Below are 121,896 nucleotides of genomic sequence, written 5' to 3'. Positions count from 1 at the left end.
ATGCTTCGATAAAAGACATTATAATTCGTTACGAAGGCAGAAATTTTAATTTCTGCATAAATACTTCATAACTTTAAAAACTTATGAAGTAAAACAACGACAGAAAGCACCAATTGAGCTGTCTCTGTTTATGACAAGAAGCTGTATTTTTGTAAAAATGTACAGACAAGTACACTTACATGCAGTGTAGTGACGCTCGTTTGCTTACTTACTCTCCGGTCATATCAGTGAAGTGGACCTCAACAATTTCGTATCAACGCTCACCCGACGAGCGATCAGTTGAAAGCTTAATCTGATATTCTCTCTTTTACTCGGGTTGGAACCAGTGGGGGCAGTCTAGTCTTTGCAACTTTCACGCTAGTTCGGACAATCTTGCTGCAAGCGGCTGCAAGCCGTTAATTGTAGCTGTAGCTCCTTCCCGAATACAACTCAGCATTTTGCGTTTTTACCCGCAAGCTTTGAGCTCCTTGTTTCGTAATTTCCATTGGAAAAGTGCATGTTTTCATGAACCACAATGCGGCCGGATTCCTCTGGACCAGAAACAGTGCTATCATCTGAATTACTACTGGGTATAACATCTATCTTAAGGACAGATCAGAAAGGCCTGGAGGCGGAGTGCTGAATGCTGTTAAACATGACATCCAGTCTAACCGCCGTTTTCACCTCGAAAGAGATCAAGTCGAATTAGTAGCTCTTGAACTGTTTAGAGATAGCTGTAATCCAGTTATCCTCTACACATTTTATCATCCAGATCCTGGTCCTGATGGCCTAAATCTTCTGAACCACTCTCTTCAACAAAATCCCGAAACGGCCTGTATGGTCTTAGTTGGAGATTTCAATCATCCATTAACCAAATGTTTGCTGGACGAGTCTACCTCAATTACCATAGGTGGACCAGTAGAAGAGGAAGCTTTCTCTGTCCTTATGGATGATAATTTTCTCCGTCAGTTTATCAAAGGTCCAACGCATATTGCCGAAAACAAACTTGATCTTCTTTTATGTAACTTCTCCGAAGTTATAGACCATGTTTCCACTACTACATGTGCTACCCCGCAAAATGATTTCCCATCTGATCATTATTTGGTGGACTTTTTTATTTGAATGAAATTCGAGCGATCAAAGCGTGAGCAACGTAAAACGTACGACTACAAAAGGGCAGATTTTGACGTTCTGCGGAGTCGACTATAGCTATTACCCCCTGATGTGTAACACTCCGTCTCCGACGATTTTGACATGTATTGGTCTCAGTGGAAAGATTTTTCCTAGCAACAGTTGCTGAATGTGTCCCAGTGAAGGGACACTTTCAATAAGCAATGGAATCAAGAAACCTGTCCGACATAAACATCGCGATTATCTCGTTAAAATTGAAGGCTATTTAAAGGAAACCCTAAAATATTTTGGAATTTTTTTTATTGCATCACAGAGGACACTACTAACAGACACAAGACAGACACTACTTACAATACCACTAACGATAAGTTACTTATACCACTTACTATACAATACTTCCTTAGAGTACAGTTATTACACTACTTTTGCAGTTTGTTTTTTTTTTTCTTTTTCTTTTTTCGATTACACACCTATGTACCTAGTGAATTACATTACAGAACGGGTTTCCACTTAGCCTCTAGCATCTTGCTATTATTGTACTTGGCAGCAATGTGACGTTCAGTTTCATATTTTCTTTTAACTAATTCCTGATAGGAAGAGAAAAAAGGACGACTATTATTCCTACGGCAGTTCTATAAATGTAGCTTACCTAAAACGATGAAGTAGTTAAACAGAGAACATTTAGTATCTGTGACACCAACTAAATAGTCTTTAACTCGATTCTCCTTTGTTCTTTGGCTATAGCAGTCTCTTATAGCGAACCAGTAAGATTCAAATTCTTCCCAAAATGCACGTGAGTAAACACAGTAAAAGAATAAATGATCAATTGTTTCCACACCAGTATTGCAAAACGTACAAAGAGGGGGGCAAGGGGGGGGTCTTGTCACGAAGTCACGATATTAAATTTTCGATTTCAAGAATCACGAAACAAAAAATTCCCTTTTCACGATTCTCGAACATGTGCACGAAACTGTAATCAAAATTTGTACAAAAAAGTGCATTCTTTAACTTTACCAATAATTTACAGCTGTTGGAAAGGTGATATTTGAAATCTTAATTTGTTGGTTTTACTTTAAGAGACATGTTAAGAGAAATATCAGACTTGGACAGCTCTTCCACTGCGAGTTGTTACGGCTCTTAAGAAGGTCAGAGTATCGCCGTTGTTGTCACTTTCCACGGCATCGTCAGGCCCACTGTATGTGTCATACTGCGCATCATCTTCTGCTACTTCGGGGGCTTCAGACACTTCAGGATGAGCGAAGGTGACTTCTTGCTCTTGTTCTTCTTGTTCGTCGACGATTGGTGGAAAAGCTTGCTGATACTGTGCAGGAGGTTCAAGGTGGATCTTGCCCTTTGGGTAAGCAGAATCTGCTGGACGATACATATTCAAAGGCAAAGTGCCAGCCTAGAACTTCGTTGTTTCTTGCCTCACAGTTCTCTGTCGAACGCATTTGCCATTCTGAACTGCCCATTCTCTCATGATCTGCTCTTGGGTAGAATTTAAGTGCCTCGTTTTGCCAAGATGCGAACGTTTGGAAATGTCTTTCAGTGGAATTGAACTGTCTGGAATTGGATAGTAGAATGTTGGGTGAGTAAATAATAGGCTGTCCAGCTTGTCATCCTTTTGATGCTTTCGTAAACAGTGTTTCCCAGATTGCGGGAGTAGTTAAGAGATGTGGGGCATTGATCCTTGAAATGACCAACAGCATGCAGATTTTCCACTTGGATTGTCAGACAAGCATGAAGATCAACGTGGATGCCTTTGTTGGTAGACTTCAATTTATCATCCAGCCGATTAAGTTGATTGTAGATAATTTGTACGGACTTAAGCGACAGGTTCGAGATAGGGACAGGGACAGGGCCGTTTGTGGCTTTCTGGGAGTCAATCGTCTGAGATCACGGACTTCTTGCAGAGCTTCAGCTATTGATAGGCGTGGAACTGTCTGATGTTTCAGATAAACTGAAAATGCGCGGAACAATTTGCCAAGGTTTTCAGATAGGTGACTGTACCGGTAATTGTAGTCAGAATTTTGAGGCATCCTGTCTGAGGGTCAGTGACAAGACATTGCAATTGTCAGTGCAAACTCCTATCGGCTGACCAAACGAAGAGTTTTCTGCTCTTCCCTCTGCGTTACCCTCTTGGCCGTTTCCAGCAATCACACTGGCATCCCGATGAAGATACTTGACCTGGAAAGCTCCCGCATCACAGAACAAGACATCGTCCTAATAACTTGCTACTCCTCTACATTAATCAGACCATAACACAGTGTCATTGTGTAAGATAAAAGAACTTTGTCTTGATGTGAGATCGATTGATAGAAGTTCACCTTGCTTCTCGGCTTCATTCTTGCCTTTGAATGACACAAACAGAGTTCCATTATTCACACACATGGATAGCACTTGGAGACATTCAGCTGGGTAAGAACACAACTCCTTTACTAGTCCATGCATTGCAACTCCATCAGACGTCTACTCAATTGTGTAAAAATGTCGCTCGGTGTCGCTGGCACTTACGATGATAGATTCTGTCATGCTACATATACTGGATGTGCACACATCTTGAGAAAGAAAGACTTTTTTGGTGTCGTGTTTTGCTTTTTGGTCTTCACTGGTACGCTTCTTAATGATATCTTTCATTCGGTCCCGTAACGGCTGCACCGTACCTTCTGTGGATACTTGCCACCCTTCTAGAACATTCTGAAGATGTTCTTTCTTTAGTTTGTCCACAGGAGGCGTTACATTGCCCGATATCAGATTGAAATGACATTGATACCCGTTGGCTCCGAAACGTACGCAATGCCTTTAAGGTACACAATGTTTCTCGCATCCCCAAGTTTCTTGATTATCTTTACCTCCGCCGGAGAATGGAGTCGCACTTGCAGAAGTCTTGTTGTCTTGTTCATAGGCTTGTAGTCCAACACTAGCAACTTCCCGTGGTCCCCCAAAGTCACCGCAATTGGATGTGGGTAGAGGCCACTTCTTTTCGTTTTGGTAACTTTGTATCTGTAACTTTGTGTCTGGTACAACTGGATGTGCCACACTACCAACTTTCTGCAACTGCTCTAGGACTTTACCTTTTATGCGATATAGGATACAGTCCACATCCATCAGGAAATCAACGGTTTACTTGAACCTGTCAACATGTTTCGTTTGTCGCTACTCTCAGTCGGCTTGACTCAAGCGTTAAATTCACTAAGGTCACGGAAAAAATCTGATCACAATGCGGTGAAATTCAGCTACGAACTCAACTTTAGAAATTCACGATTTATTTCTTATCTATTCACGATTCACAGCCAAGGACGTTTACATTTCACGCCTCACGGAATACACTTCAATCACGATTCACGAAACAGTTTTTTATCAAATCACGGTTCACAGAGCACAAAAGAAGAGTATCACGGCGTCACGAAATTACCCTTGCCCCACTCTGCAAAGATCGCTTTGTATTAAATCTATCTTAGCTAAGCGGGAATTTGTGAATAAATGTCATTCAGTATTTTAAACTGAAAGCACTACACATATGTTTCACAGATACAGGACCTTATTAACGAGAAGGCCTTTTTTGTTTCCACATCATCAATAGAAAGTTTAGATTTCAACTTTGTGAAGCCTCTGGACTCTGTCACCTTACAAGATATAAGCAGACCGTAGAAATCCCTAGAATTGCCAAGTGCTGGATCAAAGGATTTTAAATTGCAGTGATCTGACATGATCTTTATTAACTTCGTGGCTTCGAATTCTTAGATGACTTGGTACAGCGCGACGAACACCAGGCCAGGTCAGAAAGCTGGAATCTTTTAAACCATTATGTTTTGCAAGGTTAAAGGACTCTGTGTTACTCAAATCAAATTTTCAGTCGCTTAAAAGAACAATGCGCCATTATAATTATTGTAAAATATAGGTTTACCGTTTACTCTAATGTTATGATTGTTCCAGATGATTGTTTACAAGGTCGAGTTTAGAACAAAAATCCGACCACCAATGTAACATCTCCTTATAAAATATTGGGAAAATGTTATAGTCATCAATATTATAATCAAAATATTTTGGAACTACCACCGAGCTATCTTAGACCATCGTTCGGGCTCGAATACTGAAGCCTTTGACGAAAAGCGGCAAAAACTGCAGCCGAAAAAGCTGAGCTCTTCAACGCTTACTTTCTGCTCTGAGTTTACTTTATCCAAGCAGGACAAAGCGCGTAGTTTGCAATCCTATCCCATGATAATGAATATGGAAGTTTCCGAGATCATGCTATCCATCAACGAGGTGGGAGATTGCTTGTCCAATTTGGATCCGTCAAAAGCCACTTGCCCCGATGGAATTCCTGCGCGCATTCTTAAAAAATGCAGCGAGCAGATCGCGCCAAGTCTTAACTGCCCTATTCAATTATTCATTACGTATTGGGCGGCTTCCGTCAGATTGGAAGTCAGGTGATGTTACTCCAGTTCATAAAAATGATCTTCTGGAGCCAATTGAAAATTATAGACCAATCTCACTACTTCCAACTGTGAGTAAGGTTATGGAGCGTTGCGTCTGTAACAGGCTTTTTTCCCTGGTCTCGCAGTCAATTACATCTTTGCAGCACGGATTCATGCGTTCCCGTTCGTGGTTCTTTGTAACTTTTGTCCGTACTCCCTTTAAATTGGGGAGGCACTTGACAAAAACAAACAGACGGATATTTTGTACCTTGATTTTGCCAAGGCTTTCGACACAATTGATCACGTCATTCTTATTGAAAAGCTGAAATGGTACGGCGTTACAGATGCACTGATAGATTGATTTTTCGATTACCTAAAGGACAGATCTCAAAGAGTTGTGATTTACGGCACAGCCTCTGAGCGTCTACCGGTCACTTTCGGTGAACTCCAGGGTAGTCTTGTCGGCCCACTCCCCTTTGTGATATTTATCAATGACCTTCCTGATGCCATGGGAGGCGCGGTGGCCTCATGGTTAGTGCGCTCGTCTCCGGATCGAGCGGTCCGGGTTCGAGCCCTGGCCGGGGAATTGTGTTGTGTTCTTGGGCAAGACACTTTACTCTCACAGTGCCTCTCTCCACCCAGGTGTATAAATGGGTACCGGCGAACCTAATGTCGGGGGTAACCCTGCGATGGACTAGCATCCCATCCAGGGGGGAGTAGAAATACTCCTAGTCGCTTCATGCTACAGAAACCGGGATAAGCTCCGGCCTGATGGGCCACTTGGCTCGCATGCAGACTTTTTCCTGATGCCATCCACGAGCAAGCCAGCACCGCCTTTTATGCTGACGATACCAAGCTGTACCGTATCATTTTCACAGTGAAGGACTGATATTCTCCAGCAGGATCTGACAAGTTTGAATACCTGGAGCCATGAACCAAATATGAAGTTTAAGACCTCCAAATGCAAAGTGTTAACAGCCACGCGCGAAAGAAAACACCTGTAACTCACGATTATCACCTTGGCGATGTAAACTTACAACGCGTTCAGGCAGAAAATAGGTACCATTTCTAGCAATGTATCGCGTGAATCACACGTTATGCGCATTGTACTCAACGCTAATAGAATGTTGGGTCTCTTAAAGAGAACTTGCCCACTTATCACCAATATTAAAGTCAGGCGGACAATTTATCTATCTCTCGTGAGGTCACAGCTCTCCTATGCGACAGAGGTATGGTCTCCTGCTGGTGTCAATTTGAGGACGACCTTACGAAGAGTCCAGAGATGCACAGGTATAAGCTGAGGCAAGCGTTCGCGAAGTTACATAAGCATGAAAGCGCCTGACAAACAATGTAATCCATATACGTTATTTGTCGGCTGGGAGGTCCGTATTGGGAAAAACTGTGCCCAAGGTCTTGAGTAAGGCCCTGCTGCCTCGGGCCGTACTCAAGACCGAAGGCCAATTGGATTCAAGGATTTAGGATTCCGGACAGATTCCCGGAGAAGCTGGAGAAAAAAAGTAAACGTTTTCCTACTTATTTCGTAAAGCAACCCGCCTTGTGAAATAGAGCTGTACAGAACAAACGTGGAGAAAGTAAATTCACAGGAAAGCGACTGAAAGGGAAACCAAAGATGACATCAAATTTTTGCGCGAAATTCATTCAAAGCAGCAACTGCCAAATAAATTTTGTGTAAAATATATGAATGAAGTTTTTCTTGGAAAAAATATTTCGCGTTTTAGTGCGTTAGCTTTATACCTTGATTTTCAGCTAGATATATATGATTTTACTCATTAAAGGCTGGTTTTATACAAGCAACGGAGTCGGAGTTGTGAGAGCGTTTGCGTTCTGAGTCATCAGCTTCATGGAATCGGAGTCAGCAGAATCAGAACGTTTCCATTTTCTTCCCATTCTGCCTTCGACGCCGTCGCTTATGATCCTCTGAACACTAGATTATCTGAGTTTGAAGCAAAAGTACAAGAACCAACCAATCAACCAACCAACCAATGCCTGGATTCGAGTATTGTGATTGGTTAATTCTTCGGATTATAACTGCTATTCCGGGAATGCAGTTTTCAAAACATTGTTAGTCTTTAGCGGAATCGCTATCTAGCTCTTTCTGGTTCCGATTCTGTCGGTTTGATTTTCACTAGATCCTATCATTCTGCGCTTCTGATTATGACTCTGGCTGCGTCGCTTTTGAAAACAAGCCTTTAGTTTTTTTGAAGTAACTGGCTTCTTGAATGTAAGTTTTGAGTGATTTCCAAACAACGTCAAAAAATTCTGAAACGAACAGTAGATTTAAAATCAAACTACCGATTACCATTTTAAATGATGTTTTTAAAGTGCGCTAATTCCACCACATCTTTCTCCATTCATTTCACAATGGCGACAAACAATAAGCTTAGATTATTTCTTTTTGTTATCCTTTCTGTTAACCGCCAGATTTTTGTAGCTATGCGCACATGCTGTGTTCTGACTACACTAACACGAGACATTGAATGTAAATAGTTTATTGAGGATGCGTCAGTCAGTCATCCAACATAGATGTATTCCGTCTTACAACATATCTGTATCCTTGCAAATTAAAACTATCGGTTCTCACAATTAGAACCTGTACTACGTCAAATACGAAACACCACCAAAAAAGACACCCGTTAGATGTGGCCAAGAAAATGTGTAGAAATCGTATTCCACACCTAATGCAGGAGCACGATACCCCGAGGAAAGGGTGCAAAATCAACAAAGTAGAACATTTTACAATTACACATTCAAGCTGTCATACCCAAAGCTTAATTATAAAAAAGAGGACGGACACGAAGACTGACTAACCTAGAATAACCTATATCTGCCGCCGAATGCCAAAATAACCCCTTAACTTGTCATGACACCCTGCGAGCCTCTCCATCGTACCGTCAGAAGGATAATTTCTGACTAATTTGTCCTTCAATCCTCATTAAATTACATTTTGCATGAAATTCTCAACTTGAGCAAAGTGACCTATTTTTAGACCTGTTTTGAGCAATTATATATTGGTCAACATTCACTACGGGGGTTGTACTGATTTTACAACATTTCAGGCGGGAAGGGAATTGACGATTTTATCAGTCTACAAGGGAAAATTAAAAGATATGTGCAGGACACTGTTTCGCGTTGAATTCTATGCAACAACCTACTAAGTCCCCCCTCCCCCCCCCAAAAAAAAAAAATGCAAGAAAGCGATAACATTTCATCGGAGATAATTTCAGAAAAGCATGGTAAATAATCGTGTTCATTTTGTAATAAACTTTAATATCGCAGGCATTGAGTTTTTCGATGATCGTAATGGTTTTGACCAGGCACCGCTTTTTTGAGAGGATGAACAACGCCAGTGTTTACAAAACACACTTCGCTATCCATTGAAGAGTGATTTCTCCAGCGAATAGCCTTATTCCCCCCCCCCCCGATCCCACCTTTGAACAACTATTACCAGGATCATCATCATCATCATCATCATCATTATCTTTATTAAAACCGTTGGCTAATTGCCAATAAATTGACTCTCAACATGACAAAAACTGAATTTATGTTAATTGGATCACGACAAAAATTGAACAGACGGCGTTGAACAGACGGCTAATAGCGCAGGCACGCTTCAGCTAGCGCTCCGCTTCAGCTAGCGCTCCGCGCTCTCTCTTGTGTATTAGTACTGTTAGGCTAGGTTAGACATTTCCTTTTTTCTCCGTTGACTAATGGGAGACAAAGTGCTAAGAAAAGAAAACGATGATTTAAAGAGTCAACTCAATGATCTAAAGAAGGAATTTCAGTCTCTCAAATCCAAGATGGCGGAACAGAAGGATTACCATGAAGCGGCAGCCACCGCTTTACCGAGCACACAGGATGTCCAATTCCTCAGCGACAGCTATGATGCTCTTGTGAAGTCAGAATCCAGCTTGTCAAAAGCTCTGGATAATTTCTCTCGTAGGTTGGATTTATTGACAGTTAAAGCTGACAGAACTGACAAAGCTATCGACGAGATGCTCTATTACAGTTATCAATATAACGTGAAGATCGTGGGCGTTCCACTAATATCAGAAAGAAAATCGGAATTTTGTGTGAAGCTATTTACCGGCCTTAGAGTCGATATCTCCTTATCAGAGATCGATATTGCTCACAGGGTTCCACAGCGAGATACTTCTACCGGTAATGGTAACCGAAGACGACCGAACCCGATTATTTGCAAATTCACCAGAAGGATGATACGTGATAAAGTGCTCGCGTCAAGAGGTAACGCCAGTCGACTAACCACCGAGGGCCTGACTCTCCCGTCTTTTGCTGAAATTAATCGGATTGCAATTTACAGCCACCTTACACCGAGACTACAAGAGCTGTTACACTCAGCGAAGGCGCACAAAACACATACAACTACAAGTGGTGCTGGACGAAAGGCGCAGCAATCTTCCTACGCAAAACGGATACGTCTATGGCGATTCGTCTGGGGTCGATTGACGACTTAACTAAGTTAAGACTGCGTGAACGCCCTGAAGCTCGATCAGAGGATCCTTGCAGCTAAGTTACACTACTGTTATGCTTTATGATTGTACTACTATGAAAGGCAGGAGCAGAAGTACAGTGAAATCTATTAGATCTATATTGAAGATTTTACCGTATTATAGTTGTTCTGGATGTTTGGCAGAAATTCATGGCCAATTTAATAGTTCAGTGTCGACCACATGTAAAACTAAAAAGGAATTAGAGAAGCTTACTAGCTTATATGTGTTACGGTATCGCTTGACCGACAGAAAGATATACTACGAAACTCTTCTATGAACCCAACTTATTTATTTAACAATATGTAATGTAATCTTAGGTACAAAGGAGCGATTTCTAAACAATACAATCTACTACCAAACTAAGTTAAGCCTACTGCTAAACTTTAGTCACCACTGATACGAACTCACAACAAATCTCGGTGTTTCCAAAGAAATCTCTTTACGGTCCACTTGACCTTGAACAAAGTTCCTCAATAGCAATAGCACTCTATAACATAACAATAGCACTCTATAGCTTTTTCACTCGGTCTCTGCCGAGAACAACAACGGGACTGTAGCATCTCCACTCGGTCTCTGCCGAGAACGACAACGGGACTGTAGCTTCTCCACTCGGTCTCTGCCGAGAACTACTAACGGGAACTCTATATTACCTACCTGACTCTTTATATACATTTAACTAATATTCTAGAACATTCTTGGAGCTTCTATTTATGTAGCATTACATTATAATTACATCATGCGGTAGAATGTTCTGAAATGTTCCGTAGCGTGAATATAGAAGATTCTGGCACAAAAATTGCGTGACTTGACATTCTAGAAGTTTCCAGAAACTTAGATATTCACGTCTGCTCTTCATAATAATATGACTTAGATTTGTTTTCCTTGAATACAACCTTAGATTATAATTTGAACCCCGTTGATTATTCCTCTAACAGAATAACTAGTCGATATTTCTCCCCCCATAGTTTTAAGGAAATGAAAACGAAGTTGTCAAAAGATGAAACTATCTCGAGCTTCTCTATATTTTATAACAACGTAGTTAGCCTGAATCGTAACCTGGAAAATCTGCAAACTCGACTTTTGTATGAAGTAGATTTTCATTTTAATGTCATCGGAGTTACTGAAACAAAAATCACCAATGCAAATTCACAATTGTGCACAGCACATATACTTGGCTATGTATTTGAATATGTTCCAACACCTCTGGCGTCTGGGGGTGTGGGAATGTTCACTGATGAGTCACTTGATTATCGTGTTTTAGAAAGTACCTCCAATGAAGCTTTTCAGGTATTGTGGGCTGAGTTTTCCTTTGAGAATAAGAAAAATGTTATTTGTGGAATCTTTTATAGACAGCATAACTCTCCTGAAATCTTTCAATCATATTTTGATGAGACTATTGAAAAACTTTCGTCCTCTGAGAAATATATTGTTGTCATGGGTGATTTCAATATTGACCTTTTAAAATGTGCATCATCTTCGTATAGGACTTTTTGACTTCCCTTCAAAGTTGTTTTCTCGTTCCCACAATTAACAAACCAACGCTTGTCCGCTCTACCTCCGCCACCCTAATTGACAACATCTTTATCAACAATCCTGATCAAGTTGTGGCTAGTGGAAATATCATCTCTGATATAAGTGATCATTTTTCGCAATTCTGTATTCTGAAGTCTACGAGGGATAAAATTAAGAGAAAAAAATTTAAAGTGCGGGACTTTTCTAGGTTCTCCAGGGACAGTCTTAACGCCGATCTGTCTAATGTGAACTGGAATACACTCTTAGATAAAAAACCGTGTGACGTGGACAATTTATTTTCTTTTTCTTTTACAACAAGTTTAACAAATTGATAAATAAACATGCACCTATGAAAACAATTTCAAACCGCAAAGCAAAACAGCTCTCCAAACCATGGATCACCAAAGGTATAAGAATCGTTATTAAAGTTAAAAAAAGGTTATATGCGTCTGGCTACACCACCAACTACAAAATTTATAGGAACAAAATTTATACCTTAACTCGTTTAAGTAAACAGCAATATTATTCTAAATTTTTTAATGATAACCTAACTAATATGAAAAAAAACTTGGGAAGGGATAAACAATGTACTTGCCCGAAAATTGAAGAACACAAACGCTATTACTTCTATTAAAGTCCCTACTGATAATGATTCTGTTACCTGTGACCAAAATAGAATAGCCAACGTACTTAATGACCATTTCGCTTCTGTTGGACCTAAACTGGCAAATAAGTTACCAACCGTTCAGCGAAATTATTTTGATTTTATGAACAGATCTAACTCTCCCGATTCGTCGTTTGCTTTCAGCCTAGTTACCCCAACTAAAGTGGAATTGGAAATTTTGCGTATACCAGATAACAAATCTCATGGTTTATACTCATGTCCTACCCAACTGTTGAAGTACTCGTCAAATGTTGTAAGCAGTACACTTGCGGAAATAATAAATCATTCTATTTCGTCTGGGTTGTATCCCACTAAATTAAAAATGGCAAAAATTATTTCTATTTTTAAAGCCGAAGATAACACTAATGCAAACAACTATAGGCCTATTTCTTTGCTGTTTAGCTTTAACAGGATCCTCAAAAAATTGGTCTACTCCAGAATGGAATCTTTCATTGAGCAAAATGATACTTTTCTCCATCTCAATATGGCTTCCGCGAAGCTCATTCAACACAGCATGCAATTCTTGACATTGTAAGTACCATACAGGAAAACATGGACAAGCGCTTGTTCTCATGTGGTGTATTCATTGACCTGAAAAAGGCTTTTGATACAGTCGATCATAAAATTGTTTTACACAAGTTATATCACTATGGTTTTCGTGGTGTTATAAATAAGTGGTTCTCATCTTACTTGGAGGTTCGAACTCAAACTACGCAAATTGGCTCATACATCTAAAAGGCAAAATACCACCTGTGGTGTACCGCAAGGCTCAGTCCTAGGCCCTTTACTTTTCTTAATCTATGTCAACGATATTCAAGAATCCTCTGACAAACTTAAAGTTTTTTTTATTTGCTGACGACACGAACGCCGTATATGCTGACAAAAATCTTAAGTCCCTTGAGTCGACTGTAAATCAAGAACTCGGCAAGTTGTTCGATTGGTTAACGGCTAATAAATTAAGCTTAAATATTTAAAAAAAAATAAATTGTTATCTTTAGACCAGCTCAGAGAAAACTTACTTATCATCCCAAAACTATGATATTCGATAATGATCAAAATAAGAATGTGGTTCTAGAATGTAAAAAATTTGTGAGATATCTAGGTGTAATAATTGACAATAATCTTTCTTCGAAACATCATATTGACCATGTAGCTATTAAAATAAGCCGAACTGTAGGATTGATTTGTAAACTACGGCATTTTCTGCCAAAGCATACTCTTTTAACTATTTATAGATCCCTAGTTACTCCTTATTTAACTTATGGTTTGATGGCTTGGGGCCAAGCATATAAATCACACCTTGAAAAGCTTCTCAAGCTCCAAAAGCGAGCTCTTCGCTTTATCTATTTTTCTGAGCGAAATCAACATACGATTCCTTTATTTATTGATGCCAATGTTTTACCGTTAAAATTTTTGTATTATGAGCTTTTAGCTAACCTTATGTTTGAAATAAGACACAGAAATGCTCCTGGAAACATTCAAGATCTCTTTCAAGACATTTCTGATATTCATTCTTATAACACTAGATCCTCTGTCTCAAATAACTTTTACACTCAATGTTCTAGACTCTCAATTCAAGTGAACTCATTTTCTAGAATCGGAACATAATTGGAATGAAATGCCTATATCTTTAAGAAAGCTTCCAAAAAAGGTCTTTAAGAGGAAATTATTATATGGCTTTGGCTTGTGGCCGATATAACGCGCGCTCTGATTGGCTAAGAGCGAGATCTGAGCGGTCATTATGCAGCCGTAATGCCCACGGGCCGATTACGGATTATGCCAATTAGGAAGAGCCCGGAAGCCGATTAAAAAGTAGCTAAAATTTTAGGGATTTTTCCGTCATAAAACGTGTATAGAAGTCGTTTTTGACTTACCAGCCGGTAACCTTGGTGGGCACTAGTGAAACTGAAACAATTAAAGTTTGCCGAGTCTAAGTAAGCTTAAAGCTAAATTCGCTAAGTGAAAAACACCATGGCAGATCTGTCACGCATCCTGAGCAGAACACCACGAAGAAACTTATAAGTTATCATCTTAGTCAGAACAATTACCGAAATATTGAACTCCATCCCAGTTCTCATCAAATAGATTCCCTCGTTTTAACACAAGCAAGTGTAAATCAGCTTCCAGGATCATCAGATGTAAACAATCAGGCGGTTTCTGTCGGCAGCAGTGTTTTTGATACCTGCAGGAAGTTTTAGACGTTCAAAAAGCTTGAAAAGTTAATCCATAGATCCCAGGGTGAAGGAGGTGAACATATGTTGTCGCAAGCGAATGCGAAGATCGAGTTATTCTGAGCAGTGCATTCTGAAGCATTAGTATTTTCTTCCACCGAAAGACCATTTGTTTGGACTATTTTAAAGCACTTTCTGTCTTCGCCACAAAAGTCGGAAAAACACCCCGATCAAGTTGTGGCATCACGATACTAAAATACCTTTTTGAGGCTGTGACAATCATTTTTCCCGTAAAGAAATGTGTGTTTTTAACGCAATACGTATACAGTGGTGAAGTTCACTTTAGCCCTGGGTTTGAGACGATGAATGAATCGGTAAACGCGCGCATCCCCGGATGTAAATTGATGACTTCCGCTGGAATAAAGTAGTATAGGGGGAGTCAGACAAATACCGTTTCGCAGAGGGAGAAGTATTTCCCCGTTTTGCAACCCCCAGCTTTAAGTCCGAAGCTCGCAAGCTCGCTTCGGTTGAACCTGGGGGGTTGCAAAACGGGGAAATACTGGGTCCTCTTTGAAACAGTATTTGTCTGACTCCCCCTATACTACTTACAACAACGGGGAAGGGGAGGGATACCTATTAGATAGAAACAACCCCGCCGTTATACCGTCCGAACACCGGCAATGTTTCGAGGAACAAACAAGTGCGCGTGGTTGATGCGTGGCCGGAAAGAAAACTGCGGAAAGAGCTGTGTCGGCGCTTATTGCAGGAAGCACAACTATCAACTCAAGAAAGGTATGAAAAGGCAAAAAGGCAAAGAAAAATTTTGAACTTGTCTTGCTCGAGCTCAAGGCAGCCAATTAGAGAGATGAACACCTTCCATCATACAAGTTGACAATGTCTTCTGTTAACCAAAACATTGAAGAAAGACTGGAAGAAGAACTTGCAAAAATCGATCCAGCAACGTTGCAGTATTTAGAGCAATTACTTGCAGAAAACGTGTCAGCTGTTAGAAATGTTGTTCAGAACGTGCTGGATGAACCTATTTCCCAAGAAACGGAGAAGCGTTTGCAAAAACCTTTGCGTCCAAAAGCTTACGGACCAAGACCCCCTCCCAGGCAAAGAAAAACGAGAAAAACGCAAGAGCTTCTGAGGGAGTACGACCCCTTTCCTGTACAGAACATCCGAACAGTGACAGACTACCAGAATGAGATTCTGGACCTGTTCGATGATGCAACACATGAGCGGGAAGAGAGTAAGGGGCGGCGTTACATTCGATGGCGCTTCATCAGAGGTCTGGAAAAAGACCAAACAACAAACTTTATGGAAAAAATTCGAGAAAACGTGACACATCGTTTTACATGAGGCATGTTTTCTCGTATCAGCTGCGCAACATTGAAGACGGAACGGTCATTCTTTACTATAAAAACCACGGCTCGCCTTGGATAAACAGACTGGCAGAGGTGTAAGAATGGTTGAGCGAAGAAGAGACGAAACGCCTGGACCATGACAAAATCGAAAGACCAACAACAAAGTGGGAGTTTGTAAGCTTTTTTAATGTTGACCTGAAGGTTGTGATTGACCGTGAGCCGTTGATGGGTACAGGCCCGTTACCGGACTGGCTGCGCAACCTTGCCCATGGCGGGGCGATGGCGGCTTTGGATACGTATAAAGACAACTTGTGTCTTTGGCGGTGTATCGCAGTACACCGAGGAGCGCGTGTCGACCGAGGCACAAAACCAGCCCGCGGTCTAGCCAAGAGTTTCTTCAAACTCAAAACCCTGCCGACCGACTGCCCAAAAACGTCACTGGATGAATTAGAAAAGGTCGAAAGACATCTTAATCAAGGTACAGCTTTTTCGAACTGGCTTGGCATCCGGGTATATGAGCCTGAGAGGGTGGCGGGAGAAGTGGTATGGCACCTTAGACGAAACCCATCAGCAAGTTTGAAGAACATTCTGACAATCGGTATCTACGAAGGGCACGCGTTCGTCATCAAAGATGTTGCCAGGTTGGCCAAAAATTATGCATGCACTCATTTGCAGAGCGAGATTCACAAAAGTTTGCAATCTCCAACGCCATTTCCAAACCTGCAGTGCAGGAAAAACGGTAATCGATTGCTCGGGTGAAAGGGTCGAACCCCCGCAGACAGCTTTCGAGAAAGCTTTCTATCCAAAACACAACGCTTCCAAAGAATCGCTTCAGTGGCTTATTCGGGAAACCAAGCGGCGGAAAATCCACATTCACCACGCAATGTGCGGGCATGGTGGCAAGCGTTGGGTTGAGCGCGCGCCTGTAGACGGGTACAACCACGCAACGAAGACTGTATTTCAATACCACGGCTGCCACTGGCACGGGTGTCGAAAATGTTACCCGCAAGATCGCGACAAAATCATTGACCGCAACAACCAAACGCGAGAAGGTAGGTACCAAGCCACAATGAAACGCACAAGATTTCTGCGGGAGGCCGGCTATCAAGTTATCGAGGCCTGGGCATGCGAAGTTGGGAAAATCTACGCTGATCCACCGCCGGCCGAAACAAAAAGCTACCCGCACGCGATCTTGTACGATTTCGAGTCGTACGGCGATAATAATCATCGGAAGGGGCCAACGCTCGCGCTCACGATAGAAAACGCTCACGTGCCAATCTCGGTGAGCATTGGCGACACCCTTGAAAGAAAGCCCACCCACATCTGCGAAAGAGAACCCGCGGAGTTGGTCCGCAAGTTTATGGAAGAGCTGGAGAGACGCGGAAAAAACATCTGGGCCCAGGTACGGGCGAAGTTTGTGCCAGAAGACGTGCACCTACTGCCAAAAGCGCAGCGACAAAAAATCGATGAATGGTGCAACCAGGTTCCTGTCGTCGGGTTCAACTCAGGAAGTTACGATCTGAATCTGATCAAAAACCACTTCGCGGGCCGACTTGCTGAAACATCCCCCAAAGTCAGAGTGGCAAAAAACGGGAACAAAACCATGTTCTTGCTCACTTGGGAATCCCGTTTCCTTGATATCATCAACTACCTTGGGCCGGGGACGAGCTACGAGAAATGGGTGAAAGCCTACGAATGCAAGACAGTGAAATCGTGGTTTCCATACGAATGGTTTGACACCCCCTAAAAAACTTGATTACCCTGGACTCCCAAAATACGAGGAGTGGTATTCGAAGCTAAAGCGCGGATACGTACTCACGCGGGATGAATGGGAGGGGTGCCAGCGATTGTTCAAAGAAAAGGGCATGCGCACCTTCTCAGACTGGCTGCGCTACTACAACAATCTCGATGTGGCTCCCGGCCTTGAGGCTCTGGAAAAAATGAGAAACTTCTACACCGAGAAGGGAATCGACATTCTGAAAGACGCTGTCAGCATCCCAGGCGTGAGTTTGCATTACTTGCTCCGGGGAGCGATTGAGCGTGGCGCAGAGCTTTACAGCCCGGGCAAAGAAGCTTATGAGATGCTGAAAGAAGCTGTTGTCGGGGGGCCGAGCCTGGTTTTCACAAGGTACCACGAAGCTGGTGTCACGAGGATAAGGTCTCATCGAATATCAGAACCGCGTCTTTGCAAAAAATCGTTGGTTTAGACGCCAACGGTCTATATCTTTCGACCATGCTCAGAGAAATGCCTTGCGGGAAGGAAAGGGTCGTGCACTACAGCGGCGAGTTCCAAGCGGAGGCGGCTCCTTCACTAACGCACAGGCTCATACAAGGAAGCTGGTTTGGATTTGCCGAAGTCGACATCGAGATTCCAGAGCGCTTGCGGCCAAAGTTTGAGGAGATGTGTCCTTTCTTTTACAACAAAAAAGTTCCTGCCGAAGCTGTGCCGAAACATATGGCCGATTACTTGGCAAGAACCGGCAGAAAGCGCGGAGACGGAAAAAAACTTGTGGGGGCGCTGTCTGCAGAACGGATGCTAGTATACGCCCCTCTGCTGCTGTGGTACGTGAACCACGGGGCGGTAGTCACAAAGGTTTACAGAACAATCGACTACCAACCGGCCAAGATCTTCACCTAGTTCGTGGAGCAGGTGACGGAGGCGCGCCGGACAGGCGACGTGGACAAAAGCAAGGCGCTGCTCGGTGAATCGTTCAAACTGCTGGGAAACAGCGCATACGGGAAGCTCATTGAAGCTTTGGAGCGGCAAACAAACGTGATTTACACCAAAGACGAGAAGGTAGTCGACAGAGCCTTGCGGAGCGCGTATTTCTCTGATCTTGAAGAGATCGGGCACGCGTATAAGTTGGAAAGCCGGAAGCCTCGGATCACAATCAGACGGCGGTTTCAGGTTGGAATCGCTGTCTATCAGCTGGCGAAGCTGCGGATGCTGGAGTTCTATTACGACTTTCTCGACAGGTATATCGACAGAAGAGATTTTGAGCTGATCCAGATGGACACGGACAGTAACTACATGGCAATCTCCGGTGAGCGGCTCGAAGACATTGTCCGGCCAGAGCTGAAGGCAGAATTCGAGGCGCAAGAAAATCAGTGGCTGGCTTGGGACAAGTGGAGCGGCCGTACCCCAGGTCTCTTCAAGCTTGAGTGCGAGGGCAGCCGGATGATCGTGCTATGTTCGAAGTGTTATTACGTCGACGAAGCGAAGGGCGAACAAAAGAAGTTTAGCACGAAGGGGATGTCAAAGAAGCAGAACGAGATCACGTGGCAGCGTTTTAAGGCAGCGTTGGAAGGCAGCAAAGATATGGCAACCAACAGAGGTTTCAGGATGCGGGACGGGCAGATGGTCATTTACGAGCAGCAGAAGCTGGGGCTGAGCGCGTATTACGACAAGCGGTGGGTGCTGCCCGACGGTATTCACACCGAACCAATCGAATTTCACATTTAGTTCACGTCAGCCGGAGGAAGAGGTAGTGTTTGGAGGGACAACCAGCAGTTCTTCACGCACGAAGCCGCGCTTGGGACCGTCGCGCAGATAGTAGAGAGCGGGTTGATCCGGTTTGGTAAAAGATCTTTCAATGCTGTAAACTTTCAAAGACCAGATTGGGTCTGTGGCGCTTTTCACACCTCCTTCAAGCTCGCCGGGTTGGTAGAGATAACGAACTTGGACAAGAGGGGGGAGTATTTTTTCGTTTTTTCCAACAGGCCTTGAATAAGGTGTCGAGGGCCTTGCATAAACAGATTTTTCTTTGATGGCAACTGCTTGTTTCTTCCCGATAAGGCTTGTGACCTCGTTGTTCAAAGCCGAAACAACTTCAGGAAGTCTTTTCACCCAGGCAGTGGACCGCTTACCCTCGGGGAGTAGCATTTCCACGGCGTACTGGTGCCCGAACAAGCGCTCAGCCAGAGTGCGGTTGAAACGTTCTACAATGGCCTGGTCACGGTGAATGTCAACGCCCCCGCGTCGTATATATGTTTTGTGCTTGTCCATCTCTTTTGTGACAGCGCCCATGAATTCGCGCCCGGGGTCAACCTGCAGCATTTCAGGCCATTTGAGAGGCGAGCGCTTGTAAATCTTCTGAAAGGCCTGGGCTACCTCATCAGAATTTTTCGAAGTCAGGGGTTCGGCTTCTTTGTAGCGACTGGCCACGTCGCCAACAGTCAGCGCGTATTTGTAAACTTTGCGGCCACGAGGGAGCTTGTCGTGCGGCAGAAAAAGAAGGTCCGCCTGGTGGACCGAGTTGGGTGTGGGAACGTCAAATTTCGGTCGAGGAATTCGCCTCGGCGCGGGGAGGAATATCTGCCAGAGCGCTTGCCTGATCAGCCACTTTTTTGCGGTTTCTTCAGGTACCTTGGCGGCCTCGGCTAATTTTTTGATCGCGGCGATACCTTTCCAGTAGCCCCCGGGGCCGTAGTATATTTTTGCGAGTTTGGCGTCCATTGCGCTACTATAAGTAAGGCGCAAAAAAGTTTAAAGGAACCGGAAGGCCACGTAGCCCAGAGCGAGCGCCCCGGCGCCCCCGAACATGAGTTCACCATTTTTCTGCTGCTCGCTTGGCTGATAGAAATCTGAGAACTTGGGCTCTTTGGGGGGTATCATTCGTTCGTCAGGATGCGCCTGGTTGTAGAGTTTGAAGGCATAGTCGGTGTTGGTGAAGTTCTGCTTGGCCTCCGCCTTTATTTGCGCGTTGGTCGCAATCCAGTCGAGGAGATGGGTGCGGTCGCGCGTGTATTTGGCGTAAGCCGCTTGGTACGCCTCGAGAACTTTGTCATGGCGCTTTTTTTCTTCAAGCGCAGCTTTGTCGCCCCCGCCAAGCGCCCTCACCAGATAATTGCCTCCGATAAAAGCCGTGGCGTTCAACACAGCCCCACCAACCATAATAACGATGCTCGCCATGGTGCTATATAGCAGAGTCTTTCTTTTAAATCATTAATTTCAGACGCTGGTGGGGAAGATTTTTTGGTCCTCGAGATAATGTTTGAGCGCAATGCTACCCGCCATGACGGCTGTGAACTGCACGTAATTCATCGCACTGCTGCTGGGATCAGAAGTAAAATTCTCTTTTACAACCTTTTTTGCGACCCAGCCGATCCCAGCGGCTAAGCCAGTCGGACGACATAGTGACTTTTATATTAGGAAAATAACGAAAGTTTAAAACAAAATTACTTTTACTAATCTTCTTAGTCTTCTTCTTCTTTTTCTTCTTTTATTCTTCTTATTTCTTCTTCTTTTCTTCTTATTTCTTTTATTCTTCTTGCCTTTTCTTCAGCCGTTTCACACAGCATTATCTTGGAAAGATGTAATACTCTTTCATAAACCTTTTTGTTGAAGTCGTACCATATAATCCCTATACCAAAAATTGCTGCTGAAGAGATGAGAATCTGCGGAACGTCAACTTTCGGCATAGTGATATACTTTACACACGAAAGTTTAATCATTTTTTTAAATCCTTTTGGCTGTGTCGCGCGAGCAGGTTCTGGCTCAACACGCGCGGGCTCAGGTGCGGGTTCAGGCGTTTTTTTGTCGAATGCGGCCTTGAGCTCTTCCCGTTTGTAATAAATCCCGACCAGCGAAACGACTATGCTGCCAACAGCAAGCCATTGGGTGGTGCTGAGGCCGATATTTTTTTCTCCGCTGTACTTTGGGCTTTCGCCTTCTGTAGTCGGGGCTGGCTCGGGGGCCGCTGTGGTGGCTTTCGCCTTGTTACTTGCCATATAAGCCTCAGCTGCTTTTTTCTGTTGCTCCCGGACCAGCCGCGTTCTTTCAGTAACCATTTTTCCAGCGGCCACACGCTTGGGATTTTTTACGCGCTGCGTTGAAGTTGTTGCAGTCGGAGTTGTCGCTTGCTGTGTGACATCGACGGCAGGTGTTGCCTGGGTCTCGCCCTGCGTATGCGCCGTGACGGCAGGTGCGCTCTCGGATTGTTCGGTTGACATGATGAGCAAATATAATAATGCTTAAAAATTCACTCAGGATTTTCTGCAATCACTCAGCGGTTGTTGAGGATTGCTCTTCCGATTTTACTTCGGCCTTTCTCTCCAAATGTGAGTTAAAATCAACATGTTTTGTGGTGATCAGCGCCGCGTTGGCCACAGCAAGAAACCGGCCGCACTTCAAAGCAAGGTTGCCGGCCAGATTGGAGAGCTCTTTGTTTATGATGTAGTCGTTTCTGAGCTCTTTTTGATAAGCATCGATGTCTTTGATTTTGACGGTCATTCCGACCACTTTGGTTACAAGAAAAATAAAGCTATCGATCAAACTTTCTGTTGTCTTTGAGCCCACGTATGTCTCGTACCTTTTGGTGTATTTCTCGACCTCTTTGTCGCTCAGGCGCTTCACCTGCTCGTGGGTTAACTGCACTCCGATGGCCTCTTTGGCTTTTCCTGTAGACACCAGTACGGCCAGCTGCTCACGAAGAGCAGGAATGTCAGGCCCTGGGGCGGTTGGAACAAGGCCACCTGCTGGACCACTCGGCGGCTCGGGCTCGGTTTGGAGAAGGTTCATAACTTCTGCTAACGCGGCCTCTTCTTCAGCCATTGTTCAAGGCTATATATACAGCTTTCATTTTTTTATTCAAAATAACTTTACCCCGTAGGGGTGGCGAAGCGAGAACACAAGATAAGAGAACTTTCGCTCTTTCAGCTTTGAAACCAGACCTTTGTACTCATCCTGAGAGAGTTCGCTAGCGTAATCATCGAAGATGGCTTTGGTGGTCTTGGCCGAGGGGGTGTAAAAGAGAACGATCGCCGCCACGTTCTCCCGCAAGGAGGCTGTTTTTCCGGTCATCTCCTGGGTCAGAACCCAAACGCTGATGCCCATATGCCGAGCAGAAAAGGCGAGATTCACCAGCTCGCCTGTACGCCCTTTCACATCTTTGGAGGCTGCGCAGTCGTCGAGGATTATAAGCGTGTTGGTGCCCTCGGAAATCCATCTCACGAGCTTCAACCACTTTTCCACGTCGTGCTGCTCGCATACTATCACATCCATTCTTGGATCATTTTCACCAATTCTGTGGTAGGTCTTGTTGTGCGCGAATGTCGGGCAGATGAACCCGATGTAGTCGAACTTGAAGCGGAAAGGGCCGTAGATCTGGTCCAACACAAACCTTGATTTGCCTGAATTCGTCGGCCCCACAATGAGAGCGTTGAAGGGTATCTTGCTTGGGTCCATGTTCATATTCAATTCTGCACAGATTCTAGTTGTCTGTCCATAATGTTGGACTGTGAGTCGGCGATGACGAATACGTGGCAGTTCACGTTGCCTGAGCCTTCAGCTTTCCGCTCGATTTCCAGCTGGACACCGTCTGTACTGTTCACAAGGCGCTTGCCACTTCCGTGCATTTCTTGGTCCGCCATGGAGCGCGTATCTATCAGAAGCCCGAAATTGTCCCCCGTATAAAACTTTGTCGCATTCGTGTGCTCTGTTTTATTTTTTTCCTTCACAAAGAAGCGTTGAGCCTCTTCCCACATGTCCTTGCCTTCGACGCCGTTGTTGTAAATCATGTTGGGCGAGCCGTTGATCGTGACGCTGACTTTCGTCAGATCCGGGAAGACGTATTTTTCTGAATCTCTGGCTCCATCACCATACGGCTCTATGAACAGTAGCAGGATGGCTTTTAGTGACCTTTTTTGGGCGGCGACTTTGATGTTGAGCCTCGTGTCGGTGTCGTTTTTGAAGATCACAACTTCAGAACGCATCACGTGGTCATAGGCGAACTCTTTGCCGCCAGAGTAAACGCTGTACGCCTCGTCTGCCAGAGTTTTGCTGCGGATCATTTCGTACTCGAGCTGGATGTTCGTCAGCTTGTATTTTAGCTGGGTTGTATCGGAGCCTTTGACCACATGTTCAGCTTCAGCAAGGGTCACTTCGAATACGAGGTCGTTGTAAAGGGCCTGGGGGTAGAAAACACCGTGGTCAGTTAAGATCTGATGGTCTAGCCTGATCCGGTACTTTTTCCCGTAAACCTCGTTCAGCTTGTTTTCAGCGTCGACGCCCGATGTTTTCTTGTCTCCCGCGCCTGAGCGGATCTTGCATAGATCCTCGCTCTGAATCCCTTCGAGAATCATCCCGTCTCGCTTTTCCTGTGAAAGGAAAAGGTCATCAAAGATTTTGTAGAGGCCGTATCCAACTGTGTCTTGCAAGGTAGTGCCTCCAAACTTCACGAGCAGCCTGTCAACGAGCGCCCGCGTGACGTTCTGGACAAGGAAGTTGTTGGCGTGCCCTCCAGAAAGGTCGATATCAAAGACAAGCGCTAGCGAGCCCGGCACCAGAACCTCGTTCACGTTCAGCTTGGGCACTGAAACATACAGCGTATCGCCGGGGTTGGCTTCAGTGCGGGAAAAGGTGATCCGCTTGACCGCGCGCTCGGCCTGCATGGCGCGTAATGTCTTTTTTGTGAACGTTGGGCGAAGGTTCTCTGGCACTGACATTATATGATACGCCGGCGATTATTTTCTAATTTAAAAAATAACAGAATTGGAATATATTGCTATGGCGGAAGGCGGTGGCGAATTTGGTTACAAAGACCCGGACCTTGACAATCGGATTGACCAAGATGATGACGACGATGGCGAACAGGAGGTTGAAAGAACCCAACCTTTTCAGCCAGGCGCGGCATCCACTCCCTACCAACCTGGCGCCCCCTACAACGTGGGTGAACAAACGGAAATGCATACTATGCGGCACGAGTAGTCCGGCCTGCCTGACACTTCTTATGCCGAGACATCATTTTTTGGAGAAGATACCCCTTTGATTGAAACAGATTCGGAACGGAAAAGTGTTTTAGACCGGTTAAAAGCAGTATTCCCCAAATTTTCCACTGAAAAATTTGCAGTTATGAAAGGCAACACCGGAAAAAACAAGGGTAAAATTGTTGCAATAGGTAAGTAAGGGGGCGAGTACAAGATTATGAAAGATGACTGGACAGGCTTCACGAAAAAATTTTTAGACAGCTTCAAAGATCAACTTGGACCGAATGCTGCAGATATCATAGCTGAAGACCGCGACACCATCACAGAACAACGGCAAAGACTGGCAGAGGCAGAGACCCAACTACAACAGGCGGAAACCCTTTCTTCGCAAAGAGAAGAAGAAAAGAAAGAAGCGGAAGCCCTGAGACGTAAAATCGAGCAAACTGATGCTCAGATTGATGCCATTCAGGATGAACAAGGTTCGAATCTTGAAACTGAAGCAGAGCTGCGTAGGCTGGAACAACTGAAAAAGAACTATCAAACCGATCTTGAAAACAAGAAAAAAGAATTGGAGTCGCTTACAAAACAAGCAAAAAACAAGAAGAAGTATAAGCAAAGGTCGACAGACTTACAGCCAGCCTCGCGGCAAAAGAAAGTGAAAGAAAGACCGTCGAAGAAAGGCTGAACAGCACAAAACCTTTGGATGACCTGAAAGAGCAGGAAAGCGAGCTGCAGCGCCAAAACGAGGAAGACCAGGCAATCATCCAAGATGAGAATGCCTCGCCCTCCGACAAAGAAGCCGCAGAAGGTAGAGTGGCAGAAAGAAACGAGGAGCTCGCGCGTTTGCAAACTCAGATTGCGGAAAGGGAAAGGGGGCGGCCTCTCTTGGAAAGGGTCAAAGAGATCTTCAAAAAAAATGGTGTGACATTGACCGCTGTTCTTCTTGCTGCCGGGGTCACAATCGGAGCTGTCATCGGAGCCCTCACCAGACGTTTGAAAGCCACCGGCAAGGCTTTGGGAAATGGCCTAAAAGATATTGGCGCAAAACTCGCTTCCCTGCTGCCCGGGCTTATAGGAGCGGTAGTGAGCTTTCTATTCAAAGCCACCGGCCAAGTCGTCGGGTTTCTGGCCGAGCACACCTGGCTGCTCATTCTTGCCGCGGTGGCCTTTTTGTTCGAAAAATATTTTAAGAAGCAGCGGTAGCTTACCGCCAAGCCATGAACAGCAAAGCCGATAATCCTACTACACCGACAATTACCGCCGTTTTGTTTATTTCGTGTTGCGGTGTTTTATCTGGAGCCTTGGGCTCTACTTTTTGCGCTGTTGACTGTGCTTGCTGAGTTTTGGTCGAAGCTGCTTTCCTTGATTCGGATGTTGCGGCTTTGTGTATCGGGTTGGACTGATGGCTGTTGGGAGGGTTAATTTTTGACGGGCCGCCTGCCATGAGTTTGAGCGCAGCTTTTTTTTTCTCCGGGTTTACCGCGTTGTTCACCCCAAGTTTCATCCCGGAGACCGCCTGTTTTAGCTTGTTGTTGTAACCTACCGTGCTTGCGGTGTTGATCATCATTTGCGCGGGCATAAGCCAGGCCATGGGGGCTACAGCAAGATTGAGCCTGACCTTCGCTTGATCCACCGCGAGCTGGTACCTTTGAACGCTCTTGGCCAGGTCGGGCTGCCTGATCGCGTCTGCCATCAGCACCAGGAACTCGCTCTGGGCTTCTTTCGCCCGGCCGCCAGAACCGAGAATGCTGCTGCGGACGTTGACTTGCGCGCCTAGGACGCAGTAAACGAAAGCCTCGATTGACTGGTTGATTCTCGACAACCCCACCTGCGTCAAACCGGATGCTGTGTTTGGCGCGAACCAGTCATACTGGGCCACGGCATCAGGTTCAATGAAAGAAAGGAGATTTCCTTTGCTTGCCGCACCGCCTTCATCACTGAATTTATAGAACCCTCCTGAATATAAGCGGTTCCTGTTTTCAACGGCCCGTGCCCTGTCACGCCAATGTATACACTTCCCAAGCCGTGGTTTTTCCCTTGTGTGAAGCGAAAATCGCTCGAGGGGTCTATGCCGAACTCGTCGCATATCCTTTTGTACGAAGCAACGTCATAATGATTGTTCATTTGGCTGAACGTCGGGTCTCCGGGCAAAGCGCTTATGCTCTGAATACCTCCTAGCTGGTACAAAATGCGCCTGATCGTGAAATACACGTGGAAGATATAAAAAGCTCTTATCTGCTGGGGGAGATTTACACCGCTGTCAAAGATTTCGCGAGAAACTCCGCAACCTTGTGTCGCGCAGAAAACCGCGAAGTTGAGCTGTTGCGGCCAATATTTCATGTCAGGCCCTCCTAACCAGTGTTTTGATTCGGTTCCAGAAGTATGCCTGAGTTTGATTTCTTGAAATATTTCTCTGAATTCTGTTGTGAAATATTGGTCAGGCGTGACGTAGATTTTTATTTCGACGTTGAATATTTTCTTCAAGCTTGGTGCTTTGCCGTCGAAAGGTACCGCAAGGATGGGCAAGGAAATTTTTGAACCAAGTGGCGACAATTGATAAGGAAAACCCCCGCTGTCTAGATCTCCCAAACCAAGCGCTTGTTTCATTTCCGCGCTCCAATACCGCCTGTCTGAGCCGAAGACGCTTTGAAACGAGCCTTCGCTTTCTTTGAAAAACACCTCTGCGGTTGCGTTGTTTTTCTCGTCGATGCTTTCTTGTGAAACGAACCGGCTTTTTTCCGCTTTTGGAAAGTGGTTTAAAAAATTTGTCCACGCCTTTTTCTTCGCGGCATCCACTTTTTTCACAAACTCAGGATCTTTCCACAAATTCGCCATCTTGTTTGGACACAATTTTGTTTGTTAAATATAAAATGGTTGTTCTCACTATTGTCTCACAACAGAACGGAGAGACTATCTATTTTGAAGAGCCGATACCGAAAGTACATTTCATGAAACTCATATCTTGTAGTTTATTCAACAGCTGGGACACTTTGAAAAGAGAAGTTTCAGCCACCTTGGGAGATAAAGACAAAGATATAGCTTTGTCAGTTAGTAAAATAATGCGAGGGCATTATAGTTTAGAAAGAATTGCAAAAGAAATAGACGGTCTGTTCGGCAAATATAACTATAAGTTGGAAACAGCAATTAATCAGCCTATTGGCCAGCTTGTAATCAGAAATTCGGGGGGGAAACCGATTGAACTTGATCGCGATTTAGCGAATTTGCTTGGTGTTGGGCGAAAGTTGAATTATATAACCCGCGTAAAAAGGCTTACATCTCCAACGACATATTTTATTCATTGTGATTTGCTCGACAAAGAACAGAATCTGTTCAAAGGCAAAAGGTCAGATGTATTAGCCATTTTTGATGTGAAAGGGAAGCCTTTTGAAAATGTAAGCTACCATGCTTCTCCGCAACAGGTTTTGTGTGACTGCTCTACGGACACCTTTATAAAAAGCATCACTATTAGCGTCAAAGATGAAAACGGCAAACTCTTTGATTTCAAGGGCTTCCCGCTTCTTTTTGAATTAGAGTTAAATTAAATTTATTTATAGACAATGTCTTCAGTAAATCTGTTGCCACCAAGCGCGCCGCCTGCCGAGAATGAAAGAAGAATCTATCCAAGCCTTCCCGAAACGACAAATGCCGAGAATTTCCGGCTAACTGAGATAAGTAAAATTGAAAAAGAAATATCTGCTGAGGTTGAGCATTACAGGCTTGTGTTGAAAAAATATAAAAAAGCCCGGAAAGCGATTCACTATTCCGCGGTTGGCCTTGGCGCCGTCACGGCAGCTCTGTCTTCTGGGGTTGTTGCAACATCACTCACTGGTGTTGGAATTGTTATCGGCGCGCCTGTTGCCGGGATAGCAGCTTTATCTGGCGCAGTTTCCACTGGCCTGTCCGTTGTCAACAAGAAGCTTGAACGCAAAGTTAATAAGCACTCGAGAATCCATTCTCTGGCTATTGCAAAACATGACTCGATAAACATCTCTGTCTCACAAGCTCTGAATGATAATCGTGTTTCTGACACGGAGTTTCAACTGATCACACGTGAAATGCAGAAATATCGCCAACTTAAAGAGACTTTACGCTCAAACTTTGCGCAAAAACAAACAAATCCAATCCAGCCAGATATTGAAAAAATAAGAAACCAGGTTCGGGAAGAATATAGAAAAAAACTTGCGGAGTACAGCACAAATTTGAACTAAATTTTGAGCGAAAAAACACAAAACTATCTCTAAATCTTATTAAAAACAGATGATTGTGTTACACCGCGTTACCTTCACGCGTGACCCCCGCTTCGACCTGACTTTTAGAAACAGAAGGTTTTATTTGCATATTATAAAAAAAAAAACATGATTGTCTGCTTCCACTTGGTTGCGTTTCTCGTGTACGAATATTTTACGCCTGAGTGGCAAAAAAATGCTCACGATATTACGCGCGAGATCGTTTCGGCTATGCTTGAGGACGATGAGGTTTTTTATTAGGAAACACTTCCCTTTTTTTCGCTAAGCTCCCTGCAAAAAAGGAACCACTCATGCCAATTATAACCATCCCAGGAGCATACTTCCAAAAAATTCTTGTACTCAGGGTTGGCTTGTATGAGAGGTATTAACTCCAGCGGCGGGCTTAGCGATGGTTTATGAATAGTTCCCTCCCTTTCGAAACAGGGGAAACAACAGCCCTCGAAATAGCAGTCCGGATATTCAAGGCAAATTATCATTGGGGCAATCTGCTGCCTGTACCGACAGAAAGGCAGTTTTGAAATATGCTCGTGGACCTTGTCCCAACCTAAAGCCGCTCGCTGGCGAAGCTTTATGGTGACATAATCCTTGTAAATTTTCTCACGAAGCTCTGGAGGGAGGTTTTGAATAGCATCGGAAAGTTCGCAGTTTTCTTTCCGGCCACGCATCAACCACGCACACTTGTTTGTTCCTCGAAACATTGCCGGTGTTCGGACGGTATAACGGCGGGGTTGTTTCTATCTAATAGGTATCCCTCCCCTTCCCCGTTGTTGTAAGTAGTATAGGGGGAGTCAGACAAATACTGTTTCAAAGAGGGACCCAGTATTTCCCCGTTTTGCAACCCCCCAGGTTCAACCGAAGCGAGCTTGCGAGCTTCGGACTTAAAGCTGGGGGTTGCAAAACGGGGAAATACTCCTCCCTCTGCGAAACGGTATTTGTCTGACTCCCCCTATACTACTGAATAATTTTTTCTCTTTTCTTTAATTCACGAGCCATATAATAAACAACTTAATAACCTCGACCGTTCGGTCGTTACGGGAAAATCTCAAACCTCGGCTTATCGTATTGACCTCGCTATCGCTCGGTCAATACGGCGAGGCCTCAGTTTGAGATTTTCCCGTAACGACCTCACTTTCATTGTATCTGTAGTCTCTCGACGTAACTGTTGTTAATTATTATTTGTAATACCGTTAGTTTATTAGTTGTCTCTAGTCATTGTTGTCAATTTTAGTCTCTTTAGTTCTCTTGTTGCCTTCAGTTGTATTTAGTTGTACCTAGTTGTATATTAATAATTCGTGTAAACATGACCCGCCTAGATTAGCTCCGCTATCCGCGGGCATGTTATAATTGTAATTTTAATTTGAAAACAAAAATAAAATGGATGTAAATGTATGTGCAGTCTATCCGTTCTCCCAGACTTGGAAATTAATGGTACACAGAGTCAATTTTACCAAGTCTCTTGGTGTATTAATTGATGAAAATTTAACATGGAATAATCATATCAACGCTATATCTAAAAAAATCTCTTCTGGTATTGGATCTATTAAACGAATAAGTCAGTGTGTTCCTCCTGCAACTCTACATAATATCTATCACGGGTTAGTTCAATCACACTTCGACTATTGTAGTGTTGTTTGGGGTAACTGTGCCAAAACATTATCTGACAAATTACAGAGACTTCAAAATCGTGCTGTCCGCGTCCTTACTCATTTGGGCGATAATTGTTCATATCACTTCTATCGCCCTGCTTGAATATAGGCGTAACTTTGGCCAATTTCCAGTCATCAGGGAATGTGCCGGTAGTTAAACAGCAATTAAAAATAATTGAGATATATGGCGAAATAAGGTCAGCACATTCACGAATAAGCCGACTTGATAGCTTATCGAGACCAGCTCCTTTAGACTTATTTAGTTTATTCAATAGCTTTAAAACCTGTCCACTATCAGGGGGCGGAATTCGAATCTATTGTTAATGCCTTTGACATATTCCCGATGACAGTGGTCATTGCTATTAGATAATGGGATGTCGTTAGCAAGTTTAGGTCCTGTTGATGAGAAATGATCATTGAAAGTATTCGACAAGTCGGATGATTCAGATAGACGGAAGTACCATCTAGATTTATTTCTCTAATCGATGAATTGACGGCCTTACGAGATGTAAGATCGTTGATGATTTGCCACGTTTTACGCGGGTCGCCATTGGTTAAGGGAAATACGACACAGGTAGATGAAAAGCTTTATTAAAATCTGCCAAGCAGACATTTTCCTCTTCTTCATCTGCCCCCAAGTTATGACACCAATCTATCCTCTGTTATCACGCCAAAGAAATGTCTTAGTTTCACCATCCACCGAACAGACATTTTCCTCTTCCTCTTCTCTTCTTCGGAGTCTGGTAGATCGTCATGGTAACCAATCAATGACACCATGTTTCACGTGCCTAGCATACATACATACATATACTTTATTTACTCTCGAATTTTAGGTAGCTAAAATTAGCTAATATCTTCGAGAACATAAAAATAACAAAATACAATATTTAACTGACTTTCATGCTTAAAGTCCGCAAAAGTAGAGGTTCAAAGTGAGTCTGGAAGAGAGTTCCATAATGTAGCAGCTAAAAATGAAAAGGAATACAGGCCGTAAGTTGTTGTTTTTGGATCAGGAAGAGACAGAATATAATTACCGCCTTAACTATAGGTTGCAGAGCGCAGAGTAAACATATTACGTAAAGATCTTGGATAGTTATTAAAAAATAGACTCTTATATAGTATAACTAAAAAATTTTGAAGGCGTTTAATATACAGAGGTTTTAAAATTAATTATATCCAGTAAATTACCACAGGGCGAGTTATAGTCCTTAAGTATGAATCTAATAATGCGCTTGTTAAGAATGTCCATTTTTTTTCAGCATTACGCGTACCACAAAAATGCCATACGGACGAACAGTAATTAAAGTGTGGCAAGATAAAAGCCTGATACAACCATTTAAAAGAGGGTGTCTCTAGAAATACGATTACGAAATCTAAGCATTACGTTATATTGGTTGTTTACCTTCTTGCAGATAGTAAATATATAATTATTAAAAGAAAGCTTATTATCTATATTCATTCCAAAAATATCTTATAGAATTTTTTAATGGAAACGAAAATTTGTCTTCGGTTTTTCCCAGGACCATAGCCTGGTGTTTAGTCTCGTTAACGATCATATCGTTGTTGCCATACCACTGGTCTGACATCACGAGAAATACAATCCTCTAGAGCCACCGGGTCAACGTTATTATCGTATATCTGATGATCATCCGCGTACGCATTCAGTTTGCCGCCTGTTCAACATGGTAGAACAAGTCATTGATTAATAAGCTAAAGAACATAGATCCCATCACACTCCCTTGAGGAACTCCTCGTTTGACGCATTTCCAGGTAAAAAAAGGATCCCTAATCTTGACTTGTTGCTATCTCCTTGTCAAGTGATCCTTGAGTAGCGCACAACTTCTATCTCCAACACCATACGCCTTGAGATTCGTTAGGACTAAATCATGTTGAACAACATCGAAAGCTTTGGAGAGATTTATATGCTCCTCCAACACTCGGTTAATCTCAACAGTGCCGTCTCACAACTATAGAACTTTCTATATGAACTGGTAAAATCCGACAGAATCACACGGTAAAAATCATTCAGCTGCCTGGCCAACAACCTCTTATATATATATATTGTTAAGAACAGGTAGGACCGTAACAGGTCTATAGCTTGCTTTGTTAAATTCATCGCCTTTTTCAAACAAAGGCGCCACCTGACCCATTTTCCAAGCCCCAGGGTAGCATCCTTGATCAATAGAGGCGTTCAGAATCTTAGCAATGGGCTTAGCTATCGCAGCTGCCGATTGTTTGACAAGCTTTGGCGGCATCATATCATGACCGCACGCGATTTACGAATATTAGTATCCAAAAGCCGAATCTTTCAACCTCGCTTCATTTGTATACTGAAAATCAAGACAAAGTGGCGCGTTGGTGTTCCTGTTATGCATGTTTATAAATGGCAAGTGATGCTTGGGTGGTTTTCAAAATCATTGCCGTAATCATTTTCATTTATCAGCGCAGCACTGTCAGAAATTTGAATAAAGTGTTCATCGAATAGTTCCGCGATTCCTTTCTTTTCTGTTCTCACAACATCATTATTTTCCGCCAGAATTATGTCATTTGCTTACTTTGTATTGCCGTAAAGGAAAGGGCGGTACACGTTCCAAAACTCTTGAGGATTTTCAGACTCTGTTGCCTTCTTCAAAAATATTCTTTTATCGTCCTCCTTCTCAAAGACGCACGTTTATTGCGTCCGTACGATCTTTGGTAAATTTCCGCCATAATTTATTATGATGTCTTACTGCCTTGCGCCATTGCTCCGTCATATATGGGACTTGATTACCCCTAACAACGACCTGTTTAATAGTGGCGTGCTCATAGCGGACGTCCAATAACTAGTCAAATCAGACTGTCAACAGCATCAATTTTATCGTAGATTTTTACATATTGGAACTTTCTATTGTTAATACTTTGTACTATAATTAGTTATATTGTAATTACTCGTAGATTTTTAGCACAGAGGGCCACTAGTTTATCAGTTTATATTGTCATGTGTCACCCGCTAAATAGAGTAGATTGATTGATTGATTGATTGATTGATTGATTGATTGATTGATTGATTGATTGATTGATTGATCATCCTATGTAACTGACAGTGCAACTACAGTCTTACCTCCATTAAAGGACATCTCCCGTAAGCTCTCGTTAGCGGACACCAAACTGCGGTCTCGGGGATTCAGTCTTCTCCAACACTACATTTTTAGCCTCCCGTAAGCGGACACGGACACCTATTTGGGTTCCGCAGGGTCTAAAATAACCTCCTGTAAGCGGACAGTGAACAGTATCAAGAAAATTTCTAACGAAGTAGTTTCGGTTTTAATGGTTTAATCCTATGCCGACCTAGATCGAAGCAGTGTTTGAGTCTGAACAGTACAGTACATATGAAGATAACATTCCAATAAGGTTTTTTTTTTTCATTACCGTACATCAAATTTTTCCTTTTTAACTTTTCTTCGAGCCAGTCGTACGAAAATTTGTCTCCTTGAAATTTAAACTCGCAAAGCAAACATTCCAAACCATATCCTGCTCCTCTGTTTCGGAACTCGCCAACTACCATGGTAACGAGAAACTTTCAAATACTCTACTCAGAGTGTCGGATATCTTAAGAGACCTTGCGATCGGGGAACCACAAAAGCAAACACTGATCAATAGTTTCTTTCCACCTACATAAGGATACTTTGCGTTTGAAAAGGACAATCATTCAAATGTGGATAAATTATGTACTTCTTCTGTTCCGTTCACCTACAAAAAACTAGTACTGGCGATTGAGTATGTTACTGCTTACACATGTTTAGCGGTAAGTCTTTTATTATTAACCCATAGTATTTATATTCGCGTTAAATTTATCTATGTGTAATAGAAAAGCGACATCCAATAACCAACATCCCTGTGATGGATAATACAATAATATTACAAGTGTTCTTGACTAGTTGTGCTGTTGTTAAAATAAACAAATTAATGACTTTATTCAAGTGTCAAGTGAAAGAACATCACATCAATATAAGCATTCCTAACCAACAGGAAACAACGTGTTCTGCTAAAAGGAGTGTCTTCAGAGGATGTAGAAGTGCTCTCTGGCGTCCTACAGGGGTCAGTTATACTAAAGTTAGATTATTCACAGATGACACTATTGCATATCTCGACAATAATTCTGAGTTGGACTCGCACATTCTTCAAAACGTTCTCGACAAACTAGCTCAATGGGAGAAAATGTGGGACATAAATTTCCAGCCGGATAAATGCGAAGTCCTCCGAGTTGGGCTGAAACGTCAGCTCATCCCCCACAACTACATCCTTCATGACCAAACTCTCCAATTAGGGGACACTTCAAAGTACCTAGGTGTTACTATTTCGTCAAAGCTGAGTTGGAACAGTCAAATTGATAACATTACCGGAAAAGCTAATAGTACTCTTGCTTTCCTCATACGAAATCTGCAAGTGAACTCTCCTAATATAAGATTAAGACATTAGCTTATTTTGGCTTAATTAGACCCTTATTAGAATATGCAGCAACAACATGGGATCCTTACACCGAAATAAACATCAGGCCGCGGGTGTTCCAGGGCTGGATAACGCTATCCACATGATAAAGTGCTATCCGGTGAATAAGTGTTAAGAAAAAACCCACGCTATCGAATGGATAGTGATTTGCTCGTTGGATAGCGTTATCCACCTTTCGAACCCAACCAGGGCCAGGAAATTAAAATAAAAATGCTACAGCGACGGGCTGCACGCTTTGTAGCCAAGAGTTACGATCGTACCGCTAGCGTAGGAGAAATACTCGATCAGCTGGGATGGAAATCGCTTCAAAGCAGGAGGAAAGAAATGAGACTCTGCATGTTGTATAAGCCACACTATGGTCTAGTCAGGGGCACCCAACGGATCGTTTCGGTAAATTATCTGTTCGGAAGGCCTTTAATCCCCTCTGATTTTCTTGAGAGAATTGGCACCTCGAACTTTCGTGACATGAGAAATTTAATGTCTGTTGTTTTCGGACTGTTGAAAATGTCGTTTTGAGTACCGAAAAAAGGTCAGCTATCATTTTCGGAAAGGCGATAAGACCTAAGGTTTTCGGGAAATGGACAAAAAAGCCCTAATAAATTCGAGAATACTCAAGTTCCCCTAGAATATCCGAACAGATAAAAATTTTTTAGTGCAACCTAAAATTAACCTACAGAGCTTTAAAAGTACTCCAGATAGCCTAAAACAGCATCTAACAGCATTAGAGAGAAAACGCTCGTTGGGTGCCCCTGTCTAGTGACAGCAGATGGAATGCCAGAGCTAACTTCAATGCGCAGGGCTAGCAGGCACTTAAAGTCGTTCGCGCGAAAACATTCTACTCGCTAGATTTTCCTCAAACTTCTACTGCGGACAGATAATGAATTACTTGTTTCAGAAATGCAAAACGCAAATGGCGCGCGTAAACCAGCATGATCTCCAGGGTTTTTAGCTTAAACTAAACTTATACTAAACTTATACTGAAAAGCACTAGCTATACTGCAATTGAGCCAAATGTTCTGCATTTGAAGTCGTACGAAATTCAATGGAATCGATGTGCTCAAGCTATTCTGCCTTTGATTGCATTTCTTGGAATCGATTAATAGCTTATTACTCGTTTGCAGGGCATGAAATGAGTCGAGGTCTTTATATCAGCATATAAACGTTTCAGTCTATTTTCGAGAGGCATTTTCAATTTCAAAGTTATGGCGGTGCGTGACATAGAGCTACGAACACGTTTGTCGAAAAACATATACTTATCTCGTGATTTTCAGCCCATTCAGAAGTTAAAGTATTAGGAAAAGTGCTTATGTAAATGCTTTTTTGTTCAGTATAGATAATCAGTCGGCTAGATAGCCAAAGTAAGTTCCAGATGTTTCCACTATTTTCCGGCCGCAATGTTGGTGTACCGCGGAGGTACACCAACATGGCGGCTCCATACTGGGCTCTGTAAATTTGTGCAAATTTCATCAAATCCTTCATTAAATCTTTAAATCCGGATAAAAGAGACGCTGTTTGCTCCATTTGCGTCTTTTGATTTTCTTGGAACATTTTCATTGACTTTTCAATCCTTTCATTTTCTTGTTGAAGACTTTTCTCCCACATTTCTTTGAATGTACTAAAGTCATCTGTGCCATTAGTCTCGTCACTTTTTCCTCGTTTCCTCTTCCGTGATTCCTTACCACGCACTTCTTTGCAGCCACGTTTCACGCCAGCACTTGTTGAAGCCCGATCCTCGTTTTCCGATCTTGCAGCACCTGCAGCACTAGCTTTCCTCCCTTTCCTTTGCCCCGAAGAAATGATTTGTACTGTCAGCATTGGACGCACTTAGTATGAAAGAAGAACCTTCAATTTCCATCTTGGCGGAATCTACGCTGTCACGGTAGCCCATAGTTTGCATTTGGTCAGAAATGCTGTAATAAGAAAAGCCCTCCATGATTTTATTCAGGTCCTCTTAAGGTCCGGTAATACGAGCAACATTTTCCTTCAACTTGTCTCGTAACATTGTTGCATTGCAAGTTGAAACACATTGTTGCGCGTATCACCACGTTTGTGACCAACGTGTCTCGCAGCAAAAGACAGTGTGGCAAGTCTGCAGAATTCTACAGGTATAATTGCTTAATCGTGTGTAAATAAAGATGGCGCCTTTCTTAACATGATTTAGCATTTCGACGAAGTTGCACTTCGACTTCTGGCCGTCATTTTCTTCTTAATTTTCCGTGCCAGCGAAGTTCTCTCAGTATGAAGCTCAGTGTCGTTTCAGGTAGCTAGGCGAAAAGTTGTATTTTTGCGACAGTTCTTCCAAGCCTTTTGCCTTTTTTCCTGCTTGTTTTGAAGGGACAAATGCGGTGTCCCAATGACTATGATAGCTCTCGAGGTCTTTTTACAGGACAAATTTATGGCTTTCCGAGAGTTACTGGTCTACTTCGAATTTAAGCTCGCCTTCACTGTCCGCTATGTTTTTTTTTTTATTTGCCGCGCTTCGCGACAGCCAATCACAAGCGTTGATTTCAAATTTGTTGCGAGATGAGTTGTAACTTCAGTGGAAATACGAGCAGCAAAACCAAAATTTTGCTGCTAGACAAGTTGGTAACAAACGTGGTAATACGCGCAACAATGTGTTTCAACTTGCAATACAACAATGTTGCGAGACAAGTTGAAGAAAAATGTTGCCCGTAATACCAGACCTTCAGCCAGTTTTAGTTGCTTTGACCTTTAGCTGCTTAAATTCGTATTCCAGATTTTGCTGTCTCTTCTTGACTTGTGGCAACGTAAGCTCACTCTCATCCCAACTGCTCTTGAAGTTTTCGTAAATCTCGTTCCAAATCGCTGTGCGTACTTTGTTGTAGGCTCCTTTCAATCTTTCAAAGCGAGGAGCCCACGCATGAAGCAGTTGTTTTGTCTCCGGAACGGACCAATCTGTAGCTTTTGGTGTTGTTTTTTGGATTTCCTTTCCTTTTGATGATGATTTTCTTTTGGATGAGTCCTGGTCTGCAGTTGGAACAGTCGGTGTGGAAAACTGTAATTGTTGACGGATCGGTTGTGGTACAAAGAAATGAATGATTTGCCAGTAATCAGATACCCGTGTTTGCGCGAATAACTCTGGGATCGTCAGGGGGCAAACATTGCAAGTCGCTAGATGAAAATGTATAGCGAAAAGTTGTTTCGACGTCCAAAAAAACGATTTTGGAGAGAGATCAACGCTTTTTCGCCGTTGTTTTATCGCAAATGAATTTAGGCAGTGTTGATGTGTGGAAAATTTGAGTTTTTGTTTGAATAACCGTGAAATATGTGATAAAACCTACCGACAAACTCTCTTGCTTGCGTGAGGTTTATTGTGAAATTTACATCGCGTAATGGTCCGAAAATATTACAAACTTAGGTATAATCGAGAGGAAATAACTCAGAACAGCCTTTCAAGTTATGTAAGGCTACTTTCGGCTTATTTTGAAGCTCAGTTGTATAAATAATAGCGGAGCTCCGGCGGCCCGAAGGGCCGCCAAGCGGAGCCCCATACCCATATAGGAAACCCATGAATTGATTTTCTCATGGTTATCATGGCTAGCGGTATTGCTCGTGGGCGCGTACGCACGACGGCGACGACGACGACGACGACGACGACGACGGAGTCGCGCAAGATGGCGGCCATACTCCAGCTAATAGGTTGACAGAGACATGCACCCTCGGTTTGTAGCGGGAGAATGCCATTTTTCTTGGCGGGATTTTTAAAGAAAAACGATAGCGGAGGTTGATCTAATATTTTTAAGACAGGGTTCCACTGATGCAATAAACAGAAAGCAAGAATTAACAGGCAAAGAAGTAGCGAAGAAGATCGCGAAAAAGACTGAGCGGGCCAGCGCTGGGGAAGGAGGCGCAACAGTACTGAACAATGCCGTGAATTATAGCTATAGTCAAGGGCTAGAGAAAGGAAGTGAAATAATACCGAACAATGCCGTGAACCAAAGCTAACGAGGGCTATAGAAAGGAGGCGAAAGTACCCGACAGACTGATTCAGAAGACTGCCGTACTCCCCAGAGCCAAGTTCAAAATTCGCGCGCGAACGTGATGCTGTGCAGCCGTGCAAGAAAATTCAAAAGTCACCTGATTTGGTCAGGTTATGAACAAGAGAAATCAAACGTACCCGAGTGTTTTAGAGAAATTACAAAACAGTAAACGTAGCGGAAAGAAGTGGTTGATTCGTTGGTCTATCGAAAATATAACTTCAGTTCAGTCTTCACAACTTTTGGTGCAAGTTTCTGCCTGGAAGATTTACACTGGCCGAACTGAATTGCCAACTTGCGGTAAGTGACTTTTGTTGTTGCGTTTGCTATGAAAATTAACAAGCTTCCTCGGCGATAGAAGCTTATTTTCAATCGGAATCCATTAAAAGTCTTCCTTATTTGAAGCCATGTTGTAAGAGATTTTAAAAATTGCATCGTTTTGATTTCGCTCGTCTCTCCACTCTCTCTCTCTCTCTGCTCTCTTCTTCACACTAATTTTTTATTAACTAACTTATTAAATGAATGTCACTGACTGTTTTCTTTGTTGTGCATGCATACTTTTTTGCTCGTCGAAGAAAGTTTCAGTTTCTTCCTGGCTGTACAGTTTCCTTTCTCCTGTCCTGTACCAATTCGTTCGTGATATAACTTTGTGAATTCTCTATTCTCCTTAAATGTTATCTCATCAGGTTGATAGAATGCACTCTCAGAGTGTTCCATCATTGTCTTCAGTCGCTACAATTTTCTGGAAAAAAGCAATAGTTTTCTTAATTTCCTTTTACTTTGTGTTAGGACTTTTTAGCATGCCTGTAATTGGCCCATGGGCATTATGGGAGAATAATTTTCAAGTAAAGAATTACATTCATTTTGGTGTTGAGTATTTTAAATTGTTATGAATTAGGCATTTATTTTTCTTTTTTATTTTTTATATTTTTTATTTTAGTCGCACGCAATGTTTTATGATTTTACCGAGGTATACCATGTAAATGTAAATAATGCACTGGAATTGGCCAATCAGAGTGTGCATTATATCGGCTTTAAACACAAACCATATATAATAAATGACTTGTATGTGAATGATATTTTTATTACAGAGAACTGGACAGGGCAAGAACTTCTCCTTCTTTTGTGAATTTATATATATTTAATTCCTCTCAGTGCTGTCAAAATGTCTCAGGAACCTTCATTTCTGATAATCTATTATTTTCCACCATACCTACAGCACAGAAGCTCACCAAATCCTAACTGATAACTAACATGTGTGTATCTCTAGCCTTTGCTGTGTGCTACATGTATATTCTGTTATCCTGCCTTAACTGCTAGAAACAATTTTGACAGAGCTGTTGCAACAGTTTCACTTAAATTGAATTCCAGTAACAGCGCTACATGTAGCAGTGTTATTGAGTATGAACTTTATGGAGGATTTTAAATTTTAATTTTTTTATGATTACAGACGACAACAAAACCTACATGTGTATACATAACCTGATGTTGGTGTTGGTTACAAACCGTAGTTCATAATAGTCATCCTATTACAGGTAAGGGGGAAAAGTTCAGAGAGTTTAGAACATTTCTTCCCCCAGCACACCTTCTGTCTATAGGTGCAATAATTGAGAGGTTAAATATATATATACGAAGAGTAATGTAAAGTTACTGTGTAAACTTGGCATTAAAATCTGACATTTGAATGCCTCTTTTGCTAAAATTAGTCACGATTAAAATTGTTATCACTCCCTGTGAATTCATCAAGATTCCAGAGACAAATTATCACCTAATGTGGAAATCCTGTCTTCAAGTGAGGGAAAATGACACAAAAGAGTTACAATGAAAGTAAAAAGAATTGTGAATGTTGATATGGTGTACATTATACATCATGTAAAGGTATTTGGTGAGTGCCAAAGGCATTAACATTTCATGTATTGCTTTTTCAGGACAAATTATATAACTGTGATGTTTTAAAAGGTGTGATCAGAAAAATAATGAGTACATTGTCCAGGCAGCACCAGTTTATGGACGGCATATGCAGACAGTAAGAGGAACTGTAAACACTACCACGTAAGTTATTTTTATGCTTATGACTTCTTGTTCTTGGATTTTGCGTCATTTCATCACAAGAATAGGTAATGAAAGATGCAATAGTTGTTGCAATATATTTTTGAAGGAAAACTTATGAGTCTGCCTATGCTGGATAACAGCCATGTGTAAACTGAATGTGAAGCAAACACTCTGTTAAAGATGGGGCAACCCTAAAACCCAGAAACTGGAATCCGGAATCTGGAACCAAAAACCGGAATCCAGAAACTGGAAACCGGAATCCGCAAATCAAAGAAAATAAGTTCTTCAAATACACGAAAATTGTTTTGCTTAGCTTTTCGACTGTAAAAAGTAAGCTGCCAAGTAAAAAGGACCTCAAACTTAACCTTTTTTGAAACAAAAATTCCCCGTCTGTTGAAATCATGCAACCATTATTTCTAGTGAGGGCTATGATTATGAGAATCTCAGTAAAGTGCGTCTTAATTTTATTCCAAGCACCTCGAGAGTGTCTAAAATAAGCTTGCTGGTAATTGCCATTTTGTTTAATAAGTGATCTTCAATTAACCGGGAGTATAAATTTATCCTTTATGTCTAGTAGATACTGAACAAGATAGAAAATGTCATAGAGAACAGGATATCCGTCAGTGGCAGCCCCCTGTACATTGACGGCCACGCCCCCCACTTTTGAAGTCCAAAGGCTAACCCATCTGGTCTAAATATGAAATTTGATTTTTCCAACAGATATGAGACCAATTCCAGATTAACACAATTTCCACACTGATACTGTGACAAATCAGCCTTTCATATTCTTAGCGGCCATCATATTAAAACAATTTGTAGAAATGTTGCACACTTACTTCCGTCTGCTTCTCACTTGCTAACAGATCAGACCACATGTTGTTAAAAGATGCTAAAAGACTGCCAGAAACTCACTGCAATAGCCTATAATAGCTTGTTGTTAATGTGCTGCTCACCAGTCTTCTCAGAGCAATTTGATCTAGACAAGAACCGGGCTCTCACCAGGGCCAGCTTGAACAAAAGATGGGTAACTTAGCCTATGAGCAGGCTCTCGTGTTTGGGCTTGGGGCGTGAGTGGCAAAGCTGCATGAAGGCTCTTGGTGACATGCCAATGCAGAAAAACACTAGACACCTATTTAGCCTGCTCAGACACTAGAGACAGATACTAGAGCCTGCTCGCAGGCTATGAGTAACTCTATCCACCCAAAAAATCAGTAACCCTGACTGGATAGTGATGTACCCAATGGATAGCTTTATGCAGCTTTTGAACAACTGGGCCAGATATATAGCTAAGGATTGTTCAGAACTAGTCAATAATTTTTTAGCAATTACAGTCTGTGGCTGAAGTAAAGCCAAGAAAATAAATAACAACAAAATAGTTTTTGCTCATATTTATTTATTAGACATTGCTGAAGTGAATTATTTCTATCATCATTCATAATATCTGGATTCCAGATTCTGGTTTTTGGTTCCGGATTTCTGGTTCCAGATTCTGGATTCTGGATTTCAGTTTCCAAATTCAGTGTTTTAGGGTTGCCCCAGATGATGTATGTGCATATGTTAATCTTGAATAATCTGAAATTTCAGAGAGTTTAAAAATATCATATCATATCTGTGATGGTTCTGAGGTGGAGGGCTGTTACATGTACATGTAAATGTCTCATGCACGATTTTTCACTCGTTATGATTCAGGTGCAAATAGTTTCTGTATCTGTTGATGTGCAACAATCTACACCAATATTTCAACCGAATAATGTACAGTGTATACTAATTGACCAAATTATGCTGTTTTTAGTTGACCAGTCCTACTACATAGTAATGTGATGTTGAAGGGCACAAATTTAAAAACACGCCCAGTGTCAACTTGTCAAATATGTGAACTGGCCAAAGTGTAGACTACAAAATTCTCTGAAAGGTAAGATGTTTCTTAAACATTATGTTGTAGTTAATGATTTCTCAGACATTGTTTTCTTCAAGAAAAGACTCATACCCCACATGGAGGTTTTTCCTCTATTAGAGTTCTTGATTCCTGATACTTTAATTTGGAATTTCTAAAGACTGGCCATGAATGGGTGTTGGGTGTGAATATCTTCTGGAACTGCACATTCATTCATTGAGTTAAGCAAGAACATCAGTATTTATCCTGACAAACTCTGATTTTCTTCTGGAAGCTGAACTCATATACAGTTGTGCAGTTATATGTACAACCAAACAGCCTGGATGACCCTGTGATTGGGACTGTGTAAATTGTTGTAACCCTCAATGTTCCAGTTTCTTGTTTGAAGCAAATTGCATTTGCTCTTAAAAGCAAGTGGCGAAGTTCATAACAGTTATGTAAGTTTGCTTTGTATTTCAGGGCAGAGCCTGCCACAGTGAAAGTTGGAGTACCAACCCCAAGCATTTGATTCACTACTAACACTCAGTAAACAACTAACAATGAAGTACACTGTATATCGAAGAAAGGAATTACATGCCTGTTCCTGTCAGTCAATATATGAACAGTTTACAGATGGGGAGCCTGTATTAAAACATCAAAGATTTTCAAAGCAACCATGTCCTGGTGAGATATTTCTGAGGAAATATAAATTTAAGGTCCTTATGATTGCTTATAGGCATTGATTTTTATTGTAAACAATATCTTACTGAGTGTATTTTTCTTGTGTACTAATTGTTGTAGAACACAGACATCACTGTTATGACAGATATTAATTTGTGAAAAGTTCTATAAACAAATGCATCTGGGAACAAATTAATTTATCATGGATGCAGCTTCTGAGAGATCCCCAATATTAATGGAACAATTTTTATACACTGTTCATACATGTAAAAGAGTTCAGTAATTCATTACTTATGATTGTAATGCTTTGTTTGGTTTCTCTGTATTTACAGACAACTTGATGGGATTATAGATTCTGCACCAATTTCATTGAATAAACTGACTTGGAGGTTCAGTTCTGCAACCCATCCTGTTTGTAGTAATATCATAGCTGCAACATTGTGACAGATACACTGCATTACATTATTAAGAAACGCATATTAACTAATTATTTTTAAGTGCCTTTTAAATTAATCAGTTTTCTTAGAGATAATTTACTCATGGCTTAAATAATTGGCTTTTTGGTTTTAAAATGATATTTATTGAGCTTTTAAATCAATTTTGTGATAATCTGCATTGGACATGGCATAAATTGATATTTTGCCAACACGAAATGGAGAACTGGGTCTTAATCAAAGTTGCAGGATTAGCATTTTTGTAGAAAGAAAGGGTTGAGAAATTTGTGACATTCTACAGACAGCCTTGCCATTCGCATTATGTCCAATAAGGTTAATTTTTTCCATTCTGTTGTAGAAATAGTGTTCTCTAATTTATAAATTATTTCAATCTGTTGTTTAAATGATTGCCTTATAACCCCATGTCTGGCTTTGGTGCATGTAGGATATTGATGGATTTTTTAGCCATTTTGCTGTAAATTATCTTAATTGATGTGTCAATCAAAACATATCTTGGATATGCTGGGCTCTTCTGACAAATGTACCTATCCCTGATAACCTTGGAGTGCATTTCGTTGTGTAGTGCAGACAAAATACATGTACATAATATAACTTCCTCTTAGCTTACTGATAATTCTTGCAAAATTAATAGCAAAATTAATTAATGTAACCCAATAACAGCTCTTGTAGTCCACAATGCCAGTCGAGAAAAAGAACAAATCACATTGAAATTGAATAATAAAATTATTATTAGAAGCCTATGCAAGTATTCATGATCAGCAAAAAAAATATCGTAATTACCATTCATGCGAGGGTGATTTTGCTTATTGCAAACCCTTCCAGCAGGAGGAGACTCCATACAATAGTGAAGATGGCTAAATGTATCTTTGGGGACAAGTTAGAAAACAAAACTTTCCAACTTTTCACATATGTATACTGTTTTGGTATTTTTGTGAGATTTCATTTGGTAGAGATTCAGGGACTGAGTATATTGTAACCACTGCATTTCAATCAGTCCCCACAACAAAAAAAATGTATAAACCTCTTTTGTGTGGGAGTCCCCATGATAACTAAGGAAGAATATAATGATTAATAACAATGCCTTGTCTTTCTGAATAAGGTAGGAAAGAACATTAGAAATGCCACCAAAAAGCACAGAAGACAGTTCTGTTCTGTGATCAAGATTTCTGGTGGCTTCCAAGAAATCCTTGAGATCATGGCTCTATATTTCATAATCACACCATCTTACACCTCGATCTGCTGATGTAATACTAGTTCCGGCTGAAACTATTAAATCATTCGCAATTTACCTCATACATGTTGGATTATTTTCATTAGTAACAACATTCCGAAAAATAACTGAGGACCTCCGCTTTTAGGCTGGCCTAAATCTATATATTATTGGAAATAATCCCGGTGGCGATCATTGTGCTGTGTGGGGTTGATTAAAATGAGTAGACAGACCTCGCGACTCATGCTGTGTGGCCATTGTGTTGTTCATTTGAAGTTGTTGTTTTGCTTTTACAAGTACGTCTTCAGGCGATTTTCCATTTCTAAGTGGCTCCTTGAATATCTCTCTAAGTATTTGCATTTAATATGCAATTTGTCCTTGATTATGCTTTTCAAATTTTGGTAATGCAGTTGAAATTGCGTGACAAAGGGTAGAGGTTTCTTTTGCGTTCTCGTTTTCTGTTTTAGAACTTCTTGTCTGTCTTTATATCTAACTTCTCAGAAAGTCTTTTCTACCATTTGCTCCGGGTAGCCTCTCGAAACAAGGAGTGTTTTCAAACTTTAAATATTCTGTTCCATGTAGATTTCACAATAAACCTCACGCAAGTAAGGGAGGTTATCGGTAACTTTTAATCACATATTTCACGGTTATTCAAACGAAAACTTACATTTTCCATGTATCAACATTGCCCAAATCCATTTTCGATAAAACAACGGATAAAAAGCGTTGATCTCTTCCCAAAATTGCTTTTTTTTTTTTTTTTTTGGACGTGGGAACAACTTTTTGCTATACATTTCCTTCTTGCGACTTGCAATGTTTGCCCCCTGGCGCTCCCAGAGCTCTTTGCGCATAACATGGGTATCCGATTACTGGCAAATCTTTCATTTGGCAGAACCGCACTTTGTGTGGGATGAAACGAAAACCGATGATTTAGGCTCTCTCTGAAAATGAAATCCAAATTAAGGTTATTAGTTTACCACTTGTATCGACTTTTCTTTCCTTTCTATTTTTTTACAAAAAAGAATGCTCCATAGAGTCTTCTAAACTCCAGTCATCCATTCTGAATGTTTCCATCGATCTCAGCTGGCAAGTTTGTCTGTCAGTTCATCGGAATTGTAGCACCGCTGCACGCCGCTTTCAGTTGGCTTCCATTTCCTATTGGTCAAGTGCGTTTTCAAGTGTGGTGTAGACCATACTATGAACGTTTCCTTGGTTACTAAGTAAAGCTCAAGTAAAAACATTTACCCCTTCAGACTCAAAGTAGGTTCCATGTACACTTAGATTGTACTTACAAGCTCTAGTGTGAAGCCGAGTATTGCTTTCTAACAATTGTTGTTCTAATGATGATGACGGGTTATTTTTGGCAACACCAGTTTGGGATCAATAAGACTGTCGGAAGCTGATGGCATAAACCTTTTTGTACTTTGCGAGTATTTAAATAAAGAAGTTCAATGCAACCCACACAAATTACACTCCACTACCCCAGCAAACGCACGGCACTGAAAGAAGATATCGAGAAAGTAAACTTTCCAAAATGAATAATAAATAGCATCTATTAATCACTGGATCTGGACAAGCTTCTGGGGGACAGAAAAATATAGCCAAATGCAGCGGTCCTGCTTGAATTTTGACGTTGTGAAACATGAAAGTAGTGGTCGACGCAACTTTTCACTATCTCAGTTTGTAAACTGTTGTCGTCTTGCCAAGTTCTCTTAGTAAGTTCTCTACATTCTTTTAACATGACTGGTCGACTTTGATGGACGAATCAGTGGGCAGCTTCTGGGACATACTTTGGATTTCAAAATCTTTTAAGACTTCACATGAGTAAGCAAAATGATAAAAGAAATTTGGAGTCGGATATTCATTTTAGTAGACTGTTGAAATTATTTCACACTCAAACGTTTGTTTAAGTATGCAGTTAAATAAGCTGATATAGTGTTCATTCTGCTGGTGCGACAATTATCTTTACATTTGTCCTGTCAATTAGAAATCATGATGAACTGAGTAGACTGACTGACTGACTGGCCGTTCTATAATCACAGGAGGCTGAATAAACTGATTCTGTGCTCCCACACTAAGAGAGGTGGGAGTTTAAATTAAATAACGAATTGTTTATTATTCCGTGCACGTCTCGAAAACTGTCATGTTATTTCATCCAATATTCCGCCCGCGAAAATCTCCCTGCGATTATTCCAAATTCACCGACGCCGTTTTCAAATTTTCAGAGTGAGGTTGATTACTTTCAAACCAGCTTAGATAAATTAAGGTATGAAAATTTAACATTAATTTTTGCTACAAAATCTATGTAAAGGATAGAGGAGATCTATCTTTTTCCTCTATGTCAATATTTTGATTTAACAATAGATTCCCAGATAGTCAAGTTTGCCTACAGGTTAACAACGCGAAAACGGTTTGTCTTCCTAAAACATACGCTCCCGTTTCCAGTACATATAGTTGCGATTGTGAAGTAGAATGGGTATAAATCACAACAATACGGTTATACAAACCACAACAATACGGTTTAACAAACCAGAACTTGTGTTGTGGAGTCCAGTTGTACAAACTGATCACTTGGACTAGTGTCACGCAATCCTTTCCGTCAGCACATGTCATTGTGACCTGTGATTATTCTTCAAACGTGATTGGCAGAAAATACAGAAAATCCAAAAGAAAAAAAAAACGGGTAATAAGCAATGGCTCAAAATTTCGGGCCCGACTCCAGCGGAAACAAGCAAGACTTATTCCGGGATGACGGAGAGATTTTGATCACATAACATTAATTTTGAACCCAGTAATGTCCCATAACTGAATGGTATGTTCAGTATAACTTTGTTTTCAGTATATTTCGATAACTAAGTTCCCCTAACTCAATCGAGTACGTGTCTTTTAATATTACTTCTGAGAAGTTGGTGGCAGATCAAGACTATCCCTTAGTTGACGATCTCAATTCGTTGTTTTTTGTCGACTTCCTGTTTAAATGGAAGGGGAGCAGCATACCAAATTGTGTTTTTGTCTGTAAGCCTTGGTAACATCTCGGGCGAGTCTGGTCAAGCTATGTTTGTTATTTGTCCGGGCACATTTAAGCAGATCAAAGAAGACTGATGCCCGCTAAGTTTAGCAAAATTTCATTAGAAGATACTTTCGGTGACAAACTTGAGGTTTATTCCTTCATTAACAAGATTTTTCCCCAGTTAAAATTTAATAGCCATCGAAGTATGTGATTTCGAATTATCTTGATTGTAAATGGTTTCAGAAAAGAAAAATAGGCTTGCTGTCATACATACGTTTTTGCTTCCTATGAATTTGGCGAGAAAAAACATCGAATGTTATGGGTTGTGAGGGAATTTTGTTGATAAAATCGCTGGTACAATGTGTGAAGTGCTCCTTGCAGCGGCTGTGATTTCGGCGCGAAAATTGGCTTGCTCAGCTTTGTTTGGTGACGTCAGACAAATTACTTACTCATGCAATCTTATGTCTTACGTTAGCTGCAATTATGTGCCATCTTACTTACAAAAATTTCAACTGTTTTGCGCAGAATCCAACCTGTCGATGCCATCACAGGACATAAGCTCAGTGCATTGATATTGCGGTAGGATAAAGACCAATAAAATTTATTCGTTTTGCGGCAATCTGCCATGAATGAAGAACTTTGCGCTAAGTTGCGCGGTGGTCCTCTGGACCGCTGACATACATGTGACGAGAATTATGATAAAAGAGAAGGACTTTAGTTTTATAGTATTATTACAATTCATGGCGCTAAAAGAATTACTTTTAAATACAAAATAATGAATTCATAATTAAAAAGAGGCCAAGGGATAATCTGTAAAAGAGTCCAGGATCCCAAATAAAAACAGATTACCGAATTGGTCAGAAGTGCTTGTGATATCTAAATAATACTAAAAGTGTAAAAAGTTAAACTATAAAAAACTGGAGTTAGAATACTAGTAACTCCATGAAAAGCCTCTTAGCTCTAGCTTTAAACATATTTGGAAAGAGGAGAGCTGTTTTTCATAAAATGTAGTCAATGAAACGTCGGTTTCTTGGTGCGCTGGCGTGCCAAAATACTCACAGCGAGACCGACCAGTTAGCCGTCGAAGCATACTGAAAAGTGCGATCGGAACTACAGTGAAAACCTACATGTAAAAACAAATGGATTAAGAACATTAGGCTGAAATTTGGAACCAGTTCATCCCAATAAATAAAACATGTTCTTATATAATAAGGAAGAGGGTGTCGGAATGAGAAAGCAATGTAATTATCCTTGCTGCTAGACAATGATGGCCCGGTTGAGTTGGCATGACTGTAAGTAATACTCAAAAACTGTTGAAACTAATGTTACAGTTCTACTCGTTAGTGTTAACTATTTTACTACCTGAGATTGTTATTTTATTCATTGATTTACTGATTTGTTTACTTATTTATTTATTTATTTATTTATAATAAAATATGCTAATTAAACCTCTAAAAACATGTTATGTGCAGTATTTCTGAAACAAAGTTTAAGAACATAATTTATTAATAACATCTTCAGGCTGATTTCTCACTAAGCACCCGACAAATAAGAACCAGATCAGCCTGAACCCCGAAATCATGTGTTCTTATACTTTATTCTCACTAAATTTCGCGAGTGTTTAATTTCGCGAAAAGTCAAGTGCCATATTTCGCGATTTTAAATTTTGCGATTTTGAGAGGAAATTAGAATTGGAGTGTATTAAATTTCGTGATTTTTTTCTCTTCTTTAATATGTCGCTTAGACAGCGCTTTAGTCGAACATCTTCCAAGGGAGATTTCTCGTGTCATGCGGTTTTTAATCCTGAATGGGGTTGTTGTAAAAGTGTAGGTAATTGACTCTAAGCACAGAAGATCGCCTTTGGTACAAGGAGGGCTTGAAATTCGGGTGAAAGTAATCACTGAAATGTAGCACAGCACAAGGGGACGTGAGATATTTGCAAGACACCAGACACATCTTAGAAACAATTGCGAAGACTCAACAGATGGAAAGTTTGACGACTGCACAAGCGAGATTTTGAAGAACTTGGCGGCAGAGGACAGTTCTGACAGCGAGAGTGATTTATTGGAATATAACTGATGGACAAAATCAGACGAAAAACTCCTTAACATGAAGCTGAGACATGTTGGAAAAACAGTAATAAAAAACAGCTAGAATTTCATTATTATTTGATATTATGTAGGTATTAAATTTCGCGAGTACAAAATTTCGCGATTTTTTGAAAGTCGCGAAAATCACTAATTTTAGTGCATGAGAATGAAATATGCGGGTGTTATCTGTATTAGATGTAACCTTCTCCCGCTCAAGTACGATTACTTATTTACAGTTCCCAAATAGTAAGTAAGTAAGTAAGTAAGTAACAACTTTATTTACAGAAGGTAACACGTAACAGTAAAAAACTGACGAACCAGTGGCCCTCTATCCTAAGTTAGAAATTAAAAACTATTTACACTTATAAGATAATAAAAATTACAAAATAGAATACAGCAAAATTTAAAGATATGATAGAAGTTAAAAATTTAAAAAATCTAAATCTAGATATGCACAACTAAAAACTAAGCTAAGAGGTTTTGGACAAAAAACATTTTCTAACAGAAGATTTAAAGGAGGCAATGGAGTCTTTCTTGCGAATGTCTAAAGGGATGCTGTTCCATAGTTTTGCTCCCATTGGCTTGGAAAGTTCGCCCCCCTTCCGTTTCTCTGTTATAGGAGGGGCACACTAAGTTATATTTTCCGTAGCGACCGGTTCTGGTGTGTCGGTCTGAGCCGACCTTTATGATATAAATGATACCGTGCAATCAGTCGACCTTATCGCCTGAATAAGACTAGCAGTAAGCAGTCGAAACGTCGCGATCTACATCTAAAGTGACTACATCGTGTGACAAACGATAATACATTTTATTATTTCTGTTACATAGCTCGGACAATTATTTTCATCTTTCATGCACCTAAATATTAAACTAGTCCTTTTAAGGTTTAATTCTTCCTTAAGTAGCAGCCAATCAAGTCGTCTGAGAAGCATCTCGCCGTAATTTCGGCCGTATCAGGGCGACACTTTCAATCCAGCCAAAAATTGCGGGACTTTCAAAACGAGAGCAAATAGTACAGAAAATGCTAGGAAAATATTCGAATATATACGAATCAAAAATATACGAATTGAATCGTTCGGTCGAAAATGTTGAGAGAAAATTTTGTAGAATTTTTTTTCGAAACGACGACAACCTCGCGATATTTACCCGACGTTTTGTAATTTTCTTAGACCTTCTAAGAAATCTTCGTTTACATCAGATCTCGACAGGTTTACTCAAATTTCTTTAGCTAAATGAGATAAATCTTAATTGTTAGCAAACGTCATGACAGGTTAAGGAACATATTTTTCAAAACCTTTTAGGCAGTTGTTTTCTGTATTTTGCGGTTGTCAATATCATCTCTACCGGCGAAGTAAGGGGACATGTTTTTGGGTAGACCATTTCCATGGTTGATTGTCGTGCCAATTTGGTCTTATAATTCATCTGACATCCTGTTTTGCATAAGTAATTAATATTTGGCGTTCTCCCCGCCCGGCTAGAGCCATTAAGAACTCGCCTCTCTAAATTTAAGCATGTAGGTACATATTGACCAGCAATCAAAGATAAGGGTGGGTATCCGTGTTCAGGAAAACACGAGTGCAACAGCAAGATATTTCGACAAAGCTAAGTGATGACCACGAATTTACAGTTTACGGCTGGAATTGAGAACATGAACAATCAACACCTGGAGAAAAACTTCAAGCTTCGTTTGGTGAAATACTTCCTGCTTTGTTCTTTGTCTCTTCTCATGGTTCAAGGTATGTAAAGTGAATCACGCTGTTAAAATTTCATTCGCCATTGTGCATTCCTTTAAATTTAGTTCATCAACTATGTCGTTTTTTGTTGTTTATTTGGTAGCAAAAATGAAAAATAACGAGAAATTAATCGACTTTTTTCATCGCCCGCAGTGAAGAAACCCTGTTTGCAGGCCTTCTTGGCTTGGCGGGACAAACGTCTTCGTTATTTCTTTAAAATACCTCTATGTATACTTCTTTGCATGCGAAGAAAATCATTCCAGATATTTCAGAAAATTTAAAAAACTTAAAAGAAATGCACTTACATCACTACGTCTTTATTTTAGTATCACAAATTACAAAGGGTTCCGGAAAATTCCAAAAATTGCACCATGAAAATCAAATAGGACAGAAATTTCCAGCAAATTAAAATTACTTCCAGCATGTTGGTATTTTGACCGCGATCACAGAGAGTTGGACATCTCACGCTATTAGATGACGGCGACGCGTCTTCGAAAATGGATTAATATTTTACTTTATAATCTAGCCACCTGTCCATCGATAGAATACTAGCTACAGCTAAATACGCCAAGAAAGTGTTTAATTCCATTTAAAAGATATGCCCCGTGGTGTTCTCTTTCTTTTTTTTCTTTGTTGTTTTGCAAAGGATAGCTAAGAAATGTACGGAAATTTATAACGCGTGCAGAACCACCAGAACACAGTACAAAGCGGTAGACAAGATGATATTTGAAATGTAACCCGCCTTCGCTTCTATTCAAATCCCTTCTCAACGGCTGAAAAAGGCACAGGAACACAGGTAAATAACAGTAGTGATTATGTTATTGCTGATACAGTGTTAGGGTCCCCTGTGTTTAAAACTTGAAGTCATTGAATAATTCCAAGCGAACAAAAGTGCGGGAGATTCAGGGTCTGTCAGCCATTTTCAATTTTAGAGGCAACAATTTCGAATGGAACGGGGAGTCTATCTTTTTGTCGAGGGTTGAGGGTCGAGAGTCCCATGTCGAGGATGGAGGGTCGAGGGTAATATTTTTTTTTCTGGTCTTTGCTGTAGGTTCGATTTCCGCCGCTCAGTCGAGTCAGGTCTGCATGTTCCTCCCCGATTTGGTTAAATGTTCGCTAACATGATCGCTCTTCATATCACAAACGTCTTTGCTACAGTGAGAAAGATAATTTATGTAGTCCTCGATTCAGATATCTTTTTGGGTCCAATGCTGAGGGTTTAATAATATATCACAGACCTGATTATTTTTCTATAACCTTCTCTAACATTCAAAGTCCGGTTTTCATGTGACTTCATCACGCTGGATGCTTTGGCCGATGTACTAATGCCCTCAACTTTTGAATGGCTATCCGCGTAGAAATAAATCAAAGCATTCAGTTTTGCAGTTGTAATTTCTTCAACAAAAAGATAACACACAGGGATACCAGTAATAGAATGAGGTTCGCGTTGATATTTGTATTGATAGTGACAATGTTATGTCAAAGTACCTCACTCGCTTCGAATTTCACATTTTTAGCTTCAAATTTTTCACTGTGGGAAACAAATAAAAACACCTTCCCTGGCTTCGTTTATGTATCTTTTTTTTTTCTATGTCGCTGTAGTGGTTTTAGGTCGTGTTACTACCAATGCGATTTCGTGGAGTGTTCGCTTCATTGTTCCCAGTGTTATTGACGGGCCGCGATGAGAAATATTCGTTTGCCATATATCTATCCAACAGGAACTGTAGGTGATGGGAGCTATGGAAGCAAATTTACGGCTATTTTCCTCCTTCGGTAAATTCAGTAAAAATATCTGTGAGATTTGTGATCCAAATTACCGCTCTCCTTCGGTAAACTTGCAGGGCTTTGCCATGGGTCGCGATGAAAAATATCTGTGAGATTTGTGAGCTTAAATAGACTACATATCACGGTTTTCGACGCCACCTTACTGACAAATGTAAGGCAAATTAGAAAAATTAACTGAGCGTCTTCTAGCTAAGCTACATCCTTCAAACTTGGTGAATACAATCTTCCTCGTAGTATTTTATACCTAGTCAGAATGAATGATAGCAAATCAATACAGGAATTTAAAACATATCGAACATATTCATGGGGAAAATTTTCAAGCAAAATTTCTTCTACGTCATTTTTTATTCAAAGAACTATTTTTACTCGGGAGAAAGCCAGTTCAAATCCAGTTCTATTTTTGCGGCGGCCGTTTCTAATGCGGCTACTTCCTTTTTTTCTCCTGAAACTCCTGTTTTTCATCTGGATGCCTACTCAACTCTCCACAGAAAAACACTGACTCACAATTTGCCATTCGGCAGGTGCGAACCGTATGATTTCTTACATGACAATTACATAGCGTTGCCCGGTATTTCCAAGCGCGGACGCTGCGTCTCTTATCTTGGGAGAGGTTTCTTCAAGTTCTTTTCTTTTAGCGCTCGCTTCCTCAAATTTAAAGTTTAACTCTTGCCTCGTTTCCTCGATGAACCTTTCGCATGGGCTAAGTAACTGATGCCTGCTTGTCGGAAGAGAAACGTCGCTCGCTTTTGTACTCTATACTCGTCCACGACGGACGGCCATAAATTTTCTAACTCCTGCAGCACTGTTTATTCTCGCTGTTACAATGTACACAGGGCTACTAAATCGTACTCTTCCTCAAGATAACATTTGGTGACATTTGGTATCATACTCGCTGTATGCTAATGAGTCCTGATAGGTATGAAGGCCTCGCCACCTCATCAGCGGTATGGATATGCTCAAGTTGTGGTGTACCAAACTTCTCTAGCACTCTACTTGATGCTGACAACAACATGGAACTTTCAAATTCCTTCTCAAGCTTAACACAAGGTAAATTATCTGCCAACCCAAGTTCTTTTAGCCATTCAGACATGCCGGGTGTCCTGTACGACTCATCTTTACCAAGAACAAACTCGGCGAAAAGTTCCCGATCAGTGAAGAAGAATATATCTATCCTGAACGTCAACTGCCAAAGTCTACCGGCTAAAAGGGAAACATTTCTACATCTGATTAACGATGCAAAACCGGATATAATTATTGGAACTGAATCCTGGCTATCTCACGAGCACAGCAACAATGAGTGTTTCCCTACAGAGACCTACCAGGTAGAGAGGAGAGACAGACCAAACGACCCTCACGGCGGGGTGTTTATTGCTGCTATAAAAGACCTAGTACTAGTGAGAGAAAGTAACCTGGAAACAGTGTGAACTGCTCTGGTGCAATATTCATATTACTGGATGTAAGACACTCCATATAGGAGCATACTACAGACCGCATGTAGGCGATGAAAACAGCCTCCAAGAACTGGATAAATCACTTTCTCTAATAAATCCTGCCCATGATATCCTGCTTGGAGGGGACTTCAACTTCCCAGGCTGGGACTGGAAAAACAAAACCTTGAAAACCTGCCCCTTCCCTACACTACACCACCAATTTGGGGATCTACTCGACGATAAAGGGCTTATCCAAATGGTCGAAGAACCTACCAGGAGCCAAAATATACTAGACCTAGTAATCACTAATAATCCATCTAGAGTTCGCCAAGTCAAGGTATTGCCTGGCGTATCAGACCACGACTGCCCAATGATAGATCTAGACATACGTCCCATTCGCTACAAACAGAAACGGCGAAAAATACCACTCTATAAGAGGGCACGATGGGATAGCTTTGAGGAAGACCTCCAAACCACAACTGAGGTGATAGATCGTAACAAAGATACATCGTCGGTAAATGAACTATGGCTTACGTTTAAAAAAGCCATTCATGACGGCACCCTAAAACACATTCCACACAAGACATGTAAACACAAGAACAACTTGCCGTGGATCACGCCTAGCATTAAAAGGCTAATCAGGCAGAGAGACAGAACAAATATCAAGCGAAAAAGAGCAACAGAAAGGAATGCAGTTGGAGCTTCTCGTCTACTTGACCAGAAGATGAGAGAGCTAAAGAGAAAAATCCAGAGGGAATCTAGGAAACAGTATTGGGAGCATGTCGAATCTATCATCTCGCCGATGGAAGAAGACACAAATGACTTCTCCGGAATGAAAAGATTCTGGTCCTTCATCAAACACAGCAGAAGGGACAGTATGGGTGTTGGGTCATTTAAGAAAGATGGCACAACAATATCTCATCCCAGAGATAAAGCTAATATCCTAAACATACAGTTCCAGTCAGTGTTCACACGTGACAACCCAGACGCACAAGACATACCGATGATGTCATCGCCGTTTGCCACCATAGACGACATCCAAATAACTAGGGCAGGAATCAAGTGGATGTTAGACCGGATGGTATAACACCTCGAGTGATGAAGGAGCTCTCAGAACCTGTAGCCTCCATTCTTACTATCATATTTCGTAGTCGTATGAAAGCGGAGAAATCCCAGACGACTGGAAATGTGCCAACATCACACCTATCTATAAGAAGGGCTCTAAATATGATGCAAGTAACTACAGGCCTATCTCCCTCACGTGTATATCAAGCAAATTGATGGAGCATATCATAGCAAGCTCAATCATGCGGCACGCCGATAACCACAGCATCCTGTACCCCCTACAACATGGCTTCAGGGATAGAAGATCGTGTGAAACACAGCTTTTGGGATTCGTAAACGACCTAGTTAACACTATGCACGTTGGATCCCAGACGGATATCCTGGTGATGGACTTTAGTAAGGCATTTGGCAAAGTCAGCCATCCTCGTCTTGTTACCACGCTGAAGTATTATGGAATTGGTGGTAGGACAAACAGATGGGTCCAATCCTTCCTAAGTGGCAGAACACAGAGAGTTGTCCTTGAAGGAGAATTTTCAGACGACGCCGAAGTACTTTCTGGTGTACCACAAGGTTCTGTCTTGGGTCCATGCTTATTCCTTTTTATATAAATGACCTACCTGAGTCCCTTGCCTCTAACATTAGACTATTTACTGATGACCCCATTGTGTACCTGACCATCCACTCAGACAGTGACACCCAAGTACTCCAAAGAGACCTAGACAAATTAGCCGAATGGGAAACCCTATGGAAAATGGAGTTCCATCCAGACAAGTGTGAAGTACTTAGAGTAGGGCGCAAGCGTGCTATGGTACAAAATAACTATATTCTTCATGGTAAGACATTAGCAACGACTGACTCAGCCAAATACCTCTGAGTTACTATAGCATCAGACCTGAGATGGAACAAACACATCGACACCATCTCAAGTAAAGCTAATAGAACTCTTGGATTCCTGAAAAGGATTCTAAAGATTAACTCTACTGCACTCAAGTCCACTGCCTATAAAACATTGATCCGACCTACCCTCGAGTATGCCTGCACCGTTTGGGATCTTTACACACAGGGAAACATCTATAAGCTCGAGATAGTGCAACGTCGGGCAGCGAGATTTGTTCTTGGCAGATACAACAACACATCTAGCGTAGGGGACATGCTATATGAGCTCGCCTGGACTTCCCTCCAAACTAGGAGACAGACACTTAGACTCTGCATGATGTATAAATTTCATAAAGGCTTGATAGCCATGGACGCACAAGAGTTCATGACTCCACTTCAAAGGAGATCACGGCACGTAAATTCAGATGCGTACAAAATTCCCCGCTCAAAGACGGACTACCACATGTACTCGTTTTTCCCGAGAACGATACGAGAGTGGAACAGCCTGGCCAATGAAACAGTAAATGCACCAAACTTGACGGCCTTCAAGAAACGCCTGCCGCCTGACCAAGGCCAAACCAAACGATGTTGACTTTGACTTTATTATTATTATTATTATTATTATTATTATTATTATTATCATTATCATTATTGCTATTATTATTATTATTATTTAGTTTTTATTATAGCATTTTAGCCTTATTTTAATTTGTAGGGGTTTTTTTATTTATATGCTCACTAGAATCTTCAGAATTGAAGGAGGTGAGTCGCCCAGGAAGAAGAAGGATCATTGTTTCAGCCCGACGTGAAGACCTTTTTTCGTGCAGGAGATTTTAAATTTGATTCAGGGCTTTGTAAATGTTGTGTTTACGTTGTTTGACGCTTCAAGCTGCCTTTTACTCTCTCGGGCGTTAGTAGTATAGGACGCCCATAGGGGCCGTAGCCAATCAGAAGGCGATGCATATCATTAAAAAAGGCTCTCGACCAATCAGATTGCAGGATTTGCTAATTTGCATAAACAAGATGGCGCCTATTTATAAATTAGGTCGCGCATGCGCAGAGAAGGTCACGTGAATGTCCAAATAGGGCGCTAGCCAATGCCTGAAATCGAGGTTCGTATAGGAGTTATAAAAAGGGGTTTGCGGGAGTATCGAGTGAGTATTGTTTTTTGTGTATCGACAAGAATGATGTTGCCAACAAGGGATATCAAGGCGAAGGTGAAGAGTGTTGCTGAAGAGGTGTTGCCGCTCGACAAAGACTTTGCAGAGAGAGCGTTGAATGCAGTTCATGAGGGTATTCTTGGAAGGATAATGAGTACCGCGATTTCTGACGCCATGGATGTTGTCCTGAAGAAAGAAGTGACGAAGCTGGCGGATGAGGCGATGAGGTTCCGAAGAATGCTGTCTGATAAGATGCTTGCGGACACGTCAAGATCGTTTGATGACCCTGTGTGTTTGGAGAATTTGCCGGATGGATTTTTGGCAGGATGGAAGGAGTGGAGGGGCGATGCTGCTGATAGAGAAGAGTTGGCGTACCAAGCATTTGTGAAGGAAATTTCACCACGACAACCCACAGAGTGAAAAAACATTTTTTAATAAAGATCATTTAACGAGAGAATATACATGGTTTGTTGTGTGATATATTTCATCATGTCTAGGGCTTGCACGTCATGGGTTCCTAGGTGCACGAGGGATAGCATCATGGTCTGTGGTGCAATAAATTCTCCGTGAAGGCCTGAGGAGGATTCGAACACGCGTCCGAAGGGCCATAGGTCTGAGAGGTCTTTTCTCAGGTACCACGGGTATGGAAAATGTTGGGCTAGGAAGAGGAGCGTGACATCTTCGCCTGGGTGTGGTTCATCTAATTTGATTTTACAGGCCAGGGGTCTCTATGGAAAAAAATAAAAATTTTTTTAAGGGCCACGACTCAATTTTTAACCGTTTTAGACCGTTGAAGCGCTTACCTCTTTAGGACTTGGTTTTGGGGAGGTCATCGTGAGGTTCACCGAAATTCACGGTTTTGCAATGAGGGCAGTGTGTTGGCGAGTGGCGTGATCTACAGGTTCCGTGATAGAATTGGTCGCAACAAATGCTCACAAAGTAGTCGTTGATACTGTGATTAGGGGTGAATCCTTCCTTACACCATAGACACTTTGGGTTAGCGAATGACATGAGTCTGAAAAATGGAACAACAACATTTTTTTTTTATTGGACAGACACTACTTACATAGTGGGACGTGTGCAAGATCCTAGTGACCTGCGCCCTTTTATTTACAAGAACGATTTAACATGATTGACACGTGACAGGGCCTCAGCATAGTGGTTTCCCAGGAAGACGGGCTCGTAACGGTTAGTTTCCGTGTCGATGTACATGCCATAGATGGCCCCGCAACAGGTTTTCCATACGCACCCTAGTCCCCAGGCTTCTCTCAACTGTCCCTTGACGGGGCGTATTGATTTGTCGTGGGTCCCATTTCTACCCAATTCGAGGATTGGTTTGCGGCAGCATGGTCTTTTTTGTTTGCATACGTAGCAATGGTCGTGTTCCATGTCTGAAAAAATATTTTCATAATAATTGTCTGTATACGTTTCGTACCCAGTCTACATGAATCACTAGATCATTTATATCGTCCTCGTCGGCGCCCGTCATACTCTCTTCGAGGGATAAAAGATCGACTGCGTCCAGAGCCACCCCGATGAAACCTAAAAGGTTTTCTAGGTCCCTGTACAAAGGGGTCTCTTCTTCATCCTTCATCCACTCACTCACTCGATTTCTCAAGGTGTTTAACTCGTAATTACAACGCTCTAACGCTTCCATTACTCACTTGGGACGTTGAGAAGATACAGCAACGTGACGGTCCAGAGTCTTCTATAATGGGCTCCCATACAAGTTGAATGACTTGGAGTGAACGGTCAGATCGTTTTTATAGTCAATGCAAGATAGTGCCCAGTCTACGACCGGGGGGGCGTGGTTGGGGGGATACCCCCCTATCCCCTGGGTCTACTCATACCACGTGACATCTACTTGAGCTGTGATTGGTTGGTGTGTGACTTTATAAAGCGGATCGACCTCGTCCGCTCTTCACTCTGAGTCATTGAACTTGTATTGAGCGCTATCATGGCCTTGAGAGAGATTGGTCTGCAAAACCACGTGCCGAGAAAACCTGATGTGACCTACGATGAGGCGATATATATGATGGACGAGCCATGGACACGCTTATACGAAGCGATGGATTTCCCGATCCGAGATTTGTTGTCGGGCCGTCGGTGGTTTATCCGTTTTAATGACTCCAGTCAGCTCGAGGTGATGTTGCACCAGATCCTGTGCTTCGTGGACGAACAGCGAGAGAATTGGACGCGCAGCAGACGCCAATATCGCGTTGCAGAGAAAGTGTTTGGCAGAACATTGTTTAATGCCATCAAGGCTATTCGCAAGAACCTTGTTTGGAACCAGTCAGTAAAGCCGCCTGTGGACAGGATCACGTTCCACCGAATGATGTTATGCTACGGTTTCGAACCGTTTCAGTCTACGTGGACTCGAAAACAAAAGAAGACGACGAAACGCCATGTCAATGTAATTAACTTTTATTACAGCACGTTTAACCAATGTAATCAAGTGACAATGAGATCTATGATAGATGCAAATGATAGTTTACTTAATGTGTAGAAAAAATAAAAACGGAGTGTTTTTTAAAAAAACTGTGTCTGTGTTAAAATGGGCGGGGCGAGGTTTCGATCCTCGGACCTCTGGGTTATGAGCCCAACGCGCTTCCACTGCGCTACCCTGCCATTCTTAGTTGGGGTTCTGTCCATGAATCAATATGTCTTGTGCTATCCCGCGCGGGTATTCGTTGATCCATTGAAAGAACTTGCAATTACGCTTGGGACACTTGAGATAGAGTCTGTCTGGGTTGGACTGGGAGTGGGAGGTGGCTAAGACCAGTGACTTGTTGCATAGACATCGGAAACGGGCTGGGTCGATGTTCCTGTAGCAGGGGTGGGTCTGTTCGTCGACGCGTTTTAGGTAGGCACTCACACCTTCATTAACACCACAGGTCACATAACACTTGGTGTAGAATCGTTCAGAGGGACATCGGTAATACTCAAACCAGGTACCCCCTTCTTTGGTTTTCACACACCCGTATTTCATGGGTACCATACATCGGGGGCAGATGGGAACTTGGGGTGTCATTTGGTTCAGGAACTGATCGGGGTCGAATTCCTCCAACACTTGGACTTCGGTTGATTCTCCTCGGTGATCCACTTCAGGCGGTAGTTCTATGAGGTTGTCTTTCTTGAACCTATCGAGTCCCATGGGCTCCAGGACTTGCACGGTTCGAGGAGGTGATTCACTGATCACGGTCATGCATCCACCTTGAATGGCAGGTAGCTTTTCATGGTCTATATGATGAAAATATAGAGTTAGTGTCCCATCAAGGTGTTTTCTCTTAGCATGGTTTCTAGGACGTGTCTGGTTTTTCGAATGTTTTTGAGTGTCAGTCTTTGCCTTCGCTGTGCATGGTTAATTTTCATTTGGCGTTTGACTTCTTGGCGTTGGATGGAAAAGGCGCTCAAGGGTTCCGAGAAGCCTTTGAGAGGGACGGTGGTCCAACTGACTGAGTCCGGGGTGATCTCTTTGAGGAGGACGCGTTCTTTGAAACGGAGTCTTGCACGAGGTTTTTTAAATAACCATCTATCTAAAGTGGATTGTAGTTTACCTTCTCTTTCCACTCTCTTGGGTAAGTGCAGTTCCAGTTTCTTTTTGGACATTTTTTTCTTTTTCTTGACGGGTTCTGTGAGTGAATCCATGACTTCTGTTGAAGAGTGACTCGTGTTGGAATACGCGTTTCTAATTTATAGGCAATTTTGACAACCCAATCAGAGTCGTGTCATGTGATTGTCTTCATTTCGATTGGTTTAAAAAATGAGCGCGTGATCCGTGAAAGTACGCGTACTGAGTGAATGTGGAGGTGACGCGTGTGGGTATAAAAGGAGCACGCACGACGCAGTGAAAATCATTCGCGGTGATGAATCCTAGGATTTTGGATGAGAGAGACTTGCAAGAGATACTTGAAGATCTGAGAGAGCAGCTGAATCGAGCTTATGCCGTAGTGGATTCAGTCGAAACAGAAGGCAAAAAATACCCTTTACACGCTAGGATCATTGATTTGGAGACACGTCTTGTCTCTCCTTTGTACTATAGGCTCCAGAGGCACTTGATTGACTGGGGTGTGCGTGATTGCTATCCTCATTTATCTGGCTTGGAGATCACGAAGCGAGCGGATCGAGAAGGAAAGAAGTTTAACGAGTTTGTCTGAGGGGGTTCAGAGATGAATTACTATAGCAACTCGAACCAGATTGGTGACCTCATGAATCAGATATTGGATCAGAAGGTACACACGTTAAGAGATCTCGATGCCATTCATGATGTCCGAGTGGACATGTACATTTTTGACAATCTCTTCGAGCCTTTAGGTCAAATACCTGATAGTCTGTGGTCTTTTGAGCTCTTGATGAGACGTCGTCCTGACTGGGGTGGTACGATTTTGGAGATGATGAAGAAGAACGAACACGTGTTTTTGTTCTGTGGTGAGTGGTGTCGCGCGATGTACAGAAGTGGTAGTGGTCAATTCAAATTCGTTCCTTGTCGGGATCCCATCGTGGACGCTGAGCGTGTCTGTTTGATCGCCACGAATCACCTCACGTTCAGGATGAGTGAGGCCATCCGTGATCTGTTTGAACCCTTGCGGTTCGCGCGCGATCTATCACGACGGGTGTTGGAGTCCGACGAGAGTCCCAGGGTGGCAGAGTTACTGACTTTCAGAAAGGGAGATTACAGGGAAACGTGTCTGAAGTTGGAAGAGTTGATCTACGATCTCATGCATCAGCGTAATCTGTGGAAGGATCGGTTTTTCTTTCGTGCCATTGAAGCGGATGAGGATGACCTGTGTGTTGAGTGTAAGGAGAGTATGCGACAAGCATTCTATGTGAAGGGGAACGAGGTTGAAGCCCTGAAGTGGAGACCCGGTAAAGGGGAATGTTGCCGGAAAAATTGTAGATATTATGCTATGGATACCTACGAGGAAGACTGTGATAATGAGTACGGACGAGATCTTAAGATCAAGGAACACGTTGATTCAGATTCAGACTAGGTATTTTTGCCTTCTTTTTCGTGTTATCCAATCAGAGTCGATTTTTACGTAAGAACCAATCAGGCACGACGTTTTGTACCTATATAAGAAAGTTTGAATAAAAAAAATTGTGTTTAAAATGATCATCATGTCTCATGCTTTGAGTTGGTTCATCTCGAGAATGTGCACGACCCTAGCCGATCGATGGTGTTGGACGACCTTGTGTTACAAGTGCGCTAGTGTCTATGCACGATACGGTCAGGGTGAACCCATCCCTTACGATTTAAGCGATTCGCCCTTGGAGGTGTTTGACTATACCGACGTCGAACCCAACGTGATGCGTTTTGTCGTTTATATCTTGTGGTTGAAACGCCAGCCCGATTCATTTAAGAAGTATCTCAAGGTACGTGAGCAACGTTTCGAGTTGTGGAGACGGTGCGTGTACAAACTTTATCGACTATGAATAAAAGTCAAAAGAAGAAGAAGCAAAAGCCGCTTTCGACCGGAACGTTACTGGGACGGTATAGGGATCCTTCCAGACCCGGTAGTCTGGGCGGTCTGACGCGATTCGCTAAGGCCAATAAGATCTCGGTACCCCGTGCAAGAGAGGTCCTGCAGCGTGATTTGGGGTACACGTTGCACAAACCCAGACGTCGTCGGTTTCCCACAGCCCCGGTGGTAGTGTTCGGTATAGACGAGCAGTGGACGGCCGACCTGATCGAGGTGAGCAACATTGCCAGGTACAATCGAGGGTACCGTTATCTCTTGACGGTCGTGGACGTGTTTTCAAAGCATGCCTGGGTCCAGCCCTTGAAGAGCAAGACGGGTAAAGCGGTGACGGAGGGCATGGCTAAGATCTTGAAAGGAGATAGAAAACCCCTCAATCTTCAGACGGACGACGGGAAGGAATTCTACAACAAGACGTTTCAGGATTTGATGAAGCAGAAAGGCATTCATCATTTTTCGACGTGTGGGGATACGAAAGCCAGCGTGGTGGAACGGTTCAATCGGACCCTGAAAGAACGTTTATACCGTTACTTCACCGTGAAGAATACGTTGAAGTTTGTACCCGTGTTACAAGATCTAGTCCGAGGGTACAATCGGTCGTATCATCGCAGTATCAAGATGGCTCCCAACCAAGTGACTTTAGACAATAGCGAGGACGTATGGGAGACTCTTTACGGAAAGAAAAAGGGTAAAACATCGAGACGACCATCACTCAACGTCGGTGATCGTGTGAGATTGAACAAGAAGTTCCGTCAGTTCAAGAAAGGGTATTTACCCGGTTGGACCGAGGAGGTGTTTGTGATACGTCGAGTGCGTCCTGGGAAGGTCACCACGTACAAGGTGGAAGAATGGGACGGTACGACGGTCGAGGGCACGTTTTACGCGCAGGATTTGCAAAAGGTGAACGTGAAAGACGACGATTTGTTCCGCATCGAGAAGATCGTCAAACGAAAAGGGGATAAAGTCTTGGTGCGATGGAAAGGTTGGCCAGTCAAGTACGACAGTTGGGTGGATAAAAAAGGCTTGTACGTGACCCAAAAGCCCAAGACTAAGAAACAATGAGAGACTTTTACGTGCATTTGATGAGCAATGCTAGTACCAGTGAGTTTCCGGACAACAAGGCCAGCAGTTTCAAGAACCGTCTGCCGAACCCGCTCCTGTTTGAGTCCGACAAGGAGTGGAAAGTGGGTTTGAGTGGTGTTTCTTATCCGCCTCCACCCCCTCGACGTTTCCCACAGCTACCTCATCGACCCCACCTCTTCGAAGACGACGACAAACTTTTGGAATTTAAATGGAGTATGGAATCACAAACACTGAGTTCAGACGGTAAATGGTATCCTAATCCCTACCGTAACACCTTTACCGTCCGGGGGTCAGATCTGCACGAGGACCGAGTCAAAGTCACGAGTGGGAAATCGCTCATGCGATACTTGGTGGGTCGTTACCAAGACCGTCTGACGCACTTCATGGAAAATGAAAAAGAAACTCTACGCACTCCAGACGGGAAGAAGTACTACGCGGTGTTTCGATGGGAAGGGGACACATTAATCATCGACAACAGCGATACCTTCCTCGATGAAACTCCTGGTAACACGGTACTATTGCGTCCGAAAATATGGTTTGGTCCTGAATTGGTCAAGAAACTCAAGTGGGTGGAAAAGCCTGGACTATCCAATTACAGATTGGGTCATCACGTGGTTAAACTCTTCAAGGACGATGTGGTACCCGCTTTCAAAACCGATTGGAAGGATCAACTCAATGTGCAGTCCACGAATTTTTGGAACATCACGAACGATGGGTCCTTACAGCTCAGTCCCTATTGCAATTGGCGCATTGACTATCTGGACGAGCTCTACGATGAGCACTATGGGGGTGACGTACAAGTCAGTCATAGTATTCGCTCACCCATGTACTTGTATTCGAATGTAGGACGCAGCACGATCACGGGGAATCGTGTGACGGATCTCTTGAGAGAAGTCCCTCACGACCCTGACAAGGTGACATTCGAACCCACCCACATACAATATAAACCCGTACGAAGCAACGTGATGGATATATTGGAGGTGCAATTGGCCGAGAACGATGGAACACTGGTGGATTTTGCCTCGGGCGTGACCTCGGTGACATTACACTTTAAGGATGGGTGAGTCTCCCCATGAACTTTACGTGCAGGTGATGAGCAATGCCAGCACGAAAGAGTTTCCGGACAACAAGGCCAACAGTTTCAAGAACCGTCTGCCGAACCCGTTGCAGTTGAGAGAACCGGGATGGAAAGTGGGTGTCAGCGACCTATCGTTTCCGTCTGCGGTGCGTAAGCTGGACTATGAAGATAATATTCTGTTTCAATTCTGGTGGTTGGTGCTGTTAAATCCTCGACACAACCTCTACACAGAAGAAACGATCCGGATTAAAGAAGGTGATTTGGACTTCACACCTAGTACTGGTACCGAGTTCATGAACATTATACGAGATCGATACATGATGGGTTTGAGGGATCAAACGGTGCACGGTCTGCAAATGTTCAAGAAAAAGAGCAATGCCAACGATCCCACCGAATTGCTGTACACGGTCATGCGTCGGGCCGAGAATGGAGAATGCGTCATCGACAACTCGAGAACGTGCACCACTCTCAAGATCAATGATAATGCTAGGTATCCACAGATGTCCATCGGCATGGAATTGGCCAAGAAGATGAAATGGATCAAGCTTGGAACGTTGCAAAACGGACAACCTGGTTACGTCATGGGACCCAACTTGAGAAAAGAATTTCCCACCGAGGTCGTACCCAATGCCACGGACTTGGTCGTGGCCACGAATAATGGGGACGAGATTTTTTACAAGATCGACGCGAGAGCCTTACATTTGAGTTGTTTCATCAATTGGGTGTTCACTAACCTGGATCGTAGTTACGAAGAGGCGTTCTGTGGGAACCGTCGTTCCTTGTTCGTGTATTCGAATGTGGGACAGAGCATGGTGACGGGGAATCAAGTCACGGATCTGTTGAAACAAGTTCATTACGATCAGAGCGTCGTCGACTTTCAACCGAGACACATCCTATATCTACCGGTGCGATCGTCCGTCTTTGACATTGTCGAGGTGCAAGTATCTGAGGACGACGGAAAACTGGTGGACTTTGCATCGGGCGTGACCACGATCACACTGCATTTCAAGAAAGGATGAGTTTTTACGTCAGCTTACCCAGTCACAGCAGTAAGAAAGAGTTTCCTAAAAACGTGGCGAACAATTTCAAGATCAGGTTGCCTAATCCCATACGCCTGGAGGGACTAGGATGGAAAGTGGGTCTGAGCAGCATCACCTTGCCTGATGATCAAGTGACGCTTTCTGCCTTGTCGCCGACTGATCCTGACGATAAAAAAGTCACCTTGGCCTCTTACTTGTGGCGACGCCTCGGCAGTACCGGATATAATCTGGGAGCCACACGATTCGATACGGAGGCTCTCAAACAGGTGTTCCAAAACGTGGATGGAGTTGGATTCATGAAATCCATGATCGCATTTTTCCAGAGACAACGCATCTTTGCGGACAATGGACCCAAATTAGGTGCCAAATATGTCACGTCTGATGGGAAGAGAACCTACGTAGACTTCAAGTGGGAAGGCGATGAATTGGTCACAAACAATGAGGATACCTTACGAGAACCCACAGACGTGCCTGTATTACAATTCAATGTCGACCTGGCCTATAAAATGGGTTGGATCATTAAGAAGGGAAGTACGTACCCAATTACGTACGAACTGGGACCTAACTTGCAGATCGAATTCTTCAAAGATGAAATTCCCGACATTGGCGCACAAGGTGACTTACACAGACCGGATGGATCAGCTGTTTTTTGGGTAATCTTAACGGAAGTATCGACTGAAACTTTTTTGAGACTCAGCGTCTATTGCAATTGGCGTTTTCTGAACCTGAACAAAGCGTTTGAAGCTGTGGTGGGGAGCACTTCGCGTCCCCTGTTTGTGTACTCAGACGTGGGAGGCAGTAGCGTGGTGGGGAATCAAGTCACGGATTTACTGAGAGAGGTCAACTTGATTCGAAAAGGTGAAGGTACTCAGTATTTTGAACCTTACCACATTCAATATATTCCCGTGCGCAAAGACGTCCTAGACATTATAGAGGTGCAGGTGGCTGAGACAACTGGTAAACTAGTGAAGTTTGGTAGCGGCAATACGATCGTGACGTTACACTTCAAGAAAGAATGATCGGTGGAACCCTAGTACGATTTCAGCCTGATAAAATCAAGCAATCTGGAGACGGATTCGGACCCATCTGGAGAGAAGCCAAGAAACGAGGTCCTACCATTCTAAGAGACGTTTTGAGCGAGGCGGCCATGGAGGGTGTGAAAGGTTTAAATGCGGGCGGCAAAGGAAGAAAGCCCAATTGGAGAGGAGGACTCGCAGGGGTCAAGAGAGGAGCGACCAGAGCCGTGAAACGTAAAGCGACGCAAGAGATCCAACGTGCGTTGTCCAAAAGAGTGAGAAAAGACCTCTTTGGACTATGATTCCCATCTACTCGAGACGCGTGAGACGTATCCCTGGAGGGGTACGTACGTATAAAGGTGGTTCGATCCTCCTCGCACGCTCAAAACTTCCAAACTATCGTTGGGTAAAGTCCGCGGTGAGAAGGAAACGACGTAGACGACGACGATGACGGACATGGTGGCTCATGCCAGGTCGGCGGGGGTTCGTAACCCTCGCCTGAACATGTTCAGTGTCCCTCCCACGGATCTGAGTATGGCGTCTCGCCGAGTGGTGAGAATCAATCCGTTCAATACGGGCATCAACCCGGTAACGTTTCAAGTCGACCCTCAGGAAGACTTTATCGACTTGAACGAGAGTTTCTTTGAAGTGGAATGGGGTGTCAAGAAAAGTGACGCTTCGAATCTGTTGGCTGCGGATGTCATGGGACTCGCCAACAATATTGCCAACACCCTCTTCAAACAGATCAACGTGAGATTGAATGGGACTCTCATCAGCCCTCAGACCGATACTTACCACTACAAAGCCTACCTAGAAGCGCTGTTGAACTACGACCGAGACGACGGTGAAACGATCCTGGCACCCAATGGGTGGTACAATTGTCTCGGCGTACCCGACGACGGAGATGCAGATCAATTGACTGCCAATAAGCTAAATCCAGCTCACAATGATTACAAAGCGCTACCTCAAGATCTCAAGAACTTGGTCGATGCACGAGTCCAGTTCCTCGGTGGAAAGAGAGTGACTTTGAGGTTCAAACCTTACCTGGAAGTGTTTCATCTCAGCAAGTTAATGGTACCCGGCGTGCAGATCCAGATAGACATGTACTTCAATGACCCCGCTCTGTGGACCATACGATGGGGTGGTGCCACTTCTCTCAGACTGACCGAACCCGACGTGAATGTGAGATTATTCCTGTCTCAAGTGAGAGTGACTCCCTCGGTGTACCGAGAAGTCATGTCTAACATGAAAAGTGGAAGAGTGGTCACTTACCCCACGGTCAGAGGAGAAATTCGTACCTACTCTCATCCCAGTGACGATCGTCATTTCGAGTGCAACAATCCTTTCCACAATCAGCTACCTAATCGGTTAGTAGTAGTGTTGTTGAAACAAGCTGCCTTCAATGGAACCATCACAGAGAGTCCGTTCAATTTTGGAAGATTCAATATCTCCTCCATCAAACAATTGGTGAGAGGTGAAGAATACCCCTACGAGACATTGGAGCTCGATCACGATGGGGACGAAAAAGATCAGAGAGGCTACTACAGATTCCTCCAAGCCTCGGGAGCGTTGTGTCGTGGAAAAGGAAACATGGTAAGAAAAGTGGACTGGGGTCACGGCAAGAGAAGCAACCTGTTTGTATTTGACAACACAGCCAACGGATGTTTGGACAGTCCAGTGTTGAACCCCAAGCAGTCAGGCGAGCTGCGGGTGATGATCGATTTTGGAGCCAACCCGGGAGAAAACCTGACCGTCTTGTTATACGCCGAATTCGAGAACTTGCTGGAAGTCAACGAGAACCGAGTGGTCACCTACGACGTGTATCAATGAGAGAGAAGAAAAAATGGAGAAAGTAGCCTTGAATAATTTACAATTGGATCATTTGGCACGAACGAATCCGTCACTACGATGTGTCTTTTACGGGACGGTCCCTTGCGATCGTCTTCCCAGGACATTGCCTCAAGAAGGACCGACCGCTTACATCGTGAACACGGACCCTCACGACAAACCGGGCATGCATTGGATCGCTTTGTGGGCCTACAAGGACAAGTGCGAGATCCTGGACAGTTACGGTCTACCGTTGGATACGTACGGAACCGTCCAACCTCTCCAAGCGTGGTTGGATCGTCATTTCAAGTACCATATTTACAACGGCAAGAGTTTACAGTCCCTGTTCAGTCAGAGTTGCGGCGACTACGCCTTGATGTTCCTGATCGACCGAGCCGAAGGTCGTGACATGAACTCGTTCTTGAGTCGTTTTAAGAAAAACGAGTTTGTAGATAACGATCGTAAAGTAGGACAGATGTTGAAACGTTTGATCGTAGACGAGTTGACCTGGCGCAAGATTTGTAAAACCCCGTGTCACCAGGACACGTGCGGTTCCTTTAGAGGAGTGCGTCATTTGCTATAAATTAAGCTGTTTGAAAAAAAAAATAAAAGGCGCGTTAAAAAAATTTGCGATTCACTCTTGCTATGGACGCAGTCATTAACACAGGCGAGTTACCGTCCACGGTGACGACGCGTAGGAAACGCAAGACCATGCCGAGGCGTTCCGAGAAGGAAGATAGGAAAAGAAGAATGAAAAAGAGGCATTGGTACGAAGACAAGTTTGGAGACTTGAGAAAATTCGCCAAGAAACCTCGAAAAAAGAGATCGGCGCCTGCCAAGAAAAAAGGACGTCCCAAGAAAAAACCCATCTGTTTCAATCGTAGAACCACCCTCTTGAGTCTATTGAAACGCATCCCTGCCGTAAAGACCCCCCTGGCCACGATGTTTGGATAAAACACTGAGCGTCTCGAGACCCTGGACCATTTTTTCGAGATCATGGAACGACGCAAAGCGTTTCAATTTCACACTCCGTCTAGTTTGTTGATAGCGGGTCCGTCAGGCTGCGGCAAGACGGTGTTCACCACCAAACTGCTCTTGGAGAACGGCGACTTGTTCCGAGAACCACCCCATAGTATTCATTACTGCTACGGTTCGTGGCAAAAGGGTTTCCAAAAGCTCAAGAAGGGCGGGGTCAAGTTTCACGAAGGCATCCCCGACAGCGACCAGTTACCCCAATGGTTTCCTGGAGGGGGTGTGTTGGTCCTGGACGATCTGATGGACGAGGGTGGCAACGACAAGCGCGTGTTGGATCTCTTCACCAAACACTCGCATCATCGGAACATCACGGTGATTTACTTGTGTCAGGATCTATTCCCCAACGGAAAATTCGCCAAGACCATTTCCAGAAACGCGCATTACATCGCGGCCTTCAAGAACCCTCGTGATCAATTGGGTATACGAAATTTACTTCTGCAATCGTTTCCCACGCAATGGCAGGAGGTGTTGGACACGTTTCGAAAGGTCACCGATCGCCCTTACGGTTACATGCTATTGGATCTTCATCCAGCCAGTCAGGACGATCAACGCGTCCTCAGCCGAGTGTTAAAAGACGAGGGATTCGTACGATGCCATCAGTTTACATCATGTTGAGGAGCGAGGTCGAGTGGTTTCCTCTATTCATTCACCTGTGTAAAAACAGGTTAAAGTATATCATGAATCCCAATGAGCTGGACTACGAACCGATGAGACAGGTCAGCGAATGCGAGAGTTACCGTCAAGTACGGTCCGTCATCAATGCATATAATGGGGAAGGTTTCGATTATTTGGTTCATAAACAACGAGAACTCGCCGAGAAGAAGATAGCAAGAGAAAAGGAGAGATGAGCTCTATCGACAGTGACGAGTTCAACCTTTCGGCTCTGGACGATTATTCGCCTTTGGGGTCTCCATTTCGGACGAGTACTCCCGTTCCTTCACCGCGATCTGAACTGTCGACACCGCCCCTACCTAATGTCTCGCGAGTCGGAGTAGGCACTGAGGGCGCGTCACAGACCAACGTCCCGGCAGGTGTCGGTAGTGCTGTCCCAGGACCCTCGCGCTACAACGTCACAGTGGGTGTCGGTTCAACCCGAATAACAGACGCCACACCATTGGCAAGAGCTACCCGAGGAGGGAAACGACCTAGACGCGTCCCGCGTCAAAACACACCAACGTCGTCCAGTGATGCGGGTAGCCGTAGAAGAAGTAGTGCCAGTGGGAGCGGCGGTAGAGGCAGAGGTAGAGGCAGAGGAAGAGGCAGAGGTGGAGGTGGAGGCGGAGGCGGAGGCGGAGGCGGAGGCGGAGGTGGCGGAGGTTCAAGTAGTAGCGGTGACGACTCCACACCTCCTTCTCGAGGGGGTCGAAGAAGAAGGCGAGGAGACCGTACTCTCAACCAAGCTGAGATGCAGCAACAACTGGAAGAGATTTTGAACCAACAACAACAAACGGCCGCAGGTCGTCGCATTGCAGGTATCACGACCACCAACACGATCACGACCACCTATAAAAACGGACAACGTCCTACCGTCACACGCAATTCGACCAGTGTACGTAACTGAGAGAACAACCATGAGAAGAGGTAGAAATAAAAGGAGAAAGCAGTGGGGTGGTGCTATTACAAGTGCCCTGTCAACGTTAGCACCGGTCAGTAAAGGTGCTGCCTTGGCATTGGCTAAAGCATTGGGTAAACGCGCCGCGAGAACAGGCATCAGAGTTGGAAGGGCCGCTGCCCTTGGTGCGGCCAGTGCAGCTGCGAGTCGAGGGGTACGACGACTTATGAGGCGTAAGAAAAAACGACGCCCTCGACGATGAAAAAAAGTATCCGCACTTCGGTCTGTCTATTGGATGAACCTTTCACCACCGTGGTGGAGTTGGACTCGCTGAAACGTTTGGACGGATTGTATGCCTTCTATCACAAGTATTGGTGGTGTCGAAGACAGATGTTTGATCATCACAAATTGTGTAACGCCATTCTCAACGGACTGTCCTTACTGTGTGTAGCCGCGAGTATCGTCTTGGGATCCGTGTGGAAAGACGGGTACGCAGCGATTGGATTGACGGCTTTTGCCACCTTACTGAAAGGGTGGAACGATTTCAAGAAGTATTCGTTCAAGATGGACATGTCCAAGTTCGCCTACACGACCTACGAAAAGACGCTGACCGAACTGAGAAACTACGCGATGGTGGGTGTGGATGAATTGGATGGGTTTTTGACCAAGATGCAAACGTTGGACGACGTGGTGACGGATTTCACACCTCCCACGTTCGACCGATACGTTCTAGACTACGACACACGATTTCATCACGTACCGCTATAAAAGTGACACGTGATAGACGCTTGTACCGCATAACATCATGTACGTAGGTCGTAGAAGAACGTTGAAAAGGAGGAGTAAGAAGATGATGATGGGTAAGAAGAGGAAGATGACGCGTAAGAGACAGAAGGGTGGTATTTTTCCCTTAGCCGCTCTCATACCCGCTCTGATAGCCGGAGGTAAAGCGGTTGCGTTGGGTGCTGCGTCAGGAGCGGCAGGTTTCGGTGCCAAGAAAGCACTCGAAGCCGCTACGCGAAGACGATAAAAGAGATTGTACAATCCGTCGTACACCTCACTCGTCACCATGGCATACCGAAGGAGACAAAGAATGAGACATAAACCAAAGCCCAAGAAAAGACGTAAACAGAGGGGTGGAGCACTGGCACGACGCAAACGTCGCTTGGTAGACAAGATCGCCGAAGGAGCCAGTATGTTCTTATCGGGACCCTCACCTACCTTTGTGACGGCGGCATTGAAATTAGCGGGTCAAGCAGCAAAAGGAATCAGAGACAATGTGGTGGCCTCAAGACGACGATAAAAGGAGTACGTCAATCCACCCGTGTGCATAAGTCCACGATGGAGCGGTTACGACGACAACGTCGTTTCTTGACGGACATACTGAAAGAAGCCAATCGGAACAAACGTCAACGGATGTTGCAATTCGCAGACAAAGATCAGATCAACGCCATCAGTGAGATGGTTTTCAATTTGCTGAAAAAGAGGATACCCATCGACGCCACGACTTATGGTAAACTGAAAAGACATAAAAAGGTTTTGCGCGAAGTGGGTAGACGCAAAAACTCCTTGAAGCGTCGAAGAGAGCGTCTCTTGAGTCAAAACGGTGCGGGGTTCTGGAGCGGGTTACGCGGTTGTTTCAAAGCATGTTGTGTACGGTGAAAGGACGTAGTGAAGACGGTTACCCTTTGGAAGGGATCGACGTCGTACCCAATTTTCCACCTAGAGAAGACGAGACCATTACTAAGCTCGTGCAGCTGCTGCAAGATGCCAATCGACGCGAAGCCCGATGGAAAGACTCGTCCGAGTACTGGGGGAGAAAGTACCACGCCCTGTATCAAGAGTACATGGCTTTAAAATTCGATGACTTTTGCCAAACCTGTCAAACGAAACGAGATACCACACCGCCCGGTGGGTGCATCGAGTTATGCAGTGAGTGCGGAAAAGGCAAGCAAACCGTTCAAAGTCTCAAACTCGAGTTAGAAAAGAAAGACGAATCCATACGGTACTGGCAAGACTGTTACGAGACGGCCTTGAGAGAATTGTCCGAGTTTCCTGATACGTCCCTGAGTCAGAAGGTATGAACGAAGTCATGATGGTACCCGTTCAAGATTTCAATCGATTGCAAGATTATTACAAGGGTCAGATTACAGAGAATGCCTTGTTGGACAAAGCGGGTCGTTTGGCCGCTGAACAACATATCATCTTGAAAGACAAGCGTATTCCTGACAGCCTGGCCGTCAAGATGGCCAAACCCATCGCCTCCGAAGAAAGTAAACTGGTGAAACGCATACGGACGGGTAAAAGCGGTCCTATCTCGTACCAAGGAACGGCACAACCCGAAGGCATGGTCGACACCCCCGTCGAAAATCTGTTGAAACAGATCCTCAAGGGAGCCAACAAAGAACAAGCACCCCCCGTGATCATCAAACAAGAACTCCTTGACACGACAGGTCTTAAAAAGGAGCTGAAAACGCCCAAACCTACCATTCAATCCAAACCCCGCAAGAGTTTAAAAGGGAGTGTGAAAAAGGCAGCCCTTTCTGCAGGAAGAAAGCAGTTACTGAGTTCGCTCGGTATTGAAGACGACGACGACGGTGGTTACAGTCCCAAAGGCAAGGCAAAGAAGTACAAGAAGGCCAAGAAGACAGAGGCCGAAAAGTTACGAGAAGGGTGGGAAGATTGGGACGCCCCGATAAGACGTAGACTGAGATATGACTCGGATTAAGAAGAAAAAAGCACCTCCTATGAGACGACGACGTCGTCAACGCGGGTACGGGATCGACATCCAAAAATGGTTGGGCAAGACTGGGATCGAGTTTCATTGGCCAGGTTATCAGTACATGGGACCTGGTACCAAACTGAAGAAACGTCTAGCACGAGGAGACCCCGGGATCAACCGTCTGGACAAACTGGCCAAACAACACGACATTGACTATTCACGGGCCAAGAACTTACAGGACAAATGGAAAGCCGACACCAAGATGATCAAAGCCATCGACAAATTACCCGGACGTAAAACCATGACAGAACGTGTTGTTAAGAAAATCATGCAAGCCAAGAAACGTTTGAAATTGTAAACTTTTAATTGTAAGTTACACTCTTTGTTGTCATCATTAAAAGAAAAGTTACACTCTTTGTTGCTGTTTTTCAAGACTCACACGCCATACCATCGTGGTACAGACTATCAGAGACATGGGAGGTCACAAACAGTCGTTCGACACTTATTTGGTCCACGTACGCAGTCGAAGATATGAACAACAACCGAAACCTAAGTCTGGGTATGAAATTGTACACTCTATAAGGGGTGTTGAAATAAAACATGCGATACACTTCCATGCGTATGTGATCGAACGCAATCACGTTGAATGGCAGGAACACGGTGCCGTGAATGTACAGGGAGCTTCGCCCCTCTGAGTTCAGCACAAATCTCACTAACTCGCGATAGTAATGGAACCACACCGTGACCGGAATGGGAAATCGCAAGTGATTCCACGAACGCGTCAAGGAATTGTGCGTCTCAAAGGGTCTTCCCGTGTCTCTGAAATGCAAAATGTCATCCAGAATTCTTTGACGTTGTGCATACACTATAAAAAGAAAAAAAAAAAAAAAACAGTGTCAGTTCCATAATCCGTCCTCGTTGTAAAGCGATGGTCCTCCAGGAAAGGGTAATACACATAGATGCTGAATCACAATATTCCTTAGTCCTTCCACGCGTCTAAAGAAGAGTCTGAACCTTAGAATTCGAATCAAGTTAAACGTGGTGTAAGGAGTGTTAAATATGAATAGACGGTACAAAACATTCCTGATCTCTCGTGTCGGTTCTACGGGGAGACGCACGCATCCGTGCACGTGCATGGTTTCATTCGTAAACAGAGTCACGAAATTTTCCAACATGTCATAATAACGTTGCCAAATGTCGGGGTCGATGCCATACGGCAATTCATCCCACATATACGACCCCTCGTGATGACAGCGTCTAGGTCTATCCTGATCACAATAGCGAGTCAACTCTCGCCTAAATCTAGCTAAACCATTCGCACCTGACGGTAACACGAACGGATCGATATCATCATCATCCTCGAGTTCCTCATCGGTTTCAAGCACGATCTCAGTCTGATCATCCTCGATCACGCGTCGGCAGTTGCCACAGGTTCGCACTTGTCTTCTCATCTCCTGGTAGCAACGTCGGTGCATGAAGACATGGCAGCATGGAGTGTGTTGACATAGCGTCAAGGAACCGATGTCGATATCTCTCTGACAAATGAAGCAAACTTGTTGAATAAGCGCTTCTTCGGGTGCCAGACCTCGAAGTCGACGACTGCGTCTAGGTTCAACTGACATGTCCAAAAACTGAAATGCATTGACCACCGCTTTTTAAACAAGTCATCCACCTATCGCAGCTCAAGTAGAAGTCACGTGGTATGAGTAGACCCAGGGGATAGGGGGGTATCCCCCCAACCACGCCCCCCGGTCGTAGACTGGACACTATCTTGCCGTGACTATAAAACGAGCGGACAGACCCGTTCACGGCACTCTGAGTGTCTTCACTTGTATTGAGCGCTGAATCATGACTGAGATCACTGACGAGGAGATGAACCAACACATGGATCAACATGAAGAAGAAGCAGTGAGTATCTAAAAATGGATAATATAACGTGCACCCTATGTGATAAAGTTATCCTTAGAACCGAAACCTGCGCTCGTACCAAGTGCTGTCGTTACTACACACATTACGATTGCTACGTCCAAGCACTCGATGATCAGCTGGTGAAGGGAGTGGTCCATGAAAAGTTGTACTGCGAGATCTGTCACACGCCTTGTTATCTAAGCACGGTCGTAGCTTCCCTAGACAACTGAGACTCACTTCATCACCTTCTTTTCATAGAGTTACTGGGATTGGCTACCTCCCGAAATCCAGTCATACATCATTCACCTCAGAGATGTCCAGTTTCTCTTAGACATACGCAAACGTGATATGTGGAAAGCCCTGCGCAACGAGATACATGCCTTCGCTAATGTACGCGCAGCCTGGGGGCTAGGTCCAATCAAAGTCAAGCTAGAGACATGTCTGCTAAAGCATTGTCCCAAAGGGAAAGTTCCAGGAATGAAAAATAAGCACATGGTCGTGTACGGATTCTACACACACGAACACAACACAACACAATACAGATGCGAAGTATTTCTAGGGTACGGACTTAATCATGCCTATTACAGAATCGACGATGTTAAAAGACTTTTACATTCGTAGAGCCTCTGGGATATGCTTCCTCCAGAACTACAAGATTACATCATGCGCCTAACCAGGAATCAAATGCTACTCGAGCGTAGAAGAAACAAAAAGTTACAACGTGTTCTCAAGGAAATAGTACAATACGGTAAACTGAAAGAACAATGGGGTCTAGGACACATTAAGATTATCCGTGTTCTATGTGATGCAGGATGTTGCATAAAAAAGAAAAAAGAAGACAGATTCATATATACTAAAATAATGGGCTGTTACATTGACATTTACGACAAACCTAAAGAAACGTATTTAGGTTACGATATAAAGGGTGCCAAGAGACGCGTCCCCATAGAAAAAACTTGGTGCTATCCTACCTTTTATCAAATACAACACGCGGACCATTACGAATTATAACCAATTTTTATTACAGAGTCACTGGGATAAGTTACCAGAAGAAATAAAGTGTTACGTGATTGACTTAGCTACCTGGCAGTGCATACGCGATCGAAGGAACAATAAACAACTGAGTCTACTTCACAGAATAATCTTAGATTATGGCGAACTGAAACGACAATGGAGTTACGGACACATAGAAATACGCAGGAGGAAATGTCATCTAAGTGTTTGTAGAGTGTTGTACGGACATAGCCCTTATCACGTAGCTTACTATGGGCATTATGTCGACATTCGTCAAGAGAAAAAGAGACTCTATTTAGGATGTAGTATTAGAAACGCATTAAATCATGTATCTAACAAAAAATCGAAGTTAGACACTCATATGCTCATGTAACATAATTGGTTACCTTAAAAATAAAAAAGCAATGTTGGTGACATTTTTAGTATCCTTACTGTCTTCACAGAACAGACGAACCCACGACGAAGCCTTCCCATTCGACGACGACGATGAATGGATATTTGATCCAGCTCTCGACCCCGTGATGATCCAAACAGGAGGTGGTGCAAGTCCACCTCTAGAATTTGAATTGAGACCCATAGGTGCACGACGTAACTGGAGAAACGTCCTCAACAAACAACGATTCGAAGCCACGCTCAGACAACACAGAGACTTGACTCGCAATGACAATATAGGTCAAGAATTGACTCGTGCCCTTCAACGATCCATCGAGCAACAAATCGCTCAGGATCCTACCCTGACACCCAACTCCACGGTCCATTTCACCATGCAGTCACGTGCCTTCACGCACGCATTTCAGTCCACCACCTTCACCGTGCGAGAATTCGAAGAAGGGGGTGAAAGACTAACCACTTATCTCCAGTCTCTCGCGGCCAAACTCAACTCCAATGAAGAATTCACCCCCGACGACACGTTTACCATGGAAACCACCTTCATACGTACCCCGGGTCGTGGCAGCGGGAAAGCAAAACGATACAGGCCGAGTTGCGCCGCCGTGCGGAACATCGTCAAACGGTCGCGCGTGACCATCCGAAACAAAGACACTCTCTGCTGCGCCCGAGCCATCGTCACCATGAAAGCATGGGTAGACGCGAACGAGAATTCGCGTGACCAAGATTACCACAATCTCAAACAGGGGCGACCCGTCCAAGAGCGATTGGCCAAAGACCTCCACCGTCGTGCCAACGTTCCCGAAGGACCTTGCGGCATTACCGAACTGCAAAAGTTTCAGGCCGCCTTACCTGGCTACCAGCTCAAAGTCATGTCCATCGACCCACCCCACATGATCATCTACGTGGGACCCGAACCCTCGGATAAGATCATTCGTCTCATCAAAGAAGACGATCACTACGACGGATGCAATTCGTTCAAGGGATTCCTCGGCAAATCCTACTTCTGCGACGAATGCAATCGAGGCTACGATCACGACGACTTTCGTCATCATCCCTGCCTCGGTCAATGGTGCCCCGCCTGCAAACGAAAAGACTGTCCCGATTTCATCGAGAAAAAACGACCCCTAGCACGCGGAAAGTTTCCCGAACCCACCTCCATCTGTCAATCGTGTCACAGACAATTCTTCGGTGACCGATGCTACAACGATCACTTGCAACGGCAGAGTCTCAGCATCCCCTCCATCTGCAACACTTACAAAAAGTGTGAGAAGTGTTGTCACGTCTACGAGCTTAAACCCAAGAACAAGCGAGGAGTTCGTACCCGGGGTCACAAGTGCGGATGGGGCGAATGCCGCATCTGTGAAAAACAAGTCTATCTGGAGACGCACCGTTGTTACATCCAACGCATACCCGAAGACGAAGACGAGCCCAAAAAGAAACTCGTCCCCCGCGACCAAGTCAACGGGCGACCCTTCGAAGAACCCGGACCCAACGATCCAGACACGAGCGTCTGGGTAGACAAAGACCCGCCCCTTCAAGTGTACTGCGACTACGAAGCCATCACCGACGCCGAAGGGAATCAGACCCCCATTCTACTCTGCCTGGAAAACGACGAAGATGAGATATGTCACTCCTTCTACGGGCACAACTGCACCGCAGACATGTTCGAACACCTCGAATCCCTCACCGTCGACCAGGACAATAAGGATCGGAACGTCATCGTCATCTTTCACAATCTCAAAGGCTACGACGGGATGTTCATCCTGCAACACTGTTACGCCGCCCATCGAGAAGTCACGGACCAAATCCCCATAGGCACCAAGATACTGTCACTAAAATCTGACAGACTGACTTTCAAAGATTCCCTCTGCTTTCTCCCGTTCCCGCTGGCCAACTTTCCCGCCACCTTCGGAATCACCGAACTGCATAAAGGATTCTTCCCGCACAAATTCAACACCCTAGAAAACCAAGCGTACGAAGGACCCATGCCTCCGAGAGACATGTACGATCCCGACGGCATGTCCGCCAAAAAGAAAGCCGAGTTCGAACAGTGGTACCAAGAGAAAGTCGACAACGACTACCATTTCGTACTAAGGGAAGAAATGGAAGCCTACTGCGAGTCGGACGTCAAACTCCTCAAAGCGGGATGTCAAAAGTTCCGGCAAGAATTCAAACAAAAAGCCGACTTTGACCCCATGGAGAAATGCATCACCATCGCCTCCGCCTGCAACCGATTCTGGCGCAAGAAACTCGTCCCGCCCAACACCATTGCCTCAAGACCCCCGCGAGGATGGCACGGCGCACGATCCAATCAGTCCGTCGAAGCCCTGAAATGGCTAGCCTGGCAAGAACACTCGTTGCAACGCACGGGTCAAGGCGATCGTATCCTCACGGTACGAAACGGCGGCGAAGTACGACTAGCCAATCAGCTCGTGGACGGATACGATCCGACCACTCGAACCGTCTACGAATTCCACGGATGTCTATGGCACGGGTGTCCTCGCTGTTTCCCGACTCATCGAGACCGATATCCCATCTGTCACGCAGATCGCACCATGCAGGAAGTCTACGAGGCCACACTCCGCAAACACGACCTTCTCAGTCGCCAAGGTTACCAGCTCTGCGTCAAGTGGGAATGCGACTGGAACCTAGAAGTCAAAAACGACACTGATCTACGTCGGTTCCTAGACACGTTCGAAATCGTACACCCCCTCGAACCCCGAGACGCTTTCTTCGGAGGACGCACGAATGCCGTCAAACTGCATCACGTTACCAACGTGACCCAAGGGGAACAAACCAAGTACGTGGACGTGACGTCGCTCTACCCCTGGGTCAACAAGGAATGCGAATACCCCATAGGACACCCGCAAGTCATCGTCAACCCCGACGACCAAGACATCCATCACTACTTCGGTATGGCCAAAGTGGACATACTACCACCTCACGAACTTTACCATCCCGTTCTACCTTTTCGGCACGATAAAAAACTCACCTTCCCACTCTGCCGATCGTGCGTGGAACACGAAATGAACAAACCCCTCCTCGAGAAATCACACCGATGCTCTCACACGGGCGAGCATCGTACGCTACGAGGGACCTGGTGCACACCCGAAATCCAGAAAGCCGTTGCCATGGGATACACACTCATCAAGATCCACGAAGTCCACCATTTCCCACCCGAACAACGGCGAAAGGGACTATTCGCTGATTACGTAAACACCTGGCTAAAAATCAAACAGGAATCCACTGGCTACCCGAACTGGTGTCACACCCCCCAAGACAAGGCACAGTACGTGCAACAATACCACCAGAAAGAAGGCATCGCTCTCGATCCGGACATGATCCAGAAAAACCCCGGACGCAAAGCCACAGCCAAACTCATGCTCAACTCCTTCTGGGGCAAGTTCGGCGAAAACCTACACAAACCCACTACTGAAGTCGCCTACACCGCAGCGCAACTCTTCGCCCTCGTTTCCAATCACTTCCACGATATAAAACAAGTCAGAATCGTCAACGACGAAGCCCTAGAGGTCGTCTACTCCGAACTCGAAGACAACCAACCCGATAACGGACGAATCAACATCTTCATCGCCGCTTTCACCACCTGCTGGGCTCGGCTCAAATTATACAGCTACCTGGAACTGTTAAAGCAACAAGTCCTCTACTTTGACACCGATTCCGTCATCTACTCGCACAAACCAGGTCAAGCCGATGTCCCGCTAGGCGATTACCTAGGAGAGATGACCAACGAGCTCGACGACGGCGACTTCATTACCACTTTCACCTCCGCTGGACCCAAGAATTACGGGTACAAAACTCACCAAGGCAAAGTCTGCTGCAAAGTACGAGGCTTCTCACTCAATGTACGAGGATTACACCAACTCAATTACGACGTCATGGAACAAAATCTACTCGACGAACTTAGACAACCTCTCGAGCAACGACGCAACATCCCCGTCGTTAACCCCAACTTCTTCTACAGAAACCCAGCCACCAAACATCTCAAGGTCATCACACGTACCAAACACTACGGACTTGTCTTCGACAAACGCGTCGTAGACACGAACACTTTCATGTCGTTTCCATACGGATACTCATCCATGTAATTTAAAATTGTGTCAATAAAATTTTTGAAATTCACTTCCTGTATCTCAAATTATTTCTCTGCGCATGCGCGACCTAATTTATAAATAGGCGCCATCTTGTTTATGCAAATTAGCAAATCCTGCAATCTGATTGGTCGAGAGCCTTTTTTAATGATATGCATCGCCTTCTGATTGGCTACGGCCCCTATGGGCGTCCTATACTACTGGCGTTGTTAGCCGAACAATCATGTTCAAGACTAATCTTTTGTGGTCTTCAGGGAGAAAATGAAGATCTTCTTCTGCTAAATACCGCGCTGACAATGTTGAGACGAACCCTTTCGTCCTTAATTCCCCTGAATATTGTAAAAGATCACAGTCGATATCAGACAGAAATTCCTCTATTGATTTCCTATCATTCGTTCTGATTTTCAAAACTGCAAAACACAAAATGCCCGTACGCGTTCCTGACTTTGCTTCTCTTCAATTGTCTGTGGAGAGGCGCCAAAATATTCCCAAGTGGGCGGGTAAACTTTGAAGTATGATTGTCAAAACTTTGAATTTTGATTGACCGGCAGTTGCAAGCGACGGTAAGACCTTTTTTAAACGTTTCCTCCACCGGGATCTTCGTTTGTAATAGCTAGTAGTTACGGCATGTATTTCAGAAAATTTATTTAAAAGTTCGACTGATCGTGCGACAGGAAGTCTCGCCAAAATTTTACCAAATTAGATTTGATGTTATGACAAAGCAAATACACGACAATGTAGTGAATGGTCATGTAAAATGGGATTGACAAGCTTTCGATTCACAACTCTTACCATTTGTGACATTTGAAAAAAAAAACTACTACTACCCTCGACCCTCGACCCTCGACAAAAAGATAGACTTTGAAACGGGCTTATCGTTTTCCACTCCGGCGGTGCAGTCAACCGGAAAATTGTGTTCCATTCGCTCTAGGAAATTTCACACTAGAAGTTTTGGTCGAATGGAAAGCGCCCAATCTTTCCAAGTGATTTTCTTTTTGACAAGTACATGAATTTTGAATGAATATTGAAAAATGGGTTTAAAAATAAGGTTATATTAGTTTGTTTTGTTTTTTTTGTTTTTTTTTTTTTACAATATTAAATACAGTTTAATTTCACGTCTTCCTTTACTGAAACTTTTAAGTTGTTGGAACTTTTGTTTTAAGCGAACTTTACGGCCTTTTGAATTATCTAAATTTTTTTGGTTTTCGAACAAGTTTGTGTTGTTCATTGCCATTTGAATATTAATGTTTATGATCCAAAATTCTCCGGCTAAGTTTTTTCAATTTCAAAAGTACCCTTCTAAGTGCGCTCATTTAACGTACCGCCTTTTTGAATCTCGAGTATAACCTTTCATTTTCATCTAATGGGATCCTTAGCACTAGCAGAAACGTCTTGAGGTAACATCTAAAAAACAGTCACTGACAAACTTATCAGTTATGGTCCAGATGGTATTTGGCGCACAAAAAGCAATGAGCCTACTTACAGAATGCAGCTTGGATGAAAGACTTACTCTAAACATTTTATGAAGTTAGTGATATTTAGCAACGCCACTATTGCAAGCTGAATGCTATCCTCCTTCTGATTTTGCTTCTGATTCCGGTATAACTGGGTCGTTCCAACATGACCAGGGTTTAAGAAATTATACCATCAGGCCCCGTCTACACTGCGCCGGAAAAATTTGAAAACGCAGCTTTATTTCTACGGGTTGGCCTACCGTCCACACTAATCCATCACGAAAACGGGGCGTATCGAGACCGCTCTTGAAAATGGAGGAAAAAGTTTTTCACTGCCAACGTTTTTCTTTACTAACATTTTGTATTGTTATTATTATTATGGTAATTTTTTTTTCTCTCCCGCAGACTCATCTGTTTGTTATTTAACAATTATTCCATGAAACCGCGTTGGATATGAAGTGATAAATAACCAACGAGCGCGTAGCGCGAGTTGGTTATGATCACTTCATATCCAACAAGGTCGAATGGAATAATTGTTTTAGTATATTCTTAATCGGGTTTTTGCCGCCGATTTTTATTTCAACAATTTTACAGAGCGGAAAATTTTTAAACTTGGCGCACTGTTTTCCATATAAGGTAAAACTCCGACTAATGGCTCATAGTCGGAGTTTTTGAGCCAATCAGAGAGCTAGAAATGCAATAGTCGGAGCTGAGAATATACTAATAACTATTAGTCTTGTTACATATTATTAGATACCAGTCTTTTTCTTTTTCTTCGCGTTTAAATTTCGATTGTAATCTAGTTAACGGTCACTTCTGAAGATGAATGCTGTACATACGAAACGTCAAGGAAATTAACTTTGTTTAACATGCGTTTTGGTTCCATGTTTATCACCGCGGTTTGTGTTTTGTTTCTTCTAAAGCTACGATGGCCAAGGAAAAATATGAGTAGGCTTCTGGTGAAGAGCGTAACACACAGGCTCTCTTTCATTATATTTGTATACGTAACCGCATGGGCCACAGCGCAATTAAGGATTAATTTCACGCGTATTTTCAAAGTTTTCACAACAATTTGGAAAACTTTAAAAATACAAGTGAAATTAATCCTTAATTGCCCGAGAGCAATTGCGATTACTTGTTTATCACACAAAGAGCAAAATTATGCGCAAACGAAGGTCTTGCCGTTCCGTAAACAGGTTTGGCGGTTGTCATTAAAGAACAGGCTAGCAGTAGAACTAGAAAAGCCTACTATAATAGTAAGCAAAACACAGCAAGTTCAATTCACTTAAAGCAATTTCTTTACAAATAAAACTTTAAGCAATCTAGTTTTATTCACCTGTTTTGCGAAGTTTGCAACGGCGTGAAACTACTTCATCAATCGATGAAAGACGTAAACAAGTGTCCAAACGAGCTCTAATAACTCAACCTTTTTTTCAGGCTATAAATCAATGCATTTTTCGATGGAAAAATCCTTTTGCCTTGCCACCAAAAGACTGGGCTTTGCTGCATTAAAAATTCCTCCTGTCTCAGCCAATCAGCATTCAGTAATTTTGTCCCGTATGTGATAAGCTATGAAGGTCATTCCTCGCATTTGCATTGCGCATCCTTACTGCGCATAATTTATGGCGTCATTAGCGCGCGCTTGTGCACGCGCATATTGATATTGATATTGAGCTCTATCAGTTGAAAAATGGCTCTAGCTCACCAACGAGCATGGGCACCCCAATTTTTTTTCCAGTCGTTGTAATCAACTAATCATAAGCTTTGCGTGAGAAAAGACTGATTTAATTTCTATTGCTGAAAATTGAATAAATAAGAAAAATAGCAGATACACTGTGGGCTTTTCTATTTTGCAGTCGGTAACCACGTCAAGAAATTTGGTTCAAATTTTTAATCAAGGATTTAGCTTTCTGTCTGAATCAAACTTAAACGTTTATTTGTGTCCGACACAATGTATTGACTGTAGTTTAATGCGTGCTCTTATGAGTCCGGGCTTACAAAGATGTTACAATTACTGGGAATGCGTTCTTATAATAAGCATTAAATAATGCCAAAATGGGGCATTTTCAATGCCTCACTGCTCCTTAATGAGCATGGGCACTCCCCGTTTTTATTTCAAAATTGAAGTTATCATATGACAAATATTCAGTGGACAAAGTTTGAACAAAAATCTATTGTCGCTTTTATTTCAGAGGAATAACCTTAACAGTCCCTGTCCATAAAAATGGAAAATAGCTCGGCAAGGATCGAAAATTCGATTTCGCTCATATTTTCATGGTAGATAGGCTAGGGCATGACGAAAACTACTGGATAGTTTTTTTGGCAAAATATCCTTTTACTTCAAAGAAATATGCAAATTACCAAATTCCGTTACAATCGTCATTTGACGCACCATTTAATTAAACAAGTTTGAGAGCTTCGCATGCAAAACCACATCATTCTTCCGTCTTTAAAACACTCAAATATTTTTGTGCGATGTTTAAATGTGTACTGGGTTGATTTTAGGGAATGTTGCGTTGTCTTTTTGGGTGCAAAATAATTAAATTTCGAAGACATGTATTTCATTCACTTAAAAGTACTTCGTGAATATAGTTAATTTTCACCCTGTGCGAAACCTTCAAATGGATTAAGCTTCTGGTGGTCGAATCGCCGAAGGATGGTCTACAGATTCCAGTAAAAATTTCTTTGGGCAAATGATTGTGAGCGACGCGAGAGCTTTTCAAAGTAGGTTAAAAATGCAAATATTTGACCATCCTTCGTCAAATTTCAATTTACGGGTTAGACGTATATTTTAGCATGCGCCACATGACTTGACCTATGTTAAGTTGAAATAGACAACAGATAACCTGTAAAAGGCAGGTCCAAGGCCTATTTGACGTGTTTCTCTCGCCATTCATGGCACATAAAGCAGAAGTTTGCTTTTGTTTACATAACGTCCGATGTACATCGCCAACTGTCAACTTATTTAACGGTCGAATACCATCAATCTGTGACCCTCTTTCGACACATACGATCACCACTGCATCTAAGTCAAAAAACGGCTAAGTCATTTGTAGAAAGTTGCTTGCTTTGCACTACACCAAAATATTACGTTTGATCATCATGGTTTGATGGCTCGAATCCTTGCTTGCAGCGGTTCCTTGTTCGTCACGCAATGCTGTCATCCCATTTTAGGGGGTAGGGGTAGGACAATTTCTATCCTAATACGTAAGGCTCCGTAAGGCTTGGAACCACTGGGAGCCCACAATCGTTTTGAGAAGGAAGAGATTAAATTAAGAAATGAAAAGAATAAATAGTTTACCATTGACCCTGTTGTTATCTTTTACTCGACCACCTCTACCTACATGCCCTGCGTAATGCTGTAACGCTAAACTCGTACCTAGGTCTTCTCGCGCTGTGCAATTACTTTTGGTTTACATGTAATACAGTGGGCTACCCTCGGGGAAATTGGCGGTGACCGCTTAATGGGGCTAGTCGCTTAAATAGAGGTTGGTGTACCTTGAATATTTAATTTTTCACTATCGGGTTATAAATTGCTTGGTGAACATGGAGTCAATTCAAGACAATCATGATAGACGTGTGTTTGAATTATCACTCGTCATGCACCTTCAATTTCAGACTCTTGTCTGCCATCGCCCTTTCCAAAACAAAGTTTTTAAATTTTGGGTGGCCGCTTGATAGGGGTAAAGACAATGATGAAACCCTTGTCGGAACGACGAAATGGTGGCCGCGGAGGTAACCGGTCAATAGGTGTTTTATTTACAATATTTTACTGACAATAATTTTGGACTGTATTGACAACAGTCCTCTGTTCTCTGTTACAAACATACCAATGCCTCGCCACTAAGGAAACAAAATACGCCAAATAAAATGGCATGGCTAGGGCTATTTACTCACGTAATTACTAATTAAATTTAGTCTGTTTTTCTCACGAATTAGACACGTGATTTCCTATTTTTATTTCAGCTAGTTCTTGCTTCATTGATCTATAATTTGTGTATGGCGATTTTTTTAAAATTCTAATGAGTACAGGCACTAGTTTTATCAGCTGTTGTCTGAAACATCAGAACGTACAACAAACGTGATTTGGACCGAGGCCACGTACACTATAGAATACGAATATATAAATATACAAATATTATTATATATATGAACAAACAGATGAACAATGATTAAATTGTTTCACTTATCCTGAGAGTGCTCTATGCAAAACAGATGATCAAAATGTGCAGCATAAACCGTGACAGCATTGCGTGACGAACAAATAACGGCTGTAAGATTGTGCTGCGCCGACACGATTGTCAGCAATGGTCAGCAATCGATGAAACTTAATATTTTGGCGCAGTGCAAAGCAAGCAACTATCTACAAATGATTCAGCCGTTTTTGACTTAGATGCAATGATGTTGATATGCGCAGAAAGATGGTCACAGATTCATGGTATTCGACCAATAATAGGTTGACAGTAGGCGATGTACATCGGACGTTAACCTTGTGTAAACAAAAGCAAACTTCTGCTTTATGTGCGACGAGTTGTGAGAGATCGACTAGAAACACGTCAAGTCGGCTTTGGACCTGCCTTTTACAACAAATAAGGTTAGAACGTTTCGAAATTATCAGCTCTGTGTCTATTTCAACTTATTATAGGTCAAGTCGTGTGGCGCATGCTAAAATATACGTCTAACCCGTAAATTGAAGTTGACGACGAATGGTCAAATATTTGCATTTTTGACGTGCTTTGAAAAGTTCTCGCGTCGCTCACAATCATTTGCCCAAAGAAATTTTTACTGGAATCTGTAGACCATCCCTCGGCGATTCAACCACCAGAAGCTTAATCCATTTGAAGGTTTCGCACAGGGTGAAAATTAACTATATTCACGAAGTACTTTTAAGTGAATGAAATACATGTCTTCGAAATTTAATTATTTTGCACCCAAAAAGACAACGCAACATTCCCTAAAATCAACCCAATACACATTTAAACATTGCACAAAAATATTTGAGTGTTTTAAAGACGGAAGAATGATGTGGTTTTGCATGCGAGGCTCTCAAACTTGCTTAATAAAATGGTGCGTCAAATGACGATTTCAACGGAGATTGGTAATTTGCATATTTCTTTGAAATAAAAGGATATTTTGCCAAAAAAAAACTATCCAGTACTTTTTGTCATGCCCTAGCCTATCTACCATAAGAATATGAGCGAAATTGAATTTTCGACCCTTGCCGCGAAATTAACAATTTGTCTGATTTTTACAGGCAGGCACTCTTAATAGGACTAATTACAGATCGACAGGTCATTGCTTCGTGGCAGCTGATTTCAATTTTAAGTTAGCGGTCGTCTGGTGCGATTTTCGAAATAGAAAAACCTTTCGAGAGCTAGTTCTCACAAAACCTTAACGGTACGCGATCAGTGTTCCGAGAATTGTCATACGTATTGTAAAGCTCCGGACCTCCAACGGTTCAAAATGGCCGCCACAGAAAAAGAAACGCGTCGCGGGAATAATTATCTTTTATTCGTTCCAAATTTTTTACTGTGGTGGCCACCCTGTAAGTATTCTGGCAAATTTCATGTACCTTTCCCTCTAACTGACTATAAAAAAATTAGCCAATGAGCGCGCGACAAGTTGCACAATTGTTGTATCAGCAAATTGTGCAATCGAAAGAAGGCCAGAGAAGTAGTTACGGGTAAGATGTCGTTTCTCGGTCTGCCTGACCTAAGGTCTTGCAATTTGCTGCCAAAAATGATAAATGGCCCGGCGCAGATTAATAATAAAACCTTTTTAACTTTTACTTTCTGTGCAAATGGGTTTTTGACAATGAACGAAAAATTATTCTTTTTAAAATTGTTTACGCGAAATTGCATCGCTGATTTGTAATTTCACGAATTACAAAATTAATCCTGTGTCACTAAGAGAATATCCTGTTTATGGAATGTGTTTAAAAAATTCCCATTAACTGAAGAAAGAGCTCATTATACAGCAAAATTTAAATTGAAAGTGAAGGATGATCATCGCAGTAAATTTTCCAATTTAAGCAATTGGAAAGAAGCCTGAAAAAAATCAAGGCTTCGACGGGATTCGAACCGGTGACATCCGCAATACCGGTGCAATGCTCTACCAACTGAGCTACGAAGCCACACATTGGGAGCGAGGTCAATTAAGGTATCAGTAAGGGGAAAATTTGCAATTTTGCATAATTTTACTTTTTTAAGCGGTTGGATAAATCTTAAAGTAATCTTTAAGATAAAAAAAACTCCACGAAAAAATCTTATATCTGCCGCTAGTTATTGCGCGAGAAAGATTTTTTGCATATTAATTACTTAATTGAGAGTTGACAAGTTCTGTCAAATGAATTAATTATCGAGGCAAGAAGTCACATGACATCAAGATCATGCTGAGTTGACACGCGATTCGCGCGCCATAATCAGTGCCAGTTGTCTTCGAGGAAGACAGAGCGATCTTGCACGTTTTCATCGGCTAAAGGAAGGCCAAAGAAGGCGAAAAACACTTTCGACAAAGAGTGGGCCGCTAAATTAGCGGAAAGCGGCAAAGGGTTCGTTTTACAATCAAGAAAAATTGCTGGATGAACTCGACAATGATCGCGATCACGAAGCCAGTGAGCAAGCCGAAATGAGCGCAAGCCGCGCTAAAATACTGTTGCAAGAAACTGTCGAAAATTTTATTAATTTAAGCAATTGGAAAGAAGAAGCCTGAAAAAATCAAGGCTTCAACGGGATTCGAGCCCGTGACCTCCGCAATACCGGTGCGATGTTCTTCCAACTGAGCTCAGTATGAAGCCACACATTAGGAGCGAGGTCAATTAATTGAGTTCATATCTTATTATTTCATATATACTTCACATCAAAATTTAAATTGTCGTCACATAACGTAGTCAATGAACCGTCGGTTGCTTGGTGCGCTGGCGTGCCAAAATACTCACGGCGAGACCGAACGAGCCCTGTTAGCCGTCGAGGCATACTGAAAAGGTACGATCGAAACTACAGTGAGCACCCGCATACAAAAACAAATAGATTAAGAACATCAGGCTGAAATTTGGCCCATAAAAAACCATAAATATAAGAACCACTTCAGCAAATAAAACATGTTCTGATATAATAAGGGAGAGGGTGTCGGAATAAGAAAGCAATGTAACTATGGTTACTGCTAGACAATGGTGGCCCGGTTGAGTTAGTATGGTTGTAAGTAATATTTAAAAAATGTTAAAACTGTAATTGTAAAGATTCTTGAGGTTGCCCTTACTCAAATCATAAACAACTACAGGGGTAGCGCGGTGCGAGATATTCGAACTCCACTTGGTAGATTCAACTTGAAAGAGCGGTAACTTGGATCCTCTGATCGTAGCACGGTAGCGGTGTAACTTCACTAACAATCTCTGACTAAAAGAAGTTGCGCGTCGTCTTTTATTGCCTATGCTACGTGAAAAAACTAGAGCGTTGTGAGAAACGTGGCGCCCACAATAAAGACAACTTCCTAGCGGCAAAATTTCTAGAACATTTACATACGTGTGAAAATCACCATTTTATGAAAGCTTTGATTTTGAAATCACGTACTTGGCTTGAATAATAACTGATAATAAATCAGTAGGAAGTTGCATAGGAAATTGATAAACGATCGGCGTTTCAAAACTAACATTCCGGCCCCTTAAAGGCGTTACAAATAGCCTTTACAGATAAACTATAAAAGGTTTGAAACGCTAAAACTATGATTAGTTATAACAGTAAAGTTCATGGTTATAGTGTCCATAATACTAGCTAAACTTATCTAATCCTTGCTTGTCATCTCTACAGCCTCGAGTAGAACAATCTTATCGACGGGTCGCACTAATATGGACGTCTTTGTCTTGACTTTAGCTGAGCGTACTAGCCCATCCTTGCGATTTTTGTATACTTCCAGTAATCGTGCTAGTGGCCAAAGACTGCGGAGCGTATTCTCATCAAGAAGAAGCACAATATCATTCTCGGCGAGATTACACTGTGGCTTGTTCCACTTTTGACATTGCTGCAGTGACGGCAGGTACTCTCTGGTCCAGCTTCACCAAAAGATATTGCTAAGATATTGCACTTGGCGCCATCTACAACAGGTGCAGTTATCTTCCTTGGAAAATACACCGGGTGGGATTGCTGTTCCCGCTCGAAGTAGCAGGAGATGATTAGGTGTTAGTGCGTTGAGATCCCTTGCATCATCAGATACCTTGGTGATTGTTCTTCCATTAACAATGGATTCCACCTCGCACATCAGCGTGTTAAGACCTTTCATCGTCAAGAACTTGTTGCTTGAGTAGCGCTTTCATGACCTTTCTCACAGTTGTTATGCATCTTTCCCACACTCCTCCGTGGTGTGACGCAGCGGGTGGGTTGAATATGCTGTATTACATACGTGTGAAAATCACCATTTTATGAAAGCTTTGATTTTGAAATCACGTACTTGGCTTGAACAATAACTGATAATAAATCAGTAGGAAGTTGCATAGGAAGTTGATAAACGATCGGCGTTTCAAAACTAACAAAAACTAATGTTGCAATTCTACTCGTTAATGTTAACTAGTTTACTACCTGACAGATTGTTATTTTATTTATTGAGTTACTGATTTGTTTACTTACTCATTTATTTATTTGTTTATTTATTTAATTATAACAAAATATGCCAACTAAAAGTTTAATAACATATTATATGTAGTATTTCTGAAACAAATTCAAAGAACATATTAAGACCATCTTAATATGTCTACCTGCAGTTTTGAAAAAGGGGTCTGTTAATTGTGCTGTGAAGTTATTTTTGTTGGTAAACTTTTCAAACCAGTTTGACTTGATTAATACTCTTTTGGATTTTCTTGTTTTCATTTTCAATTTGAGTTTGGTTTTTCTAGATGAAGGTAGGGGCTGTAGATCATAAACATGCCACACTGTCAAAATCAAACTGGTTTGTTATAAAGTTGAAGCCAAAGGTAAATTTTGTAAGCACAACAGGGTTGCTATAATGTACTGATCTTACCTCTCCAAGCCCACGGGCGGGTCAACCCTACATGGGCTCAGACAATGACTTAATCTGAGTGCAAAAGGACATGTTGTTTTACAGAAAATGCATGACCTGGAAACATAGAGCCATTACAATTGCACTTTTCCTTGAAGTTTTGAAAAACGCATACCTAATTTTACTCCGCGAGCTGTGCTGAAATCGATGCCGCAGGCATCGATTTCAGTTTAGCGTAGCACATTGTTTTCCAGGGAGGCATCTGGAGACATCTACAGGAGTGTGGCTAATTGTGGATACCTCTTTGGGGTTCCTGGCCCTTAATCCAGAGGGGGTGGGGTCGGTTTGAACTTGTGTCCATAGTCTCAAGTCAGTCTGACGGCTGGGTATGTACTTAGCTGTCCGACGTGACACAATCCTAAAAGTGCACGGAATTTCCCAAAGCTGAGTGGGTTTATTGCCTTGGCAGAAGGTTCCATTATTGTCGTGAGGGGGGGGGGCTGATATGTGCGGAGTGGTACCTGACCCCCGGGGGGAGGGGGAGATTTCAAGGCACTTTAGTTTGCTGTCATTAAGTTATGCTTGCAAAAAGCTTTTATCTGATATGATGACAGTTAAGCCTGAATTCATCCACAGGTGGCCCAGAGATTCTAGTGTCATTTCCTTTTTGCACTAGATGAAGTGTGGAGTGCGGAACTTGGTAAGCACTGCTTACATGACTCTATTAGGCACCAGCTGTTATTGGGCTGTTCAGACCTGGTTTTCAAAACATCAGGTATAATTATCGTCATGTATCAGTGGCTAGAGCAGAAATTGCTTGTAATAAACTCTTGATCTATTACCGAAAGGCTGTTTCGCATGCTAAAATATGACCTTTCACTAAAAAAGAGGAATATTTAAGATAATGGCAAGACTTGGCTAAGTGTAGATTAATAGTAGTGTTTATGAGAAGTATTGGAGTATTTTTGGCCTTTTCGTTGTGCTAGCTAGTGCTATAAGCCATTTATTAGTCGTTATTATTGACATTGCTTCTATTCTTTTCCTTATTGTAGACATGGATGTGTTTCCAGAGTTTTTTGGATAATAATACCATACTTTGTTTGCTTTGGAATGTTTTTGGTATAAAAATTAATTTTTGTTTTCTGTACATTGTGGTATTTCTTTTTTGTTGCTTTTGCTGCATTGTCACTGAAAACATTATTTTTTTGCTGTACTGGTATTTTTAATATTCTTATAACGATAAGCCATGTATATATATAGAACAGAAGAACAGCTACTCCTTAAATCGGGAATATTGATATTAGGACCACAGAAACGACTAACCTCTTGGGGGTTGTACTTGACAGTAAGCTAAAATTTGACGATCTTGTATCGAGTATTTGCCTTACTTAAGTGAGTGCTCAAATAAACGCCCTTAATAGACTGAAAAACATTTTACCACTTAAAACCAAGGAATCGTTATATCGTTCGTTCATACTACCTAATATTTATTACTGCCACCAAGTTTGGCACCATTGCGGGAAAAGAAACACTACAAAAATCGAAAAAGTCAACGAAAGGGCGTTGAGATATGTCTATAATGATAAACATGCATCCTATCAGCATCTCTTGGACAGGATAAGACTACCCTCCATGGAATCTCGAAGAATTCAAGACATGTTATTGACAATACATAATAGCATATCGAACAAAGCACCACGGGCAATTAGGAACTTTATTAATTTACGCTCATTTAAGTACAATCTCCGGCGCCAAGAATATGTTTTATCTTTACCTAAAGTTAACACTACCATATATGGACTCAAGTCATTGAGATATTTTGGAGCCAAGAAATGGAATGAACTATCAAATGACATTAGAATTAAAGTAGGCACCAATGAAATAGTGAACAGAATTAGATCGCTAAATTTCGGGGATTAGTACATTTGTGACATTAGTTTTAATAGTATTTTGACTGCGGCGGTAATATTGTAATAATAGTTTTGAATAGTTTTAATCAGTATTTAATTTGTGATTTTCACCTGATGAATTGTGATATTATCGTTGTTTAGTTGTTAGGTTCTCATTAGTTATTAGGTGGAACACCTGTAAACTAGCTCTCAAGCTAAGCGTATATCCACGTTAAATAAAGCATTCATTCATTCATTCGTATCCTGCATACCAGGTGTAAACGGGGAGGGAATAAGGGGTATCCTTTCCCACGCAACGCTTATGCAGCGCTTTCTCTATTGTCACTTGTATTTTCTTGGTATATATGCCAAGTGAATACAAGTGGGATATTCCAATGTATACCAAGAGAAAGCGTTACATAGCTAGTTTATATTTCAGCCCCAAGTTAATTTAGAGGGCTAGGAAGTCAAATCAGCCAATCAGATTGCTTCATTGCTGGAACAATATTCTTTAAGTATTGGACCCGGCCGTGTCTAGGATGATCCCGCACGATTACTGTTAAAGATTTTTGTTGGTGTTAATGGCGTTTCTGAAAGAACTTGCTTTGATCACACGAGACACTCCTTTTATTTTGTTTCCAACTCTCTTTCCCTTCTGTTTTGTTTAACATCAGGCGCGAGTATGCGACTAGTCGGCTTCCGGTCAGAATTGCGCGTTTGAAGTTTGCAATGTCTCCCCAGTTTGTGATCGTGGCATTTTTCTGAACATTTTCAGTTGCGTAATAAATCCCCTCTTAACCAAGCTTGCAATTCTTGTTGACTAATTACTTGTAAGTAATTTATGGACGTCCGGCCCATTACCCCCCGGGCATTCTGCATAAAAGTCAAAGTAAATTTATGGCCACACATTGTTTAAAGAGTTGCGGTTTGTTTGACAGTATCACATCTGACAACGTCTTCAGATGTTGATTCTTGTCAGTGTGCTCGTATACGACATATCCAGTCAAAAAGAGCCCTTACCCATTTTTCACCGAGATCCGATCGGTTTTGTAATAAATTTCAAGCATTTTCAGTTTCTGGTTATTTTTGGGAAAAAACTTAACAATACAACAATCTACATTTTTTTTGTTCCTGTTTATTTTGTGAACTCCGATAAACTCCTCATCCGAGCTATCTCACTACATTCAATACACTTTTTCAGCTAGAACTGCGACATCATATCTCAAGGACGCAAATCTGACCTCGCTTTCTCGAAGGTGTAGGCTCCGACGAGTTATCAGGTCACGAATTTCGTCGTCTTGCTTGCTAGATCGATTGTTCAACGATCGTAGGTTGTCAAGCCTGTTCTTACATTTGTCACACTCTTGTATCAACCCTAAACTTTCTAAAACTTAAAACGTCTTTCAGTTCCCTGTTAAATATATTTCTAAAAGTTGAAAAACTAATTACAGGTCCACTATTTTTGTTTTTTAAGCTGGTTGTCGTTAAATTAGGGTGTTCACGGACGAATTCAGACCACATTTGGCGCATCGAAATAAATAGTTAGAATCAAAATATTTCTTGCACCCACTTCTTGCTCTCCGATAGTGTGATTCTGTAATCTCGTACGATAATATGAAGTCCATGACAGCATCTCTCGCTTCGGGTAGAAGTTTCCGAGGAGTCTTCTGTCCCCTTTTGTCTGGTTCTATGAACAACCCGTCTTGGTCGATCTTTTTAAGCAAAACTTCAATTTTGCTCTTAGAAATGCCGTATACTTTCCGGAACGCAGTCTTGCAAACTTTTCCGAGCGATGGTACATGATACGAAATTTTCCGTACGCCACTGAATGTCAGTTTCAATTCCATGAGCTTTGACAAAAGGTAGTTCTGTTCATTATAACATTTCTGGTATAGCAAGTTTCTTTGCTGTCGTGCAATGCTTCTAATATTGTATAAGCCTTCTTTTAAGAGACAACCACTGTCGCAGCATGTGAATTCCAACTGGTACAAGTCTTTAAAACCTCCATTTTTACGTCTTGTCCACGCTTTTTTCTTTGGCAGGTAGACCCTTTTTAACTTGTTAGAGTTCAATTTTCTTCTCCCTCCTTCCACTGAACTTGCAACGGGATGACCTTCCTTAAAATGTTGCCATGGTTTTGCCGCATCAAATTTGTACAAAGTAGGTGGAAATCAATATCATCTGTGCCTCTGCGCTCTGCATTTACTTGATGAGTAGGACGCAACATGTTAAAAATCAATCTATAGGCACTCTAAGGTCTGTCTAAACACACAAGTCAGGTATATGATTGAGCTAATCTCTATACCCGACCGAACGGACTTTACGTCGACAAAAGCTACTGAAGTTACGTTTACGCCTGAAATTATTACGCGCGCACTGTCGCGCGCGCGCTCTTACAGTTATGCGTTTTGTATAGCGTAGCTAGGGCTTTCCACAAGTTGCTCAAGATTTCCCAAAAAGTTTCCCGCAATTTCTATAAATGTTTCTCAAAGTTGCTCCAAAGAAATCAAAAAGAAAATTTTGTTGCTCTCTTCCTTTATTTGGTCTGATGCAAAAGTACATGAAAGTAAGATTTCAAAGCATTTTTCTGCAATTTTGCGGCGTAACCAGCGTTGCTAAATAGCTTTGCCCTTTGTCCTCTAAGGACACAAGTCGGGTATATGGTTGAGCTAATCCCTATATCCGACCGAGCGGACTTACCGTCGACAAAAGCTACTAAAGTTTATGCTCGAAGTTATTACGCGCGCAACGTCGCGTGCGGGCTCTTTCAGTTATGCGTTTTGCGTAGCAAGCGAATTGTCGTGTGCAAGGCCAACTGAACAAGTCAACAAGATAAATAATAAATCCTACCTGAAATATGTTACCGAGGGTGTTAACTCTCCAAATGGATTACCATAAGTGCTTACGGACACCAAAAGTTTCTTCTCAGGATGGCTTTTACGCGAGGAAGCTACGGGCTAACCTTTTCGGGATCTATTGTGCCAACGAGGACATCATTCATTGTTTCTTCTATGATGAATCTATTGGAGGAAGCGGTCCAAACGAGGTAATATCTCTGCTGAACTATCTTCTGAAAAGCCTTCAGGAAAAATACGGTAAATTCCATCACCTTATACTGTGGGCAGATAACTCGCCGGCTCAGTTTAAAGAATCCTACTTATTTTTTTACCTATACCATATTGTTAGAAAGGGAGAGTTTCTAAGAGTGGACCTTAAATTCCTACTGGAGGGACACTCATTTTCAATTTGTGACAGGCGGTTTAGCTGTATTCAGCAATTCTTTAACAACAAAGAAAAAATTGAAACTCCACAGGAGTGGGAAACGACACTACGAAACAGCCGCTTAAATAACGTTAAAAGTTACTGGGTGAATTTGGATTGGATTATGAACTATAAAAGCTTTCTAAGAATGAAGTACGTTGCTAGAAGGGAGGACATTGAACGCGAGAAATTCGAAGTAAGGAAGATCGCGTTTATCAATTTTGGTTCTGGAGAAATAACCGATCAGGAGGAGAACTTACAATTAAGCTGGCACCCGGAAACCCCATTTATAAGGTTTACAATGGATACGAAAGAAAAGCCGAGAATTGTCTCGTTTCTGAAGAAAAAGCAAGGCGTGGAATTGAATGCGGCTGAACATTTGGTTCCAGTGAGACTAGAAAAGAAACCCATTCGCGATGATGTTAAGCAAGACTGTATAAAGCTAGCTCAGAAATATTTATCTGAAACTGCAAAACGTTTCTACGCCTCATTACCAGCAAGCTCTGATCAAGACATTGATGACGATGATGACTGAAACATTTATCCCAGAAGAATGAAGTTAGTGTTAGTATAGGTAATCGTATGAATGCGAGTGCATTCATACGATTTACACTACTCCTTATATTTGAAAATTCTCTCAAAATTGTACAAGCCTTTAGGCGAGTGCGATTTGAAAGAATTTTCCAATATCAGGAGTAGTGTGAGTCCTTAATTGCTCAAACTCTCATACAATTACTTATTTATTATATGACTGAGAAAATTGCGAACGCCCGCGCGTTGATTTGTACTGCAGTGCAAATTAAGAATTAACGACAAATTAGCCTGCTCTTAGCCAATCACAATGAAGTAATTTTCTTGGTCATATAATGTCCGTAGGGTGCTAACTTAGAAATTCAGATCCAAAGAAAAGTAGTATCATTCCAAATTGTGAGTTTTAAATTCAACTTTTAACACACTACCAGCAAAACCAAACACAATTGGATTGCATATCACAAATGTGAAGTCCTCTGGCTTCAGTTAAAGTGACAAAAGCTTTCACGGTAATGGCGGGTAAAAAATTGCGTTTTTGGTTATTGGTTATTAAAGATGATTTCCAATTGAATTCCATTTTTTTTAGAAGGATTTATTATTTATCTATAATGTTGACACCTTCAGTACTGTTTCTTCCTTTCGCTGGGTTAAATTTGAGCGGTTTTCGCGATTCGCTACGATTCTGAGTACCCGTTTGCTAATACGGATTGCCATTTGTTGAAATTTTCAAAAATATCTAGTTAGCTATAAACACTGACGACTTTTTTTTATAACAAATGGATAATTTTTCAGACTCGCGAAATTCACCTACTCGATTCCACTTTCGAGTAAATAGGACCTGGCGAAATAAGTAACAATGATAGGTATTTAGCCTCTGTGTCAATCTCGTTCCCAGAGTCCTCTGTGTCAAAAGTTTTGAGACAAGAGAAACATAACTCTTGCTCACGAATAACTCATGTTGGGTTAGTGGTTTTAGCTGGCCCACTGCAGGCCATGATCAGTCAGAAAAAAATCAGTCAAGCCAAATGCAAGGTTTACTATCACGTGTATTCTAATAAAAAAATATCTACTAATTAGTTTAACTCTTTTCCTGACAACGCTCTGTTCACCATTATCTACATGAAACAGTATATATAACAGTATACAACTATATAACAGTAACTTCGTTTTTGCTATTAGTAGGTGGCTAAGTATTTGAATAATTCGTAAGAAATTGAAAGGGATGCAGTTCAGGATGAGAGGCATTACATCAGAATCCGGAAAATGCGTATGTACACTTGCTAATTAGTGAGATGCAATGAAACGTTTCCATATAAACGTGTATAACGTTACACTTTGTTTGAAGGGGGTGGGGACAATTTTTACTCACGAAAATTAACGCATGAACCAGGCCTATAAATTACGGTCTAGAGAAGGGTCACAAATTAGTCCAATACTCTGGTTCAAGTCATACCCTAAGATTCTTTAGTAGAATTCTACTACTATACTAATGAAAATGCTGTAATCTGATTGGCTGAGCCACTGCACACTATCATGCATTAGTGTGCAGTAGCTTGGTGTGGTCGACAACATTGCAACGTTTCCTCGATTCTACGAAGTTTTCAAAGAGCATTCAGAAACAAATGGATAAACAAAATTCCTGAGAAGACTAAAAGGAGGGCATTTACGTGCGGTTTCTTGAATTAAAAAAGGTCGAAATGTTTGAAAGAAACTGATAAGCGCGCGTACACAACTGCAAATGTCAAACTGACAATTAATTCAGTCCGCACGAATTCCCTAAAGCATGAAGTTTAACACTAAGACCAGAAATAATTAGAACCGTTACTTGAAAGAAATTTCAGTTAGAAATCTACTAAAATAATTAGATTACTCGCCCTCGATTTCTATTTAACAATTAGATTACGAGCTCGAGATTTCAAAAAATCTCTTATCGAAATCCTCCTCGCAGACACTTCGAAAGAAGTGGCCGTCAATTTGTTAACAAGGGCACACTACTACGCCACTCATTATCTATCGATCACAACGTAGCTAGTGAGAAGCGTAGCCAATCAGAGAACGGCATTCGTGATAGAACGCTAGTAGATTTGACTAAGAGGCGATATTTGATTCGGCCTACGGCCTCGTCAACTATCAACTCGTAGAAATCTCGAGCTCATAATGTAATTGTTAATTAGAGTTCAAGCACATTAAGGTCTGGATCATAGCAAATAGTTGATTCATGAAAATGTCAGTGGAACAAAATTTAGCAGTTCTGCCTATTTAGCGTCGTCAACATTTTCAAGTGTACCCAACATTTGAGGATTTGGTGGTGTTTGACAAAGAAGCAGGTCAACCATTTCGGTCCTGCAACGTTTGGAATAAGCGTATCCCTCGTTTTGAGATGGTCGAAGGTCACTAATTTCCCCCAAAGACCTACACCACTCTTTAATACGAAATCAAGTACACTCCATTCTAAACGTAACAAAGGTAGATAATTAAAAAAAAAAAAACCTGTGTTATTGACCAACAAGAGTGGAAGTCTATGCCAATTCGATTTCACCGACATGTAAGAAAGGACTCCAATTTAGTTTTTAGCAGAAGAAAATATACATGTCAGCTTAGTAAAACAATTCAGGATAACCATAACCCGCGTGACTACTCAGGTTCTGCTGTTTCCCTTTAAATTCTTGATCCAGGCCTTAAAGGGCTTGAGAGGGAATAGTTTGACTGTCTGCATAACATTCCCAATCCGTATCGTTGTAGTTCCATAGGAACTCTACGGTTTCGGGAATATCATGCAAGGCAACCAAAAACACTCTCGGTCTTCCTGAATTTTTTAACGCTACGAAGGGTCTCAAATTTGCGTGGTTTCGAGAGTGGTTGATCAGTGCCCCCCAAGTCGGCCCGGTTTCCTCGTTGCCTTGGTAGGGATCGATCCTAAAAACAAAATATAAAACAAATAATGCGCATTATTAAATCCTGTATACTTGTATTTCAGCCGTGGCTATAGGTTTAATTAGTCTGGACTCATATAGACAAATTGATCAAACTCGTTTCATTTTTCAAGTTACCATTAATTATACTAAGGGTCGCGATGGTTGTTGAGATAGCTCTGTTAATGAAACGCCTTTTGAAGATCTTACGTCAAACAAGATACTTACGCAATTTGGCGGCCTCCACTTTCAATGACCATCAGGGTGCAAATTTTGCCCTCCCTGGCGTATTTCTCCTCGCGCGTGGCCGCTTCTACCAAGGAAACATGCTCCCCTTGATATTCTACTACTATTTCACCCCTCTCGATGTCGCGGTTTGCAAACGCACAGCGACCTGCCGCTCTGGGGTCACTGGGAACATCATGGATCGGTAAAATGAAAGAATGGATAAATATTCAGGAAGATGACAAAACATGTTAGTAAAAACATTAAAAAAAACCTTGTTTGACTCGGGAAACTTCGTATACAGCCTTAGCTTCGTTTAGAAATCTTCGGAATAGCTTTTATGACTTTCGATATTCTTTGGATGTTTCTCGGTAACCTTAGGAAATATTCTAAATTTTCGGTTGAGTTCAGGCAAACTTGGCCAATCTTTGTTGAAAAAAAATCGGATGGCCTCCCGTGATATTCGGAAGCCTTCCAGTGGTTGTTATTCATCTTCGGAATACTTCGGATTATGTTGGAAAAGTGATCTCATATCATTCGCAAGTAAATTATATATGGTATTGCCTCCTTGGTTTGTATGGTACATGTAATAAATAGCTATCGCTGTTAAAAAAAAAAAAAACCTTGAAAAATATTTTGCTTTGGTTGGTAAAATAAAACTCACCTCTATCGGGGGTAATGGTGGAGGATTTGCGTCTATGTAATTTTGAACCCGTTGTTGGGTGTCACGCCCACCAAATTCATATCCTGGGCGACTTCGACGAGCGCGGCGGAGTTTAAGTCCTCGGTATCTGCGAACGTGGTTGCTCATGTCTGTCCTCACTTGCCATCCCTTAAGTTGACTATGAGTCGAAATGGCGTTTTTCAGTTGCTGTAAAAAAAAACGCGTTAAATGTGCAAATAGTGTCCCCAATTAGTTTCTTTCTATAGCTAAATACTCTGATCTTTGACGTGATTCATTCATTCATTCGTTCAAAAAAATATCTATTTCATTCTCTTCACTCTTGTTTGAAACATAGAATCACAGACCTATAAACGAAGCAAATTTTAAAGCAATGATCGCTGCAAAATACTTGCTCTGTTAAAAGTGTTTCTCTTCATTAAAAACTTTGTTTGGCCGCTAACACTGTCGTTGTCCGTCCACACTCTAACCGCGCTTTCGTAGGCTTCGAAAATCTCGGCCGTGGACAAAAAGTTACCCGGGCTTTGCTCCACACAAGAAGACAAAAATTTAACTAGAAGTGGACATTTAGCCCCTCTCTTGTGCTTAAGCATTACCCTGCGGACGTTTACGAAGGACATCTCTGCTCCTTGATGGCAAGATAGGCTACATACAAGTGCCAATGAATATTTTCCCACAGAAACTTCACATGGGCCTTAAATTTATTCAAAAGCACGGGAATTTGTGGTTAACACGCGGTTCGTGTTCCATTTGGTCGGGGTGTAGTAACTCCAAGAGAAACTCTTTTTTGCTGCTATGCAGTCTCTCTGGGAACGCATTCATTTTTGATACAGACCAGTTTTTTGTTTTTTGGGTCCGTTTCCGAGTGTCGTGTGTCTTTGTTCAATCAGCTGATTCAACTCCTGCTCGCTTAAATTTGAGGCCCGGCAAAAAACTTAAGCTCGAAATTTGGTAGCTCACAGGAACAATATTCCTTGTCTCCGGAAGAATTATTAGATTTTTCCATATTTTAAGAGAAGAAAAATAGGAATTATGTTTTACGAAGTGTCAACATCGATGAAAACAATTTGCCGAGAAGTACCCACTAGGGCAAATGGATCGAGCATATTAGCCAATCTTAACACTTGAAGACTGGCGCGAGTCGCACTGCGGTCTAAAATATGGCGGTTGTTGAGTGCATAGAGCTTTCTAAGGCGAGTAACTTTACGTTAGTCAGGGTGGGCCGGAGATAAATTTGTTCGGATTTTTTAGTTTATCGTTCCATCTCCCAGAAAACACTAAACAGGAACCTCTTGAGAGGCTCGATAGTAAGAACAAAACAGGTTTTTCGCAGAGTAGCCGAACGTACAAGTAAGCAGTAAGCAAAAGATGGAGAGAGGTCAGAAGTCTACACAAACGTTTATAGTGGTAAGTATTCATCCATAAGTCTCTCATGAAATATTCATATCCAGAAGGGCGCCCATTATGCTATTTATTTGCCGTCTTTAACTTTTGAGAAGTTCTGAAGCGAGATTGTTTTTATTCAATCTTGTGGTCTGGGTGATTCCCTGCTGTATCGATTTACGTAATTTTGATAAGTAAATACTGTTATAGTGCAACTTACTCAGGGGAACGAAATTCCGTAATATGTTTTACTTAGTCGAGAGTTCAGTTTAACAAGGCAAATTAATAAAAGTTTCTCATCTCTGTTATTCCAGAAAAATTTACAGTGACGACGATCACTCTCGAACTCTAAACACTCGATATTTTTTTGAACATTTTTTTGATATATCAATTTGTACTGATATGTGCGGAGTGGTACCTGACCCCCGGGGGGAGGGGGAGATTTCAAGGCACTTTAGTTTGCTGTCATTAAGTTATGCTTGCAAAAAGCTTTTATCTGATATGATGACAGTTAAGCCTGAATTCATCCACAGGTGGCCCAGAGATTCTAGTGTCATTTCCTTTTTGCACTAGATGAAGTGTGGAGTGCGGAACTTGGTAAGCACTGCTTGCATGACTCTATTAGACACCAGCTGTTATTGGGCTGTTCGGATGTGGTTTTCAAAACATCAGGTATATATCGTCAATGTATCAGTGGCTAGAGCAGAAATTGCTTGTAATAAGCTCTTGATCGATTACCGAGATGCTGTTTCGCATGCTAAAATATGACCTTTTAATGAAAAAAGAGGAAAAACCAGACTGATGATAGGTTGCAGAGGCATGACTTTTACACTGAAAAGAATCGGTGAATTTTGACAAGATAGAGCAGAAACAGCTGGTAATAAGCTCTCGATCGATTACCGAGATGCTGTTTTGCAGGGCAAAATATGCCCTTTAAGTGAAGAAAGAGGCAAATCCAGAATGATGATAGGTTGCAGAGGCATGACTTTCACACTGAAAAGAGTTGGTGAATTTTCACAAGAGACATCTACCTGCAGTTTTGAAAAAGGGGTCTGTTAATTGTGCTGTGAAGTTATTTTTGTTGGTAAACTTTTCAAACCAGTTTGACTTGATTAATACTCTTTTGGATTTTCTTGTTTTCATTTTCAATTTGAGTTTGGTTTTTCTAGATGAAGGTAGGGGCTGTAGATCATAAACATGCCACACTGTCAAAATCAAACTGGTTTGTTATAAAGTTGAAGCCAAAGGTAAATTTTGTAAGCACAACAGGGTTGCTATAATGTACTGATCTTACCTCTCCAAGCCCACGGGCGGGTCAACCCTACATGGGCTCAGACAATGACTTAATCTGAGTGCAAAAGGACATGTTGTTTTACAGAAAATGCATGACCTGGAAACATAGAGCCATTACAATTGCACTTTTCCTTGAAGTTTTGAAAAACGCATACCTAATTTTACTCCGCGAGCTGTGCTGAAATCGATGCCGCAGGCATCGATTTCAGTTTAGCGTAGCACATTATTTTCCAGGGGGAGCTCCGTTACCGGAAAGTCTGGAGACATCTACAGGAGTGTGGCTAATTGTGGATACCTCTTTGGGGTCCCTGGCCCTTAATCCAGGGGGGTGGGGTCGGTTTGAACTTGTGTCCATAGTCTCAAGTCAGTCTGACGGCTGGGTATGTACTTAGCTGTCCGACGTGACACAATCCTTAAAGTGCACGGAATTTCCCAAAGCTGAGTGGGTTTGTTGCCTTGGCAGAAGGTTCCATTATTGTCGTGAGGGAGGAGGGGCTGATATGTGCGGAGTGGTACCTGACCCCCGGGGGGAGGGAGAGATTTCAAGGCACTTTAGTTTGCTGTCATTAAGTTATGCTTGCAAAAAGCTTTTATCTGATATGATGACAGTTAAGTCTGAATTCATCCACAGGTGGCCCAGAGATTCTAGTGTCATTTCCTTTTTGCACTAGATGAAGTGTGGAGTGCGGAACTTGGTAAGCACTGCTTACATGACTCTATTAGGCACCAGCTGTTATTGGGCTGTTCAGACCTGGTTTTCAAAACATCAGGTATAATCATCGTCAATGTATCAGTGGCTAGAGCAGAAATTGCTTGTAATAAGCTCTTGATCGATTACCGAGATGCTGTTTCGCATGCTAAAATATGACCTTTTAATGAAAAAAGAGGAAGAACCAGACTGATGATAGGTTGCAGAGGCATGACTTTTACACTGAAAAGAATCGGTGAATTTTGACAAGATAGAGCAGAAACAGCTGGTAATAAGCTCTCGATCGATTACCGAGATGCTGTTTTGCAGGGCAAAATATGCCCTTTAAGTGAAGAAAGAGGCAAACCCAGAATGATGATATGCTTGCAAAGAGCTTTTATCTGATATGATGACAGTTAAGCCTGAATTCATCCACAGGTGGCCCAGAGATTCTAGTGTCATTTCCTTTTTGGACTAGATGAATTGTGGAGTGCGGAACTTGGTAAGCACTGCTTGCATGACTCTATTAGGCACCAGCTGTCATTGGGCTGTTCGGACCTGGTTTTCAAGACATCAGGTATATGTATATCTTAATGAATATCTTAATTCCCAAATCTGGCTGTAAATTCGATCGTATCAGGGCGACACTTGAGATTCTGCCAAAAATTACGGAATTTTCGTCACGACGGTAAATAGTGCGGAAAATGCTCTGAAAATATACGAATATATACGAATCAAAACTATACGAATTGAATCGTTCGCTCGAAATTTTGAAAGAACATTTTGTATAATTTTTTTTCGAAATGACGATAACCTCGGGATGTTTACCCGAAGATTTGTAATTTTCTTACACCTTCCAATAAATCTTCGTTTACATCAGATCTCGACAGGTTTACTCAAATTTCTTTAGCTAAATAAGATAAATCTTAATTGTTAGCAAACGTCATGACAGGTTAAGGAACACATTTTGGCAGTTGTCTTCTGTATGTTGCGGTTGTCAATATCATCTTTACCTCCGAAATAGGTGGACATTTTTATGTGTAAGTCATTTCCATGTTTGGTTGTCGTGCCAATTCCGCCTTGTAATTCATGTGATATCCTGTTTTGCATAAGTAATAAACATTTGGCCCTCTCCCCGCCCTGATAGAGCCATTAAGAACTCGCCTCTCAAAATGCATGTAGGCACATATTGACCAGCAGTCAAAGATAAGGGTAAGTAAAGTATCCGTGTTCAGGAAAACACCAGTGCAACAGCAAGATATTTCGACAAAACTAAGAGATGAATACGAATTCACAGTTTACGGCTGGAATTGAGACCATGAAGAATCAACACCTGGAGAAAAACTCCAAGCTTCGTTTGGCGAAATACTTCCTGCTTTGTTCTTTGTCTCTTCTTATGATTCAAGGTATGATCATGCTGTTAAAATTTCATTGGCCATTGTGCATTCCTTAAAATTTAGTTCATCAACTATGGCGTCTTTTGTTGTTTATTTGGTGGCAGAAAATGAAAAATAACGAGAAATTAATCGACTTTTTTCATCGCCCGCGGTTAAGAAATCCTGTTTGCAAGCCTTCTTGGCTTCCCGGGACAAACGTCCTCGTTATTTCTTAAAAATACCAATATGTATACTTCATTGCATACGAGGAAAATCATTCCAGATATTTCAGAAAATTTAAAAACCTTAAAACAAATGTACATACATCACTACGTCTTTATTTTAGTATCACAAATTACAAAGGATTTTGTTGCTCTTAACAGCGAAACCTCTTACAAAATTTACGCTCTGTACACTTTTGCTTAAAAGAGAATTTTCAACATGCCTAGGTTTGCTATAAAATACTAAACAGTCTTTCAAATTGATCAATTTGACAAGCATATTTCAAAGGCAAATGGACTGCAGTAAATTTAAGACTTTGCTTATTTATCCTCGCTACCCGCCAACTTTGGCGCCACAAAATAAAATGGGTTGATAAGATTACAGTTAAGTTTTGGTTATGACGTCCTCCATTATTCAATCTTTTAACTGTTGTGAATGTTGGATTACTCCGACCTTCAAATTTTAGATTATCTGAGTTTTTTGTTATTCGGACTTGTCTCTGTTGTTTAGGTCACATTTGAATAATAATGAGTCACTGTCCAGGTGGTATTTGTCGGTGAAACGAGCAATAAAGCCATTCACCGAATGCAACTTAGACGAAAGTCATCGTTACTTACTCTAAACATAACCCATTGTTTACCGAGCAACATAAGGTTTTTGGAAAGTGAATATGTATCCTCGTTCTCATTTTGATTCCGATCCCGGCATATCTGGGACTCTCCACTCTTTTTACATTCAAAATACACCTGAACCAGTCGTTAGGAAATACAGCATTGTCTTCACTGTCTCCTTATGGATTTATTAAATATCAACAGTCGCTCAAAAAATCGACGTGTTTTATCGACGTCACCGTCGTAGCTACTTACCTTTTAGTCTACATGATGCCGCGGTATCCTTATATTATATGGTGGGCTCTATAATTCATATATGACATCCTGTTTTGCATAAATAACCAACATCTGACCTACTTCCCGCCTCGCTGCAAGCATTAAGGACTGTTTCCAAAATTTAAACAAATCGCGTGAAAGGGAAGGCACATATTGAGCAGCGATAAAAGGTAGAGGAGGGTAAACTCGTTGAAGAACACACTAGTGCAACAGCAAGAGACAAAGCTAAGTGATGACCACGAATTCACAGATCGCGGCTGGAATTGAGACCATGAAGAATCAACACCTAGAGAACAACTTCAAGCTTCGTTTGCTGAAATACTTCCTGTTTTGTTCTTTGTCTCTTCTTATGATTCAAGGTATGTGAAGTGAATCACGCTGTTAAAATTTCATGCGCCATTGTGCGTTTCTAAAATTGTAGTTCATCAACCATATCGTCTTTCGTTGTTTATTGGTAGGAGAAAATGAAAAGTAACGAGGAATTAATTTTCTTTTTGTCGCTTGCAGTTAAGAAGCTTTGTTTGCATTCTTTCTCGCCTTGACGAGACAAAATCCTAGTTATTTCTTCTACACTTCATTGCATTTGGGCAAAATTACTCGAGGTGGTCGGCGAAATTGTATGTAAAAGAAATGTATTGTCCATAACGATGTTTGTTCTTTAAACTATTGCAAGAGTATTCCGTTCTAATCCTTTCTTGATAAAACAATTTTAACAATAGGCATAGATTTTCTGTAAAATACTAAACAGTGGACAATTTCCATTCAACCAAAAATTCCGAAATTTTCTAAACTGGGACACGTGGTACGGAAATTTCCTGGGAAAGGTTCCGGAAAATTCTAGAAGTTCCACCATGAAAATCAAATGTAACAGAAATTTCCAGCAAAATTGCCTCCAGCATGTTGGTATACCTGAGAAGGTTGTCCTCTTTTTTTTATTCACCGCTAGTTCTTTTGACCGCGATCACAGCGAGTTGGACATCTCACGCTATTAGATGACGGCGACGCGTCTTCGAAAATGGATCAAGATTTTACTTTATAATATAGCCACCTGTCTGTCGATGGAATACTAGCTACCGCTAAATACGCCAAGAAAGTGTTTAATTCCGTTAAAAAGATATGCCCGTGGTGTTCACGTTCTTTTTTTTTTTTTCTTTATAAAACCTGAAATTGAAAATGAACTGTTGTTTTGCAAAGGATGGCTAAGAAATTTACGGAAATTTTTAACACGTGCAGAACCATTGTACCACTCATTAAACCCTTTGTTTTGCGATGTTTTCGCTGCCGTTGTGGTTTGTATAAGGTCCCCGCTTTTGTGGTCTTAAAGTCACAGTATTCTGGTTGCTTAGCGATTTAAGCCACAAAGGACCCGAACACTGTACAAAGCGGCAGACAAGATGATATTTGAAATGTAACCCGCACTTCGCTTCTATTCAAATCCCTTCTCAACGGCTCAAAAAGACACAGGAACACAGGTAAATAACAGTAAATTTATTTTAAATGATTATGCTATTGTTGATACAGTGTTCGGGTCCGCTGTGTTTAAAACTTGAAGTCATTGAATAATCTCAAGCAAACAAAAGTCTGGGAGAGTCAGGGTCAGTCAGCCATTTTCAATTTTAGAGGTAACAATTTTGAATGGAATGGGCTTATCGTTTTCCACTCCGGCTGTGCAGTCAACTGAACCAGAATTTTTGGTCCAATCGAAAGCGCCCGGCCTTTCCAAGTTATCTTTTTAATAAGTACATGAATTTTTAATGAATATTGAAAAATGGGTATAAAAATAAGATTATTATATATATATATATATATTTTTTTTTTTTTTTATGCCGAGAGCGACGCCTATTTATAAACCCAGCGCACAAAAGACTATAATGAAATGGTTATAATCGCGGTCGTGCATGCGGCCAGAAACCACTGAATCACTGAAACACTTGTTTGGATTAATTTGGCCACTCACGTGGCGTTTATTTCAAACCATTCAAATGCTAAGGTGTCAAATTAATCAATTAAACATCGCTATATTTGATTCAGTGAATAAAGTTGGGGCGAAAAACAGCCAGCCCAGTAAGAGGTAGCAAGAGCAGAGGAGGAGCTCAGGGGATGGTGGAGGGCCGACGAAAGAAAGTAAAGTACGCTTCTAAGGCTAAACAGCTATCGCGATCGGCGCTGGCAGAAAAAGGGGAGAGGGTTAGCAGAGCACACGAATTTAAAGCTTGCTATGCGTGTGGTGTCTAGCCCATTAACGGCTATCTACCTCTGCAGCTTGTACCGTAAGATAAGATAAGGCCCCGCCTCAGCATAAAACCCATTATCGCGCTAAGTCAATAATGGGCCATTTTCTTTTTTTTTCTACAAAATTAAATACCGTTTAATTTCGGTTATCACGTCCTCCTTACTGGAAGTTTTATTTTAAGCGAACTTTACGGCATTTTGGATTACCTGAACTTTTTGGTTTTTGAACAAATTTGTGTTGTTCAGTGCCATTTGAATATTAATGTTTATGATCTAAAACTCTCCGGCTAAGTTTTTTGAATCCTTCTAAGTGCGCTCGTTTAGTGTGCCGCCTTTTTGAATCTCGAGTATAACCTTTCATTTTCATCTAATGGGGTCTTTAATACAAGCCCAAACGTCTTAACGTAACATCTAAAAACAGTCACCGACAAACTTATCAGTTATGGTCCAGATGGTATTTGGCGCTCAAAAAGCAATGAGCCTATTTACAGAATGTAGCTTGGATGAAAGACTTACTCTAAACATTTTATGAAGTTAGTGATATTTAGCAACGCCACTATTGCAAGATGAATGCTATCACCCTTCTGATTTTGATTCTGATTCCGGTATAACTGGGCCGTTCCGACATAACCAGCGTCTAGGAAATTATGCCCTCAGGCCTCGTCCACAATGCGCCGAAAAAATTTGAAAACACAGCTTTATTTCTACGGGTTGGCCTACCGTCCACACTAATCCGTCACGAAAACGTAGCGTATCGAAAACCCTCTTGAAAATGGAGGGATTTGAAAACGGCGGCCTTGCGTTTTAGATTGGGCGGAAAATATTTTTTAAAAGGAGCGTTTCGAAAACGATGAGGTCAGGATAATCATGCGATTTCCTTGCCTAAGTTTTCCTCAAACACAAATCCAAAATAACAGGTAATGGTTGCGTTCACAAATTTCTTCGATGTAGTGTGGATGGAAAACTTTTGATGCGTCTCAAACTAAAAAAACCCTTTTTTAAATTTCTTCGGCGTAGGTGGACAAGGCCTTAGTGTCTTTGTGGACGCCGGTATCGAATATCAGCAGTTGGTAAGAAGGTTTTGGTTGTTAATTGTGCCTTTAAGCAAGGTGTCTCTTTAGCAAATAAATAAGAGACAATTCAATAACAGTTTCATCTGTCATAAATTGTTATTTCCCACAAAGAAAAAACTACAAGAGAAATGATCAAAATATGTATAGGTTTCAGGTGAGGAGCGTAACAGACAGCGTCTCTTTCATCATATTTAAGGACTAATTACAGATCGACCGGTTCTTGCCTTGTAGCAGCTGCTTTCAATTTTAAGTTGGCGGTCGTCTGGTGCGAAGTTCGGAATAGAAAAACAGTTCGAGAACTAGTTCTTACAAAACCGCGACGTTACTTTATTATTCTCGTTACGAGATCGATGTTCCGAGATTTGTCGGCTGTATCGTAAAGCTCTAGACCTCCAACCGAATATTAAACATTCAAAATGGCCGCCACGGAAAAAAGAAACGCGTCGCGGGTATAGTTATCTGTTGTTCGTTCCAAATTTAGTGTGGTGGCCTCCTGTAAGTATTCTGGCAAATTTCATCTACCATTCTCTCTAACTGACCATAAAAAAAATTAGCCAATGAGCGCGCGACAAGTTGCACAGTTGTTGTATCAACAAATTGTGCAATCGAAAGAAGGCCAACAACAACAACAACAATGCTTTATTTACTCTAGACACATAATTCACATTTGCAAAGAAATAGGCCAGAGAAGTGGTCGGTTTTTCTGACCTAATTTGCTGCCAGAAATGATAAATTACCCTGAATAATAATAAAACTTTGTTAATTTTTACTTTCAGTCCAAGTGAGTTTTTGAGAATAAACGAAAATCATTTCTTTTAAAATTATTTACGCGAAATTGCATCGCTGATTTGTAATTTCACAAATTACAAAATTAGTCATTTGTGTCACTAAGAGAATATCCTGCTTATGAAATGCGTTTAAAAAGTTCTTGTCGAGTGAAGAAAGAACTCATTATACAATAAAATTGAAATGGTCGTCACATAACACCTGTTGTTACTGTCACAAAAGAAGGAGTTAATAAATGCAAACGCGGTAAGATAACATTTGCTTGCGTTATGTTTTCATTCTGAGGTCTTACTGCACAGTAATCTGTGCATGAAAACAACAGAAACTGTTCAGACATCAAACGCCGTTGTTTCAACGAAATCCTAGAAAAGTTCAGTGATTTCCTTTATTACTGAGCTTTTTTAAAATAATATAATTTTGAAATTTTGAAAAAACAGCGGCTAAATCCAATGTAACACATCAGTCATTTTGGAATCGCGGGTGAAAAGCACTTACATGTTAGAACAAACTGCTAACCATAGAAAAGGAGATAAGTAAAACATGTAGTAGGGTGGATTTATAGTATATTTCGGGCTTTTTATTTACCAAATAGAAGGAGGTTTCCATCTTCCATTTAAGAAATACTCCAGGAAAATATTTTTATCTCTTTTAGGAAATAAGTAGTGGGAAAAGTGGAAAATCTCTCGACTGTTCCGAAGAAATTACTCCCTTCGCCCGATCGCTACGTTAACTATAGGCGCTAGCTCTCAGTATACTGCAGCATATAGTCACTAGATCGACAAGCTTGTCTCTGATGAATAATTATATGTTCAGCTCAAGATGAATGGTAGCCCCCTTCCAAGCAATCGTTTGCTACCATAGACACTGCTCTAGTATATCAATGACAAATTGATCTCAATTGATGTTGTTGGGTTGTTATTTTATTGAACAGATGCCTCATCTGCGACTGACGTGAAATGTGAAATAAAGTCATCCTCTTGCCCACCAGGGTGTCAGTACACAAATCCCATCGCAGTAGATCCAGATTCCAACATCACTCTCAACTGCTCGATGATCACACGAGGACTGAAACCAGGCATGACCTGGAGGCAAGCGAAGAAAAAAATCCAGAACAGTATTGGTTCACCAGACTTGGTATTGCTGCAGTCAAATTCAACAAAGGACAGCGACACTATGTCATGTGACTGTACCAATATAAGCTTCACACGTAGGTGTTTCTTCGCTTGTTTTATCTTTGCTTTCATTAAGTTCTGCAACAAAAGGGATTGCACTCTTAACATTTCTCGCCTGACGCATAGTGTAAATTTCGACTTCTGTAGCCAACCCATATTGTCTGTTGCCTTTGAAAATTAAGATCCAAATAGAAATGTTTTTATGACACACCACTCTTGGCAACAGTGACATACATTTGTCAGCTTATTATGGTTTGGCAGCTTATTTGAAACTTTGAGTGAGGGATGGCCAGGCCAAGATTTTGTCATACGGCAACTTCCGGTTTAATTGGATCCGGTGAAATGTGGTTATACAGCGGGCAATACGGTTAAATGGTACATTTTTACACTGTTGTCTCATTATCTCTTTGAGGTTTCATGAAATCAAAAAAAGTCTCAATAGGTTAAATGTTGGATATGTGAAGGAATTCTGCAAAAATTGTGTTTTTATCATTTTTAAGATTTGCATGAGCTAGATGAAGGGAGAAAAGAATGGTGGAGTTGAAATAAGGATTTCATATAAATTTATGTCAGATGTTTTTAGTTCATAACTAATAAATGGACATGACATGTCAGATTATTCCAATAGCATTGAATGGCATGTTATGTCACGATATTTTGAGTTAGTTTGGCCACATACAGAACTACCTTTAAATTGGAGGAAACTTGAAAATAATAGTTTGCCAAGATAGAAAAATATCAAAGAGATAATAATAAACCATGAAGTAACAAGGGTTGTTAAGGATGGAGAGGATTGGACTGTTACAAACGACAAACTTAAATAATTCGGAATAAACTTTTCAAGATTTGCAAACCATGACGTAGCTATTTAAGGCTGGTTTCCATCCGATCGCTACGATCGCTGCGAAAAAAATTGTAGCGATCGATCTCTTCGGCGACCGTAGCCATGGTGAACGGAGATAGACCTCAGTTCTACCTCAGCAATCATAGTGATCGCTGCGGCATAATACGGAAACCACGCTCTACAGATATTAGCGATCACTGCGATGAAAAATATACCAGAGATTCTGAGTGCAGTGCGCCGTTGCTTCGTCTAAGTCCTCCAGGGCAGTTTAATTTGCAGCGATATCGTGGTAGTCATAGGAACAGGTAGCCGTAAGGATCGCTCAACCGTTTGTTGGAGCGCAGCAATCGTAGCCATGGTAACGATCATATGGAAATTAGCCTCTATGGAATATATGACTCTTGATATATAATGAATCCTTTCATATTCAGATATTTCTTTTACGCATGCACTGACTTTTGTAAAAATATTCTCCACTCTAGATGCACCGAAAGTTTATTGGTGCTCCAAAACTCCAACTTTTTTGATCGAAGGAAAAAAACCAGACGATTTGGAATGCCATTTGTCGGGATGGCCTCTCGAAGTTTATTGGTACAAGGATGACAAAATAATCACGAATGGAACTGAAGGCATTTATCATTCAGTGGACAAGATGCGGGAAAATGGAGAGGAAACTCTTCGTAGCAGACTTAGTCTTCCTGTAGGACGTGAAGACCTGGAAGGAACCTATAAGTGCTGTGCGAAAAACAGGATTTCTGGCCGGAGGGACTCTAAAACCTTGCAGTATGAATATGTGTGTAAGCAGAAACCCATAACCACTTAGTGGTAACTAAGGGAGTTACTAGTAGTGGAGTGGAGTAGTGGAGCGGAGCGGCGCGGCGCGGCGTGGCGTGGAGTGGAGTGGCGTGGAGTGGCGTGGAGTGGAGTGGCGTGGAGTGGCGTGGAGTGGAGTGGAGTGGAACGGAGTGGGGTGGAGTGGAGTGGAGTGGAGTGGAGTGAAGTAGGGTGGAGTGGACTGGAATGGAGTGTGGTGGAGTGGAGTGGAATGGAGTGACGTGGAGTGGAGTGGAGTGGAGTGGAGCAGGGTAGAATAAAGTAGAATGTATGTTTGAGAGTGTAAACTTGGCGTTAATAGTTAATTTTGTCATAATAATTGTGTAATAATGATCAGGAACTTTTTACTTCACTCAGGTCCACAGCCAAAAAGCCTTACCATTGTCTCTGCTCCGGAGGTTCTTGCAAGGACTTTTTCTACTGTCAATCTGACATGCTTGTCTGATGTACACGACAAATGTCCAAAACAGTTGACTTGGCGCAATGAAACTGCCCTCTTGAAAAATGATACAAAGTACCAAATAGAACAGAAGAAAACGCGCAGCAAATGTAAACTACAATCCATCCTCTATATTTTTAACGTGACAGAAGATGAAGAGGGAAATTACAGCTGCAACTGGACATGCAACAGCCAAGTAGCTGGTATTCACTGGAAAGTGTTCGTTCAATCACAAACGGGTAAGAGCCTGGTTAAAAAAAAGAAATGATGCAACAGAATCGGTGTAGTTTTTCTTTCAAAACCATGCCTAACCCTAGCCCTAAACTCTAAACCCCGAACCCTAATCGTACTTCGCCTAATGAAAGCGCGCACGCTTAATGCTGACAGCATTGCTACTTACCATTTTTAGCGAAAAAAATCAGATGTGGCTCCAAGATCGCATAGATAAGACATTTCCTACAAAATCTAAGGGGAAAGTTGTGAAGTATCGGGCTACTTAAAGGATTCCTCCATTTCGAAACTCTCTTTGAGTGCTATTCTACAGTTTCAGTTAGTTATACTATTCAAATCATATGGCGTCCGGCGTTTTCTTAATTCAACACCAGCGCTTGAAAAGAAGGATGAACACCTTTCAGAAACCTTGTGTGTTTTAGGGAAATTTCCCGGTAAAGGATGAAAAATGACTTTGGAACTCACTTAGCGCGTACGTGGAAACTGCATGTGACTTCGTTATATATTAATTTCAATTCTATTTCAAAGTATTCGAAATTTTATTCGAATTCCAATAAAAAATTTCGATCCCGACCTAAAAATTTTGAGTAGCCTCTTTAGGTGCAGACGTTAACATTGAGCGAAAAAGGACAGCTGACTGTTGGGTGAGTCTTGCTCTTCACGTTTCTTCGTCGGAACCTCGGAATTTACGGAAAAACCAACTTTGTGCATGGATAAGTAGAACTATAAGTTGAACTGACCGTCTAATAGTGGAACTCAATACGCTGCAGCAGAACTTTATTACAGTGTGTAGAAAGTCCTCTAGGCTCTGGTCTGTTGCCACTGACAAGTAAAAATACTACAGTGGTCGTCAGTTTTTTTCTAATTTTGGTTCTCTTTCCAGCAACGCAAGTGACTGAAAGTGTGACCACTTCAACACGTCTGTCTTCTAATCTGGGTTCAGGTCAGAGTTAGACAGTGTCACCCCGCGTCTGTTTACATGAAGTAACCTTTGCAGTAATCTAACATTTTTGACAGATTCGTTCTCATTTTCCACTCTCACTTTTACATTGTTTAGAACTTTTTATTCCAAACCTTAATCTTAACTGAGACTAAATGTCCTTATGAGGTTTTCAGAAGTTGAGCCTCATATGACAAAAACAATGAATGACACTCTTTTGAACAAGGATCTTTGTATAATCTACCAGATGTACCGCCCCCAGCAGAGGGAGAGAAAGAATCTACTCATGCCATAAGAAATGTTTTTTCGTGTGTTTTCATGACTGGTTTTTAATCCACAGGACGTCGCAGAGAGTGGCTTCTACCAATCATCATCATATCAGCCGCAAGTGTCACCGTCTTGTTCATGGTTTTCGTGCCATTTTGTGTCAAGAAGAGATGGAAATCATCCTATAACATACCAAACTGTAAGTTCAGAGCTGTAGCTCAACCGGAATGGGAAAGCATTCCATACAATGGTCACGGAAATCATCCTATTACATACCAAACTGTAAGTTCAGAGCTGTAGCTCACCCGGAATGGGAAAGCATTCCATACAATGGTCACGGAAATCATCCTATTACATACCAAACTGTAAGTTCAGAGCTGTAGCTCACCCGGAATGGGAAAGCATTCCATACAATGGTCACGGAAATGCCGGTCGTACCTTACAGCGGAATACAGCGTGAGATTTAGTGGTGCAAATACCCCCGGTTCTTTTCAGGGCAGTAAACAGAAGTTCTTTGGACCTGTCACGCAACAGACGATTGCTTGAAAAGTCCAAAAAGCTTTTCCCTCAGAGACCACGATGGCATAAGCGTTTCTAAACGGCGCTTAGTAACTAAGATTCCAAGTGGAGGATGCCCAAGGTACAATAGCTCAACTCCTTTCAGAGTTTGCTTTCTCATTGGAGTGTAGACGCTAGGGGGGTGGCGGTTATTAAGCATTTTGTTAATTCGTTTACACGATGGCTTGACCAGTTTGGCGTTATAATTTAGCGCTCATTGAGTCTTCGCCGCTGACAAGCTGATCCTTTTTTGGCGCACCTTTCATTGATAGATCAGTACAGTAAAGAAGATTTGATAAACCGACTGTTTATCAGCTACAGCTCAAAGGACTTTGGTTGGGTCACTGACAATCTCATGTCAATTCTTGAGAAGCACTCGATTGACTACAGCATCCACAGCCGCGACTTTGAAATTGGAAGACCCATCGTCCAGAACATGGCCGACAGTGTGTACGGCAGCCGTCAAGTGTTGATTGTTTTGTCTGAGAATTACCTCGCCAGCAACTTTTGTCGAGAGGAGCTGCACATGGCTGTGCAGAGGGGATTGGATGAGGGTGATTCGTCACTGATTCTCGTAAAGATCAACAACATGAAGAAAAAGCAATTACCAGCCGCTTTGAGAAAGAAGAAACTGGTCGATTTTGACAAATACAAGACGACACTAGATTGGGAAGAGAGATTAATCAGTGAGATATTAAAGAGCAAAAATGCTAGCGTGTAGAAGATACGCGTGGTAATAATAATGATCTTAATCATAGTCATAATCGTAATCATAATAAATAGACTGAAACAATATTTGTGAAAATGATAGTTCTACTGCACCTCCAAGGTTTTAAAGACACACTGACGAGAAAATAACACAAATTCTATCAAGCCGCTACGTATTTCAAGCAGTGTCTCAACTAAAGATGATTCCATATAGGAATCTAATAGCTTTGGAGCTACTTAAAAGTTTTATTCTGTGCTGTAAATATTTCGGACAGTTAAAATTTCGGACGGTTTTATTTTCGGACTCTATTTCCATTCGAAATTGAAATCGTCCCAAATTCTTTGCACGTAAGGTGTATCGGGCGGTAACATTCTTCTTTCTGCCCCAGTGCGGACTCCTTGACAGCGTTTAGTTTGGATGTTGAGCTAACAGCTGGTATTGTTTGTGTATTTGCCCTTAAGTTTGGTCTGTTTCTGTTGTACCGTTATCATAATCTCTTCGTTAGAGTCTCTGTCTTCCTCGCAGTCTACAAGCAGTCTTATGGATTTCCAAATAATTCCGTAAGGTTTTCTTTAACAGGCTCTTCTTACTTACTTAGAAGCTGTTTGTCTCCAAAGTGAAATTCAAAATTTATGGTACACTGAACAGTTGCCATATGTGTGCCTTAGTCATTCATTGTTCATTGTCACTCGAAAACGTTCGACTTCATGCGCTCAATACTTTTCTGCAGCCGTACGGCCCTGCCAAAAACGCTTGTGGCCCCGAAAAATCGATTCAAGTTAATAACAGAAACAGTTTTCTGGCTGCAAATTTTCTTTTTCTTTTAAATGAGTTATGAAAATGAACATAGAGTGAGTAGTGTCATTGCTATTCAAGTGTAGTCATTGGTGTCCATTGTTATTCTAATCTGGTCATTGGCGTCATTGTTATTCTTACTAGTGTAATCATAATCATTATTACTGTTGTAGTGTAGCCACTAGCGTCAATCTATTCTAGTGTAGTCAATGGCATCATTTCTATTCTTTTATAGGTACTAGAATCATTACTATTCTAGCATTGTAGTCATTATCATTATTGCTATTCTACTGTAATCACTAGCGTCATTGCTATTCTAGTATGGTCATTAGCATTGTTGCAATTCTTAAACAGTCATTAACATCATTACCATTCTAGTATTGGCATCATTGCTATTTTTATGGGCGTTACCTATAGCATCATTGCCATTGTAGTATTATGGTGATTGTCATTATTGCTATTCAAGTATAGTCGCTAGGACCATTGCTATTCTACCATAGTCATTAGCATCGTCGCTGTTCTAGTATTAACATCATTGCAACTTTTTTAGCATCCTTGCTATTCTAGTATAGTCATTGGCATCCTTGCTATTCTAGCATAGTCATTAGCATTTTTTGCCATTTTAGTATAGTCATCGGCATGATTAGATTAGATTAGATTAAGAGCTCAACATTTCTATCGCGTGGCAGTTGACGAGGAAGCAGCCCGAGTCAACTATCACGCATAATAAATAATAAGTGATGGTGAATTAGTGGGTAATAGGAGTTTTTTAAACCAATCACAATCGAGGAAATTGTAATTTTTATGATTATAATAGTAATAATATTAATATTAAAAATTTGTATAGCGCGACTTTCCATAAAATGTTCTAGTGCGCTTTACATCATAAAAATAAAAACTAATCCTAAAAGACGTAAATTTTCACTGGTTACTAAAAATTGCAAAACGTGTTAAAGTAGATAACAATTCAATAAAAGATTAAATAAAAGAGCTAACCTGATCTCAATACAAAGCTGAGCTAGCATAGAAATCTACTAAAACGCAAAGAAGCGGCCGCCTGTTAGTTAACAACCAAACACTGCTAGTGAAAGGGATTTCCTTACTACTGACAAGTTTCTTTGGTGATGTGAAAATTTGGAAAAAAAATTGAAACTGGGACAAATGGTAAAATCATTTCCTGGGAAAAGCGAACCATTCAACCGAAAATTCCGGAAATTCCAGAATGAAAATCAAAAGGTATACCTCGCGACGTTGTCCTTTTTTCGGAAATTATGTGAATTTGCAATTTTCTGTTCAACGCTAGTTCTTTTAGTCGCGATCACCACGATCATCCCAGACAAAGATGACGGCGACGTGTATTTGAAAATGGATTAATATTTTACTCTACACTTGTCTGTCAATAAATGCTAAAACCTGAAATTTGTCGAGATAGCATTTAATTCCAATAAAAATAATGCCTCCGTAGTGTACTTCTTTGTTTTGCATAGGTTGACTAAGAAATGTACAAAGACTTATAACGCGTGCAAAGCCATTGTCACTCATTAAACCTTTTGTTTTGCGACGTTTTCGCTGCCGTTGCGGTTTGTATAAGGTCCCTGCCGGCATGGGCTATAAAAAGTCACCGTGTCGACGTATCAGTGCTCTGTTTGCTTTATATTTGCGATTTAAACCTCGAAGTCATTGAAAAAATCCAAGCGAACAAAACTGTGCGGCTTATCGTTTTCCACAATGGAAAAGTCTGTACCATTCGCTCACAGAAATTTCCGGAAATTCACACCGGAATTTTTGGTCGAATGGAAAGCGCCCCTGAATTCCTGTACGCTTCAAGGATACCTGAAGCTAACATGAATGGACTGTAAATTGCAGTTAACCATGGCCTGTAAATTCACATTGTAATGCTGCTGTCTATTGATGTAGTCCTCGGGGATACCAAGTGACGCGTTTATTTCGATGTGACAACCGTCGATAGCGCCAAATATATTCATCTTCGATCTCATCCATCCGATCCTATATCTCTTGTCTCGTTAGTGGAAATTTAATAAAGTGGTCTTTTAGTCGGAGAAGAGAAAGTTTGAATCCGGCGCAGAGAGTTTTGGCGGTTGACATCCCAAGTCCAAATTTCAGTCCAAAGATTTAGAGGCTATCCCCTGTTGCTAACCTGCAAAACGCAAAGCCAACTCTTGCTTCGACCCTTATAGGTGAGCGCATGATTTCACTTGCGGCCAAGCGCATTTGTGATATGCATGACTGATTTTACCTTTTTTACCCTTCTTTTTTTTAATAAATAGAGGATAATGCGTGGGTGCGCCTACATACAAAATGTATGCAATTTCTCTTCGAGTGTTCAAATTGATATCTCACTCCTTCGCTGCGCTCACTCGTGAGATATAAAGTTGAACACGAGAAAAGAAATTCCATATCTACAAGCAGCCATGTATTATTGTGTTTATTATATAAACATACTGACGACGAGATTTTTGAAGATTTCCCGAAGATTTCTGCACACTTTCCGAACATTTCCAAAGATTTTCCAAAAGTTCTCCGAAGGCCAGACAAACATTTTCGAACATTTTCCGAAAATTTCGGTAGATTACGATAGATTTCCGAAGAACTCCGAAGATTCCGAAGAAGAACCGATGATGTTTCGATCGCAATGCAACACATATAAATACTTTGCCTAGAGGATATTACACGGTGG

At 42.0% G+C, this 121,896-nt stretch overlaps 10 protein-coding genes, 3 long non-coding RNA genes and 9 pseudogenes across 13 annotated transcripts; 12 read left to right on the top strand and 10 right to left on the bottom strand.

Moving 5' to 3' along the window:
* The first annotated feature begins 514 nt into the window (after positions 1 to 514).
* On the top strand, positions 515 to 1,981 carry LOC110055300 (uncharacterized; annotated as a pseudogene).
* Positions 1,982 to 2,067: 86 nt separating this feature from the next.
* On the bottom strand, positions 2,068 to 4,218 carry LOC149115300 (uncharacterized; annotated as a pseudogene).
* A 4,936-nt stretch (positions 4,219 to 9,154) lies between these two features.
* On the top strand, positions 9,155 to 10,358 carry LOC149115299 (uncharacterized; annotated as a pseudogene).
* Positions 10,359 to 17,629: 7,271 nt separating this feature from the next.
* Positions 17,630 to 19,234, top strand: LOC149115298 (uncharacterized; annotated as a pseudogene).
* On the bottom strand, positions 18,985 to 20,227 carry LOC149115297 (uncharacterized). The gene has a single exon (XM_089284818.1). It carries the CDS (start codon positions 20,225 to 20,227, stop codon positions 19,241 to 19,243), a length of 987 nt encoding a protein of 328 aa, XP_089140944.1. The 3' UTR covers positions 18,985 to 19,240.
* A 30-nt stretch (positions 20,228 to 20,257) lies between these two features.
* On the bottom strand, positions 20,258 to 20,870 carry LOC149115296 (uncharacterized). Its single transcript, XM_089284826.1, has one exon. It carries the CDS (start codon positions 20,681 to 20,683, stop codon positions 20,258 to 20,260), a length of 426 nt encoding a protein of 141 aa, XP_089140952.1. The 5' UTR covers positions 20,684 to 20,870.
* A 97-nt stretch (positions 20,871 to 20,967) lies between these two features.
* Positions 20,968 to 21,760, bottom strand: LOC149115295 (uncharacterized). The gene has a single exon (XM_089285661.1). It carries the CDS (start codon positions 21,721 to 21,723, stop codon positions 20,968 to 20,970), a length of 756 nt encoding a protein of 251 aa, XP_089141787.1. The 5' UTR covers positions 21,724 to 21,760.
* LOC149115294 (uncharacterized) lies at positions 21,751 to 22,332 on the bottom strand. The gene has a single exon (XM_089284824.1). The coding sequence runs from the start codon at positions 22,322 to 22,324 to the stop codon at positions 21,773 to 21,775; it is 552 nt and encodes a 183-aa protein (XP_089140950.1). The 5' UTR covers positions 22,325 to 22,332; the 3' UTR covers positions 21,751 to 21,772.
* Positions 22,333 to 22,346: 14 nt separating this feature from the next.
* LOC149115293 (uncharacterized) lies at positions 22,347 to 24,216 on the bottom strand. The gene has a single exon (XM_089284816.1). It carries the CDS (start codon positions 24,214 to 24,216, stop codon positions 22,966 to 22,968), a length of 1,251 nt encoding a protein of 416 aa, XP_089140942.1. The 3' UTR covers positions 22,347 to 22,965.
* Positions 24,171 to 25,680, top strand: LOC149115292 (uncharacterized; annotated as a pseudogene).
* On the bottom strand, positions 25,645 to 27,446 carry LOC149115291 (uncharacterized; annotated as a pseudogene).
* A 4,469-nt stretch (positions 27,447 to 31,915) lies between these two features.
* Positions 31,916 to 37,326, bottom strand: LOC149115290 (uncharacterized; annotated as a pseudogene).
* A 996-nt stretch (positions 37,327 to 38,322) lies between these two features.
* On the top strand, positions 38,323 to 40,404 carry LOC149115289 (uncharacterized). The gene is made up of 2 exons (XR_016206018.1): positions 38,323 to 39,156; positions 39,543 to 40,404. It is a non-coding gene; the product is annotated as an uncharacterized LOC149115289 (long non-coding RNA).
* A 2,527-nt stretch (positions 40,405 to 42,931) lies between these two features.
* LOC149115288 (uncharacterized) lies at positions 42,932 to 45,205 on the top strand. Its single transcript, XR_016206019.1, has 2 exons — positions 42,932 to 43,465; positions 43,795 to 45,205. It is a non-coding gene; the product is annotated as an uncharacterized LOC149115288 (long non-coding RNA).
* A 10,226-nt stretch (positions 45,206 to 55,431) lies between these two features.
* Positions 55,432 to 56,848, top strand: LOC149115287 (uncharacterized). Its single transcript, XM_089285660.1, has 2 exons — positions 55,432 to 56,256; positions 56,327 to 56,848. Exons 1-2 carry the CDS (start codon positions 55,432 to 55,434, stop codon positions 56,846 to 56,848), a joined length of 1,347 nt encoding a protein of 448 aa, XP_089141786.1.
* Positions 56,849 to 56,905: 57 nt separating this feature from the next.
* Positions 56,906 to 57,739, top strand: LOC149115286 (uncharacterized; annotated as a pseudogene).
* Positions 57,740 to 68,354: 10,615 nt separating this feature from the next.
* Positions 68,355 to 70,408, top strand: LOC149115285 (uncharacterized protein F54H12.2-like). The gene has a single exon (XM_089284808.1). It carries the CDS (start codon positions 68,418 to 68,420, stop codon positions 69,798 to 69,800), a length of 1,383 nt encoding a protein of 460 aa, XP_089140934.1. The 5' UTR covers positions 68,355 to 68,417; the 3' UTR covers positions 69,801 to 70,408.
* Positions 70,409 to 70,717: 309 nt separating this feature from the next.
* Positions 70,718 to 71,570, top strand: LOC149115284 (uncharacterized). Its single transcript, XM_089284823.1, has one exon. The coding sequence runs from the start codon at positions 70,794 to 70,796 to the stop codon at positions 71,445 to 71,447; it is 654 nt and encodes a 217-aa protein (XP_089140949.1). The 5' UTR covers positions 70,718 to 70,793; the 3' UTR covers positions 71,448 to 71,570.
* Positions 71,571 to 95,976: 24,406 nt separating this feature from the next.
* Positions 95,977 to 97,499, bottom strand: LOC149115283 (uncharacterized; annotated as a pseudogene).
* Positions 97,500 to 97,691: 192 nt separating this feature from the next.
* Positions 97,692 to 98,654, top strand: LOC149115282 (uncharacterized). Its single transcript, XM_089285659.1, has one exon. The coding sequence runs from the start codon at positions 97,716 to 97,718 to the stop codon at positions 98,652 to 98,654; it is 939 nt and encodes a 312-aa protein (XP_089141785.1). The 5' UTR covers positions 97,692 to 97,715.
* A 1,029-nt stretch (positions 98,655 to 99,683) lies between these two features.
* LOC149115281 (uncharacterized) lies at positions 99,684 to 102,348 on the bottom strand. Its single transcript, XR_016206021.1, has 2 exons — positions 101,791 to 102,348; positions 99,684 to 101,566 (listed from the first exon to the last, which is right to left on the bottom strand). It is a non-coding gene; the product is annotated as an uncharacterized LOC149115281 (long non-coding RNA).
* Positions 102,349 to 108,090: 5,742 nt separating this feature from the next.
* On the top strand, positions 108,091 to 120,210 carry LOC110054992 (uncharacterized). The gene is made up of 7 exons (XM_020761375.2): positions 108,091 to 108,677; positions 113,341 to 113,616; positions 114,908 to 115,222; positions 115,617 to 115,937; positions 116,813 to 116,872; positions 117,210 to 117,335; positions 117,967 to 120,210. Exons 1-7 carry the CDS (start codon positions 108,551 to 108,553, stop codon positions 118,413 to 118,415), a joined length of 1,674 nt encoding a protein of 557 aa, XP_020617034.2. The 5' UTR covers positions 108,091 to 108,550; the 3' UTR covers positions 118,416 to 120,210.
* The last annotated feature ends 1,686 nt before the right edge of the window (positions 120,211 to 121,896 follow it).

Source organism: Orbicella faveolata, unplaced genomic scaffold (assembly GCF_042242905.1).
Source record: "Orbicella faveolata isolate gen_17 unplaced genomic scaffold, um_ofav_v1 contig_13, whole genome shotgun sequence".
Lineage (NCBI taxonomy): Eukaryota > Metazoa > Cnidaria > Anthozoa > Scleractinia > Merulinidae > Orbicella > Orbicella faveolata.
This window is presented reverse-complemented; position numbering and strand designations above follow the sequence as displayed.

What these genes read in the sequence shown, in the direction of transcription:
- LOC149115297 (XM_089284818.1), bottom strand. Translation starts at nt 20,227, where the DNA reads ATGGACGCCAAACTCGCAAAAATATACTACGGCCCCGGGGGCTACTGG.
- LOC149115296 (XM_089284826.1), bottom strand. Translation starts at nt 20,683, where the DNA reads ATGGCGAGCATCGTTATTATGGTTGGTGGGGCTGTGTTGAACGCCACG.
- LOC149115295 (XM_089285661.1), bottom strand. Translation starts at nt 21,723, where the DNA reads ATGTCAACCGAACAATCCGAGAGCGCACCTGCCGTCACGGCGCATACG.
- LOC149115294 (XM_089284824.1), bottom strand. Translation starts at nt 22,324, where the DNA reads ATGGCTGAAGAAGAGGCCGCGTTAGCAGAAGTTATGAACCTTCTCCAA.
- LOC149115293 (XM_089284816.1), bottom strand. Translation starts at nt 24,216, where the DNA reads ATGTCAGTGCCAGAGAACCTTCGCCCAACGTTCACAAAAAAGACATTA.
- LOC149115287 (XM_089285660.1), top strand. Translation starts at nt 55,432, where the DNA reads ATGGTCGAAGAACCTACCAGGAGCCAAAATATACTAGACCTAGTAATC. An exon ending in AGTGGATGTTAGACCGGATG is followed by an intron (nt 56,257 to 56,326) that starts GTATAACACCTC and finishes CATATTTCGTAG; the next exon opens with TCGTATGAAAGCGGAGAAAT.
- LOC149115285 (XM_089284808.1), top strand. Translation starts at nt 68,418, where the DNA reads ATGACGGACATGGTGGCTCATGCCAGGTCGGCGGGGGTTCGTAACCCT.
- LOC149115284 (XM_089284823.1), top strand. Translation starts at nt 70,794, where the DNA reads ATGGAACGACGCAAAGCGTTTCAATTTCACACTCCGTCTAGTTTGTTG.
- LOC149115282 (XM_089285659.1), top strand. Translation starts at nt 97,716, where the DNA reads ATGTTACCGAGGGTGTTAACTCTCCAAATGGATTACCATAAGTGCTTA.
- LOC110054992 (XM_020761375.2), top strand. Translation starts at nt 108,551, where the DNA reads ATGACCACGAATTCACAGATCGCGGCTGGAATTGAGACCATGAAGAAT. An exon ending in GTTCGTTCAATCACAAACGG is followed by an intron (nt 115,938 to 116,812) that starts GTAAGAGCCTGG and finishes TTCTCTTTCCAG; the next exon opens with CAACGCAAGTGACTGAAAGT. An exon ending in ATCCTATAACATACCAAACT is followed by an intron (nt 117,336 to 117,966) that starts GTAAGTTCAGAG and finishes TTTCATTGATAG; the next exon opens with ATCAGTACAGTAAAGAAGAT.